Here is a 140,001-nt window from a genome sequence, read left to right on the forward strand (position 1 = left end):
TGAGGGGAGTAGGAGGTGAGTGGGAATGCAGTGTGGGGGGTGGGAGGAGAGTGGGAATGCAGTGAGGGGGGGGGGGGGTAGGAGAGTGGAAATGCAGTGAGGGGAGTGGGTGGTGAGCGGGAATGCTGTGAGGGGGATAGGAGGAGAGTGGGAATGCAGTGACTGGAGTGGGAGGAGAGTGGGAATGCAGTGAGGAGCCGGGAGGGAGGAGAGTGGGAATGCAGTGAGGGGAGTGGGAGGAGAGTGGGAATGCAGTGAGGGGAGTGGGAGGAGAGTGGGAATGCAATGAGGGGCCGGGATGAGAGTGGGAATGCAGTGAGGGGGATGGGAGGAGAGTGGGAATGCAGTGAGGGTGTGAGAGGAGAGTGGGAATGCAGTGAGGGAGCTGGGAGGAGAGTGGGAATGCAGTGAGTGGGGTGGGAGGAGAGTGGGAATGCAGTGAGTGGGCTGGGAGGAGAGTGGGAATATAGTGAGGGGAGGTGGGAGGAGAGTGGGAATGCAGTGAGGGGCCGGGAGGAGAGTGGGAATGCAGTGAGGGGGATAGGACGAGAGTGGGAATGCAGTGAGGGGGGTGGGAGGAGAGTGGGAATGCAGTGAGGGGGGTGGGAGGAGAGTTGGAATGCAGTGAGGGGAGTAGGAGGTGAGTGGGAATGCAGTGTGGGGGGTGGGAGGAGAGTGGGAATGCAGTGAGGGGGGGGCGGTAGGAGAGTGGAAATGCAGTGAGGGGAGTGGGTGGTGAGCGGGAATGCTGTGAGGGGGATAGGAGGAGAGTGGGAATGCAGTGACTGGAGTGGGAGGAGAGTGGGAATGCAGTGAGGAGCCGGGAGGAGAGTGGGAATGCAGTGAGGGGAGTGGGAGGAGAGTGGGAATGCAGTGAGGGGAGTGGGAGGAGAGTGGGAATGCAATGAGGGGCCGGGATGAGAGTGGGAATGCAGTGAGGGGGATGGGAGCAGAGTGGGTATGCAGTGAGGGCGCTGGGAGGAGAGTGGGAGGAGAGTAGGTATGCAGTGAGGGGAGTGCGAGGTGAGCGGGAATGCAGTGAGGGGGATAGGAGGAGAGTTGGAATGCAGTGAGCGGGGTGGGAGGAGAGTGGGAATGCAGTCAGGGTGGTAGGAGGAGAGTGGGAATGCAGTGAGGGAGGTGGGAGGAGTGTGGGAATGCAGTGAGGGGGGGTGGGAGGAGAGAGGGAATGCAGTGAGGGGGATAGGAGGAGAGTTGGAATGCAGTCAGGGGGGTAGGATGAGAGTGGGAATGCAGTGAGGGGGTGGGAGGAGAGTGGGAATGCAGTGAGGGGGATCGGAGGAGAGTTGGAATGCAGTCAGGGGGTAGGAGGAGAGTGGGAATGCAGTGAGGGAGGTGGGAGGAGAGTGGGAATGCAGTGAGGGGGTTAGGGGGACAGTGGGAATGCAGTGAGGGGCCTGAGAGGAGAGTGGGAATGCAGTGAGGGGGGTGGGAGGAGAGTGGGAATGCAGTGAGGGGGGTAGGAGGAGAGTGGGAATGCAGTGATGGGAGTGGGAGGAGAGTGGGAATGCAGTGAGGGGGATAGGAGGAGAGTTGGAATGCAGTGAGGGAGGTGGGAGGAGAGTGGGAATGCAGTGAGGGGGGTGGCAGGAGAGTGGGAATGCTGTTAGGGGAGTGGGAGGAGAGTGGGAATGCAGTGAGGTGGAAAGGAGGAGAGTGGGAATGCAGTGAGGGGGGTGGGAGGAGAGTGGGAATGCTGTGAGTGGGCTGGGAGGAGAGTGGGAATGCAGTGAGGGGGTGGGAGGAGAGTGGGAATGCAGTGAGGGGAGTGGGAGGAGAGTGGGAATGCAGTGAGGGGGTGGGAGTAGAGTGGAAATGCAATGAGGGGAGTGGGAGGAGAGTGGGAATGCAGTGGGGGGTCAGAGGAGAATGGGAATGCAGTGAGGGGAGTTTGAGGAGAGTGGGAATGCTGTGAGGGGGATAGGAGGACAGTGGGAATGCAGTGAGGGGAGTGGGAGGAGAGTGGGAATGCAGTGAGGGAGGTGGCAGGAGAGTGGCAATGCAGTGAGGGGGGTAGGAGGACAGTGGTAATGCAGTGAGGGGGCTGAGAGGAGAGTGGGAATGCAGTGAGGGGAGTGGGAGGAGAATGGGAATGCAGTGAGGGGGGTGGGAGGAGAATGGTAATGCAGTGAGGGGGGTAGGGGGAGAGTGGGAATGCAGTGAGGGGGGAGGGAGGAGTGTGGGAATGCAGTGAGGGGGGTGGGAGGAGAGTGGGAATGCAGTGAGGGGGTGGGAGGAGAGTGGGAATGCAGTGCCGGGAGTGGGAGGAGAGTGGGAATGCAGTGAGGGGGATAGGAGGAGAGTTGGAATGCAGTGAGGGGGGTGGGAGGAGAGTGGGAATGCAGTGAGGGGGTGGGAGGAGAGTGGGAATGCAGTGAGGGAGGTGGGAGGAGAGTGGGAATGCAGTGAGAGAGGTGGGAGGAGAGTGGGAATGCAGTGAGGGGGGTGGGAGGAGAGTGGGAATGCTGTGAGGGGAGGGGGTGGAGAGTGGGAATGCAGTGAGGGGGGTGGGAGGAGAGTGGGAATGCTGTGAGGGGAGGGGGTGGAGAGTGGGAATGCAGTGAGGTGGAAAGGAGGAGAGTGGGAATGCAGTGATGGGGGTGGGAGGAGACTGGGAATGCAGTGGGGGGTCAGAGGAGAATGGGAATGCAGTGAGGGTGTGAGAGGAGAGTGGGAATGCAGTGAGGGGGATAGGAGGAGAGTGGGAATGCAGTGAGGGGAGTGGGAGGAGAGTGGGAATGCAGTGAGGGAGGTGGCAGGAGAGTGGCAATGCAGTGAGGGGGCTGGGAGGAGAGTGGGAATGCAGTGAGGGGAGTGGGAGGAGAGTGGGAATGCAGTGAGGGGTTGGGAGTAGAGTGGAAATGCAATGAGGGGAGTGGGAGGAGCGTTGGAAAGCAGTGGGGGGGATCAGAGGAGAATGGGAATGGAGTGAGGGAAGTGGGAGGAGAGTGGGAATGCAGTGAGTGGGCTGGGAGGAGAGTGGGAATGCAGTGGGGGGGGGGGGTCAGAGGAGAGTGGGAAAGCAGTGGGGGGGTCAGAGGAGAGTGGGATTGCAGTGAGGGGGCTGGGAGGAGAGTGGGAATGCAGTGTGGGGGCTGCGAGGAGAGTGGGAATGCAGTCAGGGGGGTGGGAAGGGAGTGGGAATGCAGTGAGGTCAACATCCTGGTGAATCTCTTCTGCACCCTCTCTAAAGCCTCCACATGCTTCTGGTAGTGTGGCGATCAGAATTGAACACTATACTCCAAGTGCGCCTAACTAAGGTTTTATGCAGCTGCAACATAACTTACAATTTTTATACTCCATGCCCCGGCCAATGAAGGCAAGCATGCCGTATGCCTTCTTGACTACCTTATCCACTATCATTGAAAACATTCTTTAAAATTTCTCAGTTGAATGTTTTCTGGCAAAAGATAACATTTGAGAAATATCCCCACTTCTAATGTTGTTCTGCACCATTCGTAGCTTTAATCTCTTGTGGCTTTTCCAGTCGTTGGTTGTGATGCATCGTCTGCATGTCTGCATCTGTGGAAATTTACCCCAGGATGTGTCAGCATCCACAGCACAGGAAAGAGAGCATTTCCTATTCTGGGTAACGCAAACTGGCTGACTCCACTCTGTTCTTTACATGTTTGATTAATGAGTTATGGAAAATTACTTTTACACCTGGGCAGAAGTTGAAAATCTTTCACAGTTCTATTTATTATTACATATAATTCCCGCATTGGATCTTCCATTGTCGTTTTAAGGGAGCAAACATCTTCTCATGTCCGCCCCCTCTCCAGACAGTGCAGATGAGTCCCAGGAACACTGATCCTGGATAACTGTCCATGTCACGGGATGAATAAATTCACAAGTGAGGCACTCTGGAAAACTAAGCTTTGATGAGAGGCAGCCTGGTTAGTGTGGATATTTACTGTGATTTATGAGCACTCTATATTTCAGCAGGCCACAGTCATTGGGGCGTGATTCTCCGAGCCTCCTTGCTGAAATCACGATCGGCGTGAGGACAGAGAATGGGCGTCAATGATGAAATCCGGTCTGACGGCGCTCCCGCGATTCTCCAGTTCCCAAAGAATCGCCGCGATTCACCGAGGATATCCGGCCGAGTTCCCGACAGCATGGTTCGAACCACGTTTTGCCTCTAGGGAACGGCCGGCGGCGGCTGCGGACTCAGCCCACTGCCACCCTGGTGGGGGGATTATTCACTGGTGGGGGGGCCTCATTGACAGCCAAGGGGGCGATCGGGTAGCACCGATCCATGGGCATGCGCGATCTCGGGGGGGGGCCTATATTTGTGGTGCCGCTCCGCGTGCTGAGTCCGCAATGTCGCACGGGGCGGCCACCACAGGCCGCTGCCGTATGCATGCGTGGACTCCCAACCGGAAGACCCAGTATCCGCAGCCAGAGCTGCGAGAAGCACTCCGCAGCCCTGCTAGCCCCCTGCAGGTAGGAGAATCACTCTGGACTTCCTTAAGGAAAGTCCAGAGTGAAAAGCCCGCGTTTTGACGCTGGTGTGGGGACACAGCCCCATTATTGGAGAATCCAACCCAGGGTTTTTGTTTTGTCTGTACATCTTCACCATCTTTTCTCACGTTGAGAATGGTATTTAAGTGAAGTAATGCTATTAACATTTATTTTGAGATACCGTGTCATGGTATCATATCATCAATGAGATCAGGATGATTGTTGCCGATTGTACATTCCCTGGCCCTGACAGACATCTACACATGGCCCGTGCAGTGTCACAAAGCCCGACAGCTCATTCTCTGCCATGTTATGCCATCATTCTGCCTTCTTCCTACTTGCATGCCCTTACAGAACCCCTGTTCCAGCCATAAGGCACTTCATCTTCAAGAGGTTTGGCTTTGAGTGGTACCGGCTTTGCACATTTGTGTACCTCCTCAGGGACGCAACCACTCAGCAGCATTGTTTTCACGCAGAAATCAATTGAATTGGCTGCAGCATTACATTTCCCGCTAAATGCATTTAACCACGGATTGGGGGGCATTGCACATCGCATTCCCTGTTTCGATTTTCAGGCCTTATCGAATCTTATGGCTTCCATTTCAAAATGACAACAGACAACAGGCAGTGGCCAACATCTTTGTAATTTATCTTGAGTTTCAGTTGACATCTGTAAGCCACTCAAACTTTCTCCTTGTGATTTATAGCTTTAGGAGCTTCCGTTAAACAATGACTTACACTCACTTTCACACTCCAAATTCCTCATCAGCTGTGGAGCTATTGGTGCCAGAAGAAGGCTGATAAACAACAGTGGCTTTCCTTTCAACAGCAAACACATCTTCGATCCAGTAAGGCTCCTGAAATAACAACAATGACTTATGGAGCACCTTTGACTCAGTGAAATGATGACCCCAAAGTGCTTGATCACAGGAGTGTTATCAAGCAACTTTTGGAACCGAACAAGATAAGAAGCTAGACCTAGAATCTTTTTTTTATTTGTTGATGGGATGTGCAGGCTAGGTCAGCATTTATTGCCTATGCCTAAGGGCATTTGAGAGTCAACCATTTTGCTGTGGCTCTGGAGTCACATGTAGGCCAGACCAGGTAAAGACGACAGATTTCCTTCCCTAAAGGACATTAGTGAACCAGCTGGGGTTTTACAGCAATCATCAATGGTTTCAAAGTTACCTTTCGACTTTTAATTCCAGATTTTTATTGAATTTAAATTTTATCATCTGCCATGGCAGAATTCAAACCCTTGTCCCTAGAGCATGACTCTGGGTTTCTGGATTACGTGTCCAGCGACAGTACCACTACGCCACTGCCTCCTCTAAAGGGCAACGCGGTGGCACAGTGGTTAGCACTGCCGCCTCACCGCCAGGGACCCGGGTTCAATTCCAGCCTTGGGTAACTGTGTGGAGTTTTGTACGTTCTCCCCGTGTCTGCGTGAATTTCCTCCGGGTGCTCCAGTTTCCTTCCACAGTCCAGAGATGGGCAGGTTAGGTTAGTCACTGTCCTTGTGGAGTTTGCACATTCTACCCGTGTTTGCGTGGGTTTCACCCACACAACCCAAAAGATGTGCAGGCCAGGTGGATTGGCCATGCTAAATTGCCCCTTAATTGGAAAAATTGAATTGGGTACTCTAAATTTATTTTAAAAAATAAAGGGTGATGGTTTGATTCCCTCTTATAGGAGATGGTCATTGCCTGATACAACTAGTGTGCCGCCTGCAGAGTAAAGTTGTGCAGTACCCAACAAACATCTATTCTCCATACTGTGCACAGTATACAGCAAACCTCTATTCTACACCCTGGTGCACAGTATACAGCAAAACTCTATTCTGGACCCTGTTAGATATATACAGCAAACCTCTATTCTATTTTGTGAAGGGGAGGTTGTGCCTCACTAATGTGATCACGTTTTTTGAGGAGGTGACAAAGATGACTGATGAGGGGAGGGCGGTGGATGTTGTTTACATGGACTTCAGTATAGCTTTGACGAGGTGCCTCATGGCAGACTGGTACAAAAGGTGAAGTCACACGAGATCAGAGGTGAGGTGGTAAGATGTATACAGAACTGGCTCGGTCACAGAAGACAAAGGATAGCAGTAGAAGGATGTTTTTCTGAATGGAAGGTTGTGACTCGTGGTGTTCCACAGGGATCTGTGCTGGGGCCTCTGTTATTTGCAGTATACATAAACGATTTGGAGGAAAATGTAGCTTGGCTGATTAATAAGTTCATGGATGACACCAAGGTTGGTGTAGTGGCAGATAGTGTTGAGGATTGTCAGAGGATACAGCAGGACATAAATAGGTTGTAGACTTGGGCAGAGAAATGGAAAATGGAGTTTAATCCGGACAAATCTGAGGTAATGCATTTGGTAGGTCTAACATAGAGGGGAAATATACTGTAAATGGAAAAACTCTTCGGAATATAGAAAGTCAGAGAGATCTGGGCGTGCAGGTCCACAGACCATTGAAAGTGGCAACACAAGAGGACAAGATAGTCAAGAAAATATATGGAATGCTTGCCTTCATTGGACGGGGCATCGAGTATAAAAAATTGACTTGACAAGTCATGCTACAGTTGTATAGAACCTTGGTAAGGCGGCACGTGACATGTAGTGTACAATTATGGCCGCCACACTACCAGAAGGATGTGGAGCTATGGAGAGGGTGCGGAGGAGGTTTTTCAGGATGTTGCCTGGTCTGGAGGGCGGTAGCTGTGCGGAGAGGGTGAACTTGAACTGTTTTCATTAGAAAGACAGAGGTTGAGGGGTGACCTGATAGAGGTCTACAAGATTATGAGGGGCATGACTATTGTATACTGTGCACCAGAGTATAGACGTGGATGGGCAGGCACTCTTTCCTAGTGTGGATGGGTCAGTAACCAGGAGCCATAGGTTTAAGGTCTGTGGGGCAAAGTTTAGAGAAGATGTGGGAGGTAGGTTTTTTACGCAGAGGGTGATGAGTGCCTGGGACACGTTGCCAGAGGAGGTTGTGGAAGCAGATACATTCACGGCACTCAAAAGGCATCTTGACAAACACATGGATAGGATGGGTATGGAGGGATACGGTGCTGAGGGTTTTGGCCAAGAATGGTATCATGACCAGCACAGGCTTGGAGGGCTGAAGGGCTTGTTCCTGTGCTGTATTGTTCTTCTTTGTATACCATGGTGCACAGTATACAACAAACCTTTATTCTATACCCTGGTGCACAGTATACAACAAACTTCTATTCTATACCCTGGTACATCGTATACAACAAACCTCTATTCTATACCCTGGTGCACAGTATACAACAAACCTCTATTCTATACCCTGGTGCACAGTACACAACAAACCTCTATTCTATACCCTGGTGCACAGTATACAACAAACCTCTATTCTATACCCTGGTGCACAGTACACAACAAACCTCTATTCTATACCCTAGTGCACAGTATACAACAAACCTCTATTCTATACCCTGGTGCACAGTACACAACAAACCTCTATTCTATACCCTGGTGCACAGTACACAACAAACCTCTATTCTATATTCTGGTGCACAGCTTTCAGCAAACCTCTATTCTATATTCTGGTGCATACTATACAGCACACCTCTATTCTATATTCTGGTGCAACCTATACAGCACACCTCTATTCTATATTCTGGTGCATACTACACAGCACACCTCTATTCTATATGCTGGTGCATACTATACAGCACACCTCTATTCTATATTCTGGTGCATACTATACAGCACACCTCTATTCTATATTCTGGTGCACACTATACAGCACACCTCTATTCTATATTCTGGTGCATACTATACAGCACACCTCTATTCTATATTCTGGTGCACACTATACAGCACACCTCTATTCTATATTCTGGTGCATACTATACAGCACACCTCTATTCTATATTCTGGTGCATACTATACAGCACACATCTATTCTATATTCTGGTGCATACTATACAGCACACCTCTATTCTATATTCTGGTGCATACTATACAGCACACCTCTATTCTATATTCTGGTGCATACTATACAGCACACCTCTATTCTATATTCTGGTGCATACTATACAGCACACCTCTATTCTATATTCTGGTGCATACTATACAGCACACATCTATTCTATATTCTGGTGCATACTATACAGCACACCTCTATTCTATATTCTGGTGCACAGTATTCAGCAAACCTCTATTCTATATTCTGGTGCAACCTATATAGCACACCTCTATTCTATATTCTGGTGCACACTATACAGCACACCTCTATTCTATATTCTGGTGCAACCTATATAGCACACCTCTATTCTATATTCTGGTGCATACTATACAGCACACCTCTATTCTATATTCTGGTGCAACCTATATAGCACACCTCTATTCTATATTCTGGTGCATACTATACAGCACACCTCTATTCTATATTCTGGTGCACACTATACAGCACACCTCTATTCTATATTCTGGTGCATACTATACAGCACACCTCTATTCTATATTCTGGTGCATACTATACAGCACACCTCTATTCTATATTCTGGTGCACACTATACAGCACACCTCTATTCTATATTCTGGTGCATACTATACAGCACACCTCTATTCTATATTCTGGTGCATACTATACAGCACACCTCTATTCTATATTCTGGTGCACACTATACAGCACACCTCTATTCTATATTCTGGTGCAACCTATATAGCACACCTCTATTCTATATTCTGGTGCATACTATACAGCACACCTCTATTCTATATTCTGGTGCACACTATACAGCACACCTCTATTCTATATTCTGGTGCATACTATACAGCACACCTCTATTCTATATTCTGGTGCATACTATACAGCACACCTCTATTCTATATTCTGGTGCACACTATACAGCACACCTCTATTCTATATTCTGGTGCATACTATACAGCACACCTCTATTCTATATTCTGGTGCATACTATACAGCACACCTCTATTCTATATTCTGGTGCACACTATACAGCACACCTCTATTCTATATTCTGGTGCAACCTATATAGCACACCTCTATTCTATATTCTGGTGCACACTATACAGCACACCTCTATTCTATACCATGGTGCACACTATACAGCAAACTTTTATTCTATACTCTGGTGTGCAGTATACAGCAAACCTCTATTCTATACTCTGGTGCATGTGGGGACTGAATCATGTGAGTTCTACAGCATCAAAAGTGGTTCCGGTCCTGGAGCAATTCAGGACATCCTAATGGGCGAGCACAGGCACCAAGTGCAATTCCAATGAACGTTGGCATGTGATTCACTGGGGTTGGGAATGGCACTGGAGAGTGACAAGCAGGAGCTTCATATGAAATGAAATGAAAATGAAGTGAAATGGCATTTAGGGGCAGCAGGGTAGCATGGTGGTTAGCATAAATGCTTCACAGCTCCAGGGTCCCAGGTTCGATTCCCGGCTGGGTCACTGTCTGTGTGGAGTCTGCACGTCCTCCCCCTGTGTGCGTGGGTTTCCTCCGGGTGCTCCGGTTTCCTCCCACAGTCCAAAGATGTGCGGGTTAGGTGGATTGGCCATGCTAGATTGCCCGTAGTGCCCTAATAAAAAAAAGTAAGGTTAAGAGGGAGGTTGTTGGGTTACGGGTATAGGGTGGATACGTGGGTTTGAGTAGGGTGATCATGGCTCGGCACAATATTGAGGGACGAAGGGCCTGTTCTGTGCTGTACTGTTCTATGTTCTATGTTCTATGATATATATAGGCACTCCACTCCCCACACACTCTCATCCCAGCCAAGACGATGGCACTGGTTGCGCTGGAGCATGCCCATCCTGTTGATGGGTTGGCTGGGGATAGAGGATTCCTCAGAGGGTGGCCTGGGTTGGCACCAACACAACCCGTGGTGCAAAGCTCACAGTGGGGCTGCCTTGCTGTCTGATCTTGGGGTCCAAGCTGAGTGATCTAAACAAAGATGATAGCTGCAGTGGCCTTGGAGTCAACAAGCTGTACACAGAGCTGTGGGAGTTGGTCAGAAGTTTTATTGCTGGTTGTGTCTCAACTCTGACAGCCACCCTTACCCAAACCTTGTGAACTGCTCCTTAAAGAAGTGCCATTTGTTTATATTCTCATATATAGCGTGTGAACCTTCTTCCTTATGTTTTCCTGCTCTGCAGCTGTAATTCTTGTGTTTCGTCCTTCTGAATCTGCTCCTCCTTTTCCTCTGGCCCGAATTGCCAGAAGGACACCCAGACTGATAAAAAAACACATTGGCCAGGAGCAACTAATAATTCAGAACGTTCCACAGAAACTATAAGCAATCTGAATGGCCAAAATCCTCAATACAATAGAAGTATAGACTTCCTACAGTGCAGAAGGAGGCTATTCGGCCCATCAAGTCTGTATTGACCCTCCAAAAGAGCACCCCAACCAAGCCCACTTTTCCACGCTATCCCCATGACCCCACCTAACCTGCACATCCCTGGACACTAAGGGGCAATTTATCATGCCCAATCCACCTAACCTGCACATCTTTGGACTGTGGTGGAAACCGGAGCACCCGGAGGAAACCCACACAGACACGGGGAGAAAGTGTAAAGTCCACACAGGCATTCGCCCAAGGCTGGAACTGAATCCGGAACCCTGGAGCTGTGAGGCAGCAGTGCTAACCACTGTGCCACATCAAAACTTTTTATTGTCTTACCTCAGAGCAGTGGAGAATCCCTTTAAACCGCTACAACAACTTGCATTTATATAGTGCCTGAAAAGTAGTTAAAAACTCTCCATTACAATCTTCCACCTTACCACCCAAAGAGTTTTGGTTAGGTTGGGAAAATGCCAATATCGAAGATCGAGATTAACTTGGTGTTTGGGTCTGAATGTTACTTTAAAATGTTACTTTAAATGTACTCATGTTTCCGACAAGAACACTAGTCGCTTGCTTCGCAGCCTCCTCTGAAATCATATTGCGTGAGCTTTAGGTAGGAAGTCGGCACAATTTTATTTTATAATTTTTGTCTCAATACCAGCCCATTAAGATTAAAAAATGGGACAGCAGTGAGGTAAAAATTGCCCCAGTTTTGTTGGGCCTTCTTACTTCCAGGCCATTCTTTTATGTCAGCGCAAGGGGCCATCTTGGAGCAGCTCCTTTGTTGTAGTCAGAAGGGAGGGTCAGTTTTCAGTCCCGCATAAGAACTGATCGACAGCAGCCCCTCACAACTATTACTCAGCTTGTAGCACCTTCGCTTCGGAGTCAGAACTTTCTAGATTCAATTCTCACTCTAGAGACATGAGCACAAAAAAAGCAAGGTTGACACTTCATGATAACACTCAGGAAGAGCTGCGCTGTTGGACAAGCCATCTTTCAGATTATGTTAAAGACTGTCTGGTCTCTCAGGTGTATGTAAAATATACCACATGTCTTTATCTCGAAGAAGAGCAGGGGAATTATCTCCAATGGCTGGAATTCTCCACCTGTTGCGATCCACTGTTGCTGCCGGCAACACCCCCCCCCCCCCCCCCCCCCCCCACCCATAAGTGTTCCGATCTTGTGCGGTGACTTCAATAGGAAATCCCATTGACAAGCGGCAGGAAGATAGAATCCCGCCGCCAGCGAAAGGCAACCATCGAGAATCACGCGGCTGGGGAACCGAAGAATCCAGTCCAATACCTTGGCCAATATTCATCCCTCAATCAACATTATAAAGGTCAGATTAACTGCCCATTATCCCGTTACCACTCATAGGAATTTGCTGTGTGCAAGCTGCCTTTGCATTGCCTATATTCCAACAGGAACTACACTCCAAAAGTACTTGTATTGGTTGTAAAGCACCCTTGCAGAGGTCTGAAGTGCTGTAAACTGTAAACGTCAGTCTTTTTCTTTCACCAGGAAAACAAACTACTGGTTGGACACATGGCAGTAAACAGAACCAAATGACAGCAATGTAAACCAGATTAGGAATCCAGAATAAAATACAGTGAAAATTGGAAACAATGAGAAATTATGACGAGATTGAAGGAGATAGGATGGGGTCAGCACAGGAAAGAAATGTCTGTCACTGAAAGGGTTAAGGAAGTGCTGAAAGGCAACATTCTAACAAAGGAAGGAATCAGACCATCTGTTACAGCTCATTTAAAAACAGAAAACAGTGCAACATTTTTAAAAAACTTTTTAAAGCATGTTTTAAATCAATGGGACCAAAAATCTAGAATGGGGGCTGGGAGTTGGAGTGGGGAACACATTCTGGAATAAGTGCTGGGATGATCTTATCTGGGATATCTCACTGCAGAGACAAAGAATCATCCTGACTCGAAACGTTATCTGCATTCTCTCTCCACAGGTCAGACCTGCTGAAATTGTCCAGTATTTTCTGTTACTGATTCAGATTCCAGTATCTGCCGTAATTTGCTTTTATCCTGCACTGACTCTGGTCCATGTAAATGTTAGGCTCCTGCACTACTGCTCTTGAATTCACTTCCTAGTCCCCTCCAACTCCTCTGATTTTGAAACCCTTAAAACAAAACTCTTCCCGCTTTGTGTCTTAATAGTTTAATAGCTCCTTTTTTTTTTATAAATGTTTTTATTCAGTTTTCATATTTTATATTGAACAAATTACAAATTGTTAGGAGAGAGAGGAAAAAAAAACAAACATGCAAAAATTAACATACATATTTACAGGTAAGCATCTTCGTAGTAGTAACTGCGCCCCCCCCCCCCCCCCCCCCCCCCTCAACATGTTTATTTAGTTTGGTTTTGGGCCTTAGCTAGCCATCGAACCCCCGTAACGAACCTGTAGCCCCCCCCCCTCCCGCTACCTTCCCCCGACTATTCTTCCTCTTGTACATTGGCCACAAATAGGTCCCGGAACAGTTGCATGAATGGCTCCCACGTTCTGTGGAAGCCGTCGTCCGACCCTCGGATGGCAAATTTGATTTTCTCCATTTGGAGAGATTCCGAGAGGTCGGACAGCCAGTCCGCAGCTCTGGGCGGTGCTGCTGACCGCCAGCCAAACAGGATTCTACGGCGGGCGATCAGGGAGGCAAAGGCAAGGGCGTCCGCCCTCCTCCCCAGGAATAGATCTGGCTGTTCTGAAACCCCGAAGACCGCCACTATCGGGCATGGCTCCACCCTCACTCCCACCACTTTGGACATAACCTCGAAGAAGGCTGTCCAGTACTCCACGAGTCTGGGGCAAGACCAGAACATGTGGGCGTGGTTGGCCGGGCCTCTTTGGCACCGTTCACATCTGTCTTCCACCTCCGGGAAGAACCTACTCATACGGGTTCTTGTTAAGTGGGCTCTATGTACCACTTTTAGTTGCGTCAGGCTGAGCCTTGCGCACGTGGAGGTGGAGTTGACCCTATGCAGTGCTTCGCTCCAGAGTCCCCACCCTATCTCCATCCCCAGGTCGTCCTCCCATTTCCTCCTTGTTGCGTCCAGTACGGTGTCGTCCCTATCTACCAGTCGGTCATACATGTCATTACAGTTCCCTTTCTCTAGGATACTTGCGTCCAGTAGGTCTTCCAGTAGTGTCTGTCGTGGCGGTTGTGGGTACGTCCTTGTCTCCTTTCGTAGGAAGTTTTTGAGCTGCAGGTACCGTAGCTCGTTCCCCCCAGCTAGCTGAAATTTCTCTGTCAGTTCGTCCAGTGTTGCGATCCTGTCGTCCGTGTATAGGTCCCTGACTGTCAGTGTCACCCCGTCCTGCCTCCACCTTTTGAAGGTGGCGTCGGTCAGTGCTGGTTTGAACCTATGGTTGTTGCAGATGGGAGCCCTGTTCGACATTTTGGTCAGGCCAGATTGCTGCCACAGTTGGTTCCAGGATTGGAGGGTGGCTGTCACCACTGGGCTGCTGGAGTGTTTTTTGGGTGGGGATGGGAGTGCTGCCGTGGCGAGGGCCCGGAGGGAGGTTCCCATGCAGGAGGCCTCCTCCGCACGCACCCACTCAGCTTCTGGCTCCTGGATCCATCCCCTTACTCGCTCGGCTGTTGCTGCCCAGTGGTAGAATTGTAGATTCGGGAGGGCTAACCCTCCCCTGGTTTTTGTTTTTTGTAAGACCTTCTTTGGGATCCTAGCATTTTTACCCCCCCATACGAACGCCATGATGAGTTTGTCCAGCGCTTTGAAAAAGGCCTTGGGGATGTAGATCGGAATGGATCTAAACAGGAAGAGGAACCTGGGCAGTACGTTCATTTTGATCGTCTGAACTCTCCCCGCGAGGGAGAGCGGGAGTGTGTTCCATCTTTGCAGGTCCTTTTTAACTTCCTCCGTCAGGCTGGTGAGGTTCCATTTGTGGATCCCTTTCCAGTCATGGGCTATTTGGATCCCCAGGTAGCGGAATTTATGTCGGGCTTGTTTGAACGGCAGCCCCTTTAGTGCTGCCCCCCCCCCCCTTGCGGGTGTAATGGGAAGATCTCACTTTTGCTCATGTTGAGTTTGTAGCCCGAGAAGGCTCCAAACTCTTTCAGGAGCGCGATGATTCCGTCCATGCTGCTTTGTGGGTCCGAGATATAGAGGAGCAGATCATCCGCATAGAGTGAGACTCTGTGCTCTCTACCTCCCTCCAATTTTTTGCTGCCCTGAGCGCGATTGCTAGCGGTTCAATTGCTAGTGCGAACAGCAGCGGGGACAGTGGGCATCCTTGTCTGGTGCCCCTGTGCAGCTGGAAGTATTGGGAGTTGGTATTGTTGGTCTGTACACTCGCCATGGGAGCGTTGTACAGGAGCTTTACCCAAGCGGTGAACCCTGTTCCAAGCCCGAACCGCTCCAGTATCTCTATGAGGTATTTCCACTCGACTCTGTCGAAGGCCTTTTCTGCGTCCAGGGAGACGATCACCTCTTGTGTTCTCTCCCAATAGCTCCTTTTTTGTGATTGGTTTTCAACTCATGCTTCTGTCAGAATCCTCGGAACGTTTTCTTCTACATTAAAGGTCCCGTGTAAATTCAAGTTACTATCGATGGGTGCATTGAAACACCTGTCTCGCATTGCAGGGAAGAAGTTTTCATCCTTCTCCTCCCATCTTCAGGCTTTAAACAATTTAAACAAAATAGATTTTCTCCTCTTGAGATTTACACCATGTTCTTAGGTTGAAATCCCCAGTGGATGCACTTTCACATTTGCCAACATGGGACGCGATTTAATGGAAATAAACATTCCCACAGTGGTCGCTTTAAGCAGGGTGTTTCCCGACGTTTGCAGCTATTAAATGGGACCCTGTTCTTTTATTGGGCCTCAGCAAGGAAGGCCCCACCGAGACAGCACTTACCTTAATTTCCTGCACTGAGGACACCAGCTTGCCAATGCAGGAAGAGATCAGGGACCTCTTATCTCACAAACCCCACTCCCAATACCCCAACTTACCAATTAGGGGGTCCTTGAGCACACCTCAACCCACCTCATTAGACAGGGCAACCCAGGTGCAATCATTGGCACTGTCAGGATGGCACCCAGGTGGCACTGCCAGGGTGCAAGACTGACAGTACCAGGGTGTCCAGGTGGCAGCAGCAGGGTATCACCCTGACCAGAGACCGACCACCCAGGGCCTCCGATCGCACCCCCCGCCCCGCCAAGTGCCATTGTGTCTGGTTCACTATGTGGGGTCTCCAAGGTGAGGGGATTCTATCCCAGATGATGGGCAGATCTGGCATAGACATACTCAAGTAAGGCTAACCATCACCCACTGTGGGCAGGCTCCAGATCGTGATGTCTCGCGAGATCCTGTTAGATCTTGTGAAGCAGAGCAGCACAGTGGTGCAGTGGTTAGCACTGCTGCCTATGGCGCTGAGGTCCTAGGTTCAATCCCGGCCCTGGGTCACTGTCCGTGTGGAGTTTGCACATTCTTCCCGTGTTTCCAAAGATGTGCACGGTAGGTAGATTGGCCACGCTAAATTGCCCCTTAATTGATAAAATTAATTGTGTACTCTAGCAGCACGAGCCGGACAAATCTCCCGAGTTGAGTGCGCCGCAGCCATTAGATTGCGCCCATGGTGTGTCGAATCACCAGCTGGACTGCTGCTGACCTTATACCAAATCCTTATGACGCTCCGAGTGATGGGAATCTCCACTCACAATTATAATGTGGCCATTTCTGGGATCAACAGAGACCTTGCCCCAAACAAGGACCAAGGAAGTCTCATGCAAAACTGCACAGGCTGAATTCCAACTCTTCCAGCTGCCCTTGGTCACGGATTTACATCCATTTTCTCATCCACAACTATTCCTTCCAGGAGTGCAATTAAAACTCAAGGATCAAGGTCAAACAAATTACCCCAACCCTTAAATTTATAAGCCAATCTCACAAACATGCTCCTAAACCCCAGAATGCAGTTAAAATGTACAGGGTCTTGAATAAAAATGGAGCAGAAGAATTCATCTGGGTGGGCTCAGTAAACTTGACTTCATGGTAATTTCTACCCATCCTGTGGATTCCAAGCTCAGTCTTTGCTAAATCTGACCACCACACGGCTTTCTGCTTCAAAAAGTTGACTGACAGTCCATCCGTGTTTAACCTCCCATTCTTTCCTGCCAGAAAAGGAGGTAGGGATTTTCCAACACAATAGTCAATAAAATTCCACAATGGCTTCATCACATAATGTGACCTGGGCAAATGTGAACCTGTATTTATCTTTCCTGTGGTTTTTTTAATCGTGAAAGAAGGACCCTCCTATTAAAACTGATCAAACTGTGCTTATAGACACATCCTCAACAATACAAATAACACACTGCAGAAAATGCTAGCAATTTGTGTTTATTAAGCTCCTCTATTGTAAAAAGAGCAAAGAGAGAAAAATATACTGTGTCCTGGCTTCAGGGCACTGAGATAGTGATCAGTCTTTTCAGTGTACTACTTTTGTGGTTTTCCTGTGTTTTGCCCTCTATGCCACAAAAATCAAAGTGCACCAACAATAGTATGGGTACAGATTGGGCAGTTTCGAGAATAGTAATGAAATTTGAGAGTTGCAGATGGCTGAGGGTGGTAGCCCTCATTAACACACGTTTCCGTTCTGTAGCTTTGTGTTGTCCTATTACATCACCATGGAGGATGCAGATAATCAAATCTTTTAAAATGGCAGTTTTATGATTATGATATTGGTGATTGAATACCGGGACCACTCCTCACTCTCCTACAGTATTCCTCTTCACATATCTAAATATGGATCACTCTTCCAGTACAAATTGTAATATTAAACTGAATATATATTTTTTTTCTCCAAAAGCACCTCTACGTGTAAAATCAATTGGATGTTATCCTTACTGAAGCCAATGGACCAATTGTTACATTTATGCACAGTTTTCACAGATGCGCTCAGTGATCACAGATGCGCACAGTGATCACAGATGCGGTGATCATAGATGCGCACAGTGATCACAGATGCGCACAGTGATCACAGATGCGGTGATCACAGATGCGCACAGTGATCACAGATGCGGTGATCATAGATCCGCACAGTGATCACAGATCCGCACAGTGATCACAGATGCGCACAGTGATCACAGATCCGCACAGTGATCACAGATCCGCACAGTGATCACAGATGCGCACAGTGATCACAGATCCGCACAGTGATCACAGATGCGCACAGTGATCACAGATCCGCACAGTGATCACAGATGCGCACAGTGATCACAGATCCGCACAGTGATCACAGATCTGCACAATGATCACAGATACGCACAGTGATCACAGATCCGCACAGTGACCACAGATACACACAGTGATCACAGATACGCACTGAACTTTTACACAGATTAATCACAGATACGCACAGGGATCACAGATCCGGACAGTGATCACAGATCCGCACAGTGATCACAGATCCGCACAGTGATCACAGATACGCTGAGTGATCACAGATACGCTGAGTGATCACAGATATGCTGAGTGATCACAGATTCGCACAGTGATCACAGATCCGGACAGTGATCACCGATCCGCACAGTGATCACAGATCCGGACAGTGATCACAGATATGCTGAGTGATCACAGATACGCTGAGTGATCACAGATACGCTGAGTGATCACAGATACGCTGAGTGATCACAGATATGCTGAGTGATCACAGATATGCTGAGTGATCACAGATATGCTGAGTGATCACAGATATGCTGAGTGATCACAGATACGCACTGAACGTTAAAACAGATTAATCACAGATACGCTCAGTGATCACAGATGTATAGTGAATGTGACATCTCTGGGCAACAGGTGAATACTTTATTATTCTTTAAGTGTTTATATAATGAAACACATCATGTGATTTGAAATTGTACTGAATTAACGTAAGTCTTTGTCGGTTATTTGCAGAGAGGTAGACTTGACACATGCAATTTTGTGGGTCTTAGCAGCGGCATGAGGAGTGCAGCTTCAGCTATAAGTAGTATATTGGAGGGTCTTGGATACTTCTGGGTGGGGTTCTCTGTTTCAGAGACTAAGAGTTGACGCCGGGACAGAATCGGTGGGCTTATACGACAGCAATATTTGCACCGGTCCCGGAGCAATTCTGGAATCGTTAATGGGATAGCACCAGTGCCAAGTGGAACACGAGTGATTCCAATGAAAAACAGTGTCCGCTTTATCCGCGGTCGGGATTGCCATTCAAGAGGCTGACAAGCGGCAGCCGCATATTAGCACTCACTCCCCACACACACTCATTCCAGCCAACAAAATGGCACTGGTTGTGCTGAAGTACATCCATCCCGTTGTTTGGTTGGCTGGGGCCAGACAATACCTGGGGGGGGGGGGGGGGGGTGACCTAGGGGGACACCCAATACACCGTGACACTAAGTTCACAGTGGGTAATCAGCAGCACGGGCAGCTGCATGGCTACCTTGCAGGCCACGGCAATGGTGTTCAGTGACCCTCCACCCCAACCCCAGGGCCCACCTCCTGGCCGCCCCCCACTGCTCCCACCGGCCCGGGCAGAAGCCCCCAGCCAGTGGCGCAACTGTCAGCACACTATGATAATGTAGGACACTTTCCGTATCCCCTCTCACTCCCTCAACAGCCACGACACCCGTTTCCTGATTTTTAAAAGCACAAGTGAGACTTGCCATCGGTAATTCCTCCCGGCGGAGGCGTACCATCGCGGGAGCCCTGGTGAATACTGGGTCAGGCCTGTTAATGATAAGCCAACGGCATTTACTATAGGTGTGGATTAGAATGCATTGATGCTGCTGTCGAGGCACCGGAGCATGGCAACGTGTCAGGCGCCTGGAGCTAGCCACGATTTTCACCGCGCGCGATTCTCCGCCCAATTGAGATCCCCCATTCCGGTGCCGGCTGATGGAGAATCCTGCCCTTTGAATACATTTCATTTAAAAAACATTTCATTTAAGTGGCAGAAGAATCCTTGAAAACAATTTAAAGGAAAACTTTGGAAATCAATATCTTTGAAGCATGCAATGTCAGCACATTGTACAGCAATGTGGCTAGAATATTGTCTTTGAGGACATTATCTAACCTTATCCTTGAAGCTGACTCTAATGCACTATCTGTCAGTACGTCTGTCAGTCAGTGAATGTTGTTGCGTTATGCTGATTCGGATAACACAGGCTGCTACTTGATGCAGTTTTAACTAAAAGATGCTCCAGACTCTGAAATGAGTTCAACGTGTTTATTGAACTATTAACACAGTTCTCAAATGAGTTCGACTCTCTGCTAATCTAACTGTAGTAACTCAGTCTAATTGTACCAGCTTGCTCTAAGCGATGTGCTGGGGTGTGATGCTGTTGATCAACCCTGTCTAACTCTCTAGATGTCTGTCTGTGGAAAGAGGCAGGGTGTGAGTGTCTAATCCCTTATATAATGTTTATGTCATGCCCCCTTGTGGTGATGCCACCTCTGAGTGTCCTGACTGCCCATTGGTTGTGTCCTAGTCTGAATGTTCATTGGTTTGCATATCATGACAAACGTCCCCTGCGTGTTATTCTGTTATATTGACATGGCTGAGCTCCTGCAGCTTTTCACACTTCTGTTTATCTGCGGTTTCATTTTCCTTTCCATAAACTGTGTTACAACCCCAAACTGATTATAGAAAAGTGTAGTCATCCGTGTAGGTGAACAGTTCACTGGTAATATTCTGATGTGTAAAAAAAGCAACTGAACACATTACTCATCGAATAAGCTGGTAACTTAGTTTAGAAACAGCCCGTGAGAGGCCAGACTTTAGCTTGTTCTCTCTGGCTTTGTACTTCAGCAAAATAATTATATTGCCAATCAAACAAACAGTCAGGGTGTAACCATCACATTGAATTCTTAAAACAACACTGTTAATGTGACATCCTTAACCCCTTGGTTGTGACTCTCATGGTTATATTGTACTTTTCTCTTCTAAACTCCAGATTGATTGTCCTTCATGATTTTCCTCGGTCCTGCCTGCCCACTGCATTGGAATCCAATCCTATTGTCGCATCTCCTGCACTGAATAATTCTTTCCCTGATTCTGAAAGCTATTTTCCTCCCTGAGTTAACCCTTCCTCCTGCCAGCCACACGTTTCTCAATGATAATTTCAGAAACAATTCTTTCCACATTATAACCAAAAGAATTTTCCTTCACCCTGTTTTGAACCCGAGAGTTGTGCACTAACGCACACTCGATGGTTTGGGTTTATTAAAATCCCATGTGAAGATTACAGTTCTGATCTCCTCAGCCCATTAACAAACTCCTCAGGAAGCTTTTCAAGCACTGTTAACTGGGGACTAACAGGCTGCCTGTTTCCTCTGCCATCCCGACACAAGCCCTTTAGAAACTGGATTGTATCCTGGAAGGATGGAGATCCAGAAACCACCCTCTGGGAATACCCTTTTGAAACTGTGCCTGCATCCAAATCCCAGGACATGGTAATTGAAAATCAACCCCAAAAAACCTGGGAAAGGATATAAAAAGGTTTGATGGGATTGGACAAACGGAGTATAGTTTGGGAAAGTGGCCGGAATTCTCTGATTATTCCCACCAGCTGTGCAGTCCTGTCAGCGGGTTTCACGGTGGCGAGTGATTACAATGGGGTGGTTAGAATAATTACAGCAAGATATCCCTGCTCCTGCATTCGAACCCTCTCGCTATAAAGGCCAACATACCTTTTGCCTTCTTTATTGCCTGCTGCACCTGCATGTTTACCTTCAGTGACTGGTGTATGAGGTCACCCAGTTCTCGTTGCACATTCCCCTCTCCTAACTAATGACCATTCAGATAATAGTCTGCCTTCTCTTTTTTGCTGTCAAAGTGGGTAACCTGGTATTTCTCCAAATTATACTATATCTACTATTCATTTACCCACTCACTCAACTTGTCCAAATCACACTGAAAGATCTCTGCATCCTCTTCACAGCTCACCCTCCCACACAACTTGGTGTTGTCTGCAAATTTGGAGATATTACAGTTTGTTCCCTCATCAAAATCATTAATATATATTATGAATAGCTGGGGTCCCAGCACCGATCCCCGCAGTACCCGACTAGTCACTGCCTGACAATTTGAAAAAGGCCTGTTAATTCCTACTCTTTGTTTCCTGTCTGACAACCAGTTTTCTATCCATCTCAATACACTAAACCAAATCCCATGCATTTTAATTTTACACTCTAATCTCTTATATTTATCAAAAGCCTTCTGAAAGCCCAAATACACCACATCCTCTGGCTCCCCTTCGTCAACTCTACTAGTTATATCCTTCAAAGAATTCCAGTAGATTTGTCAAGCATGATTTGCCCTTGATAAATCCATGCTGACTCTCTCTAATCCTGCCACTATTTTCTAAGTGCTCGTTGATAATGGATTCTAGAATTTCCCCCACTACTGATGTCAGGTTTACTGGTCTGTAATTCACTGTTTTCGGTCTGCCGCCCTTTTTAAATAGTGGAGTTACATTGGCTACCCTCCAATCTGCAGGAAATGTTCCAGGGTCTATAGAATCTTGGAAGATGACCACCCTTGGGCGGAATTCTCTGATAATCAGGCTATGTCCCCATGCCCGTGCGAAAATTGGCAGGAATCACTCTGGACTTTCCTGGAGAAAGTCCAGAGGGATTCTCCATTTTGAGTGGGCTAGCAGGGCCCTGGAGTAGTGCTTGCAGCACCGGCTGCCGATATGGAGCCTTGCACTTCCGGCCACGAGTCCGCACATGCGCATGGCGGCGGCCCCACGCAACATGGCGGATCCACACCACGGGCTGGCCCCGACAATATAGGCCCCCCCCCCCCCCCCCCCCAGATCACGCACACCGACCGATCGGTGGCCCCCGATTGTGAGCCTGGCCGTCCTGGAGGCTCCCCCTGGTGACAGATCCCCCCCCCCCCCCCCCCCCACCAGGTCAGCCACAGACTGAGGCCACAGCTCGCCACTCCGACCTCCCACCGGGTGGAACCGTGAGTGAACCACTTTCAATGGCCCCCGACCGGCGCCGCATCGACCGCGCGTGTGACTGCCAGCGATTCTCCGGTCCCCAGAGAATCGCGGACAGGCATCGGACCCGATCGCAGGTCTGACGCCCATTCTCCGTCCCTGCGCTGAGCGCGATTGTGGTGCGGCGGCTCGGAGAATCCTGGCCAATGCATCCATTATTTCTAGCCACTTCCTTAAGTATTCTGGGATATATCAGGCCCTGAGGTTTTATCAACCTTCAATCCCATCAATTTCCCCAACACCATGGGCAGGATTTTCCGTTGCCCAATGGCGATATTGTAATCGATGACTGGGCGGAAAATCGACACCGATGCTCAAATAGGGGCCAGCGGCAGTTTGATGCAGGTCAGCCATGCTCCGCCCCCTCGGATATTCGCATCATGCGCCATGCGCCGTTGCAACAGCGTTGAAGCGTCATCAGCTGGCCCTCCTGCGATGCTCCGCCCTCGATGGGCCGAGTTCCCAATGGTGCAGGACACATGTGGTCTTAGTGGTCGGTAACCCGGCTTGGCGGCTGCAGACTGCGTCCGGCATTGCCACACTTGGCCGGGATCCGTGCCGCTGGCTTCTGTGAGGGCTGGGAGGACTGGTTAAGGGTGGCCAGGGGGTCGCAGATGGCAGGTTGCATACGACCGCTACTGTATGGCATGACAGCTACTGTCAGCCATGCGCATGTGCAGCCAGGGACCCGGCCATTCTCTGGCTGTTTTCGGTGGGGGAGACGATTTTCATCCAACGCTGCTGCTCACCCCCTCACTGGTCCCGGAATTGGTGAGGGGTCGCCGCCAATTTTCCTATTGTAAACCTCCCACGGATTCTCCATTCGAGCCAACACTCAGTCACTGAAACGGAGAATCCAGCCCGATTTCTCTACTAATATTGATCTCATTCAGTTCCTCCCTCTCAATAAACCCTGTGTTGCCCTACATTTCTGGTATCTGATTTGTGTCCTCCTTTTTGAAGAGAGAACCATGTTCGCTGCAAGCTTACTCTCATACTGTATTTTCCCCTTCTTAATCAATCCCTTGGTCCTTCTTTGCTGAATTCCAAACTGCTCCCAATCATCAGACCGGTTGTTTTTCTTGGCCAATTTATATATTTATTCTTTGGATCGAATACTATCTCTAATTTCCCTTGTAAGCCATGTATTGACCACCTTTCCTGTTTTACTTTGTGCCAGACAGGAATAAACAATCGTTCCAGTTTGCGCTCCTTGAATCTTTGCCATTGCCTATCCACCGTCATTCCTTTAAGTAACATTTGCCATCTATCATAACCAACTTGCGCCTCATACCATTGTAGCTTCCTTTATTAAGATTCCGGACCCTAGTCTAAGAATCAAATTCTTCACTCTCCATCTTGATGAAAAACTCTATCAAGGGGTCTCACACAATTAGATTGCCTATGATTCCGTTTTCATTACATAGTACCCAGTCTTGGATGACCTGCTCTCTAGTTGATTCCTCAACGTATTGGTCCAGAAAACCATCCCGTACACACTCCAGGAATTCCTCCTCTACGGTATTGTGGCTAATTTGAGTTGCCCAATCTATATTCAGATTAAAGTCACCCATATTTACAGATGTTCCTTTATCGTGTGTGTCCCTAATTTCCTGTTTAATGCCATTCCCAACATCACCGTTGCAGTTTGGGGGTTTTTATACAAGTCCAACTAATGCTTTTGCTCCTTGGCTTTTTTCAGCTCTACCCTTATAGATTTCACATTGTCAGAGCTAATATCCTTCCTCACTATTTTGTTATTTTCCTCTTTAACCATCACTGCCACTCCACCGCGTTTTCCTTTTTGTCTGTCCTTCCTAAATACTGAACACCTCTCGACATACAGTTCCCATCCCTGGTCACCCTGCAGCTATGTCTCCATGATCCCAATTATATCATAGCCATTTACGTCTATTTGTGCAATTGGTTCATCCACTTTATTGCGAATGCTCCGTGCATTAAGGCACAAATCCTTTAAGCTTGTCTTTTTAACGTTACTGGTCTCGCTCCGAATATTTTTCATTATGGCCCTGTTTGAATCTGGCCATTGGTTTATCGGCCTATCACTTTTCTTATTCCCCTTTCTATCTTTTGTTTTTGCCCTTGTTTCCTCCCCCTCATCTGACTGCTTGCAGAGGCTCCCATTCCCCTGCCATTTTAGTTTAAACCCTCCCCAACCACTCTCGCAAATCCTAAAGTTATTTCCCAAATTTCCAGTCTGGGATTTCCACAGTGGGGAAAAAGGAAAATAATACTTTTACTCTCCTGACCTCTGCTTACGGTAAAGTTGCCGTCTTGGCTACTTATCAAAGAATAAAGCTCTAGATCCGGCAAAACTTCTGATAACAAATTGGCAGGTTTACACCATCATTTCCCACTAGGATTCTCAGGAGGAAACTGCCTTTACTATTTTGCTTTGTGTAAATTTGGACAGCTGACTCAGTTATTCATCAAAGTCCCAGATAGTGGGCAGAATTCACCCAAAAAGTGATTCAGGGCGTGATCTAACCAAAGCAAAACGGTCCATTCTTGGGAGGATCAGAGGAACAACCCCGCTACCCAATGTGGATCTTCTTTTTCCCGACGAGCAGAACTCCTCAGTGCAGGAAGAGATCTCTTGGCCCCCTGAAGTGACCCCAGATCCCCCCCCCCCCCAATGCCACAACACGCCTGTTTGGGGATCTTCAAGCCCCCGCCACCCCACCTCACAAGGGCAGGGCACCCACCCAGGCCCGATCCCTGGTGCAGGCAAAATGCCACCGGGCACCTTAGCACAGCCCTCGCAGTGCCCCTGGCAGTGCCACCTGGGCAGCCTGGAAATGCCAGGCTGGCACCAAGGTGGTACTGCCAGGATGCCCAGATGACAGTGCCAGGGTGCCAGGCTGCCAATATAAAGGTGCTAGGCTGGCATCAGCAGTGTCAGGGTACCATCCTGCCCAGATTCCAACCACCCGTGGATCCCCGATAGCCCGGGATACCTCCGCACGTGCCGGTACACCTGGTCCCCATTTGTGGACCAGGTGTACTGGCACCAGTACTAATCAGCGCCCGACTGGGATCTCCTCGGCGAGGCCGGAGATCCTGGGAGTCGGTTCCATCTGGGCATCCTGGCAGTACCACCTTGGTGCCAGCCTGGCACTTTCAGGGTGCCCAGGTGGCACTGCCAGGATGCAGTTGCCCAGTCATTTCTTTGTCCCCTACATTCCCCAGTTTTTGACTGTCATGGAGACATTTATCTTCACCAATCTTTTTCTCTTCACGTACCTGTAAAAATTTTACAGTCAGTTTTTATGTTCACTGCAAGCTTACTCTCATATTGTATTTTCCCCTTCTTAAATCAATCCCTTGGTCCTTCTTTGCTGAATTCTAAACTGCTCCCATCATCAGACCTGTTTTTTGGCCAATTTATATATTTCTTCTTTGGATCGAGTTCTATCTCTAATTTTTGTTTAAAAATACTTCATATCTCTGTTGCATCACACCTGTAAAGTGGGCCCTTGTGCTCGCCATAACCAAAATCTATTAAAAGTTGTGGGTCAGGTGAACTCCATGATATACTTTGGTGTTCTCTAAATTTCCATGCACTGGTCACCTTTCCCATTTTAGTTGTGCCAGGCAGGAATAAACAATTGTTGCAGCTTCCCCATGCTCTCCTTTAATGTTTGGATACACTGCCAAGTTTTCAAACTCACTTAACTCTGCATGTTGCAGTGGTTAGTACTGCAGCCTCATGGCGCCGAGGTCCCAGGTTCGATCCTGGCTCTGGGTCACTATCAGTGTGGAGTTTGCACATTCTTCCCGTGTCTGCGTGGATTTTGCCACCACAACCCAAAGATGTGCAGGGTGGGTGGATTGGCCACGCTAAATTGCCCCTTAATTGTAAAAAAATAATTGGGTACTGTCATGGGAATGTCACTTTAAGAAATGTTTGTCTTCTCAAGTGGCTGCAGTGGTATGAGTGTGTGGGTGTAGCTGGGCTCTGGCTCTGCTTTTTAGTTTCGTTTTGAGCTGGAAGCAGTTTTTGGCTCTGAGTTTTAGTTTTGTTTTGAAAAATATGAAAATCGCTTATTGTCACGAGTAGGCTTCAATGAAGTTACTGTGAAAAGCCCCTAGTTGCCACATTCCGCGCCTGTCCAGGCAGGCTGGTACGGGCTGGTTCAGTTGGGAGCTGCATTCAAACCAAGGAGGTGTATTTTGGCCTCTCTCTGCATGCTAAAGAATGTCTCCAGATCACTTGATGATTTCAAAGTAATACCTGTTTCTGTAAGGAATGCAAACCTACTGTCTTTGTTAAAAAGGGTCTTTGACTTATGGATGTTGTTAGGAAAGTTACTAAGGGTTACCTGTACAGTACTGTATCTTTGGGGGGGTATCAGGATTGGTAGTTGATAAGATGTTTACTGTGTGTTTATAAAATGTTAACTGGATTCATAGAATAAACATTGTTCTGTTTAAAAATACTTTAGATCTCTGTCGCATCACACCTGTAAAGTGGGCCCTTGTGCTCCTCATAACCAAAACAACTCTATGATATACTTTGGTGTTCTCTAAACTCTGGACCATAATAGGTACTCTAAATTTAAAAACAATTCTGCATGTCTGGCTCCCACGTTGGTGGAGTGGCAGATAGTGTTGAGGATTGTCAGAACATACAGCAGGACATCGATAGGTTGGAGACTTGGACAGAGAAATGGCTGCTTATGTAGTTACAGGGGCCTCGCGGTAGCATGGTGGTTAGCATCAATGCTTCACAGCTCCAGGGTCCCAGGTTCGATTCCCGGCTGGGTCACTGTCTGTGTGGAGTCTGCACATCCTCCCCGTGTGTGCGTGGGTTTCCTCCGGGTGCTCCGGTTTCCTCCCACAGTCCAAAGATGTGCGGGTTAGGTGGATTGGCCATGCTAAATTGCCCGTAGTGTAAGGTTAATGGGGGGATGGGTATACGGGTTACGTGGGTTTAAGTAGGGTGATCATTGTTCGGCACAACATTGAGGGCCGAAGGGCCTGTTCTGTGCTGTACTGTTCTATGTTCTATGTTCTATTGTATATATTGTGTTGCCCTATTATTTATTCTCATATATTTTCTTGAATTTTGTTTAATTCACTTTTCTTCTATGTACTGAATGATCTGTTGAACTGCTTGCAGAAAAATACTTTTCACTGTACCTCGGTACACGTGACAATAAACAAATCCAATCCAATCCAAATGGAGTTTAATCCGGACATATGTGAGGTAATGCATTTCGGTAGGTCTTACATAGAGGGGAAATATACCATAAATGGCAAAACCCTTAGAAGTATAGAAAGTCGGAGAGATCTGGGCGTGCAGGTCCACAGATCTTTGAAGGTAGCAACCCAAGTGGACAAGGTAGTCAAGAAAGCATATAGCATGATTGCCTTCATTGGACGGGGCATCGAGTATAAAAACTGATAAGTCATGCTACAGTTGTATAGAACCTTGGTAAGACCGCACCTTGGAATTCTGGTCGCCACACTACCAGAAGAATGTGGAGGCTTTGGAGAGGGTACAGAGGAGGTTTACCAGGATGTTACCTGGTATGGAGGGTGTTAGCTATGAGGAGAGGCTGAATAGACCCGGTCTGTTTTCATTAGAAAGATGGAGGTTGAGGGGTGACCTGATAGAGGTCTACAAGATTATGAAGGGCATGGATAGAGTGGATGGGCAGGCACTCTTTCCCATGGTGGAGGGGTCAGTCACCAGAGGGGGCATAGGTTTAAGGTCCGTGGGGCAAAGTTTACAGGAGACATGAAAGGCAGGATTTTTTATGCAGGGGGTGGCGAGTGCCTGGGACACGTTGCCAGGGGAGGTTGTGGAAGCAGATACATTAACGGCATTCAAAAGGCATCTTGACAAAGCCATGGATAGGATGGGTATAGAGGGATACGTCACAAGAGAGTGTTGAGGGTTTTGGCAAAGGTTGGTATCATGACCGGTACAGGCTTGGAGGGCCGAAGGGCCTGTTCCTGTATTGTTCTTTGATATAGGGTGATGATCTGGTGCAGGTTCAGGCCCCTTTATCGTGCCCTAGGATAATTGCCAGAGTGGTGGATCTATATATGTGCTTATATTAAGGCTTGTCTCATTTTCTACCACCTTTGCCTGAAGAGTACTGAAATGGAACACACACGATGAAGTTGCAGTTCGGCGTTACACCTGGGCCTTCTCAAATCACATGGTCTAAGGGCCAGACAACAAAGCAAGGATGGTCTGAGCAGACAAGGGTAATGACTATCTTTTACAGCCACCCAAATATTTGGGCCAGAAGGCCAAATTGTCATGAAGCAGCTTTTTATGTTACTAATCTACAAAGAAAGGCAATGGCCGGTTTTCTCCCATCCAGGACTACGTCCTGTGGCGGCGGCGAGATGGTGATAGGCGCTATTTCCCGCTGCAGAGACCGATGGGAATTCCCTTTGTATCTTGCAACCCCAGCGTCATTAATTCTGCAGTCAGGATTTTCCTGACATCTCCCACAGCATGGCAGGCTGGATGGTGCGCCATGTGGCTTCATATCCCGACGCCATACTTAAAAGGTGTCCGGACATCCAATTTACTGTCAATTCTCTTGAGATATCAGGAAGGGGGAAGGGAGCTGCAATGCCTAAGTTCAGTGATGCGTCCCTGCGCGTCCATCTTGACCAGGAGGAGGTCAGGTGGAGTGGCCAAACTGGGAAACCAACCCTGTGTGGGCGCAGGTCGCCGACACTGTCAGTGCCCAGGCGGACCCAGTGCAGGTCTTCCTCCAGTAAGTGAAGCCTCAGCTGCTCACACTGACCACAATAAAACCAATGACTGTCAGGAGACATGGGCCTCAGCAGCAACAGCATAATGTTGTGCCTCATAGCCCCATTGTGGTTCATCCACTCTGATGGAGTGACCATTGTGCCTCCTTCATCCTTCCACACAGAAAGTTCAATATTGAATAGAAGGAGGGGGGGGGGGGGGGGGGGGGGGCTCTTGCACAGAGGGCACCAGCAACCTCTGAAAATCATATGCCTCTCTGAGCCCTATCCATGCCATGTGGATCTGGGCCTTCATCCAGTCAGGATCTATGCATGGAATGGAAACCTCAGGGTAATGTATTCATCCATGTTGGAGGAAGTGGTGGCATAGTGGTACTGTAACTGGACTGGTGACCAGGGTAATGCTCTGGGAACCCAGGTTCAAATCCCGCCATGGCAGATGGTGGAAATTGAATCCAAAAAAATCTGGAATAAAAAGTCGAATGATGACCATTGTTTTTTGTTGTAAATAGAAACCCAGCTGGTTCACTGATGTCCTGGTCTGGCCTACATGTGACTTCAGATCCACAGCATGTGTTGACTCCTAAGTGCCCTCTGAAATGGCTGAACAAACCACTCCATTGTCAACAAAATACAAAGTCAATGAAAATGAAAGAAACCGGACAGACCACTCGGCATCGACCTAGGCATTGGAATCAACAAGGACAACCCAGCCTTGTCAACCCTGCAAATTCCTCCGTACTAACATCTGGGGGCTTGTGCTATACTCACTGAGTCATACCTTACAGATAACATTCCAGACTCTGCTATCACCATTCCTGGGTATGTCCTGTCCTACCAGCAGGACAGATTCAGCAGAGGTGGCGGCACGGTGGTATACCGTAAGCAGGGAGTCGCCCTTCGAATCCTCAACATCGACAACTGAAGCCTCACGGATTCAGGTCAAACATGGACAAGGAAACCTCCTGCTGATTACCATGTACCGGCCACCACCACCTGATGAATCAGTACTCCACCATGTGGAACTCCATTTGGAGGACGCATTGAGGGTGGAAAGGGCACAATGTACTTTGGGTAAGTCCCAATGTCCATCATCAAGAGTGGTTCGTTATCACCATTACTGACCGAGCTGGCCGGGTCCTAAAGGACATAGCTGCCAGACTGGGACTGCGACAGGTACTGAGGGAACCAATAAGAGGGAGAAACATATCAGACCTCATGCTCACTGACCTGCCTGCCATAGATGCAGCTACCCATGACAGTATTGGTCAGAGTGACCACCACTCAGTCCTTATAGAGACAAAGTCCCATCTTCACATTGAGGATACCCTCCATCGTATTGTGTGGCATTACAAATCAGTAGCTAGTGGTGTCCCTCAGGGATCCGTGTTGGGCCCACAATTGTTCACAATTTACATAGATGATTTGGAGTTGGGGACCAAGGGCAATGTGTCCAAGTTTGCAGATGACACTAAGATGAGTGGTAAAGCGAAAAGTGCAGAGGATACTGGAAGTCTGCAGAGGGATTTGGATAGGTTAAGTGAGTGGGCTAGGGTCTGGCAGATGGAATACAATGTTGACAAATGTGAGGTTATCCATTTTGGTAGGAATAACAGCAGACGGGATTATTATTTAAACGATAAAATATTAAAACATGCTGCTGTGCAGCGAGACCTGGGTGTGCTAGTCACAGAAATGAGTCACAGAAAGTTGGTTTACAGGTGCAACAGGTGATTAAGAAGGCAAATGGAATTTTGTCCTTCATTGCTAGAGGGATGGAGTTTAAGACTAGGGAGGTTATGTTGCAATTGTATAAGGTGTTAGTGAGGCCACACCTGGAGTATTGTGTTCAGTTTTGGTCTCCTTACTTGAGAAAGGACATACTGGCACTGGAGGGTGTGCAGAGGAGATTCACTAGGTTAATCCCAGAGCTGAAGGGGTTGGATTATGAGGAGAGGTTGAGTAGACTGGGACTGTACTTGTTGGAATTTAGAAGGATGAGGGGGGGATCTTATAGAAACATTTAAAATTATGAAGGGAATAGATCGGATAGATGCAAGCAGGTTGTTTCCACTGGTGGGTGAAAGTAGAACTAGGGGACATAGCCTCAAAATAAGGGGAAGTAGATTTAGGACTGAGTTTAGGAGGAACTTCTTCACCCAAAGGGTTGTGAATCTATGGAATTCCTTGCCCAGTGAAGCAGTTGAGGCTCCTTCATTACATGTTTTTAAGGTAAAGATAGATAGTTTTTTGAAGAATAAAGGGATTAAGGGTTATGGTGTTCGGGCTGGAAAGTGGAGCTGAGTCCACAAAAGATCAGCCATGATCTCATTGAATGGCGGAGCAGGCTCGAGGGGCCAGATGGCCTACTCCTGGTTCTTATGTTCTTATTACCATTGTGCTAAATGGGAACAGATCTGGCAACTCAAGACTGAGCATCCATGAGGTACTGTGGGCCATCAGCAGCAGCAGAATTTTACACAACCATAATCTGAAACCTCATGGCAGGGAATATCCCCCCACTCTATCATTACCACCAAGCCATGGGAACAACCCTGGTTCAATGAAGAGTTCAGGAGGGCATGCCAGGAGCAGCACGAGGCAGATGGAAAAATGAGGGGTCAACCCGGTGAAGCTACAACACAGGACTACTTGTGTGTCAAGCAACATAAGCAGCAAGTAATAGACAGAGCTACCAATCCCACAACCAACAGATCAGATCTAAACTCTGTGGTCCTGCCACATCCAGTTTTGAATGGTGGTGTCAAACAACTCACTGGAGGAGGAGGCTCCACAAATATCTCCATCCTCACTGAGGAGTAGCCCAGCACCAGTGCAAAAGACAAGAAGCTGGATGCTCCGATTCTCAGGCTATGTTGTGAAGCCGGCGTGGGAACGATGGCCTTTTACGACCAAAGATTGGGTGCAAAATGGCCATTGATCCTCCGTTTGGCTGGGGGCTAGCAGGAAGGCAGCTGAATTCTATACCTTGTTGAGGTTTATGTGGAATCAATGGAAAGGCATTCTCCTGTCAGCAGGGAAATAATAGTGCAATTTAACAAAGCTGATGTTCCTGGCTTTAGACCCCAAATAATGGCTGCAAAATGAGTATGATGCATAGACTAGATGCTCCAGCCCTCCCAAACCTCTTTTCCACCTGGATGGCACGTCAATTTCTTTTTCAGGTAGCGGTACTTGACAGAACCAGAAGAGAATGCTCAATGTAAAATATCCTGCCTCTTGCATTGACTGTGGTTCAACTAATGCTCTCCCGAAAACCTAGTGCTATCACTTTTAGATCTACCAGTTGGGTACTGTCTTAATGAAATAGGCTGGAGAGGTCAGTGTTAAAGTTACTGTTCATAAGGACAATCTGGAGACAGTCTTTTCTTTAATCATAGATCATAGAATTTACAGTGCAGAAGGAGGCCATTTGGCCCATCGAGTCTGCACCGGCTCCTGGAAAGAGCACCATACATAAGGTTAACACCTCCACCCTATCCCCACAACCCAGCAACCCCACCCAACCCAACACTAAGGGCAATTTTGGACACTAAGGGCAATTTATCATGGCCAATCCACCTAATCTGCACATCTTTGGACTGTGGGAGGAAACCGGAGCACCCGGAGGAAACCCACGCACACACAGGGAGGATGTGCAGATGCCACAAAGACAGTGACCCAAGCCAGAATCGAACCTGGGACCCTGGAGCTGTGAAATGATTGTGCTATCCACAATGCTACTGTGCTGCCCCGACAGATTTATTCACAAGAGGACCAACTCTCCTCTTCCTTCCCCCTACAACAATGTAAACCCATTCTTATATTCAGAAGAATAATTCCCTAATTGTTCCTAATTAGTAGCAGCTGTTGTCACTTACAAACAAAAGCATGCACTTCATTGCAACAGGATACCAACATTAACAGTCAGAATTGTGATCACCTCTAATGCATTTTATAATCAATTAATCTCCAAAACTGATGAGAATCCGTTCAGGGACCACAGCAAGGAGGGGCTGGTCCTCTTGGTTAACCAAATAACCTAAATTAACAAGTTGAGGGATAAATTAATAGGCATTCCCTTAAAGATGTACTGCATCAAAGTAAACAGAATTTCAAAAGAAACTTAAAACATCGAAAGAAAATGTGACTAAAGGGGTCAATAAAACACCCCAGTCCTCACGGCGCCCACTGGGCATGGAAGGCTTTGATTATGCCAGTTGACAATGCGCGCTTCCTTTCCAGGGACACCTGGCAGTGAACATAATCGGGGAAGAGGGGCAGACAGAGGGGATGGATGACCCCCTCGACTGCTGGTTCCCAGGATCTAAGGAGGGTTCACTTGTGTTCAAAACAGTCGGCAGAAAAGAGGGGTGAGGGAGAGAGTTTTAATTTGATGTTAAATTGTTGTCACTACAAAGACAGGTGATTTAATGTGATGTGTACTTCTGAATTGGAAATATGAGGATTGTGGCTGATTTAGTTCCTTCTCCTTAAACCAGGGGATATGGGACCACCTGTGGCACCCTTACTGCTGCCGAAAGTGACCTGAGTGAACTCAGCACAAACCTGGAATCACACATGGGATCTCTGTGATCTGTGTGACTTGGTTCCTCATTGGGTAGCCCAATTAACAACTAAGCCATTGAAGTTATAAATGTGTGAACTTATAAAAATTCATTACTTGATAAGCATTTTGTGCATTGGTGCATATTGTGATATCAACAGTGATGCCACTGCTTAGCCATGTGGGAATACACTTTATTGCATAACATGTTTACAATTCAAACTGTTTAATTGCTTGTACATTTCCAGTCAGTGGTTGGCCACCGCGTTAAGATCCTAATCCATTTTATTCTTCGCAAGACTGTGAGCAACACAGGAAATTCAGCTTGTTTATTTTAACTGGTTTTGGGCTGAATTGCAGATTCAGAAAATCTAAAATGAGTCAAACGAATCTTGAAATAACATAGACAAATGAAGAGGAAGGCATCGAACTATTCATAAATTAATGTGCAGACTTCCAAAAATGAAAGCAGAGTGACTCATAATTAGAGGTGCCCATTCTCGTTCAAAAGTGTTTGATTAATCTTTACTCATTGGTTTGCTGGGAAGCACCATGTGAAAGTGTTAATCAAAAGTGCATTATGGCCAAAAAAGGTTATCATCAGCAGCAGCAACAGCATAATGATAATGATGCTCGACTTTACTGGGCACTTTCTACAGAGACCGATGCAGTTGTAATAAATAACATTTGGAACATTGCAACAGAGCCAAGGGTTAATCCTATTTCGAGTAATTAGGGTCAATCATCCCATTACTACTTGTGGGACCTTAATGCATGCAAAGTGGCACAATCTTCCTGTACCTTAGAATAATGTCTAGAATAGAGTCACTAGGTTCACACTCCAGAGCAACCTGCACAAAAAAATCAAAGCTACCATTGAGGGAGTGCAGAGCTGTTGGAGATGCTGTCTTTCGGAAGATATGTTAAACAGAGGGTCCTCTGTCTGCTTGGATGGATATGAAAGATCCCATGACCCTAATTTGAAAAGAGCAGAGGAGTTATCCCTGATTTCCCACCCGATAGTTATCCTTCATTTGCATCACAAAAAAAGCAGATTATCTGATCACAGCCTTTATAATAGATTCTAACATTTTCCCTACTACTGACCAGGTAATACTTGCTTGTCTACCACCAAATCTTTTATTGTACTTCCACAATCCATCATAACCAACTTGCTCCTCATACCTTCATAGAGTTTCAGACCCTAGTTTCAGAATGAACTATATCACTTTCAAATTTAATGAAAAATGTGATCAGAATTCTATTCTAGCATCAACCTCTGGTACAGACAACTTGACAGCAATCAGTAGCTGGAACTCTTTGATTTTAAAAGCTTTGAGCACGCAATCTAAGGTGCCACTTGTACAGTACTGAAAAAGTGCTGTGATATTGGAGATGCCTTTTTTCAGATGAGATATTAAACTGTCTGCCGACATAAAAGATACATACATAGATATATAGAAGATAGGAGCAGGAGGAGGCCTTTTGGCCCTTCGAGCCTGCTCCGCCATTCATCACGATCATGACTGATCATCCAACTCAATAGCCTAATCCTGCTTTCTCCCCATAGCCTTTGATCCCATTCTCCCCAAGTGCTATATCCAGCGGCCTCTTGAATATTTCAAAGTTTCAGCACCATCTGCTTTCTGTGGTAATGAATTCCACAGGCTCACCATTCTTTGTATGAAGAAGTGTCTCTTTATCTCTGTCCGAAATGGTTTACCCTGAATTCTTAGGCTGTGACCCCTGGACCCATGGCTCCATTCAAAGAGGAGCAAGAGAGTTCTCCTAGTATCCTAGCTGGTCAACATATATTTTGGTGGTCATTGATATTATTACTCTCTCTATATAAATTGACTGCTGAATTTCCCACATTACAACAGTGACCATATGGGCTGGAGTTTATGGCTGAAAAATCAGGTGGAATACACCTGTCCAGCACACACGGAAACGTCAGCGTGGTGATGTCAGGCCGGCAGTCTCCAAAAGTACAGAAGGCAATCGGGCATGGAAATTGGAAGCCTTCCCACCATTTAATAATAATAATCTTTATTAGTGTCGCAGGTAGGCTTACATTAACTCTGCAATGAAGTTAATATGAAAATCCCCCACGGTACCTGTTCGGGTACACTGAGGGACAATTCAGAATGTCCAATTCATCTAACAAGCTCATCTTTGAGGACTTGTGGGAGGAAACTGGAGCGCCCGGAGAAAACCTACACAGACACAGGGAAAACGTGCAAACTCCGCACAGTGACCCAAGCCAGGAATTGAACCTGGGACCCTGGTGCTGTGGAGCAACAGTGCTAACCACCGTGCAACCGTGCCGCCCACAATGCGACCTGGGGAGGCTCCTAAATGCGCTCAAGGCCAGGAGGGATATCCTGTTCCCCGAATAGTCCTGGAAGGTGTTCCACAGGGCAGCCAGTGTCGCCTGGGATGAAGTGGCAGTGGCCATCAGCTTGGGAAGCATGACCAGGAGGACTGGCCTCCAGTGCCACAAGAAGGTCAGCAACCTACACCGGGCAGCACGGTTAGATGACACCTGTGGCTAACAATGCCCTCTCTGTTTCTTCTCAGGAATAGCTCTCTCACAATTGCTGGGCACAGACTGGCGGAGGGGTGTCGGACATAAGAAACCATCACGACCTTCGAGGAACGGCCCCTGGAGGTGATGGGCGTGGTTGAGGACAGAGCAGTTACCAAGGCGGAGGTCGGCGCATGCTGCAAATGTGAGGATCCCCTGAAACCCACCCGATGGACAGTCACACGTGACCCTAGGCGGGAATCGAACCTGGGTTCCTAGCGCTGTGAAACAACCATGCTGACCTCTGTGCTACCATGTTGCCCTCCGATGTGAATCCTGGGGATACACCTAGACGTAGCAGTAGAGCAAGGAAGGCTAAGCACATTGGGGATCACTGAGGGCACTGGGGGGTGGTGCAAGGTGGGGGGTATGGAGGGAGTGTGCATTGGGGGAGAAGGGGCATTGTGGGATAGGGGAGACGGGGGATAGTGAGCAGTGCTGTACATTTGTATGAGAAACATTAAAATACCCCCACCACAACTAGAATGATGCCTCTGGTTCTTTGTTCCGCGATGCAGGCCGACCACCACTCCCATGCCGCATCCCCCCAGACATGGTCACAGACCCCCCCGACCCCCCACCCAAGACACACTGCCCACGCACCCAGCTGAAGATATGTGCCCTGAGGCCATTCTTTGGGTGATCAAAGGTTGGCCGCTGTGTCTGTGGTGTTGCCTCCCACAAAGTTCAAGCACAGTGTCCTTGCACCAAGGTGTGATTGGGATACTAGGCAATGAGCCCCACATGGTACATGGCCCGTCTACCCATGGGGATCCACTGAGGATGTGTGAAGTGCACACTTAACCATATTGTCAATTCCCTAACAGCAATAGCCTTCAAACGCAAGGGCCGAGGCCTCTGCAGTCAGTTGGAGCTATGGATGGTCGGTGGGGCAGACAGGCAAGGACTAGGGTTGCCCTCAGAACTGGAACACATGGTCCAAGGGTTGGCAGGCACCCACGCCTGACCACCCCCCACCAGCGCTACGGCAGCCCAACCCCCAACCAAGACTGCCACCCCTGTTTGCCCCCCTGAGCCGCCCCCCTGAGCCCTCCCCCTGAGCACATGGGCGACATGCCCAATGCCCCTGGACTCATTGACAGTAAGCGAAGATGAGTGCTCACCTCCTCGGCTCCCGCAACAGCCTTTCCGCAGGTTCATGTTTTTCAAAATGAGTACTAATCGGCGCCAGAGCGACCACTTGTTGGGGAGCCTGCTGAATCACGGAACGCCGTTCGATGACGTGTGGTTCCTGTTAATTGTATGGAAATAGGGCTTAAGTGGTGATAATTGGTTTCTTGCCACACTGCGGTGAGATGCAGAATTCGCCTACAGGAGTGGGCTGGTTGCATCGCAAACTGTTTGCCGCCCAGTGCGATTCTCATTTTCGGCCTCTCCCGCTATTCACCAGTCTAGTTGCTCTCGAGCGAGAGCGTAACAAGGCCGGAGAATCGCGCGTGAAGTGTTGCTTGATAGCGGTGGGGAATTCACCGGCAGAGCAGGCGGGAAACTCCCTGATAATCCCGCCACAAGTGAAGTTAGAAATTTTTCCATAAAATTCCACTCGTGAAGTGAAAACCTTTTAAGAACTATAACAGCACATCAAATAACAAGTAGAACAACTTTTACTTATGCACATCAGAGGGTGACACAGTAGCACAGTGGTTAGACCCCCAACAATGCCCCCTTAGTTTTAAAGAATTCTTTATTAGAAACATATGATGTGTTAAGTGCTCTGGGATAACACAGGCTGCAACTGGATGCAGCTTTAACCAAAAGATACTCCAGGACTTGAAGTTAGTTCAATCTGATTTATTGAACCAGTAGCACAGTTAGCACAGTTCTCTATGAGTTTGACTCTCTGCTAACCTAAGTGTGGTTACTCTGTCTGACTGAACCAGACTAGCTCTTAGCCACGTGATGGAGGTGTGATACTGTACATACACCCTGACTCACTCTGTAGATGTTCATCAGTGGAAAGAGGCGGAGTGTGAGTGCCTCATGCCTTTTATAGTGAGATACCACCCCTGAGTGTCCTGCCTGCTCATTGGTCATGTCCTCTTCTCTGTGTTCATTAGCTGCCTGTCTGTGCCTGTCTGTATATCATTATCTGCATGTCTGCATATCATGACAACATATGGGTTAGATTTATTGGTGTAATAGATTGCCTTTTCATTTTCGGGAGCTCAGACAGAGAGAACGAAGTTTAGTTCATGAGGATGCCATCATCAATTCAATACCTCTCCCAGCAAGTAATCCCTATTGGTGGTCAGTGATCATTGTCTGAATTTCCATTCAATTAAGTAAAGATTCTCACAGTAACTAGCTGGACCATAAAGATCCGAAAAGCCCAAGACTCAATGTCCATTGAGATAGCTAATCTCGGCATGGGTGTTAGTATTTTTGTTTTAATTTCCCTCAGCATTCCTGTGTTATGGGCAAAGAAAAGTAGGAAAGAGAAAGAATGAATTATTCAGTGACTCCATCATATCGACAGGGGTTCTTTGGCCTGACTGACACCCAGAAATAGAGCGGGCAACAAAAGATTGCTTCCAATTGGAATGGTTATTACAGGGCAGCACGGTAGCATAGTGGTCCGTGTCCCCCGAACAGGTGCCGGAATGTGGCGACTAGGGCCTTTTCATGGTAACTTCATTGCAGTGTTACTTTGCTTCAATTGAATGTTTCTGAAATGTAGGGTTGGATTTTACAGCTTTTGGTGGGTTGGGGGAAGTGGAATGGAAAGCAAGTGGGCTCCTGTGGTCTCAGCATGGTGAATCAAGCGTATACGGTTAATTAGTGTTCACCCCCGGCCTCACGGCACCGAGGTCCCAGGTTCGATCCCAGCACTGGGTTACTGTCCGTGTGGAGTTTTTCATTGCGTGGGTTTCGCTCCCACAACCCAAAGATGTAGGTGGATTGGCCACGCTAAATTGCCCCTTAATTGGAAAAAATGGATTGGGTACTCTAAATTTATTTTAAAAAATTAGTGTTCACCCAGCAGGACCAATTGGTGGTATGTAACCAATCAGGCATCTAGACCAGGATGTTATGTGGGAGGGGGTTATGTCATGAACAAGATGTTGGTCAAGGGCACCAATTTAAAGCCCCCCCGAAATAAGCCCCCCCTTTATTTTTATGACAGGCTCAAAACAGTGATTAACTGAAGGCAAACAAAATACAAATGCTGCCACCTTCACCAAGAGACCCTGCTGCTTCATGCAGCCATTTGGCAGACCTTTCTTTTCACCTCTAGGCCACTTCCTCATACCTGGTGTAAATCACTCCCAAAACCTTGGCCTGACTGATACCCAGAAATAGAGCGGGCAACAAAAGATTGCTTCCAATTGGAATGGTTATTACAGGGCAGCACGGTAGCATAGTGGTCCGTGTCCCCCGAACAGGTGCCGGAATGTGGCGACTAGGGCCTTTTCATGGTAACTTCATTGCAGTGTTACTGTAAGTCTACGTGTGACAATAGTAAAGATTATTATTATCTACAAACCTTGGGGCCGGTCATCTCGGTGCAATGGCTGCGAGCAGAGTGAGGCTAGCGGGGCGGGGGGGGGGGGGGGGGGGGGGGGGGGCTGGCGAGTGCAGTCCCGTAAAACTGATTATTAGCACATTTTACTCATTTTATTACGTCAGATTCTGTAAAATATGTAACTATTAATTATTTAAATAAATATACAGACTAAACGATGGGTCTGAGTTTGACTGGACGGATACCTATATTTTTTTTCCGTCTCCTACATTAGATCGATTGACGTGCTAATATGAAGAACAGATGAACCATTGAATCTGACCGTGCAGGAAGTTATTAGGCGACTTGGAGACAAGTCTAGCAGATTTATGACCTCTCCCTAGAATGTGTCATGTACAGTGAGTATTGTTTTGCAGAAAAGTTATTGTTCAACTCTCCTGCCTCGTTTCCTTTTTCTTCTCTTCACCAGAGAAGATTGCCAGTTGGTCACAAGCCTTTCACAACTCTGTCTCTTCTGGGACTCCGGGGCAGAAAGAAGATAAACAACACATGCGGGAAGCAGGTGTTTTCAAAGGGGCCGCGGGTGCACAGAATGCAAGGCACCCTTTTCTATCGAAGAGAGTGGAAGTCATCCAGAGACATTCCTTTTCCTCTCAGCTTTGTCAAAGGAAATCTGGCCGACAAAAATACATTTCAGTGTTTCCCAACACACCCTCCATCAGCTTTTCACAACTCAAATTCCCCAATGCATCTCCTAACAAAAGATAAGAATATTTTTCTGCCATTTGCTGTTTGATAAGTTGCTAGAATTTACTTCAATTTCGCTGAATTTTCCCAGAATCTCAAGGTTAAGATAACACAGTCATACTGCACAACAAGGGGTTGAGGAATACTTTTTTCATTACTTCATCGAGTGTGGGTGTCACTGGCTGGGCTAGCATTTGTTCCCCATCCCTAATTGCCCTTGATCTTGAGCTGAGTGGCTTGTGCAGCCATTTCCGAGCACATTTCAGAGGCAACCACATTGCTGTGGATCTGAAATCACACGTAGGCCAGGCCTAAAGATGGTAGATTGCCTTCCCGAAAGCACTTTAGTGAACCAGATGGGTTTTTATGACAATCGGCAATGATTTCACGGTCATCATTAGACTTTTAGGGCACGGTTTAACGGGACAAAAAACAGAGTGCCGTTTTGGGAGCGTTTAGCGGGGTGGATGACACTGCTATTTAACCGGACGTTGCCTTTTTTTTTAGCCTCGGCGAGGAACACTCCACCAAATCTGCACTAATCTCAATCCGCCTAATGGCTCATTTAAATGCATTAATCTGGATCTTGCCCAGCAAGGGTGAAATGCAGATCACGATGTCTTTTTTTTTTCTTTTTTTAAAAAATTTAGATTATCCAATTATTTTTTCCAATTAAGGGGCAATTTAGCGTGGCCAATCCACCTACTCTGCACATTTTTGGGTTGTGGGGGTGAAACCCACGCAGACAGGGGGAGAATGTGCAAACTCCACACGGACAGTGACCCAGAGCCGGGATCGAACCTGGGACCTCAGCGCCGTGAGGCAGCTGTGCTAACCACTAGGCCACCGTGCTGCCCAGATCACGATGTCTTGTGGGATCTCGTTAAATCTCACGAGGCATTTCGAGCCCGAACCAAGTTGGAGTGTCGAGGGCTTGAAATCAGGTCCTTAATTTCAGATTTTAGATTGAATTCAAATTTCTACATCTGCTGTGGTGGAATTTGAACCCTGGTTCCCAGAGTATTACACTGGGTCTCTGGATTAAAAGTGGAATGGTAATACCACTATGCCATCACCTCCCCTAGTTGAATGGTAATACCACTATACCATCAGCTCCCCTAGTTGAATGGTAATACCACTATACCATCAGCTCCCCTAGTTGAATGGTAATACCACTATACCATCACCTCCCCTAGTTGAATGGTAATACCACTATACCATCACCTCCCCTAGTTGAATGGTAATACCACTATGCCATCACCTCCCCTAGTTGAATGGTAATACCACTATACCATCACCTCCCCTAGTTGAATGGTAATACCACTATACCATCAGCTCCCCTAGTTGAATGGTAATACCACTATACCATCAGCTCCCCTAGTTGAATGGTAATACCACTATACCATCACCTCTCCTAGTTGAATGGTAATACCACTATGCCATCACCTCCCCTAGTTGAATGGTAATACCACTATACCATCACCTCCCCTAGTTGAATGGTAATACCACTATACCATCACCTCCCCTAGTTGAATGGTAATACCACTATACCATCACCTCCCCTAGTTGAATGGTAATACCACTATGCCATCACCTCCCCAAGTAATGCTTGCATTGAATTCAAGGCTCCACCGTGCAATTTTGATGGTCTGATTGAGTGTGGCTCAGAACAACTTTGAGAGTAATAGACAACTTGAGCTTTGGATTGTCAGATGCAGAATCGATCATAGTTATGTGATGGCACACTGTAGCATTGGGCAATATATTCTGGAACAACCTGTACAGGGGTTGCGATTTAATGGCCACATTGCGTTTGAGCGAGATCGTGATGCGGCCAGTAGATCTCGGGAGAGGCCTAATTCGAGAACCATGCCAGGCGCCGATCAGTTTGCGATCTAACCAGCCCGCCCCTATTGGCAAAATCAAGATCCACCGCACGATGGCCGGTTGGCTATTGGGGAATAAGGAGTACCTGCTGAGGAGCTGACTAAGTCACTAGTACGGAGGACGGTGACCGATGCGGAGACCCGGGCTGTCATTGAGCGGTGCATCGGACTCCTCAAAATGCGGTTCCGATGTCTCAACTGCTTTGGTGATGCACTGCAGTATACCATCCAGAGGGTCACATGCATTGTGATGGGTGCTGTGCTTTCCACAAGCTGACACAGCAACGGGGAGATGTGCTGGAGGTGGAGGGGAAGGAACATGTGGCCACCTCCGAGTAGGAGGTCGAGGAGGTTCCAGATCAGGAGGGGCTGGAGAATGAGCGCGGGGAGGACCCGTGGAACCTGCCGGAGGATTGAGGACAGGCGGGAGTGGCGACGGTCCGGTAAGCCCAAAGGGCCAGTGAGGCCCTCATCCTCGCCTGCTTCACATAGGACATGGCCTCATCCATCATCGCATCCTCTCCCTTCTCCCTCTCCCTTCCCCTACCCTTCCCCTCCTCTGTTCCATAACACCCTCCCAGGGTGATGGAACTGTGTCAGCAAGTCACTGTTGAAGGTAGGGGGTGATGAGAATCCGCTGAGAACTAAGCGCTGGTGCTCCTCAATATATGCCATAGTCTTACCCTGGGGATTACCTCGGAATGAAAGGGCAGCTGGTTTGAGCACCAGCTGCCCCTCCGTCATCTGGCTAGCCAGCCCTGGCAGCTACCCAATGTCTGCAGCATGATGTTGATGCCCTTGGCGATGCTCCTCAGTGATTGGGACATGCTCTGAAGCATCTCGGCAATGCCCACCTGAGACTGGGACATTCTCCGCAGCACCTCATCAAGATCCACCTGGGACTGGGACACATCCCTCAGTGACTGGGACACGCTGTTGAGGCACTCAACCATGGCTGTCATTGACTGAGCCACTCATGCTGCTGATGTCCTGCACCAGGCTCTCCATTACGGTCGCCACCCTAGCAATGTTGGCCTCAGTGCCACGCATTGCCGACACTATCTCCTGTTCCTGTGGCATCTGGGCTTCTCCAATCAGCTGTGGACCTGCTGGAGTCACTGACATCTCCTTCTGAATATCACGGCTACACTCTATCGTCTGCATCAGCTCCGGGTAAACCTGTTCCAGAGGCTCAGCAACTGACTGGGACCCAGCTGGGTCCTGGGATCCAGCAGACCTCCGAATGTTGTCCCGCCTGGGCATTCCTGCCTTCACCAAATGTGCATCAGCAACTGTGTGGTGCTCCCCAGATTGTGCCCCAAAGGCCTGACCACGCCTGTCACCCACCGAGGTGTGTGTCTCTGTGCTGGTGGAGGGCGAGGATGACAGCTGTGACACGAATACGGTGGTCTCCTCACAATTCTCCTCCCAGATGTTCTCAGAGGATGCAGGCGGACGGCCATGGGAGTGAGGAGGGGTGGGGGGTGGGGGAGGGAGACCACCCCATATGGGCCGGCACCGTCGGATGGAAATCCTGCGGGAGAATGGACATGTGGCCAGCGGGAGGGATGGGTCAGTCAGTGTGGCATTAACAACTCACGTGTGACAGGTAATCTGGGTGGGGGCCGGTGGGTCGTTACCTTTGCACCGTACGCCAACCTCTACTTTGGTGACCGATCTGTCCTCGGCCATCCCGCGACCTCCAGGGCTTGTTTCTCATCGGGAGCGGGAACTCTGATGTCCGGCGTCCCGCTGCCCATCTCGGCCCTCTCCCATTTATTATGGGCTAACTCTCTTGAGTGGACACAGAGGGAATGAGGCAATAAGGGGGGATGGGGAGTATGGGAGGGGGAGTACAGGGAAAGGGGGATGGGGAGGCGATGGAAGAAGGAGCCCTGGGTGGCATGGCTGGACATGGGTGGCTTTGGCACAGTACAGTGCTGGGCAGAGGCGGTGCCAGGCACATGGTCATAGCGGGGGGGGGGGGAGGGGGGGATTGGTCAATGTGCCAGGGGGTCAGTGCCAACCCACCCGTGTGGCCTGGTTGATCTTCTTACGACACTGGGTGTTGGCCCTCCTGGTGACACTCCCCGAGCTGAGGGTTGTTGCCACTTCCTCCCAGACAGCATTGGCTGCCCTGTGCTGACACCTCTCGAGCTCCTTGGGGGAACAGGGCATCCCACCTGATCTCGACCACGTTCAACAACCTGGCCAGGTCGGCATTCCCGAATCATGGGGCTTGTCACCTCGGTGGCATGGCTGTGAGTGTGTGGGGTTTACTCTGCAGGATAGGTTGAAGTGCTGCTCCCCCCTGTTAGTAGGGAGTTGGCAGGCCTGGTCCCAGTGAATAGGCTGACGGTGACCATTATTTGCAGCGTGAAACTTGTGGGGCCTTGTTCAGTGGACCAATGAATGTTTGATGCCGGTGATGCAAACAGAAGCTCACGGTAGTTGCTGCTGGCTACTACACTGGGAAACAGATGGAACCATCAATTCACCAGACACGTGCTTTCCGATATGAACAGTGGTTTTAATCTACTTACTTCAGAGCCAGCCTGTTACCCATTGATGAACTCTCGGTGAACTGCATGCTGACTCTGGACAAGGGTATTTATACAGCTGCAATAGGGGGAGGAGTCGTGGGCGGAGACAAGGGTGGAGCCCCGTACAAACTCCTGGGCATTCCCAGAGCTACCCTACTCGTTGAGCTTCCCGGGTCGATACTTAATATCGTAATTGTAGGTGGAGAGTTCGATCCTCCACCTCAGAATTTTGTCGTTTTTAATTTTTCAAATGCCGTCGAAGGCCTGGCGTGCCTCAGCCAACAGGTGAAATCGTGTGGCCCTAAAGAGTGGGAGGACTGTGTCCGCATATTGAGGGACCCACTGGGCGTAGTAGGAGAAGAAGCCCAAGCACCGTTTGAGGGCCTTGGGGCAATGGGGGAGGGGGAGTTCTAATAGGGGGCGCATACGGTCCGGGTCTGGGCCCAGGACTCCGTTTTCCATGACATAGCCGAGGATGGCTAGTCTGGTTGTGCGGAAAACGCATTTCTCCTTGTTATACGTGAGATTCAGTTTCTGTGCCGTCTGGAGAAAACGGTGGAGGTTGGCGTCGTGGTCCTGCTGGTCGTAGCCGCAGATGGTGACATTGTCCAAGTACGGAAATGTGGCCCGCAACCCGTACTGGTCCCCCATTCGGTCCATTGCTTGTTTTAACACCGAGACCCCATTAGTGACGCCGAAAGGGACCCGGAGGAAATGGAAGAGGCGGCCATCGGCCTCGAATGCCGTGTAGTGGCGGTCCTCCGGGCGGATTGGGAGCTGGTGGTATGCAGACTTCAGATCCACCGTGGAAAAGAGCCAGTACTGGGCGATCTGGTTTACCATGTTTGCAATCCTGGGGAGGGGATACACGTCAAGGAGCGTAAATCTATTTATGGTCTGACTATAGTCGACAACCATGCGGAATTTTTCCCCGGTCTTAACGACCACCACCTGAGCTCTCCAGGGACTATTGCTGGCCTCTATAATCCCCTCACTGAGAAGCCTTCGGACCTCTGTTCTGATAAATACCCTATCCTGCAGGCTATACCGCCTGCTACGAGTGACTACGGGTTTACAATCCTTTGTGAGATTGCCGAAGAGTGGGGGGGGGGGGGGGATTCGCAGCATAGCGAGGCTGCAGATAGTGAGTGGGGGCAGGGGCCCGCCGAAGCTGAGGGTGAGGCTCTTAGGGTTACATTGAAAGTCTAGGGCTAATAAGAGTGGCGCGCAGAGGTCGGACAAAATGTAGAGTTGGAATTTTGAGTAGCTAGCGCCTCGGATTGTGAGTGTCGCGGCGGTGCGCCCCTGGATCTGGACCGAATGGAAGCCTGAAGCGAGCGAGATAGTTTGCCGCACGGGGAAAACGGGGAGCGAACAGCGTCTTACCAGGTCTGGATGTATGAAGCTCACAGTGCTCCCGGAGTCGAAGAGGTATGGCGTTTTGTACCCGTTGATTTGGACCTCTGCCATTGAATTTCACAGATGCTTCGGCCGTGATTGGTCCAGAGTGACTGCGCTGAGTTGTGGGTAGTCGGCGGCTCGAACAGCTGTGCTGGAGTGGCCCCGTGATGACTGCCCTCTGAGTTCGTAGTTGTACTCTTCCAATGAGTTGTCCGAGCGTGGAGTTGCAGGTTGGGCCCATGGATCGCACGTAGCGGGTGGCGAGGAAGATGGCGTCCAAGATGGCGGCCCCCATGAGTCGCATGTGGCCGGCCGCGTGGTGGAGGTTTGCCAAGATGGCAGCCCCCATGGAGCGCACGTGGCGGGAGGGGGCGGAGTCAGGGCATAGGCCGCAGCGTTTCGGGCCCCGCAGGCCTGCGGGTGAGGGGAGCGATTACTTTGTGCCGCTGGGGAGTTGGAAGCTGGGGCCCTTTTAGCGAGGCACACTCTTGCGTAATGGCCTTTCCGCCCGCAGCTGCTGCAGGTCGCGTTGCGGGCCGGGCAGTGCTGCCGCGGGTGCTGGTTCTGGCCACAGAAATGGTAGGCTGGGGCAGCATAGTGGCTGGCTGGGGCAGCATGGTGGCTGGGGGCCGCGTCGCACAGGCTTGGGGGAGTCGCTGGTCGGGGGCCCATGATTGGGTCGCGGGGTCCGCGGGGAACGAGTTAAGGCTGCGGAAGGAGACCTCCATCGTGGTATCAGCATCCACAGTTGTTTCTAAGTCTTGGGCCCCCTTTTCCAGCAGCCGTTGGCGCACATAATTAGACCTGAGGCCCGCTACAAAAACACCGCGTACAGCAGGTTCTCTGTGTTCAGCCGCGGTAACCGCTTGACAGTTACAGTCATTTGACAAATTATTGAGTTCCCTTAAAAATTCGGCAAGTGATTCTGTAGGCCGCTGGCGGCGAGTCGGGAACACATGGCGTGCATAAACTTCGTTAATGGGCCTTACATATATCTTATCGAGTACCGCTGGCGCTGCAGTATATGAACTGGCCGAGTTTAGTTGCGTAGAGATTCTGTGGCTCACCCTCGCGTGCAGTAGACTTAACTTCTGTTCCTCTGCCGTTTCGGCTGTGCTCGCGTCTGCCAGGTAGGCCTTAAAGCACCGCAGCCAGTGGGAGATTTCTTTTACCTCTGCATCCTGTGGGTCGAGTTCCAGGCGTCCAGGCTTGAGAGCCGATTCCATAATCGATCTTTACTGTTCTTAAGTAGATTAAATTGATGGAACCATCAATTCACCAGACACGTGCTTTCCGATATGAACAGTGGTTTTAATCTATTTACTTCAGAGCCAGCCTGTTACCCGTTGATGAACTCTCAGTGAACTGCAGGCTAACTCTGGACAAGGGTATTTATACAGCAGCACAAGGGGGAGGAGTCGTGGGCGGAGCCAAGGGTGGAGCCCCGTACAAACTCCTGAGCATTCCCAGAGCTACTCCCCTGGTGGTCGGATGACGCTACTGCGCTTACAAAGATACAGTGTGAATTACCAAGTTACATTCACCACAGAAACCTTTCTGTTAAATCGCACCCTGGGAGTCTCAATTTTACCACAATTATAAACTTTGCACACACAGGCTTACCATTTACCAGTAGTTGAACTGGACTAGCCATTTAAATACTGTGACTACAAGAGCAGGTCAGAGGTTAGGAATCCTGATGCGAGTAACTTACCTCCTGACTCCCCAGAGCCTGTCCACATTTACAAGGCACAAGTCAGGAGTGTGATAGAATTCCTACAGTGCAAAAAGAGGCCATTTGGCCCATTAAGTTTTCACTGACCTTCTGAAAGAGCATGCTATCCTGGCCCAATCCCCCGCCCTATCCCCATAACCCCACCCATCCTGCACATGGGCAATTTAGCAAGGCCAATCCTCCTAACCTGCATATCTTTGGACTGTTGGAATGCTCTCCACTTGCCTAGATGAGTGCAGCTCCAATGGCACTCAGATGCTCTGGGACAAAGCCGCCCACTTGATAGGCACCCTATCTACCACCTTCGACATTTACTCCATCTACCACCGACCCACAGTGGCAACAGTGTGTGCCATCTACAGGATGCACTGCAGTAACCTACCGAGGCCCCTTGGACAGCACCTTCCAAGACCACAATTGCTACCATCTGGAAGGACAAGGGCAGCAGATACCTGGGAACACCATCACCTGGACGTTTCCCTCCAAGCCAAACACCATCCTGACTGGGAAATATATCACCGTTCCTTCGCTATCTCTGTGTCAAAATCCTGGAACTCCCTCCCTAACGGCACTCTCAGTGTACTTACTCCACATAGACTGCAGCAGTTCAAGAGGGTAGTTTACTAACACTTTGCAAGAGCAGTTAGGCATAGGCAATACATAATGGCCTAGCCAGAGTGTAGCCACCTAAGATGGACACTGGGCTAACAAAATGGAGAACTGCTAAGACTGTAGGAAGAAAACAGTCTTAGCCAGGACAAGCAGTCTGCAAAGGCTAATTAGCATTCTGCACGTAACGAAACTAGTTTATGGCCAGGTGGAAGATCTCAACCAAAGGTGTAAATAGCAAAACGCTTTGCATAGTAATGAGGCAATCCAGATCTGGGCACACACAATAGCAACATTTGGGTTTGAATGGATACTTTGAGTGGACGCCCAGACGAAACGGCACCAGAAGTATCCATCACAAAAGACCCTAGAGACCGCCCCACCCATCAAGAAGAGACCCTCAGATTGGGGGATTTGTAAGACATCGATTGGGAAATAACCCAATCGATACATGGCAGGTAAAGGCCCGCCCCGAAAAGGCACGGACATTGGGGGCCCTATAAAGATAGACCCCGCACATGGTTCTGTCTGTTGTGCTCTGGCTCCGTTGCTGTTTTGCTCCGGCCTCGCTGTTTTTGTGCTCCGGCTTGGGCTGCTGCTTTGACTCCGGCCCAGATCTGCTGTTGTATCCTGACTCCGACTCCAGCCGTTGATCCTGTCTTCCATCACCAGCCGTTGAGCACCAGCCATCGTTCAGTAAGTGCCAAAACGACGCTCGCTACGTGAACCCGGCATTGCCTATACATTAATCGACTAGTAACGAACAGAAGGTGCAGCCCAGAAAGGAACAAAGGCCTTGTCCCCTGACCTTGCTGGTTCCTACTTAGATAAGTATTTAGTCGTTTAATAGTAGGAATAGGTATTAGTCTTTAGCGTATGCATGCGTATTTATTATATTTGTATAATAAATATTGATCGTTGGAACTTACAAATCGGTGTATAGTTTTATTACTTTGAACCTGACCTTGAAATACTTGTGAGGTGTCTATATACGGCACCTGGCGACTCCGAGCTGAAAATACACACACAAAGCTGTAGCAGTGTTAAGCACACGGCCTTTAAACGGAGGCGTGTTAATACACTCCAATAAACGCGTAATACACTCAAGTAAAACGTGCAACAAGAGACGCCCACATCTCCTGAACGAATAAGAAAACTGGGGGCAGCACAGTAGCCTAGTGGTTAGCACAATTGCTTCACAGTTCCAGGGTCCCAGCTTCGACTCCCGGCTTGGGTCACTGTCGGAGCGGAGTCTGCACGTTCTCCCCGTGTCTGCGTGAGTTTCCTCCAGGTGCTCCGGTTTCCTCCCACAGTCCAAAGATGTGCAGGTTAGGTGGATTGGCCATGATAAATTGCCCTTAGTGTCCAAAATTGCCCTTAGTGTTAGGTGGAGTTACTGGGTTATGGGGATAGGGTGGAGGTGTGGACTTGGGTAGGGTGCTCTTTCCAGGAGCCGGTGCAGACTCGATGGGCCGAATGGCCTCCTTCTGCACTGTAAATTCTATGATTCGATGAAAATAGCTGCCAATTCACTCTGCAGTGATGATCTAGACTAATTTCACTATCTCTGATTGTCTGAATGTTGGTCGGTACCCGGTGCACTGGTTACTTTGACTTGAGGGCAATATTGTTCCTTTTCATAGAAGTACCTCTTTAGGTGGATATCAGTGCATATGGAGGCAGAATCTCCACTTCAGCGACCTCACAGCACTGGCACCAAAGTCAGGACCATTGTTAGTGACAGCATTGTGAGATAAATGTTATTTCATATATTGTGATGAAATACTGAGAGGTTTAATTTCCTCCGAGTGGCCCGATATTTTTCATATTTAAAGAATTTTTGTTCCCACATCTAAAGCTATTGGATTATTGACCTCCATTGAAGCAGCACACAAAGGAACCATAAGCAAATAACGTGGGCCGAATTCTCCGCCCGCCCACGTGTGTTTTGGGATGGCGGAGGTGGTGTGCTATTGACCGGCTCTGGGATCTTCTGGTCCCAGCACTGTCCATGGTTTTTCCCCTTGCTCACACCCTCCATCTCCGGGGGGCCCACAGCAGGGAGGGTCACCATCCGTGGCACTGGAAGATCCCACCAATGGGAAGGGCCAGAACATTTTGGCCATTAAGTAAGTGGTGCACGCCCAGGAAAAACTAAATTCATTCTCATTAGGAAAACTAGAGAGTTATAGACCAGTCAGCCTTACATCTGTTGCCAGAAAATTACTATAATTTGCATTTAAGAGGGCGGCATGTGGCACAGTGGTTAGCACTGGGACTACGGCGTTGAGGACCCGGGTTCAAATCCCGGCCCTGGGTCACTGTCCGTCTGGAGTTTGCACGTTCTCCCCATGTCTGCGTGGGTTTCGCCCCCACAACCCAAAGGTGTGCAGGTTAGGTGGATTGGCCACATTAAAGTGCCCCTTAATTGGGAAAAAAATAATTGGGTACTCAAAATTTTTTTTTTTTTAATTTGCATTTAAGAATAAAGAAATTGAGCGCTGACAATTTTCAGCCAATCAGACAGAGTCAGCATGGATTTGTAAAGGGTAGATCGTGTCTGACAAATCTGACTGAATGCTTTAAAGTTGTGGTGAAAAGCTTGAAATGTCTCTGGACGTTATTTATATGGCACTTGATAAAGTCTCCTATGAATGACTTAGATGATGGGATTGAAACGCATATATCCAAAAGATCTGGCAGTAACTGTGGAGAGAGAAACAGAGGGGGGAATTCTCCGCCGGCGGGATTCTCTGTTCTGCTGGTAACGCACCCCCGCCTGCAAGTTTCCTGGTGATATGGGATGGCTGCCATGTGAAATCCCATTGGCCAGCTGCTGGAAGGGAGAATCCCGCTGCCAGCGACAGCCTGCTGCGGAGAAACCCATGGCTGGGGAGGCGGAGAATTCATCCCAGGGGTAATGGTTCAGGTTTATGTTCAGATGAAATGCCGTTGATCTGAAACATTGGGTGCAATCTACAGGCCAAGGCCTACTGGAATTGGAACAGGATGTGGCCGGTAGATCCTGGGAGGGGTCTCTCCTGGGATTCCCGACAGCCGTAACGCCTTGCGAGATCTAACGATCCAATAGTCTCATATAGCGAAAAGAACTCAAAAACTCACTTAGCTATGCTGCCGCCGGATCGGACGGCCACCCAGCATCTATCGGCCTTGCAGAGGAGACCCCCAACTGTGTGCTGTTTAGCACGGGCCTCCACAAACAGCGAGAAATGAACCGGCACCTGGGTGATCGGAGGCCCCTGGGTGGTCGGCTTCTGGTCAGGCTGGCACCCTGGCACGACTGATTCAAGCTGGGCACTGCCAGCATGGCACCCTGGCAGTGCCATAGGGATACTACCCATGTGGCACTGCCAGGTTGGCAGGGATACTGTCAGGGTGCCAGGCTGGCATTTTGCCCGCACTAGGGATTGGGCCAGGAGGTGCTGGTGTGTGGTGGGGTACTGGGTGGACAAAGGACCCCCCAACAGGGTGAGTTGGGGAATTGGGGGGTCTGGGGGTCGCATCGAGGTGGGCCGGGAGATCGGGCACCATTTAATAATGCACTGTGGAGCTCCGCTCATCAGAGCTCCTTGGTGCAGGATATGCAAATAACTGCGGCCTCGATGGGGCGATTCCTGCGAGGGCCAAAAAACCCAGAGTGCCATTAGATAGCGCGGTCGCTCCTGGCACAACAAGCGCCAGAACAACCCCTCAACTCCCGCCCAGAATGGACTCTTTTTTTTAGTTAATTCGTGCCCATTTCTCTCTCCATAGATGCTGCCAGACCTGCTGAGTATTTGCAGCCTTTTCTGTTTTTATTCCAGATGTGCAAATGGATTTTAATGTCTACAAATTTGATGTAATCCATTTGGGACCGAAAAAGGATAGAAACAGTGTAAGTTTATATTAAAATTTAGAGCTAGCCCTGTCAGGAGCGATGGCATGAAACATTTCTCAGGACTTTAAAGGCTGCAGCATTCACAAAAGCGGAGAGAAAACCTGAGAAAACTGGATCTTTCCACTGTGGGAGCTGAGGTAAGCTCTAAAGTAAGAAGAACCCAACCCCTCCAATGAAGCAGGCATGAGTTGAAGTGGTTGAGGAAGACAGCAGCAGAAGTGTCGTTTCTCTGACCTGGAGACAGTGCACCAAGGGGATCCAGGACTTTAGCAGGGCAGGAAAAGTGAGTTGCATAAACATTTTCAGGTCATAAGTCCCACAGTCTGACTTTCCCAGCATTCCTTTCCATAGCACTCCTCATGTCAACGGCAGCTCCATTCGTTCCTCCCTGTCCATTCTCCTCACATCCCCACCTGAGCAGGCAATACTCAGACTCACCCTCCGCCTATTGCCCTCCATACCTCACAGTTACCCTCCACAAATGTTCTTCCTTCCCCTTAGCACAAGCCATTATGAGGAATCACACCTCTCTCCTCGCTGAAGAAGAAACCACATAACTTGGCGAGAGGCAGCGATCATGTGGGGATGGGGTGGTCCTTTGATAACAGGCACCTTATCAGCGACTGGTCATTTGTACCCACTTGCTTCACTGGGAAGGAAATCTTGTGCACGATGTAACCAAATTGCAACAGAGTCCCGTGTCAAGCATGTTTAGCTAGGTGTTTCCCAGCACTCACAGGGCTGAGAAACACCAGGCTATCTAACGGGACTTCGTTGCAATTCGGGCCATGGTGGGGAACACCCCACCAAGGCCACGCTTGATCCTATTTCCTGTATTGAGGAATTCCGCTCACCAGAACTCCTGATTGCAGGAGGAGATGGGGACACCATTTTTAAATGGCATACTGATCTCTCAGTCCCCCCACCCCGACTTGATCCCAGACCCCCCAAAAGCCCAACTCACCTCTAAGGCAGTCCTCGCACCCCCCCCCCCCCCCCTCCTCCACCCTGGAGCTGCCCCACCACATGGGCAGGAGACCCTGGGCCCAGTCCGCGGCACAGAACAAAACGCCAACCTGACACTGCCAGCCTGGCACCCTGGTGACCATCCCAACTGGTAATGCCATCAAAGCACCTTGGCAGTCCAAGGCTGGCAACCAGGTGGCACTGCCAGACTGCCACCTGCCCAGGAGTTAACCATCTGGTGGCCCTGATCCCTGGGAGACTCCCCCAAGTGTCTTTCCATCTGCTCCCTTATTGTGGGGACTAGTAGTAAACAGCACTCACCAGAGATCCCCAAGGCTACAAGGGTTAGATCCCAAGGCCTCAGAAGATCAGGCAAGCTGTATTTTCGAGTGAGACTAGCTGCCTCACTCTAATATGCAGATTTGCCAAATACTGATCCCGTCCACAATGGGCAGGATTCAGATCGCAACATCTCGTGAGATCCTGTTATACCTCGCGAGGCGTAACAAACCGGGTAAATCCTGGAAAAGGGTTCCCCCGGAATCTACCGGCCAAGCCATGCGATCGTTCGGGCGCAACACGGTCGGTAGATTGTGCCCCTTGTTCCTGGGGACTCCAGCGACAGAAGCTTTCCTTAATTAATCCACACTTGTCCAGTTGACTGTTAATTTTGTCCCAGGATATTGTTTCTGGAAGCTTGCCCACCATGGAAGTTAAACTAACTTGTCTGCAATTAATGAGTTTATCCTCGCACTCTTTTGTAACATATACAATTTGCAATATGTAACATATGCAATTTGCTATCCCTCTGGGATTATCCCGGTATCCAAGGAGGATTGGAAGATTATGGCCAGTGCCTCCGCAATTTCCCCCTTACTTCCCTCAGTTTCCTCAGATGTATGTTGTAATGAACTCCAATTAGCATTATTGGTTGGCCAATTGGAGTATGAGCTCCCTCAATGATAGCTCATTGAGGGGTCCCATATAATCACCTGTGTAGGCTTGTGAGCCAGTCTTAAGTTGACTGGACTGCTAGCAGCACTGTTTTGTAGCTGCTCCTGTAATATCGTTATTGTAAATAAATATTGGTGTGGTGACGGAACTCCTGCCTCCCGTGGATTACTACATATGTCATTATGCTCTAATAACACTTGAACTTTTAAGCACAGCCAACCTTTCGAACACATCTTTATCATCTTTTAATCCACTCAAAGTTTCAACTACTTCCTCATTATGACTTTGGCAGCATCTGCCTCGTTGATAAAGGCAGATGCAATTGACCCCTTTAAGGTCCCTCATCAACCTCACCCTTCCTCTTATTATTTATAGATCTTTTACTATTTATACCTAATTTATACCGTTTTATTATTCATATACGTACAGATGACTTAATTGTTCCTTCTCGCCAACCTTTGTCAAAATAGCCTTTTAATCGATTTTGGCTGATGGTTTCAGGGTCATCAGCCTGAAATGGAGTGCGTGATCTATCTGAATGGGTACAGGGCCCCGTAGTGAGCGAGACTAGCCATGTGTTTTCCAGCGCTCGGTGCGCTGAGAAACATCCAGCTATCTAATGCCTATCCAGGTAGGTTGGGGGCCTCAGCGGGCAGCTCCCCGACGAGGCCGCACTTCACCCCTCTCGCTCGCCGGAACGCTTCAGTGCAGCAAGAATCGGAATGTCATTTTTAAATGGCGCCCCGATCTCTCAAGCCCCTGACGTGACCCCTGAAAGCCCACGCCCCACACTCATGTAGGGCACCCCCCGGCCCAATCACTGCTGCACAAAAAGACGGTGTGGCACTTTGGCAGTGCCAGCCTGGCACCCTAACAGAGTCCCTGCCAGCTGGCAGTGCCATCTGGGCACCTTGGCAGTGCCAGTCTGGCACATGGGTGGCATTGCCAGGATGCCAAATTGGCACCAGAAGTGCTAGGGTACCAGCCTGCACAGGGGGAATGCACCTGGAGGCCTCCAATCCCCTGGGAGACCCCCACAAGTGCCCTTCCGACTGGTCCCCATTAGTGGAGACCAGCACTGAACAGCGCTCGCCTGAGGTCTCCAAGGTGAAGGGTTTTAGGTCCCTTGCCTTGGGTAGATCTCGGGAACTAGCTGTCTCACTCTAATATGCAGATTTGCTAACAAGTGATCCCGCCCACAATGGGCAGAATTCACATCACGACGTCTCGTGAGACCGCGTTAGATCTCGCAGGCATGGCGAGCCAGATAGATCCCGGAAGTGGGATCTCCCCGTGTGTACTGGTCGCGTTGCGCCGCGCTGCTTTTCAGGCACAACGTGACTGGTAGATCGTGCCCATTAACTCTGTTTCTCCCTCCAGATGCTGAATATTTCCAGCATATTTTAATTTTACCAGAGTCAATGTTCCATTATGATCAAGGGCCCTTTTTAGAAAAAAATGTTTTGCTCTCCTTGCCTATTTTGCTCACCAGTTCCCCTCTGAGCTCCACCTGCATTCTGCTCAAATGAAACATATTCAAAAACATCAAAACAGAAAAAAAAAAGTTTTAAAACCATCATCAACCAATATCTTTTTGTTAAAATGACTACTGGTGACTCATAAACTAACTTTGTATCTGTATGTTTCACAGATCTTCACAGGATTTAAGGGTTAGAAATTCTGTTGTTTTAACCAGAATGCTAAAGAACAAAGTGGTGGTTCTGCAGCTCAGAATCGGGCTGGGGTTTGTTCCAGTGGTGTATATCAGAGGAGCGTGAAAACAGTTTGTATGTAGGTAACACTCTCAGAGTTGCTGCTTTGAAACCTGTAATTTTTTCACTTCATACAGTGAGTACAGTGTGCCGAAAATAAAATGGAAACATATCCTCCAGTCCAATCCTTTAAAATATATTTGCAATTGCATAAAAATAATGAGCATATAAAACATTAAAACATACCTGCAAGGTTCCACTAAGAAAATAGCAGGATTCTCCGTTTGGGAGACTATGGGCTGGATTCTCCGTAGCCCCGACACCGAAATCCTGTTCGGCAATCTGGCGGAGAATGGATTTTCATGGCAAAATCAGGGCCGGTGCCCGTTTGATGCTGGTCAGCCAGGCTCTGCCCCCTCCAAACTGGAGTCATCGTGACGCGCACCATGCACCGTTTCAACGGCGTTGGCGCATCATCTGCCGGCCCACCCACGATGCTTCACCCCCAATGGGCCGAGTTCCCGGCGTCGCAAGGCAAGTATGGTCCCAACCGTGTGGGAACCCGGTGTGGTAGCTGCGGACTGTGTCGCGCTCTGCCACACTTGGCCGGGATCCATGCCGCAGGCCGGGGGGGGGGGGGGGGGGGGGGGGGAGGGAGGTGGGTGGGCACTGCGATGGCGGAGGGGACTGGTGAGGGAGTGGGCTGTTGTGTCGCGGATGACGAGTTGGGTCCACGCACAGTCGGCGCCATGTTGTACGTCTGCTGTGCGTATGCGCGGCCCGGGGCCCGGCCATTTTCCAGCTGATTTCTGTGCGGGAGGTGAGGGTTTCACTCACCGCCACTAGCCACTCACTATTCCCGGAATGGGTGAGGGTTTCACACCGATTTCTAGGTCAGAAAAAACACATATGCTCTGCTGGCGCTGCCCTTAGTCGCTAAGATAGAGAATCCAGCCCTAAGTTCTCCTGCCGGAGCTGAATTGCACCTGATTTGTGCTCACGCTGGGAGCACAAACCAGGAAGCAATTCCCAATCCTTAGCCATTTTTGCATGGCAAGGGTTACGAGTGATTCCCTCGAGAATCCTGCAATCGGGCCGCCAATATGAGTGGGCGGATGATAGCGAGGTCTAACAGCACCCCACGGGATTTTCTGGGTCACACCCCGCCCCCTCTACTCCCCAGCCTGAGGGTGTCCCGATGCTCTCCACTGCTACCCCCCACCAGAGACCCTCTAAATAAAGAGTCCCCTCTCGAGACGTCCTAAATAAAGAGACCTCTTAAATAAAGTGACCCGCTAAATGAAGACACGCATTCCCCTCCCAGAAGAGACCCCAGAAGAGAGATTCCTGTCTTGAAGCTGGAGAGCAGTTCAGACAGAGGCAGTGAAAAATAACATTGCTTTAACACTCACCTGGGCAATACACCTGCTGGCTCAGACCCAGGAAGCAGCACCTGTCAATTCCTGGAAAGAGACAAACAGTCAGCTGTGTTTAAACCCCCTCAGATCTTTGATCTGCAAGCCATTCATTCATTTCCCTTTGATAGTGATTTTACTAGGTTGTGATTGACAGCTTCCACACACACCCAGCTGTCAGCATTGTTCAATTTGTCTCCCTTCACGCTAAGTGAATTTGAAGTAGTAAGCAGTGAAACTAACAGAAAACACTTAACGCATGAGGGAGACCTGAGTTTTAATACATGAGGGAGACCTGAGCCCCTCCCCCATCAGCCATCCCGACAGTCACCCCTCTTCAGTCCCCACACTCTGGCATTGCAAAAGGTGCATTGCCCCCTGGCAATATGCACTAACATCATGGCAGTGACATCCATGCCTGTCACAATGGAAACTAAGGGGCTCAAGACCACATGCCAGGAATTGTCAGGAACCCCTTCCTCTGCAGCCTGGCAGCAGCAGAGGGGCACCTTATCAATGACCCTTGGACTCCACTGCGCTAGGGCTGCATTTGGCCTACCTTGCACCAAAGCCCACCTGGAGAATTTCCTGATGTGAGGGTCGGAGCATCAAGGTGGGGGGTTGGGGGGGGGGGGGGGGGGGGGGGGGGGGGGTTTAATTGTATGCGTGAGCATGCTAATGATTAATTTGCATTTTCACACTGGCGTGGAGCTGGTAGCGCACTACAGCGCTTGGTGCTGATCCCATTTTCCGAGCGGCGCTCCAGTCTCTGCCCGATTGAGATTCCCAATCGCAGCTGCGGGGAATGGAGAATCCAAGCCTTAATGTATTTCCTGATCAATCAACAAATTTGACATCTACGAATGATCCTGGTGCAATCCTATTTTTAATCAGGCAGAGGTTACTGACGGACCACCTACTGATGCAGCAGCAGATGCAGGGTGTCCCTTTTCAGAAGACATAGAACGCCAAAGTGGATGGGAGGGGTAAATGGTGACTGCTTGTCTTTCCACTTCAAAAAGTTGATTTTTTGTTGTTGTTCAATACGAATGAAGGCACTTTGATGGATATTTCTGTGGGGAGGCGCATTCTCATTTTGCAGTTTTTTTTGGCAAGCATTACAGGAAGCTTGTTGTACAGAGAATAAAGAGTGAGGGGAGGATGCACAGGTGTGGCCAGTGCTGGGGCGTTCCGTTTAGAAATAGGCGCAAACTGCATTGAGTTACTACTGCTCACAAAATACAGCAAAGCTTTATATATATATATATATATATACAAAATAAAACATCAGTAAGGTGCAAACGGCAAAGACAAAATAAGAATATTCCAGAAATGGTAAGTGATGCTAATTTTAGTCTGCTTTAGTGGAACTTTATTGAAAAATCATCAAAAAAAAGTAGAAACTAAAAAGAACTGGGAAAACTCAATACTTCAAAGAAATAAAATACCTAAAGTTACAACAGGGAAACATGCAATTTGACTCAGCCAGTCTGTGAACTGTCGATAAAGCTAGTTTCATCATGAATAGTGAAAAAGGAAAAATGCTGTTTGTAAAACTATTTGTAGTTGTAACGGATTTAAAAGTATTTATTTAAAGGTACAGCATAATGAATAATGTTATAACAAAGATATGTTGCCTGAAGTGGTTCTCAACAATAAATAGGAGTTAATTGGTCTGTCTCATAGAAGTATTGTTGGATTGTGAACGGTAGTTGGTTTTCTTCGAAAGGGAGCCAGCGGCAGACATTATATGAAGTGTGAAATCAAGATGCTGTGGTGCTTGGTTTCTGAAATATTGTGGTCCAGCCATCTGCCTGGAAATAGAGACGCAAGAGTCACTAACTGAAGTAAAAGTGCCTTTGTTTTTGATATGAAGTTACAACCAGAGGTTCGATAAGGAGTCTTACAACACCAGGTTAAAGTCCAACGTGTTTGTTTCAAACACTAGCTTTCGGAGCACTGCTCCTTCCTCAGGTGAATCCTGAGGTGCAATAAAGTTCCACCAGAGGTTCGTCAATGATGCATCGTAAATAATTTTTTTCTATGTTCTAAAAGGCAAACATTTGAAACACCCACCCTAGGCTACACACAAATCGAATCGTAAGTTAAATGAGAATTGAGCAATAAAGGATAGTAATCAGGAGGGATGGTTTGATTTCCAATTGCTGCGATCAGTGCATCTCACTCCTGAGGCACTTGTTAAAAGAAAGACTTGAATTTATATAGCGTCTTTCATTACCTGATGATATCCCAAAGTGTTTTGCAGCCAATGGTGTAATTTTTGAATTGCAGTATGCAGTGATTGTTGTAATTTAACAAACCCAGTAACTAATTTGCGCATTGCCAGATTCCACAAACAGTAATGCGATAATATCCAGATATCCTGGGGGTTTTTTAAAGTCATTTTTATATTTATAAATCATATTTGGTCAGGCATGTGTCTATCCAGAAACCCTGGGCAGGATTCTCCGTTGGCTGACTCCGAAATCAGGAAACGCGATTGAGCAGAGAATAGGTTCCAATGCCAAAATCGTGGCGGACGCCGATTTGACGCAAAATCATAATTCTCTGTCACGTCAACAGTGGCATCAATCCGTTCCGGAATGCATGTACAGTAAACACCGTTTGCATATCATTAGCGGGCCCGACTCAGTATGCTACAGGGCCTCTGCGATTCTCTGCCTCCGATGAGCCGCGTTCCTGATGACAAGGTTCATTTGTGCTTTTAAAAATCGTGATACTGGTGTGGAGGCTGCTGAGGGAGGGAGGGAGAGAGGATACAGAAAGTGTCCAACATTGCCATAGTGTGCTCTCAGTTGTGCTGCTGGCTGGGGGCTTCTGCCAGGGCCGGGGGGGGGAATAGCAGGGGGTGGCCAGGAGGTGGGCTGTGGGGTTAGGGTGAACGGGCACAGAACACCATTACCGCAGACAGACAGGCAGCCATGCTGCTGCCCACACTGCTAACAGCCCGCTGTAAACCTAGGGCCACAGGTCGTATAGGTACCCCTCCCCCCCCAGGCCACCAGCCTAGGTGCCCTCTGGCCCCAGCCGACCCATCAGCTGTATAGGCGTGCTTCAGCACAACCAATGCCATCTTATTGACTGGGAAGAGTGTGTGTGGGGATTGTAATGTGTATATGTAGCTGCAGCTTGTCAGCCTCTTGAGTATTATTTATGGACCCGACGAATCCCATACCATTTTTCATTGGAATCAATCGTGTTCCATGTGGTGCCAGTGCTAGCCCCTACAAGGTAGCTGAATCATTGTAGGTTCGGCGCCAGTTTTAGTGTCGTGAAAGTCCACAGATTCTGCCCCGGCAGCAATACTTAATATCAGGAACAGAAGGATGGAATTGAAAATTGAAGATATTATGATAAAATTGGATAGAAAATGTGGAGTACTGTGAAGAGTTTTCGCAATGGCGGAGAGCCTCTCCACTGTTGGAATTTATACACTAGGACACCCAGACCCTTCTGAATCTCAGAGCTCCACAATCTCTCACCATTTAGATAATATGCTTCATTTTATGCTTCCTGGCAAGATGGACAATTAAACATTTTACCACATTGTACTTCATTTGCTAGATCTTTCCCCAGTCCCTTAACCTATCTATATCCCTTTGTAGTTTCCATATGTCCTCTTCACAACTTATTTTACGACCTATCTTTGTATCATGAGAAAATTTAGCGCTCTGTGGTTCCTTCATCCAAGTCATTTATTAAACCGTAAAAAGTTGAGGCCCAGCACTGATCCCTGTGACACACCACTCATTACATCTTGCCAACCAGAAGATGACCCATTTAGGCCGACTCTCTGTTTCCTGTTCGGTAGCCAGTCTTCCACCCATGCCAGTAAGTTACTCCCAAAACCATGAGCTTGTTTTTTTCGCAATAACTTTTGATGTGACACTTTGTCAAATGCCTTCTGGAAATCTAAGTACAGAACATCCACAAAGAACAAAGAAAATTATAGCACAGGAACAGGCCCTTCGGCCCTCCCAGCCTGCGCCGATCCAGATCCTTTATCTAAACCTGTTGCCTATTTTCCAAGGATCTACTTCCCTCTGTTCCCCGCCCGTTCATATATCTGTCCAGATGTATCTTAAATGATGCTATCGTGCCCGCCTCTACCACCTCTGCTGGAAAAGCGTTCCAGGCGCCCACTACCCTCTGCGTAAAAAACTTTCCACTCACATCTTCCCCCTCTCACCTTGAAATCGTGACCCCTTGTAATTGACACCCCCACTCTTGGAAAAAGCTTGTTGCTATCCACCCTGTCCATACCTCTCATAATTTTGTAGACCTCAATCAGGTCCCCCCTCAACCTCTGTCTTTCCAACAAAAACAATCCTAATCTACTCAACCTTTCTTCATAGCTAGCACCCTCCATACCAGGCAACATCCAGGTGAACCTCCTCTGCACCCTCTCTGAAGCATCCACATCCTTCTGGTAATGTGGCGACCAGAACTGCACGTAGTATTCCAAATGTGGCCTAACCAAAGTCCTATACAACTGTAACGTGACCTGCCGACTCTTGTGCTCAATACTCCGTCCGATGAAGGCAAGCATGCTGTATGCCTTCTTGACCACTCTATCGACCTGCATTGCCACCTTCAGGGTACAATGGACCTGAACTCCCAGATCTCTCTGTACATCAATTTTCTCCAGGACTCTTCCATTTACCATATAATACGCTGTTGAATTAGATCTTCCAAAATGAATCACCTCGCATTTGCCTGGATTAAACTCCATCTGCCATTTCTCTGCCCAACTCTCCAATCTATCTATATTTTGCTGTATTCTCTGACAGTCCTCCTCACTATCTGCAACTCCACCAATCTTAGTATCATCTGCAAACTTGCTAATCAGACCACCTATACCTTTGTCCAGATCATTTATGTATATCACAAACAACAGTGGTCCGAGCACGGATCCCTGTGGAACACCACTAGTCACCTTTATCCATTTTGAGACACTCCCTTCCACCACTACTCTCTGTCTCCTGTTGCCCAGCCAGTTCTTTATCCATCTGGCTAGTACACACTGAACCCCATACGACTTCACTTTTTCCATCAATCTGCCATGGAAAACTTTATCAAACGCCTTACTGAAGTCCATGTATATGAAATCTACAGCCCTTCCCTCATCAATTAACTTTGTCACTTCCAGAAAAAATTCTATTAGGTTTGTAAGACATGACCTTCCCTGCACAAAACCATGCTGCCTATCACTGATAAGTCCATTTTCTTCCAAATGTGAATAGATCCTATCCCTCAGTATCTTCTCCAACAGTTTGCCTACCACTGACGTCAAGCTCACAGGTCTATAATTCCCTGGATTATCCCCGCTACCCTTCTTAAACAAAGGGACAACATTAGCAATTCTCCAGTCCTCCGGGACCTCACCCGTGCTCAAGGATGCTGCAAAGATATCTGTTAAGGCCCCAGCTATTTCGTCCCTCGCTTCCCTCATAAACCTGGGATAGATCCCATCCGGTCCTGGGGACTTGTCCACCTTAATGCCTTTTAGAATATCAAAAACTTCCCCCTTCCTTATGCCAACTTGACCTAGAGTATTTAAACATCCATCCCTAGCCTCAACATCTGTCATGTCCCTCTCCTTGGTGAATACCGATGCAAAGTACTCATTAAGAATCTCACCCATTTCCTCTGACTCCACGCATAAATTCCCTCTTTTGTCTTTGAGTGGAGCAATCCTTTCTCTAGTTACCCTCTTGCTCCTTATATACAAATAAAAGGCTTTGGGATTTTCCTTAACCCTGTTAGCCAAAGATATTTCATGACCCCTTTTAGCCCTCTTTATTGCGCATTTGAGATTTGTCCTACTTTCCCGATATTCCTCCAAAGATTCATCAGTTTTAAGTCGCCTCGATCTTATGTATGCTTCCTTTTTCATTTTAGCTAGTCTCACAATTCCACCCGTCATCCATGGTTCCCTAATCTTGCCATTTCTATCCCTCATTTTCACAGGGACATGTCTGTCCTGCACTCTAATCAACCTTTCCTTAAAAGACTCCCACATTTAAAATGTGGATTTACCCTTAAACAGCTGCTCCCAATCCACATTCCCTAGCTCATGCTGAATTTTGTTATACTTGGCCTTTCCCCAATTTAGCACTCTTCCTTTAGGACCACTCTCGTCTTTGTCTATGAGTATTCTAAAACTTACAGGATTGTGATCGCTATTCCCAAAGTAATCACCGACTGAAACTTCAACCACCTGGCTGGGATCATTCCCCAATACCAGGTCCAGTATGGCCCCTTCCCAAGTTGGACTATTTACATACTGCTCTAAAAAACTCTCCTGGATGCTCCTTACAAATTCTGCTCCATCTACGCCTCCAACACTACATGAGTCCCATTTAATGTTGGGGAAGTTAAAATCTCCCATCATGACCACCCTATTGCTCCTACATTTTCTATAATCTGTCTACATATTTGTACCTCTACTTCATGCTCGCTTTTGGGAGGTCTGTAGTAAAGTCCCAACAATGTTACTGCACCCTTCCTATTTCTTAGCTCTATCCATATTGCCTCAGTGCTCGAATCCTACATCGTGCCCTCCTTAATCACAGCTGTGATATCATCTCTGACCAGTAATGCAACTCCTCCACCCCTTTTACCTCCCTCTCTAACCCTCCTGAAGCATCTATACCCTGGGATATTTAGTTGCCAGTCTTGCCCTTCCCTCAACCAAGTCTCAGTAATACCAATAACATCATAGTCCCAGGTACTAATCCAAGCCCTAAATCCATCTGCCTTACCTGCTACACTTCTTGCATTAAAACAAATGCACCTCAGACCACCTGTCCCTTTGTGTTCATCATCTCTGCCCTGTCTACTCTTCCCCTTAGTCACATTGAGTTAATTATCTAGTACCTTACTGGCTTTAGTTCCTGTCTCTTTACTGACCTCTAACTTCCTAATCTGGTTCCCATCCCCCTGCCACATTAGTTTAAAACCTCCCCAACAGTGTTAGCAAAAGCACCCCCAAGGACATTGGTTCCAGTCCTGCCAGGTGTAGACCATCCGATTTGTAATGGTCCCACCGCCCTCAGAACCGGTTCCAATGTCCCACAAATCTGAACCCCCTCCCTCCTGCACCATCTCTCAAGCCACGTATTCATTCTGACTATTCTTGAATTTCTACTCTGACTGTCTCATGGCGCTGGTAGCAATCCTGAGATTACTACCTTTGAGGTCCTACTTTTTAACTTATCTCCTAACTCCCTAAATTCTGATTGTAGGACCTCATCCCGTTTTTTACCTATATCGTTGGTGCCTATATGCACCATGACAACTGGCTGTTCACCCTCCCCCTTCAGTATGTTCTTTCTCTGTGTCCACAGTAAATGTTACTTCTTCAAAGAACTCCAGTAAATTGGTTCAATATGATTTCTTTGACAAAACTATGTTGACTCTCTATGATTATCTTGAATTTATTCAAGTGCCCTGCCATAACATCTTTAATAATTTTCTGCTTTCTGTCTCCTCCATGTTTGAATAAAGGATTTATATTCACTATTTTCTAGTCTAATGGAACCTTCCCTGAATCTAGGGAATTTTGGAAAATTAAAACTATTGCTTCAACTATCTCACTCATCATTTCTTTAAAGACCCTAAGATGAAGTCCATCAGGACCCGGGGACTTGTCATCCCATAACTCCAACAATATCACTTCCCCGGTGATTGTAATTTTCCTGCGTCCTTCCCTCCACTGTATTTCCGGATCAACAGCTATTTCTGGGATGTTACTTATATCCTCTATAGTGAAGACCAAGGGAAAATACACATTCAATTCTTCGGCCACTTCCTTATTTCCCATTGTTAATCTTTTTAATTGTTCTTCGCTGTTTTTTAATTCAATCCAATTTGCTGACCAGTCACAAGTCCTTGCTCAATTATATGTTTTTTCTTTAAACTTGATAATCACCAATATTTTGTGTTTTTGTTTTGGTGGCAATGGCATCGCAGGTGCAAAATATCATGAGAGCCAAAAATGTGATTCCGACAATGAGATTTCCCAAAGCAATTGCCCCCCCTCTCCCCCACCCCTGTCACCGCTATTGACGTAATGTGGTGCTCACCCAGAAAGTTTAGGAACCTCATTATCATTCATTATCATCTCATTAGCGGCCATCCCCGCTGTAACCTCCCCCCACATTGAATGGTCCGCCCCGGGCATCCTCACCATACGCCAGCTTCTTAAAAACGAAACCTGGCAACCTCACTTCTGAAGGGAAGATCGGAGGTGAGAGTGCAGATCGTCATTAGCCAGCAGGGAGTCCAAGGGGATAGGGGGCTGAACAGTGGGTGGAACGCACCAGAGGTTGAAAAGAGGAGGAGGCGCGGTGCACTGGAGGGCTAAGCAGCGGCGATTCATCAGGGCACTGGGGCCTGATCGGGGTGGAGGGGGCACCAGAGCACTATGGGGCAGAACAGGAGGGGTTGTGGGGAGGGGGAACAGGGGAGGCACTGGGACACAGTGGGGGGGCTGAAGGGGAAGTGAAGCACCAGAACACTAGGAGCTAAACAGGAAGAAGCACTGAGACACTGGGAACTGAACGGGAGGGAGGCACTGCGACACTGAGGATGCACGGGAGGGAAGGCACTGAGACACTGGGAGCTGAACAGGAGGGAAGGCACTGAGACACTGGGAGCTGAACAGGAGGGAAGGCACTGAGACACTGGGAGCTGAACAGGAGGGAGGCACTGAGACACTGGGAGCTGAACAGGAGGGAAGGCACTGAGACACTGGGAGCTGAACGGGAGGGAGGCACTGAGACACTGGGAGCTGAACGGGAGGGAAGGCACTGAGACACTGGGAACTGAACGGGAGGGAAGGCACTGAGACACTGGGAACTGAACGGGAGGGAAGGCACTGAGACACTGGGAACTGAATGGGAGGGGAGGCAGCGGGACCCTCAGGATGAACGGGAGGGGAGGCACCAGGACAGTGAGGGCTGAATAGGAGGGAGGCAGCGGGAGAGTGAGGGCTGAATAGGAGGGAGGCAGCGGAGAGTGAGGGCTGAATAGGAGTGAGGCAGCGGAGAGTGAGGGCTGAATAGGAGGGAGGCAGCGGGAGAGTGAGGGCTGAATAGGAGGGAGGCAGCGGGACAGTGAGGGCTGAATAGGAGGGAGGCAGCGGGAGAGTGAGGGCTGAATAGGAGGGAGGCAGCGGGACAGTGAGGGCTGAATAGGAGGGAGGCAGCAGGAGAGTGAGGGCTGAATAGGAGGGAGGCAGCGGGACAGTGAGGGCTGAATAGGAGGGAGGCAGCGGGACAGTGAGGGCTGAATAGGAGGGAGGCACTGCGAGATGTTCAGGAAGAGTTTCACCACGGTGCTACGGGCTGAGCGGGAGCGGAGGTAAAACTGGAGGAAATAGATTAAAAAGTGAATGAGGTCCTAAAAGCAGAATATAGGGAGTCAGGAAGAACGTTGAGAAATCGGCCCTCAAAGGTAGTGATCTCAGGATTACCACCAGGCCACATGTTAGTCAGAGTAGGTAGTTGACGTTGGCAGCGGCCCCCCCGGCAATTCCCCGGGCACCGATGGGCCGAGCAGCCGCCCGTTTTCGGCCAGCCCCGCCGGCGTGAAATGGATGTAGTCCTTCACGCTGGGACCTGGCTTGTCGGCCGTCTACCACAGTCCTCGGGGGGGCCGCGGGGTGACCCGGCCCTTGGGGGGGCTCCCACAGTGGTCTGGCCCGTGATCGGGGCCCATCGACCTGTGGGCAGGCCTATGCCATGGGGGCACTCTTTCCCTCCGTGCCAGCCTCTGTAAGGTTCCCTCATGGCCGGCGCGGAGAAGAAACCCCCTGCGCAGGCGCAAGAAACATGCCGGTGGTTCTGCCCATGCGCCAACTCGCGCCGGCCCATGGCGGCCCTTCGGCGCCGGTTGGCGTGGCGCCAACCCCTCCGCCGCTACCTAGCCCCCGGAAGTGCAGAGGATTCCGCAACCTCCGGGCGGCCTGGCGCCGGAGTGGTTCACGCCGTGCCAACCGGCGTCGGGCCCAAGAGCCAGTTGCTGGAGAATCCCGCCCCATATTAAACAAGCCCACAACGGGACTTTTCCATTAAATCGCGCCCAAAATCAATGCTCATTTAAACAAAACTTTGAGTGGAGGAGAGGCATCCACATTTCAAGAGGTTTAAAGTATTTAATGAAAATGAAATAAATGGATCAATTCTACATTGTATCGAAGATATTAGATGAACTGAGACCTATGAGTTAACATAGAACATAGAACAGTACAGCACAGAACAGGCCCTTCGGCCCTCGATGTTGTGCCGAGCAATGATCACCCTACTCAAACCCACGTATCCACCCTATACCCGTAACCCAACAACCCCACCCCCCTTAACCTTACTTTTTAGGACACTAAGGGCAATTTAGCATGGCCAATCCACCGAACCCACACATCTTTGGACTGTGGGAGGAAACCGGAGCACCCGGAGGAAACCCACGCACACACGGGGAGGACGTGCAGACTCCGCACAGACAGTGACCCAGCCGGGAACTGAACCTGGGACCCTGGAGCGGTGAAGTATTTATGCTAACCACCATGCTACCGTGCTGCCCTTACTATAAAATTAACCTTACTATAAAAATAACTTCTTTACATTTATGAATTGACATTGTTCTGTAACATTACCTTTAATAATTTTGGTTGAAAGTCTTTGCTAAAATAATGAACAAAGGAATTCTATACAAAGGCATTAACATATTATCAACAATACCGGTGCAGACTCGATGGGCCAAATGGCCTCCTTCTGCACTGTAAATTCTATGATTCTAATACAAACTTCAATTTGAAACTATTGGATTCAGGGAATACATGAGCACCTTGTAAATGCCAACTCAATTGATGAAATTCAAAGGGATTTGCGGCAACAAAGAGTCTTCTTCTTCTTGGGCAGTCTCTCAGCATAGCGGATGATTTGGTTCCACTCGGGGTGGTGGGTTCTGCGGTGGCTGAATAGTCTAATCCTGGATCCGTAAACCCTGCCACAGGTTTGGTAGGTGGTGTTTGATGAGGCGGGTGGGATGCTCGGAACTCTACATTCTCCTTTCACTCTTTATACTTGCTCCACCCTATGATACACGAGGTGATTGGTGCGTTCGTAGATGCTTTTCCTCCAGTTTTGCTTTCTAAGGCAAGCGATTCCCACCCACGTGCTGGTGGGGATATTGTATTTATTTAGGGAGGTTTTCAAAGTGTCCTTGTAGCATTTCCTGTGCCCTCCTATTGATCGCTTGCCATCGCGGAGCTCGGAATAGAGCACTTGTTTCAGGAATCTTGTGGCGGGCATGCGGGCAATGCCCATCACAGCTGGTAGAGCATGACCAGTGCCTCGATATTGGAGATATTGGCCTGGGGAGAATGCTCGCGTTAGTACACCTATCCTGTTAGTGGATTTGCAAGATTTTGCGGAGGCAGCATCACTGATATCTAATCAAGGATTTGAGGTGTCTGCTGTACATTGTCCATGTTTCTCATGCATACAGGATGGCGGGGATCATGGCTGCTCTGTGAACCATGAGTTTGGTGCTGGATTTGAGGTCTCGATCTTCGAACACTCATTTCCTCAGGCATCTGAAGACTGCACTTGCACATTGGAGTCGATGGAAAGAGTGCAGGAGACTCAGCAACTCGCCGACAACCGCAATATGCACGGCTTCTTCAGCGCAATCAAAACCATCTATGGTCCGAGTACCCAATGTCCCACCCCACTGAGAGCCAAAAACATGGAGGCACTCATCAAAGACAAAGAGTCAGTCAATGCCAACTGGAGAGATAACTTCGAGGACCTCATCAACTAAAACACAGCATTCAACGCAGGTATCCGCGACACCATCCCGCAACACACTACCCGCAACACACTACCTGCCACCATCTCAGCGCAACCCCAGCTCATCCTGAGGTCAAAAAGGCCATCCAACAGCTGAAGAACAACAAGGCCTTTGGGACAGATGGAATCCCCGCAGAAGTACTAAAGTGCATCGGAGAGGCATGTTTAACAAGAATCCACAAACTCATCAACCTTGTCTGGAAGGAAGAGAGCATTCCAGACGATCTCACAGACATCTTAATTGTGACCATCTTCAAGAAGGGAGACTGAGACCTTTGATCAGAAGGTAAAGATGGATTTCCCGTCTCTCTGTCATTGGAAAGGTCAACAAAGAGTACCTCAGTGTATGAGAGAGAGAGACACCTTTATTCATGTTATAACACAAGCAGTGGTTGAGGTAGAGTCCATTGCATCTTTTAAGGAAACAATTGGATAGATATTCAATGCAATGGAAAATAAAAAGTGATAGTGAAGCACAGGGCAATAAGATTAGTTTTGGATTGCTCTAACATAAAGCCAGCATAGACAAAATATCCTTACATTCTGTGCTAAAGCTTCCTGTGGTTCTGTGCAACAGAGATGGGAATGGATGGGATGGGAATACATACTCGTGACAGTGGGAGAGTCATTAAAATTGCAAATATGTCTAATCTGTAGTTTTAATTACTTGAAGGTTTGAAATGGCTGAAAATAGCTCTTATATAAAAATGCACATGCACTTACCTAATACGTATAGATTTATGGTATTTTTATGTATGCATATATGAATATATCAATCATATATTTTTACATGGAAATATATAATACAATTTCTGGTTTTCTTTCCATAGGGCGTTTGTGTGGAAATCTTTGCTCGACAGAAAGATTGTCAGGTTCAGAAGGGTGCCGTTCACTTTTGGCTTTTAGTTCTGTTTTATGGTAAGGTTCCACTCTCCTGTTTCTCTGTAAGGATTTTAGTACTGGTATTAGAACACAAGGGGTGGAATTTCCCGGAAAAATTCGGTGTGGTTCCCAACAGCCCCAGCAGCTCAATCCGGACCGCGATTTTCAGGTACTTAGAAGAATTTATTTTCCCCCAGGTGACAAACGCCGCACCTGAGGCACGAAGCATCTGATTCACCACCTCCTGAGGTAATCTGATGACTTCAATGAAGGGGGCACTGCACTTAGACAGCTTCACAGCACTTGCACTCGGTCACCCCAGGAGAATGGCAGTAAGGAAAGCAGCTCCTCGATTTACTGAGGGGGCCCTCAACCATGGAGGAAAGACGGGTTACAATATGCCCTCAGGCTGGCAGGATGCCTACAAGCCATGTGACATTGGGGCGGCACGGTAGCACAGTGGTTAGCACTGTTGCTTCACAGTACCAGGGTCCCAGGTTCGATTCCCGGCTTGGGTCACTGTCTGTGCGGCGTCTGTGCGGAGTCTGCACGTCCTCCCCGTGACTGCGGGGGTTTCCTCCGGGTGCTCCGGTTTCCTCCCACAAGTCCCGAATCATGTGGTGTTAGGTGAATTGAACATTCTCAATTCCCCCTCAATCTACCCGAACAGGCGCCGGAGTGTGGCGACTTGGGGATTTTCACAATAACTTAATTTCAGTGTTAATGTAAGCCTACTTGTGACAATAAAGATAACTACTATTACTACAAATTCTGCCTGGGAGACAGTGGCAGCACTGATCAGTGCCAGAAACCTGACCAAGAGGACGGGCGTGCAATGCAGCAAAAGGATGAATGACCTCTCCAATCAGCCAGGGTAAGAGCTCCCTGTCGCTTCTCTTCACTGCACCTCCGTCACCCTCCAGTATGTCACCTCAAACCTACATGCCTCCACCTCACAGGACTCCAGCAGTCGATCACTCACCAGCATCTCACAAACCCCCTTGGCACTCCTCACCGCAACCTCTCCCTGCTTAAGCACAGTGCCTACACATGCTAGGTGTCATCGACCTCTGACCCGCCAGGCGTCCAGCTCACATTGTCCCCATTTGTGTTCTTGCAAGAGAAACTCACCCACACTGGTGCAAGTGAGCAAAACTGGCAGCGGGATGTCCAAGCTGAGGATCCTGAGAACCATGGAGATCGCAAGGGAGCAGCAGGATGGGAACTCTTTTCGTTCTGCGTTGACCATAGCCTCCGCGATGGCTGACACAGAAGTGACCCCCTCCCCTGCGCATGTACGGGGATGACGTCAGCAGCCGCTGGCGCTCCGGCACATGTGCGGACTTCCGCCAGCCGGCGAAGTCCCTTTGGTCCCGGCTGGCGTGGAGCCAAAGGCCTTCCACGCCAGCCGGTGGGGCGCCAACCACTCCGGCGCGCGGCTAGCCCCTCAAGGTGAGGGCTTGGCCCCTAAAGGTGCGGAGAAATCTGCACCTTTGGGGAGGCCCGACGCCGGAGTGGTTCACGCCACTCCATCCCGCCGGGACCCCCCGCCCCGCCGGGTAGGGGGAATCCAGCCCCATGTCCCTTGCCTTGCAGGAACATCAACAGAAGAGCCTGGCCCATCCACCAACAGTGTCTCACCACACACCCTCGACACCACCAGGGAGATCTTGGAGGAAGATACGGATGAAGTGTCACAGCTTTCACCCGCACCATTCACCATCATAGAGACACGTACCTCAGTGGGGGAACCTAACTGGCAGGCTTCTAAGTCACTCTCTGGTGAGCACCACATAGCTCCTGCTGCACATCAGGTGGAGGCAGAAGTGTCCTGTGGATCGGACAGTTGGAGGTTTGCTGGATCCTAGGACTCAACTGTGCCTCAGCCAGGTGCCGTGAATCTGGACACATTTATCACTGAGCTGCTGGAGATGCAAAGGTAGAGCCAGGAATAACAGGAGGGGATGTCAGCGGCATTTCTGCAACTGCAAAGCCAAATGGAAGAGTCTCAAATCCTTCTGTCACAGGAGATGTTGCCGGCAATGTGTGGCACTTGCAAGGTCAACACTGCCTTGCAGTGTCTGCCTGCAGTGAAAAACCTGGGGCAGGAGGTCAATTGAGGGTCATTATCACTTGTAATATCTGCACATGTCACTGAATTAAATACTATTGTTCTTCACCACTTCACACCTCACATTCTTTAACCCTCCTCCCAGTGGCATTACGTTTCTCCCCATCTGGACACAGTTGTTCTCACTGTCCCTCAGTGTCAGGTTAGGCTCACTCATTGCGAATGTTTCATTCGGAGTGATAGGGCTCGGGCAAGAATCAGTGAATCCGAGACCCTCGCCCCAAATCCCCCTCTAGAGGTCCAAGTTGTGGTGATATGCATCACTGTAAATACACAAGGGGTTAATGTAGATACACTCGGACTGAGTAAACATTAGAGGGAGCACCAGAGACATCATGAAATTAAAAATGAAAATCGCTTATTGTCACGAGTAGGCTTCAGTGAAGTTACTGTGAAAAGACCCTAGTCGCCACATTTCGGCGCCTGTCCAGGGAGGCTAGTACGGGAATCGAACCGTGCTGCTGGCCTGCTTGGTCTGCTTTAAAAGCCAGCGATTTAGCCGAGTGAGCTAAACCAGCCCCTCATGACACACCGACATTCAACCAATAGGTCAGTAAGATAGGACATGACCAATGGGCAGTCAAGACACACCCAGAGGTGACACTACCAGAAGGGGGCTACCCATATAAAAGGACAGGGCACACATGCTCTTTCTCTTTCCATAGACGACACTCAGAGAGACAGGGGCAGATTAGGAAGCATCACACCCACCGCATGGATTAGGGCAGACTGGTTAGTTAGATTGAGTTACTATAGCAAGATCAGCAGGAGAGTCAAACTCAAGTAGGAGAATTGTTAACTGTCCAATAAAAGTCTGAACCTTCCTTTGTCAGAGTATACATCAAGGAAGCAGCTTATGCTACATGAAGAAGAACACAAGTCACATGACTCCATGCTTCTAGCCTCTTAGTCAGGTATAATGGTACATTTCTAGCCTTACAGATCAGTCTGTTGATTACTTGCAGCCTGAAAAGAGCAAGAGCAGAGCTCCCAGCAGTCCAAGCAGCTGGCCACCATTTCTCGACTCCTCAAAACCTGTTTTATTTTAAAAGCATCAAACCATCGCCTGCCAAGCAGCCTAGGTACAGAAGCCACAGCGTGCTGCATCCTCATTTGCTTTCAAGGACTTTTCCTGCTTCTGTCTCCCACCAGCGACTCATCTGAACTGAAATCCACCATGAAGAAAACTCTCTGTTTACTTTGACTTTCTGGACTCTGGAAACCACATGAACTAATATTCATTTCTGTGGTTCTTTTACCCATTTCTTTTCTGTTGTTATCCATAGTTGTAAAAGGTTACAGATATTTATTTTTGTTTGATCATGGGATGTGCATGTCACTGGCTAGACCAGCATTTATTGTCCATTCCTAATTGCCCTTGCTGCTGCATTTCCTGGGATGTAGGTACACACAGCATGCTGTTAGGGAGAGATTTCCAGGATTTTGACCCAGCTACAGTCAGAACAGTGGTTTAGTTCCCTTTACTGTATATGAGTGTGCGAGGGGGCTGGTTTAGCACAGTCAGCAAGACAGCTGGTTCAGGATGCAGAGTGAGGCCAGCAGCACAGGTTGAATTCCCGTACCGGCTGACGCCATTCCTGAAGGCCCCGCCTTCTCAACCTTGTCCCTCACCTGAGGTGTGGTGATCCTCAGGTTAAATCACCATCAGTCAGCTCTCCCCCTCAAAGAGGAAAGCAGCTTATGGTGATCTGGGACTATGGCAACTTTACCTATGAGTGTGCGTGTGTGAGGGAGGATGCAAACATCCCTTTCCCTCGGTTTGAATGTGGAATAAGCCATTCTTCTGAGTCAATCAGAAACAGAGTTTGCTGCCTGTTACTTATAAAATTGGACCACACCACCAAGTATTTAGGGAAAGGTGCCACAGCCTACTTAAAAAATGACTCAAAAAACACTTCTGTGTATGGACGGACAGTCAGTGGATATAGAGGTTCAGTTTGCCCCGCTCTCTCTCTCCTGTTCATAAAGGATGGGTCGATGTTCCAGGCCTAAGTCCCTTTCTCCAAACTGAAAAAGGAGACATTGTCTAACGATTCTCTTTCAGTTTTATTCCTAAAGGAGTTGCTTACAATCAAAACATCAACCTATCTTTTCAGTTTACAGCTGCCAATGAATCTCTTGTGTACTTCTGGCATTTTCTGTTTTATTCTAAGAACATTTACTGTCTTCACAGAACTAGCAATTTGGGAAGGAGTCCACAGCTGGAACTATAACTTTTCAACAAACGGCATGACATGGCCAGATGCCAGGAACTATTGCCAAAAGTCCTTCACTGACCTGGTTGCAATTCAGAACAGTGAAGAAAATAACCATTTGAATGAGATGCTGCCAAAGAATCCATCTTATTACTGGATTGGAATAAGAAGGATTCATAATGTTTGGACCTGGGTTGGAACTAACAAAACGCTGACTGAAGAGGCAGAAAACTGGGCTGAAGGCGAACCAACTGATGGGTCAGAGGATTGTGTAGAAATTTATATAAAGAGAGGCAAAGATACAGGAATGTGGAATAATGATCCCTGTGGAAAAATGAAACGAGCATTATGCTATTTAGGTAAGATTTTGTTTGCCCACTTTTTCATAGAATGTATTTGAAATGTACAGGGCGGAATTCCCCGCTCCCGTGCGGCATCGGGAAGGCCGTCGTGAACTTGAGTTTCACGACGGCCTCGGAGGCCGCTCCTCGCACCCTATTCACCCCCTCCCCAGGGGGGTTAGGAGCGGTGCTCTGTAAATCTCGGCTGCCGGGCCTTGATGCTTGCATCAAGGCGGCGCGCCGAGAACGACGCGCGGTTGCCATCTTCCCCTCCGCTGCCCCGCAAGACGTGGCGCCTTGATCTTGCGGGGCGGCGGAGGGGAAAGAGTGCGTCACTTGGAGACGCCGGCCCGACGATCGGTGGGCACCGATCGCAGGCCAGTCCCCTCCTGAGCACGGCCGTGGTGCTCACTCCCCTCTCCGCCCCCCACAAGCTTCAAATGGAACTTTGGCGCCATGTTCACGACAGCAGCGACCAGGTGTGGTTGCCGCCGTCGTGAACCGGTCAGGAATGTCAGGCCGCTCGGCCCATCCGGGCCGGAGAATCGCCAGTCGCCGTGAAAAACGGTGAGCGGCGATTCATCCGAGCGGGGGGGGTGGGAGAATCGCGGGGGGGTGCCAGGGCGGTGTGTCGTGAGTCGCCCGGCCCTCCCGCGATTCTCCCACCCAGCGTGGGGAGCGGAGAATCGCGCCCACAGCTTTTAAAACAAAATATATTCAATAGTTTTTGAAAAAAGGAAGAGAGAGGATTGATAAATGTAAAGCTAATGAGTTACGTTTTAAGCAATGCTCTTTCCGAATGAACTGTAATTAATAAGTTATTCATTAAACTGTTTCAGTAAATGCTAAGCATCTCACATGCATGGAGTTAGAAATTGTGAGGCACATTCTGGATGTGAAGAAGGGGAATTAAAAAGAGGCAAGATGGCCATACAGGCAATTGGCCAAGCAAAAACTGGAAAGCCAATCAGATTTTAAGCATAAAGTTACCAAAAAGGTAAATTGATTGAAAGAAACATTCCTGAATGTGGAGCTAGAGACACAGGAGTGACCCTCCCTGCACCACCACAATGCTTCCCACCTTTGCCAGCTCCAGTTGAGCTTCTGGTCTTCAACACCTCCAAATCATCTCTCCATCTCTCCAGATTATGTTCCCAACCTCCTAAACACGCCCTTCTTCCTGATCATTACCCTCTCCTCCGGGACACTTTACACCTCAACCCCTTATCATTTCTCACACTTCCAATTGTCTCCCAGATACAAGTGACGCAATGACCTGAACTACAATGTTGGTTTGACAGAAAGCTGTTTGGGGATGTTAGCATGTGATTGCAGCAGTTCTAGAAAGCAATTCACTGCCATCTTCTCAAGGTCAATTAGGGATGGGTAATAAATGCTGACCTAGCCAGCAATGCCCAATCCTGTGATCAAGTAAAAAATTAATTTTGCGCTTGAATGTGTTGTCCTCACTGGGGCAAAGCACAGTAGGTTCTAGTTATCCATGTTACTTCAGCTAAATGGGCATTTTTCAGATATGAGTCTTGACGGTGATTGTTAGATGGACATATGAAATGGAGTGATGACAGCTGAAGCTGATCACGGCCTCACCCAATGTCTGCATGTGTACACTTCCAGAAGGCACCAGTGACTGTAGAGATCAAGAGCAGGAGCACAGGGCAGTATTTTTCAGATACTGTAGCAGGACTTCCCGCATTGCCACCAAAAAGGTTGGTGAGCAAAAACCCACCCCCAGCTCCTAGCTGCTGCCCTGCAGCCATTTAAATCTGTATGGGCTGGAGACGTGACTTCCTCTCCCATCTGGGGAGGAAGATCCACTTCAGAGAGCTACCAATCAATCTGTAGAGCCAGGATCCGGCTGGAAGGGAAATACTGGGGGTCTTTTGGTGGGGCCATAGCAGGAAGCCCTGAGGGGACGGTAGCTAAAGTCATGGGTTTGGGGGGGAGGGGGGATTGAGGCACCTAGAGGGGGAGGAAACTGGAGCCCTGAAAATTGTAACAGGTGGAAAGTAGTCCTGAGATAGCCATTGTTTGACCAATAAGAAGCCTCAATTTGGGTGACAGTAGGCAGGCAGGTCACTAACGATCTCGGACTGGTAAAACGAGCCCTCATTCAGTTCAGAGTGTTTGCAGCCACGTTTGCCAGTGTGGACCTGTGGGTTTACGTTGTTTTTTCCTAACAGCTTCATGCAAGTCTACTTCATGCAGTGGTCACGGAGAATGTGTGGAGACTATTGGAAATTATACGTGTCGATGTTCTGAAGGATTCTATGGAGCAGAGTGTGAATTTGGTAAGAACAATTTTACCAAACTGGTGACTGACAATGTCTGAAATTTCTCGGCACTGAAGTATAACAAACTGCTGAACATATTGAGGCAAAAATTACTTTCTCCATCCTCATTGCGTTAGCAAATTATTGAACCACTACAGAGTATGAATCCAATAAACCCATTGCTTCTTGTGCTGTTTTCAAATGTAATACTCTAATTGAAAGACATACATTATGCTGTATAATAAAGTGTTTTGTACATTGAGTAACATTTTGAATCGCCGGGGAGTTGCACACTAATCTCACACCATCACCGAATCTGTTAACATCACAATGTTGGCAGCTTCTGAATGTTCAATGGAGAGAGAGAGAGAGATAATGGTAGGAGGAAAGCAAAGAATAAAGGACAGAGAAAGGAAGAACGCTTGAAAAAGTAAACAAGGAAGGAAAGAATAAGGAAGGAAGCAAAAGCAAAAAGAGAGAACAAAAAAATAAATAAAAGAGAGAGAGAAAATGAGAATGTCAGTCAGGGTGACATCCCTGCCAGTTTTATAATTAACCAAAATTAAAATACAAACTTTATTACACAGTAACTAACATATTTTCCAATCCCTCCTGTCCAGCTGAACAGTGTGCCACTCTCAATGTTCCTGACCAAGCGACTATGAATTGCACCCATCCTCATGGAAACTTCAGCTTTGACTCCATGTGTGAATTCCAATGTGCAGCAGGATTTACACTGCAGGGCTCACAGGATTTCCGATGCAATGCAACAGGAATGTGGACAGCAGAGACACCCAGCTGTGAAGGTACATCACAAACAATACTCACTATAACTACACTCAACTCACAAACTAATTCTCCAGTTCTCTATAATCTACGTTTGTATATTCTCAAATAAATTTGTTTATTATTCATCCATGGCCAAAACACATTTTTTTGATTGGGTACCTAAAGTGATAATGAATCTCACATTTAAGTCTACTAACCACAATTTAAATTATAGTTCTTATTGGTAAAAAATAAGGAAAGCTTCTCTACTTTAAGGTGCGTTGAGATATTCCTACTTAATGAATTTAGATATAAATGCAAATATTATTCAACTTTCAATCTTCCATTCCAGTTATGAAATGCGAAGTTCTAAAGATGCCCGGAAATGGGACCAGAAACTGTTCCCATCCAATTGGAGACTTCAGCTATCTCTCAACCTGTGACTTTGGCTGTGTAGAAGGTTTTTTGTTGAACGGGTCAGTGAGTCTTCAGTGTGAGGGCTCTGGAGCGTGGTCATCACCAATACCGGACTGTGAAGGTAGTTTGGCAATGGCATTGTGTTCTAATATATATTCTTCTCTCTATAATTGCACCTCATTCCACTGGGGGTTCCAGGGTCTATAAACAGTATTAGCCATGAGTTGGTACTTTGAGGAGTAGTGGAGAAAATATCTTAAAAAAGCAATGGATTTCACACCATTGCTGGTTTTTGCTGCTACTGTACTGGGGTTTCAGTGAAATATATTTCAGCTGTGAAATGTGGAAGTCTGAAGATTCCTGAACAATGATTTATATGTCATCGGAGATTTCAGTTACAATTCAACTCGTAACTCCATTGGCTAAATTAAATCTACATGTAGTTTCCAATTTATCTAAAATATAGATATACATATTCTCAGATAAATCTGTTTATTATCATTAATAGGCAAAACCCATTTTTTGAATCAGAAACCTATAATATAATTAATCTCACATTTATGTCTATGAACCACAATTTAAATAATAATTCTTATTAATACAGATTAAGGAAATCTTCTCTTTAATGTGGATCGAGTGCCCTCATGTACCTCAAAGTAACTATTCTCAGAACTGCATCATGAGAGGCAAACTCCTGTCTGTCTCTCAGAGGCCGTTGGCACATGAGTTAAAGATGTATGAGGATTTGAGAAAATACATACCCAAAAAAGAAATAAACTGAATGTTTAGAATTACACACCAAAATAAAAATATAAACTTTATTACACAGTAACTAATTCATCAGACGCGATCAAACAGCCAAACTGTGACCGAAAAGGCACAGCGTGGGCGATAGAATCTGGGAGACCACTCCCAGGATCTACCCGGCTCACAACGCCTCGCAAGATCTTACCTGATCATGCGAGATGTTGCAGTGTAAATCCTGCCCATTGTGGGAGGGGTCAGTTTTTGGCAAATCTGCATATTAAAGCAAGACAGCTAGTCTCACTTTAATGTGCAGATTCCCAAGGTACCAGGGCATTGGGATCATTCCCCTTTGCCTTGGAGACCTTGAATGGCTGTTGTTCAGTACTGGTCTCCACAAATGGGAACTAGACAGAACAGCATATGTGAGGATCTTCCAGGGGATTGGAGGCACCCAGGTAAATGCCCTCTGGGCAGGCTGGCACCCTGTTAGTGCCAGCTAAGTGCTAGCCTGGAACTGCCAAAGTGCCCAGATAGCACTGGCAGGGGCACTGCCATGGTGGCAGAATGGCACTGCCAAGGTGCTAAGCTGGCGGTTTTTGTGTGGTGGTGGTTGGACTGAGGGTGCCTACATAGGGAAAGGGCCTGGGAACCCACCCATAGTGCATCATGGCTTGGGAAGGGTCAGGGATTGCTTTGGGGGCTTGAGGGATTGGGATTCCATTTAAAAATGGTGTGCCAATCTCTCGCTGCACTGAGGTGTTCTGGCGAGTGAGCTCCTCAGTGCACAAAACGGGGCTATATGCGGATTTAGCCACGTGTTCCCCACTGAGGCCCCCCTATCAAATGTGAGTGTTGTTTCATAGCGTGTTTCTTAGGACTGGTAATGGTGGGAAACATGCGGCTAAACACGCTCACAATGGGCTTTGTTCCCATTTAGTTAAATCCTACCCAATTTCCACCTGCCCAGTTGAACAGTGTGCCACTTTCAATGTTCCTGACCAAGCAACAATGAATTGCACCCATCCTAATGGAAACTTCGATTTAGACTTCGGCGGTTGGCCGGAGAATCCCCGTTCTCCGGCCAATCGCCGAATGCTCCGCCCTCTCCAAAACGGCGTACTCTGATCGACTGCCTCATGACATTGCCTGAAGCTCCTTCCCCCATGCTCCACCCCTGACCGGCCAAGTTCCCAATGCTGTCGGTCACATGTGGTCTCATCCGTCGGGAACTTGGCGTGGTGGCTGCGGACTCATTCCAGCGCCGTCACAGTGGGTGGAGGTCCGATTCGCGGGCACGGGGATATTTGAATCAGAGGCTGGGGCATTGTTGGGGGTGGGCCGGGTACGAGGGCCAGCCAATGGAGGGACACTATTTCGCAGGCCAGGTCCGCGAGTGGCTGGCGCCATGTTGCTCGCCACAGCCGCTGCAGGGTGCCGCAGTGCGCATGCGCGGCCACAGACCCGGCAATTCTCCAGGCCGTATCGGCAGCTGGAGCCAGGTGCTCTCCACTGCCGACATGCTAGCCCCCAGCCAAACGGAGGATCGGTGGTCATTTTACACCATTTTCTTCTGTCGTAAAACACCATCGTTCCCACACCAGCATGGGGACATAGCCTCAAAATAGCAGAATCCAGTCCCATGTGTAAGTTCCAATGTGCAGTAGGGTTCACACTGCGGGGGTCACAGGTTCTCCGATGCAATGCAACAGGAATGTGAACAGCTGCGAAGGTATATCACAAACAATACCCACTATAACTACACTCAACTCGCAGCATCAGTGGCTAAAATAATTCCCCAGTTCTCTATAATATAGATAAATATATTCTCAGATAAATCTGTTTATTATTCATTTTTTTGATTGGATATGTAAAATGATAATGAATCTCAGATTTCAGTCTACTAACCATAATTTAAATTATAGTTCTTACTGATAAAGATTAAGGAATGCTTCTCTATTTTCAGGTGCATTGAGATATCCTGCTTGATAATTTTAGGTTTAAATGCAAATATTATTCAACTTTCAATCTTCCATTCCAGTTATGAAATGCAAAGTTCTAAAGCTCCCTGGAAATGGGACCAGAAACTGTTCCCATCCAATTGGAGACTTCAGCTATCTCTCAACCTGTGACTTTGGCTGTGTAGAAGGTTTTTTGTTGAATGGGTCAGTGAGTCTTCAGTGTGAGGGCTCTGGAGCGTGGTCATCACCAATACCGGACTGTGAAGGTAGTTTGAGAATGGCATTGTGTTCTAATATATATTCTTCTCTCTATAATTGCACCTCATTTCACTGGGGGTTCCAGGGTCTATAAACAGTATTGGCCATGAGTTGGTATTTTCAGGAGTAATGGTGAAAATTATTTAGATCTTTATTTTAATTTCAACTGTCTCATTAATCATCACTGGTCTTCAATGCTATTGTACTGGGGTTTCAAATAAATGTGTAGCATAATATTGGTCGGTGATAGTGTACCCTACATATAATACCAATCTCTTAGGATATTTTCCATCATTGTGCTGGATTCTCTGCAGCCCATAGCGGTATTCTTGATCCGGTAGAGAATCGAGTGCCGGGGGGGAAATGGGAGTGGCGTCCAACACGGATCCGTTTCCAATACGCCATTCTCCCGCTGGCACCTGGATCGAGGTTCGCACCCCATGCCAGCAGAAGGATACAAATGGGTCTTAATGACACAGTTTTTAAAAATAAATTTAGAGTACCCAATTATTTTTTCCAATTAAGGGGCAATTTAATGTGGCCAATCCACCTACCCTGCACATCTTTGGGTTGTGGGGGTGAAACCCACGCAGACACGGGGAGAATGTGCAAACTCCTCACAGACAGTGACCCAGGGCCGGGATTCGAACCCAGGTCCTCACTGCCGTAGGCAGCAATGCTAACCACTGTGCCACCGTGCTGCCCTTAATGACACAGTTGCATCCTCTTAATGGGCTGGGTACCATATTCTCCATGCCCTCGTGATTGTCCAGTCCTCTGGGCCGTGAATCACGTGGGCAAGAATTGGTGCAGGTCTTGTTAAATGTGTACCTGAAGTGGTTGACCTTGCGTGGAACAAGGGTGTAGCTCCTCCCCAAAGTGCAAGGTCTGCACATCCACCAGACCCCCATCACCATGCCCCCACCAGAGAACCCCTATTCAAAGAGATCCCCAGAGAACCCCTAATTAAAGAGACCTCTCCCCAAGAGACCGCCCCCAGAGACCCTTTAATTAAAGAGACCCCTGAGACCCCTGATTAAAGAGATCCCCACCAGAGATCCCCCAGAGGAGAGATCCCTGTCTGGAAGCTAGAGAGCAGTCCAGACAGACGCAGTGAAAAAAAAAATCTCTGCTTTAAAGCTTACTTGGGCAATACGTCTACTAGCTCAGCCACAGGAAGCATCACCTATCAATTCCTGGAAAATGAAAACCACTCAGCTGGGTTTAAATCACATCAGATCTTTGATCTGCAAGCTATACATTCATTTCTCTTTGATATTGATTTCTAGGCTGTGATTGACAGCTTCCACACACACCCAGGTGTCAGCATTTTTCATTCATCTCCCTTCACCCTTGAGTAACTTTGAAGAGTCAGCTGTGAAACTAACTGCAATGTTTATAAACATCAAGCTTTGATTGACAGCTTCTGGACCACATCAGAAAGAGTTAAGTGCTTTCTGTTAGTTTCACTGCTGACTACTTCAAAATCACTCCAGCGTGAAGTGAGATGCATATCCTTCCTATTTTACTTTAGAACTGCAATATAATTGCCTTATTTTAACCTGAGAGAATTCAAAATGTTAAATCTAATAATTTATACGGCATGAGCAACAGTTCCCCATAACATTAACCATTAATTCACTGGGTCGACTGAGGAGTAACTGCCACTACTTAGTTTAATACAACCTGAGCTGAGGTTTGAATGCAATGCAAGGAGTGGTGAGTTATAATGAGAAGGAGCAGAAGGCAGTGCAGACACTACGGGCCAGGCTCAAAGGTCTTTCTGATGAATTTTATACATGTTGTTAATTTTGGAAGAAGGATTCAAGCCATGGGCATAACCATGTTGCCAGGGAGGAACATGGTTCATTTTTGTTTGACCTTTGATCTATTGCAGCAAGTAGGTGCATTATTCTGCAGTGAGTGGCTCACATCATTTCTCTCCAAAGCCTTTCTACCACCAACAAGGCATAAGTCGAGAGTGTGACGAAGCACTCTCCACTTGCCTGGGTGAATGCAACTTCCAGAACACTCAAGAAGGCCAATGCCATATAGGACAAAGCATCTGCTCGATCGGCACTTGATCCACAATGGGTGGTCACCAATGTGTCATGTATATAATACTATTCTTCTTCAGATTCAACACTCAGCGCAACCACACCAATGAATCATGGTTGCAGTGTGTATTAACTACAACGTTAACTACTGTATACAGCAACTCATCAAGGCTTCTTCGGCAGCACATTCCAAACTTATGACCTCCTCTGGCATTCAGAAGGGTAAGGGCAGCACATACATGGAAATATTGTTACCTCCAATTTCAGATGGTCATTCAATTCCAGTCCAGTCCCATCCTGTCCTCACAGAACTCATACCCAAACATCTATTTTCCAGCTGCAATGATTGGATAGTAATCAGCATCAGGCTGGTTATTGCATTTTCCTGCCTACCTCAGCGGTGCTCAAGCACCTGCATCTCCTGCCTTAGGTGAGTTAGCTGACAGCTCACAAATGAACAACTAGTGGAACTTTCCTACTCTATCCAACTCTGCCCCACACCAGAACCTGATGTTCTCACTCTTTCCTATATTCTTGTCATCATATTTGCAGCTTTTTGTTTCTGTTTTAGGTATCCTGCAGGAAAAACACAAATATACAAAATTGATCTTCATTGCTCCTGGAGCAGCCTGCTTAATTTCTGTGCCCTTTGTTATCTGGCTTATCAAACACTATCGAGAGAAAGGTAATGTTTTTTTAAAAAACAAATTTCACCTTTCTGCTATTTGATTACTACAATAAGTTCCCTCTCTGTTCATGTGCACATTTCATGAGTTAATTTTTCTGCTGATCTGTTAATATAAATTAGAAAGATTAAATGAATAAGTGATGACCAAATAGCAATGACAGATTTTTGGTCTGATTGGCTGCCCAGACAGACTACAACTGACGGCCCCATTCTAAAGATTTGTTACCCGGACCTGGATTCTCCCTTCTGGAGAATAGAAATGTAATAGAAAAAGTCTTGGCTCTCTTCTGCGGAAATTAGATTTAGATCTATCACAGTAATCATTATTCCTCAAATGCACATTGATCCAAATTTATTAAACAATACTTCCATTATTTTAGAGCTGAGATATACATTGATATATTTACTATTTTGTCTTCTAGCAATGCAGAAAGGTTTTTCATCTATAAGGTAATGCTTTATATCAATCTGTATACAGAGTGTAACAGTCCAGTTGACTGCTTTCTCAAATGTTTGAATAATTGATTGGAAAATGGAATGTTGACTGTAGCTAGCAGAAATCCAGCTTTAGCTTCTAATGAAACAATGTGGTTAATTAGGTCATGCATCTGCTTGGATTCCTGAATGGTACCACGACCACCTCTCACTGAAATAGGTTTACACCAGGTTAAAGTCCAACTTTAACCTGGTGTTGTAAGACTTCTTACTGTGCTCACTCCAGTCCAACGCCGGCCTCTTCACATCATACTTCTCACTAAGACGTCCAAATCCCAGATGTTTTTCACTGGCCTGATTATCAGGCCCATTTTAACTCTCACTCTATTTCCTTTATCTCAATCAGTCCCCTCAACTTCATCATATTGTGTCTCCCCTCAGATTTTCATTCGTCCCTCAGTCCTTCATCCAATTTATTCCTTGAATTGTTGACAGTTTTCTACTTTCAGTTATTCTTTCCCAGGTCTGGCAACTATGGAACTCCTTACCTCCCTCAATTTTCCCCTCTCCCTACCGTCTATGTTGTAGGTTTGGTATCACCTAATCATTGTTTTCATATTTATATTGTCTTCTTTCCTCCTCATTTAACCCTTGTTCTTGACCTGGCACTTGATGAAGAGAAAACTTTTGAGCCAATTCATCTTCATCAAAAGGGGTAAAAAGGGTGGAGGAGTTGTGCTACTGGTTAGGGAGAATATCACAGCTGTACTGCGGGAGGATACCTCAGGGGGCAGCGAGGCTATATCAGGAATATCAGGCTATATCAGCGAGATCAGGAATAAGAAGGGTGCAGTCACAATGTTGGGGGTTTACTACAGGCCACCCAACAGCCAGCGGGAGATAGAGGAGCAGATAGGTAGACAGATTTTTGAAAGGAGTAAAAGCAACAGGGTTGTTGTGATGGGAGATTTTAACTTCCCCAATATTGACTGGGACTCACTTAGTGTTAGGGGCTTGGACGGAGCAGAGTTTGTAAGGAGCATCCAGGAGTGCATCTTAAAATAATATGTAGATAGTCCAACTAGGGAAGGGGCTATACTGGACCTGTTTTGGAGAATGAGCCCGGCCAGGTGGTAGAAGTTTCAGTAGGGGAGCATTTCGGGAACAGTGACCACAATTCAGTAAGTTTTAAAGTGCTGGTGGACAAGGATAAGAGTGGTCCTAGGGTGAATGTGCTAAATTGGGGGAAGGCTAATTATAACAATATTAGGCAGGAACTGAAGAACCTAGATTGCGGGCGGATGTTTGAGGATAAATCAACATCTGACATGTGGGAGACTTTCAAATGTCAGCTGAAAGGAATTCAGGACCGACATGTTCCTGTGCGGAAGAAGGATAAATACAGCAAATTTTGGGAACATTGGATAACAAGAGATATTGTAGGTCTCGTCAAAAAGAAAAAGGAGGCATTTGTCAGGGCTAGAAGGCTGGGAACAGACGAAGCCTGTGTGGAATATAAGGAATGTAGGAAGGAACTTAAGCAAGGAATCAGGAGGGTTAAAAGGAGTCACGAAAAGTAATTGGCAAATAGGGTTAAGGAAAATCCCAAGGCTTTTTACACGTACATAAAAAGCAAGAGGGTAGCCAGGAAAGGGTGGGCCCACTGAAGGACAGGCGAGGGAATCTATGTGTGGATCCAGAGGAAATGGGTGAGGTACTAAATGAATACTTTGCATCAGTATTCACCAAAAAGAAGGAATTGGTGGATATTGAGTCTGGAGAAGGGTGTGTAGATAGCCTGGGTCACATTGAGATCCAAAAAGACGAGGTGTTGGGCGTCTTGAAAAATATTAAGGTAGATAAGTCTCCAGGGCCTGATGGGATCTATCCCAGAATACTGAAGGAGGCTAGAGAGGAAATTGCTGAGGCCTTGACAGAAATCTTTGGATCCTCAGTCTTCAGCTGATGTCCCGGAGGACTGGAGAATAGCCAATGTTGTTCCTTTGTTTAGGAAGGGTAGCAAGGACAATCCAGGGAACTACAGGCCGGTGAGCCTTACATCAGTGGTAGGGAAATTACTGGAGAGAATTCTTTGAGACAGGATCTACTCCCATTTGGAAGCAAATGGGCGTATTAGCAAGAGGCAGCACGGTTTTGTGAAGGGGAACTCACTAACTTGATAGAGTTTTTCGAGGAGGTCACAAAGATGGTTGATGCAGGTAGGGCAGTGGATGTTGTCTATATGGACTTCAGTAAGGCCTTTTTGACAAGGTCCCTCATGGTAGACTGGTACAAAAGATGAAGTCACATGGGATCAGGGGTGAGCTGGCAAGATGGATACAGAACTGGCGAGGTCATAGAAGGCAGAGAGTAGCAATGGAAGGTAGTTTTCTGATTGGAGGGCTTTGACTAGTGGTGTTCCGCAGGGATCAGTGGTGGGACCTTTGCTGTTCATAGTATATATAAATGATTTGGAGGAAAATGTAACTGCTGATTAGTAAGTTTGCAGACGACACAAAGGTTGGTGGAATTGCAGATAGCGATGAGGACTGTCAGAGGATACAGCAGAATTTAGATTGTTTGGAGACTTGGGCAGTGAGATAGCAGATGGAGTTCAATCCGGACAAATGTGAGGTAATGTATTTTGGAAGGTCTAATGCAGGTAGGGAATATACAGTGAATGGTAGATCCTTCAAAAGTATTGGCAGTCAGAGAAATCTAGGTGTACAGGTCCACAGGTCACTGAAAGGGGCAGCACAGGTGGAGAAGGTAGTCAAGAAGGCATACGGCATGCTTGCCTTCATTGGCTGGGGCATTGAGTATAAACATTGGCAAGTCATGTTCCAGCTGTATAGAACCTTAGTTAGGTCACACTTGGAGTATAGTGTTCAATTCTGGTTGGCACACTGCCAGAAGGATGTGGATGCTTTAGAGAGGGTACAGAAGAGATTTACCAGGATGTTGCCTGGTATGGAGGGCATTAGCTAAGAGGAGCGGTTGAATAAACTCGTTTTGTTCTCACTGGAACGATGGAGGTTGAGGGGCGACCTGATACAGGTTTACAAAATTATGAGGGGCATAGACAGAGTGGATAGTCAGAGGCTTTTTCACAGGGTAGAGGGGTCAATTAGGGGGCATAGGTTTAAGGTACGAGGGGCAAGGTTTAGAGGAGATGTCCGAGGCAAGTTTTTTACACAGAGGGTAGTGGGTGCCTGGAACTCACTGCCGGAGAAGCAGAGACGATAGTGACATTAAAGGGGCATCTTGACAAATACATGAATAGGATGGGAATAGAGGGATACGGACCCCGTAAGTGCAGAAGATTTTAGTTTAGATGGGCAGCATGGTCGGCATAGGCTGGGAGGGCCGAAGGGCCTGTTCCTGTGCTGTACTTTTCTTTGTTCTTTGTTCTTAATTGTCTCTGTGGTATTTTTGCCATGTCCAACTCTCACCTTAACAGGTATGAATGGTCTAAGAACATGACTGGTATCTTCATCCTGTGTATGATTGGTTCGTGACACTGTCAATCACACTCTGCAGTTATACAATGGTACCAAAAGAAATGTAGGCACTTCTTACCCACAGTCTTTGTTTCTGACCATGGGATTATCCCAGTGCCAGTAGATACCTGGGATTGTGCCACCTGCCTTGATCAGGAGATAGCTTCAGCGTTCAACAAGGCAAAACATTTTTGTTAAACAATAGATAAAAGTCCCTCCAAAGCAGCCAAAGATTGCTTTAATGTAAATGAAACTACCCAAATGGATTAGTCCTGGGAATGCTGAACTGGTGTAACTTCTCTCAAATGCGCCTTTCCATGATTGACATTGGTAACAAATGCTACATCAAACACAGTGGAATCCTGTTAAAGGAAAGTAAAGTCAAGGACTCTTCTGTGACCCATTCAGCAACCTATATCGGAAAAAGTGCAGTTTCATCTTTTTCTTAATACATGAATATATGACAACTTTTCTTCAATTTGTAACTAAGAACTATTGATAATTATGGGTCTCATGAAGCAACTAATTAGTGGACACCCTTGTTAGTCTACTTCTAATGAAGGAATTGTGCACCATATTCAGTCAGAATACTGTATTTAAAGGCTGTAATCAAATAATGATAACAGATTCTCAATTTTGTTCCTTATTACAGGACTTAAATAGACTGGCCAATTCCAAGATTCAACCAGAAAAAAGGCAGATGTTCAACACCTGAAACATGTATTTTCTTCACAAAAAATTGGAGACTTTTTGTCGCTATGATTCACGAGACAAATGTATTAGATATTGAACGATACCAACCTGTAAAACTATGCTCTGAGATTGTGTTTAAATGTGAAGATGTCACAATTTCTAATAGTAATTGAGAGGAGAAACTAATGTTTATGTCCCAAGTTATTAACCATTACTGAACAGTTTTTGAGGTCCAACAAGCTTTATAAAATGTATAAAATACTGGTTAAATTAAATTTCCTTGTTTAATTAGTTTGCTTGGTTGGCTGCTGTGTAGAGATAAGGTTCAGATTTTTGTCTCAGGCTTACAAAATGCGAATCAGGTTCTTTTGCAGCTTCAGAAATGCACAACAAACTCATGTTTAACTTTTCTCAAGGGCAGCATGGTGGTGCAGTGGGTTAGCCCTGCTGCCTCACGGCGCCAAGGTCCCAGGTTTGATCCCGGCTCTGGGCCACTATCCGTGTGGAGTTTGCACATTCTCCCCGTGTTTGCGTGGGTTTCACCCCCACAACCCTAAAATGTGCAGGGTAGGTGGATTGGCCACGCTAAATTGCCCCTTGATTGGAAAAAATGAATTGGGTACTCCAAATTTATAAGAAAAAAATATTTAACTTTTCCCTGGATATTTGTTTTTTTACGCATGTGCAATTTATAGTATGGACACCAAACAGGCTGGTGGAAGGCCCACCATGATTCTTGGGGTCAGTAGTTTCCAACATGATTCTTCAGGCCACGAAACCTCACCATTCACCCCTTCCCTTGCCCCTCCATACTCTCTCATTCATTCCATGCTTCCTCATATCCCACATGCCCATCTCATTCTCCCTCATATCCTCCATGTCACTCCATAACCCCAACATACACCAATATCCTCCATCATGCTAAATGCCCTTTCATACTTCCCATGCCTGCCTTCTATGCCCCATAGCCACTTCCCCTTGGGGACCATGCAATCACAATGGGTGCAGATGAAACAATCAACTCTCATTCAATCCTCATTCTGGACATTTAAACTCAGTGCAAAACATGACAAGAGTGTTTGGCAGCATATATTTCTACAGTTTTGAATTTATTAAGACATTGTAATGCATATCAACACTTACACAGTATTAGTCAATGCAATGATCAACTCACATTTGAGCAGTTCAGCTATGCCTTGCTTTTTGTAGCTAAACCATCTAAGGAGGCACTTTCTAACACTAATAAGTGGGGCTGAGCCTTATGATCAATCATTATATGAAAAGCCCATCTTCATTACAATACACAGAGACATTTGAAGACGTCAAAACATTTAACACTTGCCAGGAAGAATGTTCCAGATTCCTCAGCAGGCTTCTCCCAGTGCTCACACACTCCAAGGAAATGCATTTTTTGGGGGCTTTCAAAACCTGCACCAGTGCACAAAAATAACGTGGCGGTGGAAATTCAAAATTCCTATGGTACTCACAATGACAACACTGACCTCAGAGGCACATGTGCATGTCAGGCCTATGAAAAGGCCACACGACAATGGCATGTAGAATCATAGAATCATTTGGCCCATCTTCTCCGTGCCAGCCTGAGGACACCCAGGTGCCCTTTCTAATCCCACCCTCCCTCTCGGAAACAATCCATCTGGCCCTGTCGACTTATCAACTTTCAAAGATTTCAACCCTTCGAATACTTCCTCTCTCTTTATGATTATCCCATCCAATATCTCACAGTGTACCTCCTGGACTACTATATCTGCATCATCCATTCCCTTTGTAAACACGGAGCCAAAATATTCATTTAAAACCCTTCCCAGAGCCTCTACATCTACCCGCAAGTTCCCTTCTTCATCTCTGATAGGCCCCACATTTTCCTTAACTAACCTTTTACCATTAATATATTGCTAAAACATCTTTGGGATTTCTTTAACTTTACTTGCTAATCTTTTTTCATGCCCTCGCTTTAATTTCCTTATTTCCTTTTTGACTTCATCCCTGCACTTCCTTATACTTGTCTAGGCTATCTGCAGTGCTTAGTTCTTTATGCCTATCGTACGCTTTCTTTTTCTGTTTGATCTTTCCCTGTATTCCTCTTGACAACCAGGGGGGTCTATATTTGGCAGTACCACTCTTATTTTTGGAGGGGACATGTCTACTTTGCACCTTTAAGATCTCTCCTTTTAGTGCTTCCTACTGGTTTCCCACTGATCTTTCCTCAAGCAGTGCTGGCCAGTTCACCTCAGCCAAGTCCCTCTCATTTCTGTAAAATTTGCCTTCCCCCCGTTCAAAATCTTTACTCCTGCTTTATCCCTGTCCTTTTCCATAGATGCTCCTGCTTTATCCCTGTCCTTTTCCATGGATACTTCTGCTTTATCCCTGTCCTTTTCCATGGATACTCCTGCTTTATCCCTGTCCTTTTCCATGGATACTCCTGCTTTATCCCTGTCCCTTTCCATGGATACTCCTGCTTTATCCCTGTCCTTTTCCATGGATACTCCTGCTTTATCCCTGTCCTTTTCCATGGTAATACTGAATCTGACTGAATTGTGATCACTATCAATTTTTTACGAGGCGGCAATCTGGCTTGGGGGGGCCCGGGAACCCTTCCACAGTGCGTTGGTGCTTGGGGGGGGGGGGGGGGGGGGGGGGGGTCAGAGACGCATCGGGATCTCTTGCTACACCAATGAGCTCCGGGGAGCAGAGGTCCTCAGTGCACAAAACGGGGCTAAGTGCAGCCTCAGCCACGCGTTCCCCGCTGAGGCCCCCTATCTAACCGGGAGAGTGTTAAATAGCGGGGTGTATCTTGGTGCTGCGAACATCAGGAAACAGGTGGCTAAACACCCTCACAATGTGACGATGTCCCCATTTCGTAAAATTGCGCCCATTGTGTCACAATAAATCAACAAGGACTGTGTGCATGACTACAAGTTTATAAGGTCCTTGAACTTTAGTTTACAATTGTAAAGTCAAGATCAACAAGATCATTGTTGGTCTCTACCCAGGGAAAATAATATGATAATGTTTATTTCTCTCTGTGTCCACTGCTTAATGATATTGCGTGTGTCAAAGACTTGGGTTAAGTACAATAAAAGGATTAAGTTGCAAATCCTATTTTGTTGTCAGATTCAAATTGTTGTGCACAACACTAACACAAATGCTACTTTCAGACTGCAACATCCATAAGATATTGGAACATAAGTAGGCTATTCGGCCCATCAAGTCTGCTCTGCCATGAAGTCATAGCTGATCTGATATAATCCTCAACTCCACTTTCCTGCCTTTTCCTCATAACCCTTGATTCCATTAACTGATTAAAAATCTGTCTATCTCAGCCGTGAACATCCTGAACAACCCAGCCACTGCTGCTCTCTGCGGTAAACAATTCCAAAGATCTACTACCCTCTGACAGAAGAAATTCCTCCTCATCTCTGCCTTAAATGGGCGACTCCTTACTCTGAGATTATGCTCTCTGGTTCTAGACTCTCCACGAGAGGAAACACCTTCTCAGCATCTCCCATGTCAAGCCCCTGAGAATCCAATATGTCTCAATAAGGTCACCTGTCATTCTTCTAAACCCCAATGAGTACAGGCCCAACCTACTCAACCCCTCCTCATAAGAAAATTCCTCCATCAACCTTCTTCTCTGGGTTGCCTCCAATGCCAGTATATGTTTCCTTAGATAAAGGGACCAAAACAATTCACTGTATTCCAGGTGTGTTTAGAACTCCGCTGATGTTACTTGCGAGAGTGTCTCAAAACCCTGAAGGATAACTTGTTTGCAATTATGTGAGGATCAATGTACAACCCAATGAGAAACCAGTCCAGTCATTCTGTAAACAATCAATAAAGTAATAAAGAATATTTATTAAAGTAAGAGAAAATAAAAAATACTCGACAAAAGTCTAACATATACCATGACAATTACGTATATGAATAACTAAATACACCATATTATCTGAAGTTAGCTCTTGTTCCAAAATATGTCCACATTCCCTGAACTCAACTGGGACATTCTTTTCCCAAGCAACATCCAATTTTAATATCTCTATAGGTTAAATCCAGTTAATAATTACCTCACAATCCCACTTAGGTGACCAAGTCTGCAAAAACGTCTCTTCCTGTTCAGCAAAGGCACAAAACTGCGTCTTTTCGAGGAGTCTCTCTTCAATCTGCTGTGGCTTTAAATGTTAGCTGGAACAGGCTTCCATGGCTCAAATCACAGATGGAACTGCCCTAGTGGGCTATTGGATGGAAAACAGCCAATGAGGGGCCAAACAGTTATATTGTTCAATCTCTTTGATGTTCCCTGTTGCTCATTGTGTTCTCTCTTTAATTGGCTCTAGTTTATGGCGGTTAATATAGTCGCCTTCCTTAATTATAATTACGTTTGCTCAAGAGTCGCCAGGTATCTTTCGATACTGCCGCAAGGTTCAAAACCGAATACTGATCAAAGACTCGATACACCAGTTAGTAAGTTCGAAATCAATGCTCATTTATTTACACACACAGTCAAATATACTCATGCACAAAACTCTACCAACTAAACTATCGCTACTACTAAAGCCAATACTTATCTTCGGGTGCCCACTCAGTCAGAAGAACAATGGCCGTTGTCCGGTTCTGAGGCTGCTGGGGTTGAGCTGGTACGGAATAGCAGATAAGAGCGTCTGTCTCGTAGCGTGCGTTGACTTTGGGCTTACTTGTTCTGGTGCAGCTGCTAGGCAAGTCTCTCCTGGCTGAGAGCCAAGGCCAAGAGAGCGAGTCTCTCTTGGGGGATCCTTCTTATTCCCAAAAGGGGCTTTGCGCGCTTTTGGGCAGGCCTTGAACTTGGCTCCAATTAATTGGGCCGTTTCTCAATCGTTCCTATCGATTTCCTCTAATAAAGAGGTGGGTTCCCTGATTGCTGGGCGTGTCCTAGGTGGCCATTGGCCTGCTTTGTTCTCGTCTCCTCTGGCGCCGGGGTGTCTGCCATGGTATTGTTTACTTGAATGTTACCCTTTTGATGGCTCATCAGTATGGTAATGGCAGTATCGGTCTTGTCTGGGAGCTACGGCTCCAATCAACAGATAAACCTTGCACCTGCTTGCTTTCTCAGTATTGTCCATTTTCCCTGCATTCTTTGCAAAGTGTCCATTTTGTAATCGGGACGTGGCCATCCCAGATGGCTACATCCCCATCTGGATTCTGCTGTATACCTCTTTCAAATACCTTGCCTTGAGAAGTTACCATTTGTACAGCCTCATTGATCTCTGGCAAACAATGTTTCTGAAATGGCCCATCACTCCTCAATGTCTCCAGACTTCTGCTCATCTTGTTACTTATTTGTCATTTTTAATTTAATCTCAAATTCACTGTAATCTCAGTAATTTCCCAAATTCCTGACAGTGGTCTAACAGTCTGTTTTCTGGAACAGTATGTTGTGTATTCAACCAGAGGTCAGACTATTTTGGATTTGGTAATGTGTAATGAGGCAGGTTTAATAAACAATCTCAGAGTAAAGATCCTTGAGGAAGCAGTGACCATATCATGGTATAATTTAGCATTCAATTTGAGAGTGAGAAACTTGGGCCAGAAACAACTGTGCCACACTTAAATAAGGGTGATTATAAAGGAATGAGGGCAGAGTAAGTTGGAGTGGACTGGGAAAGGAGTTTAGCAGGAAAGACGGTTGTTCAGCAATGGCAGAACATCCTGAAAATAGTTCATGACTCACAACAAAGATATATCCCAGTAAGGAAGAATTCTAGGAAGGGAATACATCAACCATGGTTAACCAAGGAAGTGAAGGATAGTATTAAATTGAAAGAAAAAAAAATGTATAATGAAGCAAAGATTTGTGGTAAACCAGGGAATTGGGGAAGTTTTAAAAACCAACAAAGATGACCAAAACATAAGAGGGAGAAGATAAACACGAGGATAAACTAGCAAGTGTAATAAAAAGACTTCAAGAGTTTCTTTAAATATATAAAAAGAGGGAGGCCAAAGTGAACTGCAACATCCAAGTTTAACCTACTGAACATTTCTGCAATTCGCACAAGGGCTGTTAAAATAATTTGAGCAATAAAAGCCCTTGTAGAGGCAAACAATATATTTGTTTTAAATATATCTTAATGATGTACTCGGTCAATGTGCACAAATATAACCAGAGAACTATAGGGTTTCTACAGTGCAGGAGACCATTCGGCCCATCGAGTCTGCACTAACCTTCTGAACGAGCATCCTACCTAGGCCCACTCCCCTACACTATCCCCATAACCTTGCAACCCCATCTAACCTGCATATCTCCCAGACATGGGGAGAAAGTGCAAATTCCACACAGTCAGTCAGACAAGACCAGAATTGAACCGGGTTCCCTGGTGCTGTGAGGGAGAAGTGCTAACCATTGTGCCACGTGCCGCCCACAAAAACAGCAAAAATGGAAGAGACTAGTGCTTTATTTATTACTTTCAACTTATTTAATTGGCAAGATCTAAGCCTGTTCATCAGAAATATCAATTAGTTGTGGAAAACCATTCTTGTAGATGTCACTGTGTGCGTGAATCAATTTCCAATCAGTTAAACTATGTAGCCAAATTAGATGAGATGCAAAGAGGTCAGTGGGCAATCATTTTTATATCAAGCACAGGTTATGAGTTTAAATTCTAATCCTCAAGGGATAGATGTTTTTTTCTCAGCGTTCTGATTGTTGGTCAGTCACGGATGTAGAACATCTTCAAACACTTGAAATTAAAACGTTAGAGGAGGGAAGGAAACAGGCACTATGGGGAATCATTCAATATAGAAATAGCAGTGGGCTGGGAGGAAAATATTCTCTCCAAGGTTCATGAAAGAACTATACATGACCTAGTGGATAGATGAAAGCAGCCGCAGGAGAAAATAAAACAATATTGCACAGGTGGTGTTGGAGTTCTTAAAGTTAAAACAACAAAACTGATTCAGATGAATAATACGTGGGTTAAAAATACTGCTGTTACCGGTCCATATCTCTCTCTCACAGCCACCGCACCCCCCACCTCCCCCGCCCCCCCTGGTCTAGTTACCCCAAGTAGGAAAGCTCTCTTTTGGTGGGTGGAGAAATAGGGTGATTTTACTCAGCCAGGGACTTCACTGCAGCAAAACTTGTGATATCGTGCAATACTTTGTGGGAGTGCTACTGCACAAGGAAATTTAAAATGCATCGTTTTCCTGGGCTGCTCGCAGATTTCCCTTTCTCGGGCCATCAGGGATTGATACGTACAGCTAGAAAGCCTTCCAACCCACTTTTGCATTTCCAGCAATTCCACACATTACACCATCCCTTAGTTCTAGAAGGAAGAAACACTAATGCTGGATATATCAAATAAAAAAGAGATTGGTGTGGTATAAGAATCCATTTGTGTATCTGCTTTGCATACGGAGGCTGGTGGGATGAAATGTGAGAACGAGGGGGACTCTATCCTTGTTCTGGGAGGGAGTGGAGGGGGCAAGGGTAGTGGCGTGGGAGATGGACCGCACACTGTTGAGGGCCCTGTCCACAACTGTAGGTGGGAAATCACGGTCGAGGAAGAATGAACACATTTTCGAAGCACCATTTTGGAAAGTGGCATCGTCGGAACAAATGCGACGGAGGCGAAGGAGCTGAGAGAAAGGGATGGTGTCCTTACAGGGTGTAGGGTGCGAAGAGCTGTAGTCCAGATAGCTGTGGGAGTCTGTGGGCTTGTTGTGGATATTAGTGGATAGTCTATTGCCGGAAATGGAGACAGACAGATCAAGGAAGGGAAGGGAAGTATCTGAGATGGGCCAGGTGAAAGTGATGGAGGGGTGGAAACTGGAAGAGAAGTTGATGAATTTTTCCAGGTCCGGGCGAGAGCATGACGCGGCACCAAAATAGTCATCAATGTATCTGTAAAGGAGTTGTGGCAGGGTGCCCGGATAGGCCTGGAACAAGGAATGTTCCACATACCCCATAAAAAGGCAAGCGTAGCTAGGACCCACGTGGGTCCCATGTGGAGCTTTGACAAAGAGTCATCGGACTCGAAACGTTAGCTCTTTTCTCTCCCTACAGATGCTGCCAGACTTGCTGAGATTTTCCAGCATTTTCCCTTTCGTTTCAGATTCCAACTTCTGCAGTAATTTGCTTTTCTCCATTTGGTATCTGTTTTTTTCTAGTCTCCCTGGTTCCCCATCGAGGTTTTCTTTATTGCTGCTTGGCATGTGGACTTGCGATGTAGGTGATGTTGCCATTGGCAGTTTTGGTTATAGCTCATATCCCCACCTCTGCGTTTTCTGTCAAGGTGCTGAGCTCCTGACTGGGTGCTGCACCCTCTGCCCAACAAACTGAGTGCTGTCCTCCGACTCGGTGCATAACCCATCCCCACATGGGTGCTGCCCCCACCACCCACAACTGTGTGGCCCCATGTAATTAAGTAATTTGGACATTCTGAATTCTCTCGCAGCGTATCTGAACAGGCACAGTGTGAGTGTGACAACCAGGGGCTTTTCACTGTAACTACATTGTAGTGTTAATGTCAGCCCACTTCTGACAATAAAGATGATTATTATTATGTCTGAGTGCCACACTCCCTGACAAAGTTCCTCTCTCCTTTCCTTGTCTGGGTGCCCCCTCTCTGTCTGAGTGCCCGCTCTCTGAGTGCTCAGTTGACTAAGTGAATGCCCCCCATCCAACCACTGTGTTAGAATGTCCTCCACCCTCTCTGTCTGAGTGCACCCCCTGTTTAAATGCCCCCTCGCCTGCCTGAGTGCCCCCTCCCGTCTGAATGCCCCTTCCCTGCTTGAGTGTGCCCACCCCCTCAGAGGCCTTTCCCTCCTCACGTCCCTCTTACTCCCTCACAGCACCCTCCCCCTCCACACCTCCCTCCCCCTCCACACCTCCCACAGCGCCCTCCCCCTCCACACCTCCCACAGCACCCTCCCCCTCCACACCTCACTCCACCTCCACACCTCCCACAGCGCCCTCCCCCTCCACACCTCCCACAGCACCCTACCCCTCCCACAGCGCCCCACCCCATCTCCTTAAGTGCCCTTCTCAGCACCCCTCCCCCCTCACAGCACCGCTCCCCCTCCATCCCTCTCCCGTCCCACAGTGCCCCACCCCTCCCACAGCATCCCTCCTGGTCCACACGTCCCACAGTGCCCCTCCCCTCCACACTTCCCTCCCCCTCCACACCTCCCACAGCACCCTCCCCCTCCACACCTCCCACAGCGCCCTCCCCCTCCACACCTCCCACAGCACCCCTCCCCTCCACACCTCCCACAGCACCCCTCCCCTCCACACCTCCCCACAGCGCCCTCCCCCTCCACACCTCCCACAGCACCCTACCCCTCCCACAGTGCCCCACCCCATCTCCCACAGTGCCCTTCTCAGCACCCCTCCCCCCTCACAGCACCGCTCCCCCTCCATCCCTCTCCCGTCCCACAGTGCCCCACCCCTCCCACAGCATCCCTCCCGGTCCACACGTCCCACAGCGCCCCTCCCCTTCACAGCACCCTCCCCCTCCACACCTCCCACAGCACCCTCCCCCTCCACACCTCCCCCCCTCCACACCTCCCACAGCACCCCTCCCCTCCACACCTCCCACAGCGCCCTCCCCCTCCACACCTCCCACAGCACCCTACCCCTCCCACAGCGCCCCTCCCCTTCACAGCACCCTCCCCCTCCACACCTCCCACAGCACCCTCCCCCTCCACACCGCCCTCCCCCTCCACACCTCCCACAGCACCCTCCCCCTCCACCCCTCCCCTCCACACCTCCCACAGCGCCCTCCCCTCCACACCTCCCACAGCACCCCTCCCCTCCACACCTCCCACAGCACCCCTCCCCCTCCACACTTCCCACAGCACCCTCCCCCTCCACAACTCCCACAGCACCCCTCCCCCTCCACACTTCCCACAGCACCCTCCCCCTCCACACCTCCCTCCCCCTCCACACCTCCCCCAGCACCCCTCCCCCTCCCCCTCCAAACCTCCCTCCCCCTCCACACCTCCCACAGCACCCCTCCCCTCCACACCTCCCACAGCACCCCTCCCCCTCCACACCTCCCACAGCACCCTACCCCTCCCACAGTGCCCCACCCCATCTCCCACAGTGCCCTTCTCAGCACCCCTCCCCCCTCACAGCACCGCTCCCCCTCCATCCCTCTCCCGTCCCACAGTGTCCCACCCCTCCCACAGCATCCCTCCTGGTCCACACGTCCCACAGCGCTCCTCCCCTTCACAGCACCCTCCCCCTTCACAACACCCTCCCCCTCCACACGTCCCACAACACCCTCCCCCTCCACACCTCCCTCAACCTCCACACCTCCCACAGCGCCCTAACCCTCCACACCTCCCACAGCGCCCTAACCCTCCACACCTCCCACAGCACCCCTCCCCACCTCCCACAGCACCCTCCCCACCTCCCACAGCACCCTCCCCTCCACACCTCACTCCACCTCCCACAGCGCCCTCCCCCTCCCAAAGCACCCCTCCCCCTCCCCACCTCCCACAGCACCCCTCCCCCTCCCCCTCCCCACCTCCCAGTGCCCCTCCCCTCCACACCTCCCACAGCACCCCTCCCCTCCACACCTCCCACAGCGCCCTCCCCCTCCACACCTCCCACAGCACCCCTCCCCTCCACACCTCCCACAGCACCCCTCCCCCTCCACACCTCCCACAGCACCCCTCCCCACCTCCCACAGCACCCCTGCCCCTCCCCACCTCCCACAGCACCCCTCCCCCTCGCCACCTCCCAGTGCCCCTCCCCTCCACACCTCCCACAGCACCCCTCCCCTCCACACCTCCCACAGCGCCCTCCCCCTCCACACCTCCCACAGCACCCCTCCCCTCCACACCTCCCACAGCACCCCTCCCCCTCCACACCTCCGACAGCACCCTACCCCTCCCACAGTGCCCCACCCCATCTCCCACAGTGCCCTTCTCAGCACCCCTCCCCCTCACAGCACCGCTCCACCTACATCCCTCTCCTGTCCCACAGTGTCCCTCCCCTTCACAGCACCCTCCCCTTCACAGCACCCACCCCCTGCACACCTCCCACAACACCCTCCCCCTCCACACCTCCCTCAACCTCCACACCTCCCACAGCGCCCTAACCCTCCACACCTCCCACAGCGCCCTAACCCTCCACACCTCCCACAGCACCCCTCCCCCTCCACACCTCCCACAGCACCCCTCCCCACCTCCCACAGCACCCTCCACACCTCCCACAGCGCCCTAACCCTCCACACCTCCCACAGCGCCCTAACCCTCCACACCTCCCACAGCACCCTAACCCTCCACACCTCCCACAGCACCCCTCCACACCTCCCACAACGCCCCTCCCCCTTCCAAAACTCTCCCTCCACAGCGCCCCTCTCCCTATGCCTGTCCCCCTCTCAGCACCCCTCCCCCACAGCGCCCTCCCCCTCCACACCTCCCACAGCACCCCTCCCCACCTCCCACAGCACCCCTCCCCCTCCCCACCTCCCACAGCACCCCTCCCCACCTCCCACAGCACCCCTCCCCCTCCCCACCTCCCACAGTGCCCCTCCCCTCCACAATGCCCCTCCCCCTTCCAAAACTCTCCCTCCCACAGCGTCCCTCCCACAGCGCCGCTCTCCCTGCGCCCGTCCCCCTCTCAGCACCCCTCCCCCACAGCGCCCTCCCTCCCCTCCACACCTCCTCCCCTCCACACCTCCCTCCCCTCCACACCTCCCTCCCCTCCACACCTCCTCCCCTCCACACCTCCCTCCCCCTCCACACCTCCCTCCCCCTCCACACCTCCCTCCCCCTCCACACCTCCCTCCCCCTCCACACCTCCCTCCCCCTCCACACCTCCCTCCCCTCCACACCTCCCACAGCACCCCTCGCCCTCCCCACCTCCCACAGCACCCCCCCACCTCCCACAGCACCCCTCCCCTCCCCACCTCCCACAGACCCTTCCCCACCTCCCACAGCACCCTCCCCCACCTCCCACAGCACCCTCCCCTCCACACCTCACTCCACCTCCGCACCTCCCACAGTGCCCTCCCCCTCCACACCTCCCACAGTGCCCTCCCCTCCACACCTCCCACAGCGCCCCTCCCCCTCCCCCCACAGCACCCTCCCCTCCACACCTCACTCCACCTCCACACCTCCCACAGTGCCCTCCCCCTCCACACCTCCCACAGCACCCCTCCACCTCCCCTCCACACCTCCCACAGCACCCCTCCCCTCCACACCTCCCACAGCGCCCTCCCCCTCACCTCCCACAGTGCCCTCCCCCTCCAAACCTCCCACAGCACCCCTCCCCTATGCCCCTTCTCAGCACCCCTCCCCCTATGCCCCCCCTCAGCACCCCTCCCCTCCACACCTCCCACAGCGCCCCTCCCCTTCACAACGCCCCTCCCCCTTCCAAAACTCTCCCTCCCTCAGCACCCCTCCCCTTCACAACGCCCCTCCCCCTTCCAAAACTCTCCCTCCCACAGCGCCGCTCTCCCTGCGCCCGTCCCCCTCTCAGCACCCCTCCTCTACAGCGCCCTCCTCCTCCACACCTCCCTCCCCCTCCACACCTCCCTCCCCCTCCACACCTCCCTCCCCCTCCACAGCACCCCTCCCCCTCCCCACCTCCCACAGCACCCCTCCCCACCTCCCACAGCACCCCTCCCCCTCCCCACCCCCTCCCCACCTCCCACAGCACCCCTCCCCACCTCCCACAGCACTCCTCCCCACCTCCACAGCACCCTCCCCACCTCCCACAGCACCCTCCCCTCCACACCTCCCACAGCGCCCTCCCCCTCCCCACCTCCCACAGCGCCCTCCCCCTCCCCACCTCCCACAGCGCACTCCCCCTCCCCACCTCCCACAGCGCACTCCCCCTCCCCACCTCCCACAGCGCACTCCCCCTCCCCACCTCCCACAGCGTCCCTCCCCCTCCCCACGTCCCACAGTACCCCTCCCCCTCCCCACCTCCCACAGTGCCCCTCCCCTCCACCCACAGTGCCCCTCCCCTCCACCCACAGTGCCCCTCCCCTCCACCCACCGTGCCCCTCCCCTCCACCCACCGTGCCCCTCCCCTCCACCCACCGTGCCCCTCCCCTCCACCCACCGTGCCCCTCCCCTCCACCCACCGTGCCCCTCCCCTCCCACCCACCGTGCCCCTCCCCTCCACCCACAGTGCCCCTCCCCTCCACCCACAGTGCCCCTCCCCTCCACCCACAGTGCCCCTCCCCTCCACCCACAGTGCCCCTCCCCCTTCCAAAACTCTCCCTCCCACAGCGCCGCTCTCCCTGCGCCCGTCCCCCTCTCAGCACCCCTCCCCCTCAGCGCCCCGCCCCCTCCCTCAGCCCCCGCCCCCGCCCCGGGTTGGGCTCCTCCCCGCCCCAATCTCCGCCCTGGCGTTTCTCTGGCGCAGCGCCCGGCCGTTTTCCCGGACACTCGCAGCCCCGCAGCTCAGGGCCATGGCCGGACTGGCGAGTGTGTCCGATGTGGAGATCGACTCTGACGGCGTTTTCAAATATATCCTGGTGAGAGTGAGCAGGAAGGGCGGCTCGGAGCACAAGGACATTGTGAGGGGAAACAAAACGGCCGAGTTTCACAGTGAGTGTCCGGAGGGAGGAGGGCCCCCGCCGGAGCCGGAGGTTTGGGGGGTGGGGGTCTGTCTTCCCTCCCCCACAGCCTCCTGATCATCAGTAATCAGCACTAACTTAGCTTTTAAATGTTTTTAAACATTGTGCACAGACAGAGTGTGCACTGGCCTATGCCCGGTGACCATATACAGAATTGCACAGGATCCATATCCAAACTGACCAGGGTTAGAGTTTCAACCTGGCTTCAAAACCTGAACCACCTGTTTTCAGAGTTAATAAGGGCAAGTCAGAGCGAAGGAATAAAAGGACCCTATTTATAAATATAAGCCCAAGTCTTTCACAAACCTAAAAGAAGGCCCCAGACTTGTAGTTCCAAGATATTATTACGGTCCAGAAGATTTCACTAGACTGGGAAGAGACAAAAAGATTATGACAAAGAGTGGCTGCACGGCTGATGTGGTTAATCACACTCCTGGTATGGATGCTTCCTTCTGCCAGCCCAGGATGGGAACCGACAGTACAGCCTTCCCACAGTTTTTTTCCCCCACAGATAGTCATGGGGAACAAACCTGTGACTTCCCAATGTGTGTTTGCAACAAATGAGATACCCTGGTGGTCTTCATTCCTGAAGTTGACCATATGTGAGGGCAGAATGACCTAACCTACCTTAACCGGGGAGGCAGTGCCATAATGGTATTGTCGCTGGACCCAGGTTAATGATACGCGAACCTGGATTCAAATCGCACCATGGCAAATGATGGAATTTAAACTCAACAATGGTTAGCACAATTGCTTCACAGCTCCAGAGTCCCAGCTTTGATTCTCGGCTTGGATCACTGTCAGCGGGGAATCTGCACGTTCTCCTTGTGTCTACATGGGTTTCCTCCGGGTGCTCCGGTTTCCTCCCACAGTTCAAAGATGTGCACGTTAGGTGTATTGGCCATGCTAAATTGACCTTAGTGTCCAAAAACGTTAGGTGGGGTTACGGGGATAAGTGAAGGCGTGAGCCTAAGTGTAGGGTGCTCTTTCCAAGAGCCGGTGCAGACTCGATGGGCCAAATGACCTCCTGCACTGTAAATTCTATGATAATGATGACCATGAAACCATTGTCGATCATCATAAAAACACATCTGGTTCACTAATGTCCTTTAGGGGAGGAAATCTGGGTCTGGCTCCATGTGACCCCAGATCCACAGCAATGTGTTGACTCTAAATATCCTCTGAAATGGCCTAGCAGGCCACTCAGTTGTATTCAGTCACGACAAAAACACAAAAAAGGAACAAAACCGGACGGAAAACCCAGTCTCGAACAAGGCACCGGAAATAACAATGGCAAATTCAACCCTGTCAACCTGCAAAGTCCACCTTTCTAATATCTGGGGGTTTGCGCCAAAGTTGGGAGAGGTGTCTCACAGACTAGTTAACAAGCTGACATAGTCACACTCACAGAATCATACCTCACAGACAATGGCCGGGATTCTCCTGCACTTGGCGCGATGGCCCGACGCCGGCTCCAAGAGCGGCGCGAACCACTCCGGCGTCGGGCCACCCGGAAGTTGCAGAATCCTCCGTAATTCCGGGGGCTAGGCCGGTGCCAGAGGGGTTCACGCCGCGCTGAAGGGCCGCCATGGGCCGGAATGTGTTGGCGCGTGCGCAGAACCGCCACCGTGTTTCCTGCGCATGCTCCGTGGAGCATGGCGGAACCTTACAGAGGCCGGCGTGGAGGGAAAGTGCGCGCCCACGGCACAGGCCTGCCCGCAGATTGGTGGGCCTCGATTGCGGGCCAGACCACCGTGTGCCCCCCTCCGAGGATTCTGCTAGACGGCCGACAAGCCAGGTCACACCAGTATGGACCATGTCCATTTCACGCCGGCGGGAGTGGACGAAAACGGGCGGCTGCCTGGTCCATCGGGGCCCAGAGAATTGGGGGGGGGGGGGGCGCTGCCATCGTGGCATGATCCCTGACTGACGTGGCGCGATCCCTGCCCGAAAACCGGCGCCGGAGAATTCGGCGGCGGGGCGGGATTTACCCCGCCTCCCCCAGCAATTCTCCGACCCGGCAGGGGGTCAGAGATTCCCGCCTAATGTCTCAGTACGACTATCACCATTACTGGGTATGTCCAGTCTCACTGGCAGGACATACCCAACAGAGGTGGCGGCACAGTGTATACAGTTGGGAGGGAGTTGCTATCAACTCTGGATCTCTTGGCGTCTCGTGAGTTCAGGTTAAACATGGGCAAGGAAGCCTGCTGATTACCACATACCAGCCACCATCAGTACTCCTCCGTGTTGAATACCACTTGGAGGATGCACTGAGGGTGGCAAGGGTGAAGAATATGTTCTGGGTGGGGGAATTCAATGTCCATCACCAAGACTGGCTCGGTAGTAACACCACAGACTGAGCTGGCTGGGTCCTGGGACTGCAGCAGGTGGTGAGGGAACCAACAAGAGGGAAGAGCATAATTGACCTCATCCTCGCCAATCTGCCTGCTACAGATACATTTGTCCATGACAGTGTCAGTAGAAGTGACCACTGCGCAGTCCTTGTGGAGACAAAGTCCTGTCTTCACATTGAGGATACCCTCCATCCTGTTGAATTGGCCCTACCACAGTGCTAAATGGAATAAACTTCGAACAGATCTAGGAACTCAAGACAGGGTATCCATGAGGCGTTGTGGGCCATCAGCAGCAGAATTGTATTCGACCACAATCTGCAATCCAATGGCCCGGTATTTTCCCCGTCAAGCGAGGGGATCAACCCTGGTTCAATGAAGAGTGCAGGAGAGCATGCAATGACCAACACGAGGCATACCGAAAAATGAGGTGTCAACCTGGTGAAGCTACAACACAGGACCACTTGTTTACCAACCTGCATAAGCAGTTAGTAATAGGCAGAGCTAAGCAATTCCACAATGAGTGCTTCAGATCTAAGCTCTGCAGTCCTGTCACATACAGGCATGAGTGGTGGTGGACAATTAAACAACTCACTAGAGGAGGAGGCCCCACAGATATCCCCATCCACTTGGAGCAGCCCAGCACATATGTGAAAAGATGAGGCTGAGGAATTTGCAACAATCTTCAGCCAGAAGTGGCGAGTGGATGTTCCATCTCGGTCTCAGCTCCTGACCTCATTACAGCCTTGGTTCAAACGTGGACAAAAGAGCTGAATGCCAGAGGTGAGATGAGAGTGACTGCCCTTGACATCAAGGCAGCATTTGACTGAGTATGGCATCAAGGAGCCTAGCTAAACTTTAGTCAATGGACATCAGGGGGATACTCTCCGCCCTTTGGAGTCATACCTGGCACAGACAAAGATGGTTGTGGTGGTTAAAGGTCAATCACCTCAGCTCCAGGACATCACTGCAAGAGTTCCTCGGGGTAGTGTCCTAGGCCCAACCATCTTCAGCTGCTTCATCAATGACCTCCCTTCCATCATAATGTCAGAAGTGGGGATGTTTATGGGCAGCACGGTGGCGCAGTGGTTAGCACTGCTGTGTCACGCGCCGGGGTCCCAGGTTCGAACCCGGCTCTGGGTCACTGTCCGTGTGGAGTTTGCACATTCACCCTGTGTTTGCGTGGGTTTCACCCCCACAACCCAAAGATATGCAGGGTAGGTGGATTGGCCACACTAAATTGCCCCTTAATTGGAAAAAATAAATTGGGTACTTTAAATGTATTAAAGAAAAGAAGTGGGGATGTTGGTGAATGCACTGTTCAGCACATTCGCGACGACTCAGAAAATGAAGCAATCCATGTCCAAATGCAGCAAGACCTGGAAAATATCCACGCTTGGGCTGACAAGTGGCAAGTTAAATTCACGTCACACAAGTGCCAGGCAATGACCATCTCCTACAAGAAAGCACTTAACCACTGCCCTTTGACATTCAAAGGCATTACCATTGCTGGCTCTCCCACAATTAACATCCTGAAGTGAGGGTTACCATTGATCCGAAACTGAACTGGACTAGCCATACTGTGGCTCCCAGGGCAGGTCAAATGCTAAGAATCCTACGGCGAGTAACTCACTCTCGACCTGTTAAAGCCTCTCCGCTATCACAGGGCACAAGTCAGGAGTGTAATGGAATACTCTCCACTTACCTAGATGAGTGCAGTTCCAACAACACTCAAGAAGCTCAACACCATCCAGGACAAAACACCCCGTTTGATTGCTCATAATAACCTCATCTGGGGGAGAGATCATCAAAGGTGATCATCTCCCTGGACGCAGAAAAGGCTTCTAACAGAGTCGAATAGAGGTCCTGGAGCAGTTTGGGCTCAGAGCAGAGTTCACCGCGTGGATGAAACATCTGTACAGCGCTCTAGGGTAGTGTTCTTCAAACTTTGTTTCTGGGGACTCATTTTTACTTACCGGCCAACCTTTGCGACCCATGCCGACCGAACTGCATGATCCACCATTTTCTCTTGCCTTGTTTGCTGCTGACAAAAATGGAGGAAATGGTTTTGGGTCCCTTTGGCCCTCGTACACGCTTCTCCAGTGGAACCTGTTGGATGAAGGTGAAGCCTTCCCGTGTCGGAAAGTATGGAGTCTCCATCTGTCCAAAGTTCTGCATTTTTTTCCTGTAAAATTTTATCATATAAAACGCCCCGAACTTGTAAAAAAAAATTAAAATGAATGAGTAAAATAAATGAAAAAAATGAATAAAACCCCCCCCGAACTTATAAAAAAAATAAAATGAATAAAATAAATGAAAAAAAATTAAATGAATAAAAACCACTAAAGAACTTGTAAAAAAAGCTGCAACCGTTTATAAAAAAAAACGGCCGCACTGCGCATGCGTGCCCGATTGCGCGTCAATCATCGTACGCGCATGCACAATGCGGCCGAATTTTTTACATGTTCGAGAAATGCGCATGCACGTCAATCATCGTGTGTGCATGCGTAATGCGGACAATTTGTTTTTTAACATGTTTGCGGTCGCTTGCAGCCGCCGTTGTGAAAAGCTGGCTGCTGCGTGGGGATTTGCGCGATCGGGAGCGTCATGGACAACGGCTTCGTGACCCTCCCGACACCCACCCGCAGCCCCCGACTTTGAAGAACACTGCTCTAGGGCGAGCGTGCGGATCAACACCACCACCTCTAAGTACTTCCAGCTGCACAGAGGCACAAGGCAGGGATGCCTGCTGACCCACTGCTGTCCTCCCTGTCGATCGAGCCACTAGTGATCACGCTCAGAGCGGCAAAGAATTGGAAGGGGATCCGGAGGGGAGATAGAGAGTATGGAGTTTCGCTCAATGTAGATGACCTGCTCCTCTATGTCGCAGAACCACAAAGCAGCATGGAGGGAATCATGGTGTTCTTGAAAGAGTTTGGAACCTTTTTTGGCTGCAAATCAACCTGAGCAAAAGTGAGATCTTCCCAATTTGTTTTTTAAAAAAAAGGTTGAGGACTGCAGTGACCTTCTCAGCCACCAGGAGCAGCTGTCCTCCACCTTCACGGTGTGCAAGTCCGCACGGATATGTCATAGTCCACACACGATCGTTGGGTACCGTCAGGTTTTGGTACCATCACTATGGGTGAGCTCCACTCACTGCAACCCACTTCAATTATGCCATTTTCAAGTATACTTTCAATTTCCTTTTGAACCTGTGCCAATTTTAGAGGGTTAAGTCTATATGTATGTTTAATTGGAACAGCATTTCTCACATCTACATGATGTATAACCATTTTAGTACTTCCCAACTTATTTCCACAAACCTGCCCATGTGATATTAATAACTCTTGGGGCTGTTTAGTACAGGGCTAAATCGCTGGCTTTGAAAGCAGACCAAGGAAGCCAGCAGCACGGTGCGATTCCCGTAACAGCCTCCCCGAACAGGCGCCGGAATGTGGCGATTAGGGGCTTTTCACAGTAACTTCATTTGAAGCCTACTCGTGACAATAAGCGATTTTCATTTCATTTCATTTCATTCTTGTTTTCCCTCTGGAAGGTAACTCAATAATTTATCCCAATTTTTAAGAACATCCTTGTTACCCAATTTAATTTGAAGAATGTCAAATTCAGAGTCATCTGGATTTGGTTCTTCACTTTGAGTTAGAATCACTGAAACCTCCTTCACTTCACCTTCCCTTTCAGAATAGCTTTTAAGCATATTCGTATGACACACTCAGTGAGTTTTCCTTCTATCTGCCGTTCTTACCAAATGATTCAGCTCACTCAATTTCCTTTCAATCTGATAAGGTCCATAAAACCTTGCTTTTAAAGGTTCACCTACCATTGGTAACAATACTAAACCGTTATCTCCACTGGCAAAACTACGAACTTTTGCTTTCTTGTCCGCTTCCTATTTCATCACTTGATGTGCAATTTTTAAATGTTGTCTAGCCAATTCACCTGCTCCATTTAACCATTTCCTAAATTTGACACGTAATCCAATCAATGTAGTTTCAGCACGCTCACTCACCAATTATTCCTTGATCAATTTAAGTGGTCCTCTTACCTCATGACCAAAAATCAGTTCAAAGGGACTGAATTTGGTTGATTCGTTAGGTGCATCCCAAATTGCAAACAGTACGAATGGAATTCCTTTATCCCAATCCTCTGTATAATCTTGACAATAAGCCCTCAACATTGTCTTGAACGTTTGATGCCACCGTTCTAACGCTCCCTGCGATTCTGGCTATCCATAATGTCCTTGACTAACTTTGACGTAAAATTTGATCCTTGGTCCGATTGTATTTCTGTGGGTAGTCAATATCTAATAAAAAATGTAAGTAACTCCTCCACAATCTTTTTAGCTGTAATATTGTGTAATGGAATAGCCTCTGGAAACCTAATACACACATCCATTATAGTCAAAAGATATTGATTACTACTTTTTGTTTTAGGAAGCGGTCCTACGCAATCAATTAAGACCTTTGTAAAAGGTTCCTCAAATGCTTGAATGGGTATTAAGGGCGCAGGTTTTATCACCGCTTGAGGTTTCCCTGTCACTTGACATGTGTGACATGATCAATTAAATTTAACTACATCTTTATGTAGTCCAGGCCAATAAAAATGTTTGTATTTTAGCTTGAGTTTTTCTTACTCCCAAAAGACCTCCGACTGGTACCTCATGTGCCACTTGTAACACCTCCTTTGTATACCCCCCTACCGGCCATACCGCTTGATGAACTTCTGCCCACTTTTCATCCGCCTGCATATGTAGAGGTCTCCATTTTCTCATTAAGACATCATTTTTAAGGTGACAACATTCTGGCATACACTCCGATTCCTCTTCTGTGTATGCTTTATGACACCTCTGTTTTATTTCTATATCTTTCTGGTGCAACTCGGCCAACTTTCTGAACTAAAAATATCCACCTCATCCACCTGTTCTTGTTCTGTTCCAACCATCTGATCAAAAATAGTTTCTGTTAATTGAACTTCAACTTTATCTTCACTCTTTGATTTCTTTTGTTGTCTTAACCTGTGACTTTGCGACCTTGTTATTTCACAATCAGGAAAAATCCCAGGATATTCACCCTTTAACAATTCAGTTGTTTGATTTTCCACTGACTTATCAACCACAGTAGACATCACTCCCACCTGTGATCCAGCTATATCATTACCCAAGATAAACTGTATTCCTGGACAATTTCTCTCTTACTCCTACCACTTCACCACTCTTCACTGGACTCTTCAATCTCACCTTATCTAATGGAACACTACTCATCTAGCCCTGAATTCCACATATTACCACCTTTTCTAGCAATATTCCTCCAAAACTACATAACTCATCTCTTACATCAAAGATTGACTTGCTCCCGTATCTCTTGAAATTTTAACTTCTTTACCTACTTCCGTTACACGAGTAAACTTTATCCACACAAGTAAATTCTTTAAAGAGATCTGGCACCTTCTTACCAATTACCTCTTAATCAGACTGTACATTCTTTTGCACATCCTTTGCTTCATTTGGGCTTTCCTTTACCACTTTAACAAACCCCACTGGCTTATCTTGTTTTACTACACCAGCCTTCCCAGTGCTTTTCTTAAACCTCCAATACTGTGACTTTACATGGCCTAGTTTATTACAGTAAAAACATCTGAAACTTTTCATTTCTCTTCCACTCTCCTGAATTATATTTTTAATCTGAAGTACACTATCCTTATTCTCTCCCATCAGATCTCCTTTACCTTTAACACCTGAGTATTTCTCATGTCCCCAGTTTCTATCCCTCGCAGGTTGAAACTGATGTCGGAAACCAAGCTTTGATTATGAACTAATTCATAATCATCTGTCATTTCTGCTGCTAACCTCACACTTTTAATCCTACGCTCTTCCACATGAGTTCTCACTGCATCAGGAATTGAATTTTAAAACTCCTCCAAAACTACAATTTCTCTTAAGAACTTCAAATGTTTGGTCTATTTTCAAAGCCCATATCCACCTATCAAAATTACTCCGTTTGATCCTTTCAAACTCTTATGTTTGACCAGGTTCTTTCCTTACATTTCTAAACCTTTGTCTGTAGGCTTCAGGCACTAGTTCATATGCACCAAAGATGGATTTTTTCACCTCCATTTACCTCCTCTGATAGTAATGCAAACACTTCATTCGCTGTACCGACCAACTTTGTTTGAATCAGTAATACCCACATGTCCTGTGGCCATTTCATTTGTTTAGCCACTTTCTCAAATGAAATGCAAAAGGAAATCCTTCTCATCAAACCTTGGCAATCTGTGGGCATATTTAAATAGATCCCCATCAAGCCTTCGACTTTGCCGCTCTTTCTCACTATCCTCATCACTACCTTCAGATTGTACTTTTCTCTTTACCTCCACCAATTTTAACATACGTTCACTTTTCATGGCCTGTTTCCGAAGTTCAAATTCTCCCATTTTCCCTTTCCCCTCTCCTTTTCCCTGAACTGTAACTCAAGCAGTTTTATTTCTTGCGCTTTTTGTTCCTTCCTTTCTCTCGTTTTTTGTTCTGCGAGGGCTATTTTTCCGTCATTTCGAATTCAAGCTCCTTTAATTGTTTTTCATGTTCAAGCTGTTCCATCTGTTATTGAATTCTTGCCATTTCCAATGATTCTGACTGTATCTCAGGCAATTTTAAATGCTCAGCTACTGCCTCAATTACTTCTTTCCTAACTAGTCAGGCAATGGTAACTGTAATGTTTTTGCCAATTCTAAAAGCTTTGTTATAGTCACCGTTTGTAAGATACTATGCGTGATCTTCTCCACCCCCTAAAACTTCTCAGCCTCTGAAAGAGCCATTGACCACAACACACTCCCAACTTGAATACAATGCCTGAAAAGCAAACACAAATATGCTCACCCCCTCACTGTCTTCCAGTTCACTAAGCCAACCCAATCACAAAATATAGACTTATCCGGCAAGCCCCCAATCTGTTATGAGCCAGGGCTTAGAAACTCCAAAGTGGATTATGAAGCTCACCTGACCTATAACTTTTATGTTGAATTTGGCTAGGATGTGATTCATTAGACTTCCTAGACACTTTTATCAAAACAAAGTTTATTATAATGTAGTTAACACATATAAAACACTTAGCAAGAATTTGTTATCGATTACAAGCATGTATAAAAGTGACATAATGAATCCCCCTTAGCTGTTCCAATTCAATAACAAAATCCAATAAAACCAAAGCCCCTTTCAAAGGTGTGGTCCAGCACACTGTAATCTCACTTGAATGGGAGAGGTCCTTTCCCTGAGATTCTGGTTCAGTTTCCAACCAGCAGATTCAAAACTCCTTCCGGAAAGCAACTCTAGCTTTAAGGCTACCAAGGCAGTTTGCCACATCCGGTGTGCTTTCAGTTCACTGGAACAGCTTTAAAATACAACCAAGTGAAGAAGGAAACACTGCTTCTTCTGCAGTCCAAACGAACAAACCAAAAATGAAAGCAAATCACTAAACCCCCTGTCGCCTGACAGCCACAGCCCAACTCCACCCACAAATGACATCACAGAGACCATGCTGCAAGCCATGTGGTAAAACAAAACCTTTCTTAAAGGGACACTCACATGACAAGAGGGAAGCAAAATACATGAACGTTTATGTCACTTTTATACATGCAAGTGGGGAGCTGTATTTTGATTTCAGGCCATTGTGAAAGTGGAAAAGTTTGAACTCTACACATCCATGTACTGCAAATCACTCAATAGCTATTTGTAAATGTTGAAATATTTAAAAGTTAGCAACTTAAATACCATTCCTTCTCCTTGGCCCTTCATATTTTCTCTTACCTGAATATCCCTGTTTAAATGGCAAAGTGAATGCTGACATTACTGAGAGAATATAGTGTGGCGTTATCAAAGAATTGGTGTATCGGTAGAAGTAAAAGTCTAGAAGGTTCTGTTGATATTAGTAGATGAACATGCAGCTGGATTTGAATGTCATTTGTGTGTCTGCTGTTTTAACAGGGCTGTTAACCAGTTCATTTTAAACGATTGACAACAGACAGAATTCCTCTTTTGCACCCATTAAGCATTTTCCCACTAAGAATAAATGACCAAAAATAAATACTAAACTCCAGTCATTGATTAATGCAGGCCACTGGCTGGAGGTGTAACTAATCAGAATGGTATGATCAGGGTTTCTCATTCTGTATTTGTCAGACAGCAACTTAATACCTATTTTTCTCATTTGGATTGTGTGTATTCCTCAATGCTCTGCTCAATATCATATTCGATCAATTTCACCTTGTGGCACCTTTATCTTAGTGCTAAGGTTCTGGAAGAACTGTTCACACAGAGACTTGCCTCTTGTGCACCATCCTGCCCTGCTGAATGATACCCATTAGGTGGAAGGGTGAAGGTCGATATGTTTTGCACATGTTGGGAGCCAGGAAAAGTTGGGCCCTGGTTCCAAGTTGAGACGAGGTGGGGGGGGGGGGGGGGGAGAGTTTCCCCAAAAAATGACAAGTGCCAGGTTCAGTCAGAAAACCAGCATGTTTCTCCCCAGGGATACAGGAAGGTTTCCTGACTAGATCTTCCCAAATGTTACCATTTCTTTTGAAGGGAAGGGGTGTTTTGCCCCGGTATTGTGAGGTGCGGGGCCTAAACATACTGTCAAGTCCGGCTTTACATATATCAGGAAACCGTTTTTAAATGACCTCCTGGTCTCAGAATGAAGTTAAAGACCCTCCTCCTTCACCACAGACATCAGGACACCCCCACCCATCAATAATTGCTGGCATCAAACCCACCCCCCCCCAAAGGATAGGTGACATCGGAACCTTCCAAATGGATCTCCTTATAGGCCCTGCCCCTGGTCCACCCCTTCAGGTCCCACCCCTTCGCAGTGCCAGCCTGCCACATACCTTAACATCCAGGGGCTACAGTGGCCTCCAAGGCCTCCTGGCGAGTACCAGGTGTGCATTCAAACCTTTCAAGCAAGCCGCAGAGCTCTGTCATAATGGAGAGTGAAACAAAACCTATTGTTCATAGAATTTACAGTGCAGAAGGAGGCCATTCGGCCCATTGAGTCTGTACCAGCTCTTGGAAAGAGCACCCTACCCAAGCCCCCACCCTATCCCCATAACCCAGTAACCCCACCCAACACTAAGGGCAATTTATCATGGCCAATCCACCTAACCACATCTTTGGACTGTGGGAGGAAACCGGAGCACCCGGAGGAAACCCGCGCACACACGGGGAGAACATGCAGACTCCGCACAGACAGTGACCCAAGCCGGGAATCGAACCTGGGACCCTGGAGCTGTTTAGCAATTGTGCTAACCACTATGCTACCATGCTGCCTATTGCTAAAAGACTAGAGTTCAACTGGACCCCAGATGTGCATTTGAGAAAGCTCTTGGTAGTTAATGGGTGAAATTCAATGTAAACAAATAATCTCTAGATCCTATGAAGCAGGCTGGTTGAACTGCAGAGGCCCAAAAGTCAATGGGGTATAAAATTGAATTTAAACAAGCAAGTACAAAGGGATAAACACAGGCATACACAACGGTAAAATACAGAGCCCATTAAATCTTCAAGGGACAGGCTATAGAATGGCTCTGTCCTGTGAGAAGAATTTCGGACAGACAGGCTACAGATGTGCTTTGATCTGTTATGGGGTCTTATACATGAAAGGATACAGACTTCACAGACCTAAAGCACCCCCTCCATCTCTGGGGACACCCCCGACCTTGTTTCCTCCAGGCCGAGCCCCCCAACTGCCAGCTCCTTTGAAGGAACCCCCATGGCATCTGATCAGCGGCTGCTGTCCCCTGATGATCCTGGAGGGAAGGGGAGGGGGTACTCACCTTCTTCCTCCCTCTTGGAGTCCATCGCCCCTGGTCCACACTTGTAAGGGCCAGATTGGCACCAGGCTGACATTCCGCTGGTGGGCGGGAAGATTCCATGAGGCTGCAACATCTTACTTCAATCTCGTTAGTGAGATTGAAATTCATTTAAATCAGCGTCTTGCCCTTTCTGGATGAGATCTGGTTCACGCCAGCAGGGAGGGCTGGGAAGATCGCAAACTGCTTAGCAGCGCGAAACCCACTTTTGACCTCATGCCAGATTTTCCTGACATAGTAAGATTTGCGCTGGGTGCAACATGGCCGGAAAGTCGCCCCCAAGGGGTTCAGCTCTCAGTATGCAGTCAACAGGAAGACAGACTTGGCTCAGTGACTCCAGGGTGTTGTTTTACTATATAAGAAGTGAACGATAATGTTTCCAAGATCACTTTATTGAGACATAACATTTATTGTTTTGACTTTTAGATGAGATTAATACATTTTGAAAATTATTCTACATACTCAGTACAGGCAGTATCTTTAGTTACTTGTTCAATATTAGATTTGTTTGTTGGTTTAGTTAAGGGGAGGGACTGCATCTTTCATTGCTCATTGAAGGAATCAAGCTTTGATGATCATTATGCTGAGAGATGGAATGTTATGGGGATAGAGTTACATTGGTGCAGTATGGGGACAGAGTTACATTGGTGCAGTATGGGGATAGAGTTACATTGGTGGAGATTGGGGATAGAGTTACATTGGTGGAGATTGGGGATAGAGTTACATTGGTGGAGATTGGGGATAGAGTTGCATTGGTGGAGATTGGGGATAGAGTTACATTGGTGGAGATTGGGGATAGAGTTACATTGGTGGAGATTGGGGATAGAGTTACATTGGTGCAGTATGAGGATAGAGTTACATTGGTGGAGATTGGGGATAGAGTTACATTGGTGGAGATTGGGGATAGAGTTACATTGGTGCAGTATGGGGATAGAGTTACATTGGTGGAGATTGGGGATAGAGTTACATTGGTGGAGATTGGGAATAGAGTTACGTTGGTGAAGTATGGGGATAGAGTTACATTGGTGGAGATTCGGGATAGAGTTACATTGGTGCAGTATGGGGATAGAGTTACATTGGTGGAGATTCGGGACAGAGTTACATTGGTGGAGATTGGGGATAGAGTTGCATTGGTGGAGATTGGGGATAGAGTTACATTGGTGCAGTATGGGGATAGAGTTACATTGGTGCAGTATGGGGATAGAGTTACATTGGTGGAGATTGGGGATAGAGTTACATTGGTGGAGATTGGGGATAGAGTTACATTGGTGGAGATTGGGGATAGAGTTGCATTGGTGGAGATTGGGGATAGAGTTACATTGGTGGAGATTGAGGATTGAGTTACATTGGTGGAGATTGTGGATAGAGTTGCATTGGTGGAGATTGGGGATAGAGTTACATTGGTGGAGATTGGGGATAGAGTTACATTGGTGGAGATTGGGGATAGAGTTACATTGGTGGAGATTGGGGATAGAGTTACATTGGTGTAGATTGGGATAGAGTTACATTGGTGGAGATTGGGGATAGAGTTACATTGGTGCAGTATGGGGATAGAGTTACATTGGTGGAGATTGGGGATAGAGTTACATTGGTGGAGATTGTGGATAGGGTTACATTGGTGCAGTATGAGGGATAGAGTTACATTGGTGGAGATTGGGGATAGAGTTACATTGGTGGAGATTGAGGATAGAGTTACATTGGTGGAGATTGTGGATAGAGTTGCATTGGTGGAGATTGGGGATAGAGTTACATTGGTGGAGATTGGGGATAGAGTTACATTGGTGCAGTATGGGGATAGAGTTACATTGGTGAGTATGGGGATAGAGTTACATTGGTGCAGATTGGGGATAGAGTTACATTGGTGCAGATGGGGGATAGAGTTACATTGGTGCAGTATGGGGATAGAGTTACATTGGTGGAGATTGGGGATAGAGTTACATTGGTGCAGTATGGGGATAGAGTTACATTGGTGCAGTATGGGGATAGAGTTACATTGGTGCAGATTGGGGATAGAGTTACATTGGTGCAGATTGGGGATAGAGTTACATTGGTGGAGATTGGGGATAGAGTTACATTGGTGCAGATTGGGGATAGAGTTACATTGGTGGAGATTGGGGATAGAGGTACATTGGTGGAGATTGGGGATAGAGTTACATTGGTGGAGATTGGGGATAGAGTTACATTGGTGCAGTATGAGGATAGAGTTACATTGGTGGAGATTGGGGATAGAGTTACATTGGTGCAGTATGAGGATAGAGTTACATTGGTGGAGATTGGGGATAGAGTTACATTGGTGCAGTATGAGGATAGAGTTACATTGGTGGAGATTGGGGATAGAGTTACATTGGTGGAGATTGGGGATAGAGTTACATTGGTGGAGATTGGGGATAGAGTTGCATTGGTGCAGATTGGGGATAGAGTTACATTGGTGGAGATTGGGGATAGAGTTGCATTGGTGCAGATTGGGGATAGAGTTACATTGGTGGAGATTGGGGATAGAGTTACATTGGTGGAGATTGGGATAGAGTTACATTGGTGGAGATTGGGGATAGAGTTACATTGGTGGAGTTTGGGGATAGAGTTACATTGGTGGAGATTGGGGATAGAGTTACATTGGTGCAGTATGGGGATAGAGTTACATTGGTGGAAATTGGGGATAGAGTTACATTGGTGGAGATTGGGGATAGAGTTACATTGGTGGAGTTTGGGGATAGAGTTACATTGGTGGAGATTGGGGATAGAGTTACATTGGTGCAGTATGGGGATAGAGTTACATTGGTGGAGAGTGGGGATAGAGTTACATTGGTGGAGATTGGGGATAGAGTTACATTGGTGGAGATTGGGGGTAGTGTTACATTGGTGCTGTATGGGGATAGAGTTACATTGGTGCAGTATGGGGATAGAGTTACATTGGTGCAGTATGGGGATAGAGTTACATTGGTGCAGTATGGGGATAGAGTTACATGACTCGTTATCATTCCTGCACACCTCAGTTGTAGGAATATTTTGCATAATTAAAATCTATAAAACGAGCAAGTAAGTTTGATGGAATCGGTAACTTTGGGGTGGATTATGAAACTTCCCCATATCTTTCTACAGATAACATCTTTGAAAAGTTGACTCCTGAAATGGAAAAACTTGAACTGGAATGTAAGTGTCTGGGAGGTGGAAAGATTGACCACAACAGCAAGCAGAAAAAAATTCGAGTATTCGGTATTTCCACGGTGAGTAACCGATAACTCCTAAAGCATGATGCAAAGTCACTTAAGCTTCGAAACTAATGTTACAGTTCAAAAAATCTATGTGGTTTAACGATTTACAGGGAGGTAATAGTGGGAGTGCAAAGAAGTGAACAGTTTCTGCCTGCTTATTGCACACCTAATTTGCTCTTTGATGGAAATGGTGTGTGACGGTGTTCATGCTGGAAACGTGCATTGAGATAGCTCAGCTAATAATTGGCATTATGCTAGCTGGTTAGTTGGTCATATTCCAAGGTCACCCATCATGGACATATCTAGTGGGGCATAAATATATTATTTATCAGGCCCACCAGTTTCACTGCTTTCATCACTGACAGCAATTTGACACAGATATAAAATTCTACTGGCTTTGCAGGAGCCCAGCAGCATCATTAATTTTAGCCATGTTTCTGTTGGTTCATGCAAAGAATGCTGAGGCCTGTACAAACCCTAAGGTTAATATTCTATCAGTGCCACTGGTATATGAAGAATAATGCCCAAGTGAATGCCTGCAATCACAGGAGTTCCCAAGGTCCATTTGTTGGTAGACATGATTGGTATCACATTTTTCTAAAGGGAGGCGAAGGCTCAGAGACCAAGGATGTCCTTTACAGAAGCAGCTCATGACACCTTTTGTGTGAACTAAAGATAGAAACAGAGCTGCAGTACTACGGTGCTATTGCAACAATCAGAATGCTTCTCAAAACCAGCCATTTGAATCTACAAGCCGTATTTATGATGGCCCCACGCAACGCAGCCTTCCTTCAGGTTCTTGCAATGCATCCTGTTTATGGTGACATATTGTGTGTGACATATAGCACTTAACCTTACTGTACCCAAATGATTCCCTTATGATAGGAATATGTGCGCTGGTCGGCTGCATGGTTTACACAAATGGTGCTTGAACAACTGCCAGCTTGCTGGTACTCTGTTTCACCCAACCCCAAACACCGCAAATCCTTTTATTAGTTGAGAGTCAGACCAGCTCCTTCCTCTCCTTTGCCAGTGCTGGTTTTGAGTTGCCTGTCAACAGGCAAAACTTTAGTTTGGATGACTTGATGTTGAACATATTCTCCGTGTGGTGAAAATATTGGCATTCTGTTGCGTTTACTCTTCCCTTTCCCCAAGTCATGTATTCCTTATGCTAAGAATTGATTTGGCTTCATTTAAACCATTGCCAAAAATGGGACTCAACTTTTGCCACAGTCATTATGGGTGGCACGGTAGCACAGTGGTTAGCACAGTTGCTTCACAGTGCCAAGTTTCCAGGTTCGATTCCCAGCTTGGGTCACTGTCTGTGCGAGGTCTGCGCGTTCTCCCTGTGTCTGCGTGGGTTTCCTCCGGTTGCTCCGGTTTCCTCCTACAAGTCCCGAAAGACGTGCTGCTAGGTAATTTGGACATTCTGAATTCTCCCTCCGTGTACCCGAACAGACGCTGGAATGTGGCGACTCAGGGCTTTTCACAGTAACTTCATTGCAGTGTTAATGTAAGCCTACTTGTGTCAATAAAGATTATTATTATTATTATATTCTCAGGCTGGAGATTGAATTTTCAGTGGTCTGAGGCTGCTAACTTCTTAATGTTGCAGGTCCACTTGGTTTCTTAGTTTTAGCACCTTGGAGGTTTCATTATGGCAGTGAATGAGTCTTCCTGGTCCCTGAGCAGCATAAGTAGATGATAACTTTATCATTTGGAAGTAGTTACTAGCTTTGTACATGTATGCTGTATAAAAAATGTACAAAATGCTGTATGACTGACTTTGAACATCTTACTCAGAGCCATGGAATTGAAACACCACTGCGAAGCAACTTGAGACATTTTTAAAGTTAAACCTGCCACATATTTCTGCCGTCATTAACTACCAGAGTCACGTTTCAGAGGTTTTTCAGTTTCTATTTTTTCTCCTTGGCCTCCTGAAAGCAGACTGACTATAGTACTGTCAACCAATGAGGGTACTTTAATAAAAGCAAAATACTGCAGATATTGGAAACCCAAAATACAAAGTGCTGAGAATGCTCAGCAGGCCTGGCAGCACCTGGAGAGGGAAAGAGTTAAATATGAAGGGAGACAGAAATGTGACGGGGTGTATGCTGTTGAAAGTGGGAAGGGTGGAAGAACAAAAAGGGATTTCTAGGATAGGATAGAGGGTGGATGAGATTAAATATTAAAAATGTCATGAAACAAGAGGCAAAGCGAGTAGTATTGGCTATAGTAAAGAAACAAAATCAGTCTAAAGTAAATGTTAATGGCAGAATAATGAACATAGAATTTACAGTGCAGAACGAGGCCATTCGGCCCATCAAGTCTGCACCTACCCTTGGAAAGAACACCCCATTTAAGCTCCACCCTATCCCTGTAACCCTAGTAACCCCACTTAACCTTATTGCACACTAAAGGTAATTTAACATAGCCAATCCACCTAACCTTGCACATCTTTGGACTGTGGAACATCACTATCTGAAAACAGAACCATGAAAACAAGATGCAGACCTGCAATTGGCAAAAGGAAAATCAAAATACAGGACAGAGTTCATGACCTGAAGTTGCTGAACTCAATGTTGAGTCTAGAAGGTTGTAGAGTGCCTATAATCAGCAGATGAGGACCTGTTCCTCAAAACTGCGTTGAGCTTCACTGGAACACTGCAGCAGGCCGAGGGCAGAAATGAGGCATGGCATGACAGCAAGGTGGTGAATTAAAGTGGCAATAAACTAGGTCGGGCTCATGTTTGTGGAATGAGCAGAGGTGTTCCACAAAGTGGTCACCTAGTCTGCTTTTGTCTCCCAACGTGGAGGAGATATCGTCCGTGCCTGATCTCGTCCTCACCCTTTTATGGTATTGCATTCTAGAGCAGAAACCCTGGCTGAACATGTGCACAGCTAGAGTAATTATCATTGATGACTTTCTGTTTTATTTGTCTCAGGGTTTTGGGAAGGCGGATCACTCCATTTCTGTGGAAAAGCTGAAGTCTGTGTACAATGACTATGAAATTACCTGGTCGGACGACACCAAGTAAAAACAAGTTACGGGAAATCCATCAACAAAATTATTGTAAAACTGTTTTTGCTTTCCTTTGTTGAAATGGTTTCACTGTTACTGGATTAAACTAGTTTATTTATGGCATTCAGTTGAGCTATGGTAGTGCTAAGGGACTTTGCAGACTGTAGTGTTAAACAGTACCCATATAAAATGTGCTTTGAGATACATTGCTCAATAAATGATATGTTGTGAGTTTGCCCTGGATGGGTTGTGGGTAATTTATTAGTACACTGTGCTGGGCTCTAAAATAATTGATTATATCTGTATTAAAATCTGTTGCCGTGCAGTATTTATTTGTGCTGGGGATCACAAAATACGGATTTACATACATATCCTTTCATCCTTTTTTTTTGAAGAATTGCCTAAATTGAGATAAATTTTGGTCAAAGTGTCCCACCAAAGTTTTATTATTTAAATTTTTACTTTAATGGAGGAGGGTGATGTTGGTTGGAGAAACACGGCATCACCACCATTCATAGTTTTAACTAACAATAGAAAATGCTGCAAATACTCATCAGTCCTGGTGAAGGGTCCTGATCTGAACGGTTAACTCTCATATTTCTCTCTCCAAAGAAGCAGCCAGATCTGCTGAGTACGTCCAACATTTTCTATTTGTATTTCAGATTTCCAGCATCTGTGGTATTTTGTTTTTGTTTTGAGGTTTAAAGTTTGTTTGCAGCTCAGGAAACAAATGTTAAAGCTGCGACTGGTGACAATGCACAGCGGCTTGAAAGAGAAAAAAAAGTCTATTGCATAGGGTGGGTCCCAGGCGAAGTGGTGAGAGAGACGGTGTACACACTGTTTACGATCGTTTCTGCTGCAGTTCCTGAAAGAAATGGAACTTACATGAGCAGCTCAGCACCTTAAATACATTAGGTGAGATTAAACGACAGTGTGCTGCAGAAAAAGAACATCTTTATTTTGCATCTCTGAATAAGGTTTCAAGATTGAAATCAGAAGGGTTTGTCTGTTAAACCTCATCTTTAGCAAAAACCAGTATCTGTTTTCAACACTGCCACTGGAGTTTTTGTGGTTTGCAACAGGCTCTCTTACTTCTGTAGCATGTGAAATAGGTTCTTTCACTTCAGTTAGGGATAATTTGCCACAGGCATCTGAGGGAACCTGCTGCACATACTGCAAATGCGGTGGAAAAAATACCTTTGTCAAGAAACTGACCAGAAAACTTTGTTCAAATAACATTGGTGTGTGACCAATACCTGTTTGTGCTTTTTGTTTTGCAATGTTTTGTAGTTCAAAGTTGCTGATTTAGGAAAGCAACACCTTGTGTATAACTCCCTCCATTTTACCACAGTGTTGAGTTCCAGTGTTTGAATGAATGAATAACTAATGGCGGTGGCCCTTGATTATCATGCATTCATCACCCGAGCAGAAATATCATGCCATCACTTAAAGAGAAGTTCCACGCGGATGAGGAGAAATTTATTCTCTCAAAGGGGCTGTAGAATTTTCTTCCCCAGAGAACAGTGGAGTCTGGAAATGTAGTGTATTCGAGGCTGAGTTAGAATTTTTTTTGATTGAAAACGAGTCCAGGGTTATGTGGCGTATGCAAGAAAGTGAAATTAAGTCCACAAACGAACTGCCATGATATTCAATGTCAGAGCAAGTTCTAGATGCCGAATGGCCTACTCATGTAACTAATTCTTATGAAAGTTAAGGGATCACTCAATGCCTCACACAGCCTGGCATTGATGGGGAGGTTGAGGGAGTACTTAGTCAGACACAAAGCCTGGTATTGATAGGGTAGTTGAGAGACCACTCAGTGCCTCGTATAGCCTGGCATTGATGGGGAGGTTAAGTGACAGTGACTGAGAGTGAGGGGGAAGTTGAGGCAGTGGATTGGGTCTGCGTATGGCCTCCAGGGAATCAGGCTCCAAATCTATGTGTAGGATCTCTGACATGATGCTGAAAAATGACCCCAAAATTTCTCCAACTTTGGGCAGGACCAGAACAAATGAACATGATTAGCTGTTCTCCCACACCATTCGCAGCTATCCTCCACCTCCTCAAACAGCCGGCTCATCATCACCTCTGCTCCACTTTTAATTGAATCAACCCCAGCCTCACGTACGAGGTTGAGGCATTAACCCTCTGCAGCACCTCCCAACATAATCCCTCCTCCAACACCAATTTATCAGTCTGTTCAAAGAATCTCATGAGTAGAGATATAAATAGTTTAAAGAGTGGTTTGAATTAATGACAACAGTTTAATGGTTATTTTTATAACTACAGTTGTCCCAGGTGCATGCCTGCAGACTGAGTAATGTGACAGTACTATACATGAACACCACATGCAAGATGTAGGGTGGAATTCTCTCAAACTTTGTCAGTGTCAGATTCAGACTGAAAACTGACATATATCTCTCCAGATGCACAGCTGGGATTTCACTCCAGACTGGCATTCAGTGCACAGAGAATATGGGGTGTGGTTTGCACCATCACTCTGGTGGGGGTGGGGGAAGGGCTGATAGTGCTGGCAAGACTGGCTCCACAGAGATCGGGCGCCATCTTTAAAGAGCCACTTGATCTGCTCTGATAATAAACCTGCCCTCACCCACACTATTGGACATGGAGGACAGTCTCCCTCCAAAAGCATTGTAGTGCCCCCGCCCACCATGCAAGCATTGGCCCATCCCCCCAGGCATTGGGCACTTCCCCATTCTCCCACACAATAGGGGCGTGATTCAAGTGTTATTTTGGCTGGGATTGCGCTAGCTGTAATAATGGAATTGAGATCAGTATTCACCTATACTTAGTGCAAAAAATGAGCCCCCACATAAAACATGCAATGCATCAGTCCCTGGGCATCTGATTTGCCTGACTCGGGGCTCAGCTGCTCACCGCTAACAAGGAGGAGTTGCTTTTAAACGCTTTCTCAGCACTCACTCCCAGTCAAGCCAGGAGGATGGCAGTGCTCCTCACTTTGTGGATGCCGACCTGGCCATGTTTCTGGATGCTGTAGAGCAATGTTTTTCAAACCTCTTTCCCGGGACCCACTTTTACCAACCGGCAGACCTTCGGGACCCACGCTGGCCGACATTCTCAATACACCATTATTGCTTACTTTAATGCAGCAGGTGGGCCTGCTTGGTCCTCATGATCTCTCTTGCTTTGTCATTCAATGTTACATTTCTGCTAAGGACTTGAGCTGACGATTTAAGTTCTTGCTGCATGCTTTGAAAAAAATCAAGAGGTTTGTCCTCAAACTTGCCACGCTGCTTCTTCAAATGGCTTTTAATATTTGAGGGTTCTAAACTTCATTCGTCAGTTCTTCCCTGCATATAACACACATGGGCTTTGCATCCTGTTTCGCATTGGCACAATTAGTGCCAAACCTCAAGAAATAATCTTTATACTGATTTCAGTTTCTTCTTAATTGTTTGTTCACCAGAGGCCCTGGAACTCGGGATACAGCTCACACCAGCACTGCCGTGGACTTTCCTGTGAAGGTCCCTCCAGCAGATTGAGTTGTGAGATCCTGTTCTGTTTGTATCTCTGGCCCTCTCGACCTTATTACAAAATGACCCACCTTCAGTTCTTCACACAGTCCTGTTGCTTGCTTGCTGGCAGCTACAAAATGGAGGAATGATTTTGCACCCAAAGCATTGACGCGCCGGACACGTGACCTTCTCTCTGCTACTGCCTCTGGTGGAAAGACTCATCGTTCATATTTAAAGGCCGGTTGTGAGCGGCATTCTTGTTTTTACTTTGAAACTTTATTTCTAATACATAATTTTTCCAAATGGATTACTTTTTACTGCTAAAAATTAAAACAACATCAGTTGAACATGTGTATCCTTATATTTACACACAAACTTTGTTTCAAATATATTCCAATTTCTTTAGAAATGTAACCATTTTTAGAAAAAAGTACAATCTTTTTACTTTATGAACTACGACTTTAGAGGAGATGAAGTAACTTGTCAAACACGGACAATGTTACACTATATCTTAACTGGTTTCACTGCATTGCACTATCCAAACATCCAAGTCATCTGCTCCATTCTAACCAAAAGCACTTCCTGCTTTCCAGAGAGTGTCGACACAAAGTGATGACAGCCCCCTTACTGGCCTCGTTTAATCAGTATTCTGAGAAACCTGGCCTGGCTTCCTCTCACTGTACCCAACCAGTCACAGACCACTTCCCGACCAGTACTGACCATTGTGGGTGTGCAAACGGATGTTTTGCTGGCCGTTGAACGGATTGACCAAGTAGCCGCAGGTTACATACTGCCGATCGGTGGCGGGGGACAAGCCGAGCAGCGCGCAAAGGACGAGCAATAGAGCGGAGCTCCAAGCTCGGGCCACCACTGTTAGCATCGTGTCCAGGTGGATGCCCATCAGCCCATCACGCCGCCCCTCCCAATAACCAGCACACAACCCAGCCTCGCGCCGCCCGCCCCCTCAAACACCGCAACCGATCGGGGACTGCCCGCGGCCGGCATTCTTAAAAGCGGCAGTTAGGAACTTCTTTCCGCAATAAGGGAACGGCACAACCGATCGCTCCAAGACCCTCCAGCCACCCACCCGCGACAATGAGTTTTAAAAACCCTGACCTAGAGGAGAGGTGGGGCTCCCTGTACCCCCGAAGAGGTAGAAGAACCAGCAGCAAGGTGATAAATCCTGCCTGAGAGGCAGTGGCAGCTGCAAATAGTGCAGGCAGCATAACCAGGAGGACCGCCGTCCAATGTAGAAAGAAGATGAATGATCTGCAAGCTACAAGGGTACGTTACCACCTCTCCTGGCATCAGTTCCACCTTCAGTTCCCAAACCCTCCCCCACCCCCAATACACTGGATCACACGTTGCACCCTCCCAATATTCGACTTCTAAGTTAGTTCCTCAGAACCCCCTGGCACCCACCATCAAAACCCCTTGGTGTCTAGGCACAGTACCACACAGGCCCCCTGATCCATCAAGGATGTAGTTCAAAATGCCCTCTCTTTGTTCCTGGAGGTGAAGATAGTCCATAATAAGAAGGAAAGGCGAAGATGAGGGTACGAGTAGATGAGGGTAGGAGTTCAGAGAAACGGGTCTCCGTCCCCTCTGAGGAAAGGGCACTGGAGATCATGGGGTTGGCCGAGCAGAGAGCAGTGACCAACATGGAGGTTGGCCCATGCCAGAGAAGTGAGGAATCACTACCCCACGTCCAGATGACCTGTTTCAAGTGAGTTGTTGATGTACCACACAATGATCCTTTCACTGAACCCATGTCCATTGTCTTGCAGGATCACAATCTGATGAGGCCAGTCATCCAGTGTCGCTGCCCCCCCCGATACCCAAGAGACCACCTTGGAGGAGAGCTCTGAGGAGAACACCAACAATGCATCACAGCTATCATCCACACCTTCCACAATCACAGAGACACATACCTCGGTGGGCGAGTTAAGCAGACAGGCTTCTGGGTCACTATCTAGTGAGCATCACATAGTTGCTGATGTACATCATATGGAGGCAGCAACATCCAAGGGAGACAGAGGTTACAGGTCTTTTGGATCCCAGTACTCAGCTGGGCCCCAGCCATGTGCCGAACATCTGGACAACATTCTCCCTGAGCTGCTGCGGTTGGTAGGCCACAGCCGTGAGATTCAAAAGGGGGGTGGCAAGGGGCATGGTGGTGCACTACTTCCTATGGCGCTGAGAACCCGGGTTTGATCCCAACCCCAGGTCACTGTCCGTGTGGAGTTTGCACATCCCCCCCCCCCGCCGTGTCTGTGTCGGTTTCACCCCCACAACCCAAAGATGTGTAGGTTAGGTGGTTTGGCCCCTTAATTTGGAAAGCAATAATTGAGTACTCTAAATTTCTTTTTAAAAAAGAGATTCAAAAGGGGGTGTCGGTGACATTTCTGCGACTGAAAGGCCAGTTGGAGAAGCCCCGAAGACGTTAGGCACAGGATATGATGCTGGCATTGCGTGGCACCCAGTCCAACACTGCAATGGTAGCAATCACAGTGAATAACTTGGAACATGGCATCCGAGCCATGAGTGGTGGTGTGCAAGGCATGGCTCAGCCTCTGACGACCATGGCTGAGCACCTCGACATCATGTCCCATTCGCTGGGGGACATGTGCCAGACACAGGTTGACATAGCTGAGGCACACCTGAGCTTGTTCCAGTCACAGAGGAGCATCGCTGAAGGATTCAATACCATGGTGCAGGCAATGGGGGCCAGATTCCAAGACTGGCAGGGCCAGATGAATCAGAGGCTTCTGGAGCTCACTTCAGCTACGCCTCCGTCCCATGGAGTCTCTTGGGCCTTAGAGACACCCTCAGTGAGGAGGAAGTGCTGGAGCCCACCCCGGGGCCTTCCACGAAGGAGACGCAGGGGGTCTCCAGCCTTTCTGAATCCCCTCCTGTCACCAGCGCATCTCAAGGGCAGCTGGCAGAACAGGGTGGCACGGCAACACCTGTGACACCAGGAAGTCATCTGGGACCCTCCAGTTCCTGACACTCCAGAGGACAACCACCAAGGGTATCAAAGGCCACAGGGGGAGAAAGGCTGCAGGCTGCCTCCATTTCTGATGTGCATTCTGGGGACACACCTCGACATAGCACTAGACCACGGAGGATGAAGACGTTTTCGGAGCACCGAGTGGGCACTGGTGAGGACACTCTCTGCAGCTAGGGGGAATGGATAATTGTCACATTAGAATGTGGTTTACTAAAGTAGTTGAATCACTTGTCAAGAGGTGGAAGGAGGCTTATGTAAAGATGAGACGTGAAGGTTCAGTTAGGGCGCTTGAGAGTTACAAGTTAGCCAGGGAGGACCTAAAGAGAGCCAGGAGTGGACATGAGAAGTCCTTGGCAGGTAGCATCAAGGAAAACCCTAAAGCTTTCTATAGGTATGTCAGGAATAAAAGAATGACTAGATAAGAGTAGGGCCAGTCAAGGACGGTAGTGGGAAGTTGTGCATGGAGTCCAAGGAGATAGGAGAGGCGCTAAATGAATATTTTTCGTCAGTATTCACACAGGAAAAAGACAATGTTGTCGAAGAGAATACTGAGATACAGGCTACTGGACTAGACGGGATTGAGGTTCATAAGGAGGAGGTGTTAGCAATTCTGGAAAGTGTGAAAATAGATAAATCCCCTGGGCCGGATGGGATTTATCCTCGCATTCTCTGGGAAGCTAGGGAGGAGATTGCAGAGCCTTTGGCTTTGATCTTTATGTCGTCATTGTCTACAGGAATAGTGCCAAAAGACTGGAGGATAGCAAATGTTGTCCCCTTGTTCAAGAAGGGGAGTAGAGACAACCCCGGTAACTATAGACCGGTGAGCCTTACTTCTGTTGTGGGCAAAGTCTTGGAAAGGATTATAAGAGATAGGATTTATAATCATCTAGAAAGGAATCATTTGATTTGGGATAGTCAACACGGTTTTGTGAAGGGTAGGTCGTGCCTCACAAACCTTATTGAGTTCTTTGAGAAGGTGACCAAACAGGTGGACAAGGGTAAAGCAGTTGATGTGGTGTAAATGGATTTCAGTAAAACGTTTGATAAGGTTCCCCACGATAGGCTATTGCAGAAAATACAGAGGCATGGAATTGAGGGTGATTTAGCGGTTTGGATCATACATTGGCTAGCTGTAAGAAGACAGAGGGTGGTGGTTGATGGGAAATGTTCAGCCTGGAGTTCAGTTACTAGTGGTGTACCACAAGGATCTGTTTTGGGGCCACTGCTGTTTGTCATTTTTATAAATGACCTGAAGGAGGGCGTAGAAGGATGGGTGAGTAAATTTGCTAAATTCAGTGGAGTTGTGGACAGTGCGGAAGGATGTTGCAGGTTACAGAGGGTCATAGATAAGCTGCAGAGCTGGGCTGAGAAGTGGCAAATGGAGTTTAATGCAGAAAAGTGTGAGGTGATTCATTTTGGAAGGAGTAACAGGAATACAAAGTACTGGGCTAATGGTAAGATTCTTGGTAGTGTGGATGAGCAGAGAGATCTAGGCGTCCATGTACATAGATCCCTGAAAGTTGCCACCCAGTTTTTTTTTAAAATGTTTTTTTATTGAGTTTTCATATTTTATATACAACATATTACAAATTATTAGAGAAAAAAAAACACGCAAAAATTAACATATATATTTACAGGTAAGCATCTTCATAATAACAATTGTGGCCGCCCCCTTTAGCTAGCATACATATTTTACAATCCCCAATATGGCCGAGGCACATGTTTATAGGCATTTATTTATAGTTTGGTTTTGGGCCTTAGCTTGCCATCAAACCCCCATAACGAACCCCCCCCCTGGCTACCTTCCCCCGATTCCCGTCCATTTTCCCCTGATTCTTGGCCACCCGACTATTCTTCCTCTTGTTCGTTGGCCACAAACAGGTCCCGGAACAATTGCATGAATGGCTCCCACGTTCTGTGGAAGCCGTCGTCTGACCCTCTGATGGCGAATTTGATTTTCTCCATTTGGAGAGATTCCGAGAGGTCGGCCAGCCAGTCTGCAGCTCTGGGCGGTGCTGCTGACCGCCAGCCAAACAGGATCCTACGGCGGGTGATCAGGGAGGCAAAGGCAAGGGCGTCCGCCCTCCTCCCCAGGAATAGATCTGGCTGGTCTGAAACCCCGAAGACCGCCACAATCGGGCATGGCTCCACCCTCACCCCCACCACTTTGGACATAGCCTCGAAGAAGGCTGTCCAGTACTCCACAAGTCTGGGGCAAGACCAGAACATGTGGGCGTGGTTGGCCGGGCCTCTTTGGCACTGTTCACATCTGTCCTCCACCTCCGGGAAGAACCTACTCATACGGTTTCTCGTTAAGTGGGCTCTATGTACCACTTTTAGTTGCGTCAGGCTAAGCCTTGCGCACGTGGAGGTGGGGTTGACCCTATGCAGTGCTTCGCTCCAGAGTCCCCACCCTATTTCCATCCCCAGGTCGTCCTCCCATTTCATTCTTGTTGCGTCCAGTATGGTGTCGTCCCTTTCGACCAGTCGGTCATACATGTCGCTACAGTTCCCTTTCTCTAGGATACTTGCGTCCAGTAGGTCTTCCAGTAGTGTCTGTCGTGGCAGTTGTGGGTACGTCCTTGTCTCCTTTCGTAGGAAGTTTTTGAGCTGCAGGTACCGTAGTTCGTTCCCCCCAGCTAGTCGAAATTTCTCTGTCAGTTCGTCCAGTGTTGCGATCTTGTCGTCCGTGTATAGGTCCCTGACTGTCAGTGTCCCCCCGTCCTGCCTCCACCTTTTGAAGGTGGCGTCAGTCAGTGCTGGTGTGAACCTATGGTTGTTGCAGATGGGAGCCTTGTCCAAAATTTTGGTCAGGCCAAATTGCTGCCGCAGTTGGTTCCAGGATTGGAGGGTGGCTGTCACCACTGGGCTGCTGGAGTGTTTTTTGGGTGGGGATGGGAGTGCTGCCGTGGCGAGGGCCCAGAGGGAGGTCCCCATGCAGGACGCCTCCTCCGCACGCACCCACTCGGCTTCTGGCTCCTGGATCCATCCCCTTACTCGCTCGGCTGTTGCCGCCCAGTGGTAGAATTGTAGATTCGGGAGGGCTAGCCCCCCCCTGGATTTTGTTTTTTGTAGGACCATCTTTGGGATCCTAGCATTTTTACCCCCCCCATACGAACGCCATGATAAGTTTGTCCAGCACTTTGAAAAAGGCCTTGGGGATGTAGATCGGAATGGATCTAAACAGGAAGAGGAACCTGGGCAGTATGTTCATTTTGATCGTCTGGACTCTCCCCGCGAGGGAGAGTGGGAGTGTGTTCCATCTTTGCAGGTCATTTTTTACTTCCTCTGTCAGGCTGGTGAGGTTCCATTTGTGGATCCCTTCCATTTGTGGATCCCTTTCCAGTCATGGGCTATTTGGATCCCCAGGTAGGGGAATTTGTGTCGGGCTTGTTTGAACGGCAGCCCCTTTAGTGCTGCCCCCCACCCCCCCACCCCCCTTGCGGGTGTACTGGGAAGATCTCGCTTTTGCTCATGTTGAGTTTGTAGCCCGAGAAGGCTCCAAACTCTTTCAGGAGCGCGATGATTCCGTCCATGCTGCTTTGTGGGTCCGAGATATAGAGGAGCAGATCATCTGCATAGAGTGAGACTCTGTGCTCTCTGCCTCCCCTTCGGATCCCCCTCCAATTTTTTGCTGCCCTGAGCGCGATTGCTAGCGGTTCGATTGCTAGTGCGAACAGCAGCGGGGACAGTGGGCATCCTTGTCTGGTGCCCCTGTGCAGCTGGAAGTATTGGGAGTTGGTATTGTTGGTCCGTACACTCGCCATGGGAGCGTTGTATAGGAGCTTTACCCAAGCGGTGAACCCTGTTCCAAGCTCGAACCGCTCCAGTACCTCTATGAGGTATTTCCATTCGACTCTGTCGAAGGCCTTTTCTGCGTTTAGGGAGACGATCACCTCTGATGTTCTCTCCCCGGAGGGGGTCATTATCACATTCAGCAGGCGCCTGATGTTCGAGGTAAGCTGTCTACCTTTGACGAAGCCCGTCTGGTCCTCTGTGACCACCTCAGGTACACAGTCTTCTAGCCTTTTGGCTAGGATTCTGGCCAGTATTTTGGCGTCTGCGTTCAGCAGAGATATGGGTCTGTATGACCCACATTCCGTTGGGTCTTTGTCTTTCTTAGGTATCAGCGAGATTGAGGCCTGTGCTAACGTGGGTGGCAGTGTGCCCCTAGCTAGCGAGTCTGTGAACATCTCCCGCAGGTGCGGGACCAGCGCTGTCGTGAATTTTTTGTAGCAGTCCGCCGGGAATCCATCCGGTCCCGGCGCCTTCCTCGTCTGCATGGAGCTAATGCTGTCCATGATCTCTCCCAGTGCTAGTGGTGCTTCCAGGTCCCGTTTTCTGCCCTCTCCCACGACTGGTACGTCCAGTCCATCAAGAAACCGGTTCATCCCAGCCTTCCCCGTTGGGGGCTCTGAGGTGTACAGCTCTTGGTAGAAGGCCTTGAAGGTTTCGTTAATCCTCTCTGGTTCTGTTTCCAACGTGCCTCTGGTACCCCTGATTTGCGCAATTTCTCTCGTGGCTGCCTGCTTTCTCAGCTGGTGTGCCAACAGGCGGCTGGCTTTGTCTCCGTGTTCGTACAGGGCCCCGCGTACCTGGCGGAGTTGGTGCACTGCTTTCCTGGTGGAGAGCAGGTCAAAGTTCCTTTGTAGTTCTTTTCTCTCCGCCAGGAGCTCTACGGTCGGGGCCTCGGAGTATTTATGGTCTACCTCCAGTATGGAGTCGACCAGCTTCTGCCTAGCCACCCTTTCCTCCCTATCTCTTTGCGCTTTGAAGGCAATGATTTCCCCTCTTAGTACGGCCTTAAGCGCTTCCCAGAACGTGGAGGATGAGACCTCCCCGTTTTGGTTGTTCTCCGTGTGCTCTGCTATGGCCCGCGCTATCCTTTCGCTGAAGGCCTTGTCAGCTAGTAAGGCACCGTCCAACCTCCATGTGGGGCGCTGGGCCCTTCCCGTCACCAGCCGCACGTCCATGTAGTGTGGGGCGTGGTCTGATATCACAATTGCGGAGTATTCCACTTTGTCTATCCCTGGAAGCACCGTTTTCTCCACCACAAAGAAGTCAATTCTGGTGTACACGTTGTGTACTGGGGAGAAGAAGGAGAATTCTTTCTCCCACGGGTGGGCGATCCTCCAGGGGTCCACTGCTCCCATCTGCTCCATATAGTGACTGAGTTCCCTTGCCATGCTTGAGGTTTTCCCCGTTTTGGGGTTTGATCAGTCCGTCTTTGGATCCTGTTCACAGTTGAAGTCTCCCCCCATGATTAGTCGGTGCGTCGCTATGTCCGGGATTTCTGCCATGGTCTTTTTGATGAAACCCGTGTCGTCCCAGTTGGGCGCGTACACGTTGACTAGAACTACCGGCGCCCCATCCAGGGCCCCGCTGACCATGACATACCGCCCCCGCTGGGTCCGTAACCGTCTTTGTCGCCCTAAACATTGTCCTCTTGCCGATCAGGATCGCCACCCCCCTGGCCCTTGTCCCATAGCAGGAATGGTAGGTTTGTTCCACCCAGACCTTTCTTACCCGTAGTTGGTCCTGCTCCCTCAGGTGCGTCTCTTGGAGGAAGACTATGTCGGCCCTCATGTTTCTGAGGTGGGTGAGGACTCTGGATCTCTTCACTGGGCCATTAAGTCCCCTTACGTTCCAGGTGATTATCCTGGTGGGGGGCTTCTGCCCCCTCGCTCCTGTGGGATTAACCATATTTATCCTGTGGACGCGCCCCTGCCCTCTGGGGTTTCCCTTTGTTAGGGGGCTGTCCAGGATGGCCGCTATCACTGCTCTCCCCATGCGGTCGGGTCTCTGCGCTCCGGGGTTTCCCCTTGTCCCGGGGGCACCCGCCATGGCCGTCCACTGTGTGTCCGCCACGCGGGTAGTCCCCTGCACTCCGGGGGGCCCCTTCGCTCACAGACCGTACTGGGTGGGTGCTTGCAGCGGTTCCTTGTTTCGAGCCCTTGGTTGTGGCACTTTGTGGCCCTGTTCCTTTTCTGGCCTCTTTTGTCCCTTTGTCCCTGCATTTCCCCTCTCTGGTCTCTCGCTCCCTGTGTGCCCCCCCCCCCCCCCCCGGTCTCTCCCTTTTCCCTCCTCCCCTGTATACCCCTCCTTTGCCCCTCTATCCCCTATTCCTGTCCCCGTTTGCTCTCCCGACTTTGATGGGTGATCCCCCCCCTCCCCTGGCGCCTTCCCCCCTGTTGGGGGTGAGCTGCGGCCCTGCTTTGTTGCGTGCCCCCGGCGCTAGCTTTCCTGCTAGTACGGTGGCTCCCCTCTCGGAGGTTGTTGTCTCGCTTCTCCTCTGCCTGGCCTCTACGGTTTTCTGCCCGCTCTTCCCCCATCCTACCCTGCACCCCTCTCACCTGCTCTCCCTTCTCCAATACTCCCGTTCCCTCGTGCTGGGGCCTGGCCTCCCACCTGGAGCGGTCCCTTAGGCAGTGGGTTGTTTTTTGTTCTGGATGTTCCTGCCGGGGGGGGGGGGGGGGGCTGGCTTTGCTTCGCCCCTCCCCACCCCCCCGTGGGCGTGTCGTTGCCCCTTGCCAGGGGCCCCTCGTCCCTACCTCCCCTGGTGTTTTTCCAGCCCGTGCTCCTCGACGAACCTATTCGCCTCAGCAGGGGCTGTAAAGAAATATTCCTTGTTTTGGTATGTGACCCAGAGTTTCGCTGGGTAGAGCATACCAAAACGCACTTTGCTCCTGTAGAGAGCTGCTTTCGCTCTGTTGAACTCAGCCCGTCTCTTAGTTATGTCTGCTCCAAGATCCTCATAGACTCGGATGGCGTGCCCTTCCCATTTGCAGGCGCTATTTTCCTTGGCGCAGCACAGGATTGTCTCCCTATCCCGGTACCGGTGCAGTTTGGCTATGACTGCCCTCGGTTGTTCCCCTGCCTTGGGCTTCGGGCGCAGTGACCGATGGGCTCTGTCCACTTCCGGTGGGGTGGGGAAAGTTTCCCTCCCCACTAAGTTGCCCAGCATCGCAGCCACGTATGCTGTGGGGTTTCCACTCTCGATCCCCTCTGGCAGGCCCACTATCCTAACATTTTGCCTTCTCAAGCTGTTTTCCTGGTCGTCTACCCTGCCCTTCAGGCTCCCCTGTGTTGCGCCCAGTGTCGCCACTTCCCTCTCCCGGGCCGTGACCCGGTCGCTCATGTCGGTCGCTTTCTCCAGCTCTTTAATGGTTGCCTCCTGGGCTTCCAGTTTCTCCCCTTGGGCTTCCAGTTTCTCCCCTTGGGCTTCCAGTTTCTCCCCTTGGGCATCCACTTTCTCCTCCAATCTGGTCAGAGCCTGCTGCACCCCTGACATGGCCCTGGCCACTGCTGCCTGCACTGCGGCCTCTGCGTCTGCTTTCACCCCTGCCTTGATTGCCTGCAGCTGCTCCCTCAGCACCTCGGCAAAGGCTGCCTTCCAATTCACGCCCCCCTCTAACCCCAGGGGAGAGGGCACCTGTCTGTCCAGCTCTACTTGATGCGGCGATACATCCGTCCCGCCGCTTCATGTGCTGATTCGCTCGCCTGAGCTGGCTTGCCCTTTGTCCCGTCTGCTTCTGGTGCCCCCTTTCCCTTGGCTCCCTTCTGGCGTTTTTTTCTCCCCCTTCCCTTTCATCTTTTCTTGTCCCCTTGTTTTTCTTTTCCCCCCTTTTCCGCACCCTATTTTTATTTAATTTATTTATTTAGAACATAGAACAGTACAGCACAGAACAGGCCCTTCGGCCCTCGATGTTGTGCCGAGCAATGATCACCCTACTCAAACCCACGTATCCACCCTACACCCTATAAATAATAATTTATTATTATTATTATTTATTTCCCCCCCCCCTCCTCCCTTCTTTCCTTTACCACTTTATTTTATTTATTTATTTATTAATTATTTTCTCTCCTCCCCCCCCCCGCTTTTATGCAACTCCTCTCAGGTGGGCTTACTTTTGCCGGGAGCGAGTGTAAAAAGAGAGAAAATAATATATATTTTCCCTTTCTCTTTAACAGTTTTCTTTTGGGTTTTTTTTTAAAAGAAATAAAAGTCCTTTATTTTTTTCCCCTCTCCCCCTTCCTTTCTCCTCACTCACCCAAGAGAGAGAGAGAGAGAGAGAGGCTTTTGCCCAGTCCCTTTGTCCTTGCCACGTGGTGGTCGCTGCCGATTGGGCCGGTCCCCGCTGCCGCACTTCGCACCCCGCGTCCTCCTGGTCGCTGCCGCCGGCTGGGCCCCCCTTCGGTCCCGGCCGCTGCCGCACCGCTCCTGGCCTGCGTTGGGGGGGGTGGGGGGGACCCGCCACTGCCGCACCGTTTCTGCTGCCGCCGAGCCCCTCCTGCTGCCGAACCCCTCCTGCTGCCGAACCCCTCCTGCTGCCGCCGAGCCCCTCTTGCTGCCGCCGAACCGCTCCTGCTGCCGCCGCCGAGCCCCTCCTGCTGCCACCGAGCCCCTCCTGCTGCTGCCGCCGAGCACCTCCTGCTGCTGCCGCCGAGCCCCTCCTGCTGCCACCGAGCCCCTCCTGCTGCTGCTGCCGAGCCCCTCCTGCTGCCGAACCCCTCCTGCTGCCGAACCCCTCCTGCTGCTGCCGAACCCCTCCTGCTGCCGCCGAGCCCATCCTCCTGCTGCCGCCGAGCCCCTCCTGCTGCCACCGAACCCCTCCTGCTGCCGCCAAGCCCCTCCTGCTGCTGCCGCCGAGCCCATCCTCCTGCTGCCGCCGAGCCCCTCCTGCTGCTGCCGCCGAGCCCATCCTCCTGCTGCCGCCGAGCCCCTCCTGCTGCTGCCGCCGAGCCCATCCTCCTGCTGCCGCCGAGCCCCTCCTGCTGCTGCCGCCGAGCCCCTCCTGCTGCCGCTGAACCACTCCTGCTGCCGCCGCCGAGCCCCTCCTGCCGCCACCGAGCCCCTCCTGCTGCCGCCGAGCCCCTCCTGCTGCCACCGCTGAGCCCCTCCTGCTGCCGCCTCCGAGCCGCTCCTGCTGCCGCCGCCGAGCCCCTCCTGCCGCCGCCGAGCCCCTCCTGCTGCCGCCGACGAGCCGCTCCTGCTGCCGCCGAGCTGCTCCTGCTGCCGCCGCCGAGCCCCTCCTGCTGCCGCCGAACCGCTCCTGCTGCCGCCGAGCCCCTCCTGCTGCCGCCGCCGAGCCCCTCCTGCTGCCGCCGAGCCCCTCCTGCTGCCGCCGGAGCCGCTCCTGCTGCCGCCGCCGAGCCCCTCCTGCTTGCCGCCGAAACCGCTCCTGCTGCCGCGCCGAGCCCCTCCTGCTGCCGCCGCCGAGCCCCCTCCTGCTGCCGCCGAGCCGCTCCTGCTGCCGCCGAGCCCCTCCTGCTGCCGCCGACGAGCCGCTCCTGCTGCCGCCGAGCCCTCCTGCTGCCGCCGCCGAGCCCCTCCTGCTGCCGCCGAACCGCTCCTGCTGCCGCCGCCGAGCCCCTCCTGCTGCCGCCGAGCCCCTCCTGCTGCCGCCGACGAGCCGCTCCTGCTGCCGCCGCCGAGCCCTCCTGCTGCCGCCGAACCGCTCCTGCTGCCGCCGACGAGCCGCTCCTGCTGCCGCCGAACCCCTCCTGCTGCCGCCGAGCCCCTCCTGCTGCCGCCGCCGAGCCCCTCCTGCTGCCGCCGAGCCGCTCCTGCTGCCGCCGAGCCGCTCCTGCTGCCGCCGAGCCGCTCCTGCTGCCGTCGAGCCGCTCCTGCTGCCGCCGAGCTGCTCTTGCTGCCGCCGCCGAGCCCCTCCTGCTGCCGCCGAACCGCTCCTGCTGCCGCCGCCAAGCTCCTCCTGCTGCCGCTGAGCCGCTCCTGCTGCCGCCGCCGAGCCCCTCCTGCTGCCGCCGAGCCCCTCCTGCTGCCGCCGCTGAGCCCCTCCTGCTGCCGCCGAGCCCCTCCTGCTGCTGCCTTGCCCCTCCTGCTGCCGCCGAGCCCCTCCTGCTGCCGCCGAGCCCCTCCTGCTGCCGCCGAGCCCCTCCTGCTGCCGCCGCCGAGCCCCTCCTGCTGCCACCGAGCCCCTCCTGCTGCTGCCGCCGAGCCCCTCCTGCGGCTGCCGGCGAGCCCCTCCTGCTGTTTAGCCGAGCCCCTCCTGCTGCCGCCGCCGAGCCCCTCCTGCTGCCACCGAGCCCCTCCTGCTGCCGCCGCCGAGCCACTCCTGCTGCCGCCGAGCCCCTCCTGCTGCCACCGAGCCCCTCCTGCTGCCGCCGAGCCCCTCCTGCTGCCACCGAGCCCCTCCTGCTGCTGCCCCCGAGCCCCTCCTGCTGCCGCCGAGCCCCTCCTGCTGTTTAGCCGAGCCCCTCCTGCTGCCGCCGCCGAGCCCCTCCTGCTGCCGCCGAGCCCCTCCTGCTGCCGCCGCCGAGCCCCTCCTGCTGCCGCCGAGCCCCTCCTGCTGTTTAGCCAAGCCCCTCCTGCTGCCGCCGCCGAGCCCCTCCTGCTGCCGCCGAGCCCCTCCTGCAGTTCGCACCCCGCGTCCTCCTGGTCGCTGCCGCCGGCTGGGCCCCCCTTCAGTCCCGGCCGCTGCCGCACCGCTCCTGGCCTGCGTTGGGGGGGTGGGGGGGACCCGCCACTGCCGCACCGTTTCTGCTGCCGCCGAGCCCCTCCTGCTGCCGAACCCCTCCTGCTGCCGAACCCCTCCTGCTGCCGCCGAGCCCCTCTTGCTGCCGCCGCTGAGCCCCTCCTGCTGCCGAACCCCTCCTGCTGCCGCCGAGCCTCTCCTGCTGCCGCCGAACCGCTCCTGCTGCCGCCGAACCCCTCCTGCTGCCGCCGAACACCTCCTGCTGCCGCCGAGCCTCTCCTGCTGCCGCCGAACCGCTCCTACTGCCGCCGAACCCCTCCTGCTGCCGCCGAACCCCTCCTGCTGCCGCCGAGCCTCTCCTGCAGCCGCCGAACCGATCCTGCTGCCGCCGAACCCCTCCTGCTGCCGCCGAGCCGCTCCTGCTGCCGCCGAACCGCTCCTGCTGCCGCCGCCGAGCCCCTCCTGCTGCCGCCCGAACCGCTCCTGCTGCCGCCGAGCCCCTCCTGCTGCCGTCGCCGAGCCCCTCCTGCTGCCGCCGCCGAGCCCCTCCTGCTGCCGCCGCTGCCGCCGAGCCCCTCCTGCTGCCACCGCCGAGCCCCTCCTGCTGCCGCCTCCGAGCCGCTCCTGCTGCCGCCGCCGAGCCCCTCCTGCCGCCGCCGAGCCCCTCCTGCTGCCGCCGCCGAGCCCCTCCTGCCGCCGCCGAGCCCCTCCTGCTGCCGCCGAGCCGCTCTGCTGCCGCCGCCGAGCCCCTCCTGCTGCCACCGAGCCCCTCCTACTGCCGCCGCCGAGCCCCTCCTGCTGCCGCCGCTGCCGCCGAGCCCCTCCTGCTGCCACCGCCGAGCCCCTCCTGCTGCCGCCTCCGAGCCGCTCCTGCTGCCGCCGCCGAGCCCCTCCTGCCGCCGCCGAGCCCCTCCTGCTGCCGCCGCCGAGCCCCTCCTGCCGCCGCCGAGCCCCTCCTGCTGCCGCCGAGCCGCTCCTGCTGCCGCAGCCGAGCCCCTCCTGCTGCCACCGAGCCCCTCCTGCTGCCGCCGCCGAGCCCCTCCTGCTGCCGCCGAACCGCTCCTGCTGCCGCCGCCGAGCCCCTCCTGCTGCCGCCGAGCCCCTCTTGCTGCCGCCGAGCCCCTCCTGCTGCCGCCGAGCCCCTCCTGCTGCCGCCGCCGAGCCCCTCCTGCTGCCGCCGCCGAGCCCCTCCTGCTGCCGCCGAGCCCCTCCTGCTGCCGCCGAACCGCTCCTGCTGCCGGCGAGCCCCTCCTGCTGCCACGAGCCCCTCCTGCTGCCGCCGAGACCCCTCCTGCTCCGCCGAACCGCTCCTTCTGCCGGCGAGCCCCTCCTGCTGCCACCGAGCCCCTCCTGCTGCCGCCTCCGAGCCGCTCCTGCTGCCGCCGCCGAGCCCCTCCTGCTGCTGCCGCCGAGCCCCTCCTGCTGCCACCGAGCCCCTCCTGCTGCTGCCCCCGAGCCCCTCCTGCTGCCGCCGAGCCCCTCCTGCTGTTTAGCCGAGCCCCTCCTGCTGCCGCCGCCGAGCCCCTCCTGCTGCCGCCGAGCCCCTCCTGCTGCCGCCGCCGAGCCCCTCCTGCTGCCGCCGCCGAGCCCCTCCTGCTGCCGCCGAGCCCC

The 140,001-nt window shown here is 49.1% G+C and overlaps 2 protein-coding genes across 3 annotated transcripts; both read left to right on the forward strand.

Annotated features, from left to right (window-relative positions):
* The first annotated feature begins 59,447 nt into the window (after window positions 1-59,447).
* Window positions 59,448-89,877, forward strand: LOC119964741 (L-selectin-like). Of its 2 annotated transcripts, XM_038794673.1 has the most exons (10): window positions 59,448-59,471; window positions 70,840-70,927; window positions 75,217-75,597; window positions 77,781-77,888; window positions 78,491-78,676; window positions 78,991-79,176; window positions 81,841-82,026; window positions 84,647-84,760; window positions 85,186-85,213; window positions 89,351-89,877. In XM_038794673.1, exons 1-10 carry the CDS (start codon window positions 59,469-59,471, stop codon window positions 89,355-89,357), a joined length of 1,287 nt encoding a protein of 428 aa, XP_038650601.1. In that variant the 5' UTR covers window positions 59,448-59,468; the 3' UTR covers window positions 89,358-89,877. The 2 variants fall into 2 exon arrangements, with proteins under 2 accessions (XP_038650601.1, XP_038650602.1); XM_038794674.1 differs by lacking the exon at window positions 81,841-82,026.
* A 12,843-nt stretch (window positions 89,878-102,720) lies between these two features.
* Window positions 102,721-121,690, forward strand: si:dkey-51e6.1 (uncharacterized protein LOC558617 homolog). Its single transcript, XM_038794677.1, has 3 exons — window positions 102,721-102,951; window positions 118,310-118,434; window positions 121,371-121,690. The coding sequence occupies exons 1-3, from the start codon at window positions 102,813-102,815 to the stop codon at window positions 121,461-121,463; spliced, it is 357 nt and encodes a 118-aa protein (XP_038650605.1). The 5' UTR covers window positions 102,721-102,812; the 3' UTR covers window positions 121,464-121,690.
* The last annotated feature ends 18,311 nt before the right edge of the window (window positions 121,691-140,001 follow it).

Source organism: Scyliorhinus canicula, chromosome 4 (assembly GCF_902713615.1).
Source record: "Scyliorhinus canicula chromosome 4, sScyCan1.1, whole genome shotgun sequence".
NCBI classification, from domain to species: Eukaryota; Metazoa; Chordata; class Chondrichthyes; order Carcharhiniformes; family Scyliorhinidae; genus Scyliorhinus; species Scyliorhinus canicula.

Excerpts from the sequence above, each read along its gene's own strand:
- si:dkey-51e6.1 (XM_038794677.1), top strand. The coding sequence starts at position 102,813 with ATGGCCGGACTGGCGAGTGTGTCCGATGTGGAGATCGACTCTGACGGC. Across the intron at positions 102,952-118,309 it reads CAAAACGGCCGAGTTTCACA|ATAACATCTTTGAAAAGTTG; the intron begins GTGAGTGTCCGG and ends ATCTTTCTACAG. Across the intron at positions 118,435-121,370 it reads GAGTATTCGGTATTTCCACG|GGTTTTGGGAAGGCGGATCA; the intron begins GTGAGTAACCGA and ends TATTTGTCTCAG.
- LOC119964741 (XM_038794673.1), top strand. Across the intron at positions 82,027-84,646 it reads ACCAATACCGGACTGTGAAG|GTATCCTGCAGGAAAAACAC; the intron begins GTAGTTTGAGAA and ends TTTCTGTTTTAG. Across the intron at positions 84,761-85,185 it reads CAAACACTATCGAGAGAAAG|CAATGCAGAAAGGTTTTTCA; the intron begins GTAATGTTTTTT and ends TTTGTCTTCTAG.